At 42.8% G+C, this 144,179-nt stretch overlaps 2 protein-coding genes across 6 annotated transcripts; both read right to left on the reverse strand.

The window, feature by feature from the left end:
* Window positions 1-37,314: 37,314 nt before the first annotated feature.
* TMEM201 (transmembrane protein 201) lies at window positions 37,315-75,077 on the reverse strand. Of its 5 annotated transcripts, none has more exons than XM_074306341.1 (11): window positions 74,735-75,077; window positions 67,687-67,807; window positions 66,826-67,020; window positions 63,322-63,498; window positions 61,555-61,919; window positions 59,314-59,517; window positions 50,865-51,094; window positions 47,729-47,800; window positions 44,535-44,834; window positions 43,369-43,506; window positions 37,315-37,662 (listed from the first exon to the last, which is right to left on the reverse strand). In XM_074306341.1, the coding sequence occupies exons 1-11, from the start codon at window positions 74,845-74,847 to the stop codon at window positions 37,628-37,630; spliced, it is 1,950 nt and encodes a 649-aa protein (XP_074162442.1). In that variant the 5' UTR covers window positions 74,848-75,077; the 3' UTR covers window positions 37,315-37,627. The 5 variants fall into 5 exon arrangements, 4 of the variants coding, with proteins under 4 accessions (XP_074162442.1, XP_074162441.1, XP_074162444.1 ...); XM_074306340.1 differs by having other exon boundaries at window positions 37,315-41,290; XM_074306343.1 differs by lacking the exon at window positions 74,735-75,077 and adding an exon at window positions 72,356-72,725 and having other exon boundaries at window positions 37,315-41,290.
* Window positions 75,078-76,594: 1,517 nt separating this feature from the next.
* SLC25A33 (solute carrier family 25 member 33) lies at window positions 76,595-104,018 on the reverse strand. The gene is made up of 7 exons (XM_074306345.1): window positions 103,568-104,018; window positions 88,047-88,226; window positions 83,243-83,320; window positions 81,572-81,672; window positions 80,033-80,099; window positions 78,168-78,451; window positions 76,595-77,064 (listed from the first exon to the last, which is right to left on the reverse strand). Exons 1-7 carry the CDS (start codon window positions 103,624-103,626, stop codon window positions 76,862-76,864), a joined length of 972 nt encoding a protein of 323 aa, XP_074162446.1. The 5' UTR covers window positions 103,627-104,018; the 3' UTR covers window positions 76,595-76,861.
* Between the last annotated feature and the right edge of the window lie 40,161 nt (window positions 104,019-144,179).

A 144,179-nucleotide genomic window follows, 5' to 3' on the forward strand; every position in this document is an offset into this window, starting at 1 on the left:
AACCTGGACACAACTTATGCTCTTTCAACAGGCTTCCTCTCATCTTAACCTGCTCACAGCCAATTGATGCAGTGCTCAGAAAGGTGTGAGTTCGTATCCTGCCTCAGACACTTTCTAGTTCTGTGCCTCTGGGCAAGTCATTTTAGTTCTGCTTGCCTCAGTTTCCTCATTTGTAAAGTAGGGATAATAATAATATCTACCTCATAGAGCTGTTTTGAGAATCAAGTAATAAAAGTTAGCACAGTTACAGATATGTAAATGCTAGCTATGATGATGGTAGAGCTCCATGGAACATCCTTCCCATTTTACAGATAAGGAAAAGGAGACATGTTTCATCAAGTAAGAGGCTTTCTGAGACTGAGGGAAGATGTGGGTCATGGGGAGTTTCTTAGTTCAAAAATACGGGAACATCAAGGGAAAAAAATATGGGAACATCAAGGGTTTGACCAGCCCTGTGACTTGCTGAAGGAGGATGAAGCTGTGGATCATGGGAAGTGATGAGGTGGATTAGTGGTTATAATGCACCAGTAGGTATAGAGAATAAAGAAAAATTGAGCCCCAATGCTGATGTTCTTGGGAAAGGAAGGAGAGTAAACTGGGGTCCACAGACCATAGTAATAAAGACCAAGGGGACAGGCAGCTAGAGCAAACTTTGGAAAGAGGAGAAGTTGCTGGGTGATGGAAGCATCTGGATGGTATCTTCTTCCCTGCCCCTCCCTTTTATATTTTGTCTTAGCCCAATATAACATAAACTCCCTGAGGGCAGGAATCATCTTTCCTTCTGCTAATATTTATATTCCCAGAGTTTGGCACACTGTAGGGCTTAATAAATGTGATTGCCTGACTGAGTGAATAGAGAGACATGTAGGCAGTGTAACAATAAAGTAGGTCACTGTATTAACCAACCATGATTCCAGAGTCTCCGTGCTGAAGCCTGATGCCCGCCTCGTGACAGACTCATGATGCAGGATGAGACATTTAGTTTTTGGATGTGGCCAGAGTAGGAATTTGTGCTGTTTGATTATGCGTGTTACAAGAGTTTTGCTTTTCTCTCTCATTTTCAAATCTTTTTTTTGTTACTCAAAACAATTATTAGTTTAAAAATTAAAGATAAAGAGATATTAAAATCTATCTAAAAATGAAACTCAAGAGCATTTGTTAAGTTCTTATGATGTTCTGGGCACTGTGCTAAGTGCTGGGGATAGAAATATTAAACAGGATCTTAGATTCTGAGGAGGGAAGATGGAGCAGGGAAAGGGAATAGAGAAGAATCAGCACATTTTGGAAATGGCTGAGAGGTAGGAGGAGAGCCATGGTCCCTGAGTTCAAGAAAATAGAAGAGAAGATCCTGGATGAAAGGGAGTTTAGGGAGTGGTTCCAAGTGGAAGGGGATTTTACTTCTTTTAGAAGCTCTGAGTAACAAGATAATAACAAGACTAGGAGGTGGGGAGGGGAGGGCTTGTGTTTCAGGAGCTGGGAGCCTTTTAGTCATTAACCAGGGGAAATCCCAGTTGAGCCCTCACCCCCTCCAGAGTGATGACTCAGGTGGAGTAGAGAGGGGGAAACATATTTTCTCTCCAAGCACAGGAAAAACAAAACCTGAAGTGAAGACAATGGGAAATGTAGACAGTTCTTCTGACCAGACAAGGACCTGTCTCCAGGAACAGAACCAAGTCACGTTACCATGGCATGATCCTATGGGGATGGAGGGAGAGATATTGAGGCAGTGGAGAATTATCCACAAGTGTGGTTTTCTTTTAAATACATTGTATTGTGTATTGGTCAACCTGCCATCTGGAGGAGGGGGTAGAGGGAAGGAAGGGAAAAATTGGAACAAAAGGTTTTGCAATTGTCAATGCTGAAAAATTACCCATGCATATGTCTTGTAAATAAAAAAGCTATAATAAAATAATAAATAAATACATTGTATTGGTCATCAATTATTTTTATAATGAATTATTTATTGAAATCGATAAGCATCGAAGTAATTAAGAGTGTTGGGCTATACGAATTCAAATCTAGCCTCAGACAATTCCTAGTTGCATGATCCCGACAAGTCACTTAAGCTCTGCCTCAGTTTACCATTTGTAAAATGGGGATAATAATAGTTCAGGGTTGTTATGATGATCAAATGACATATATATATATGTGTGTGTGTGTGTGTGTGTGTGTGTGTGTACATACATATTATATACACACACACACACTACACACTTCTTAAAGTACTATATAAAGGAGCAGCCAGGTGGTACAGTGGAGAGAGCAGCCAGACCTGGAGTCAAGAGGACCAAGCTTAAACATGTATAGTCTGTGTGACCTTAGGTAAGTCACTTAACTTTGCCTAAAAAAAAAACTAAATAAAAGATAGCTATTGTTATTAAGAATAATAATAGCATTATTTTGAGGATCAAATGAGGCAATATATGTACAGTCAATCAATCTGCAAAGATTTATCAAGTACCTTTTATGTGCCAGACCCTGTGCTGGGGTATTAAACAGAGGCAAAATACAGTCCCTGCCCTAAAGGAGAGACAGGATCCAATCAAATATTTACAAAGCAAGCTACATAAAGGATAAATAGGGAATAATTAACAGAGGAAAGGTCCTAGAATTAATAGGCATCGGGGAAGGCCTCCAGGAAAACAAGGAATTTTAGCTGGACTTAAAGGAGGTAGAATGAAGGGAAAAGAGTGTTCTCGGCTTAGGGGAAAACCAGAGAAAATGCTGAGAGAGGGAACGTCTTGTTCGTAGAATAGCCTAGAAGTCCGTGTCCCTGGACTGAAGAGCAATGGCCAGGAATAAGAGATAAGAAGACTGGAACTGCAGAGAGCACTGGGTTATGGAGGGTTTAGAACACCAGATAGAATGGTTTTTGTATTTGATCCTGAAGGTGATAGGGAACCAATAGAGTTTACTGAGTGGGGGGTTGATACCATCAAATCTGCTCTTTGGGAAAATCACTTTGGTGGCTGAATGGAGGAAGGATGGGAGTGGGGAGAGGCTTTGAGGTAGGCAGAACTACCAGCAGCCACTGCAGTAATCTAAACATGAGGAGATGAGGGCCAGTCTCAGGCTGGTGACAGTGTCAGAGGTGACAAAGGGGCATATACATATACAAGAGATGTCATTAAAAGTAAAAATGACAGACACTGGCAACAGATTAAATATGGGGGAAGGGAGTCCAGGAGACCTCCTGTGTGGTAAGTCACTGGGAGGATGGGGTTGCCCATGTAAAGTCTTTGAGGACAGGAGCTGTCTTTTTGCCTTTTTTTTTTTTTTTTTTTTCATTTCTGGTCCTTAATACATCTTTACTGATTGATTGAAGGTAGAAAGGGGAGAGTTAGGGGGAAGGATAAGTTCAGTTTTGGACATATTTCCTTTAAAACATACAACTTTAGGGGCAATGGAAAGAAAAATGAAACAAAACAAAACAAACAAAAAACCCACCCTTTCATGCTTGAACTTTCCCTTTTCACAAAGAAAAACAATTAAGTGAAAAGAGGAATAGAATCTGACCGATATGTACAACATTGCAGCCAAGAATTTCCCTTCTCTGTTTCAATTGCGAGGAACTGTCATTTTCTTTTTCTTGGAACCATTTTTGCACACTTTCCAGTTCCTTGGAGTCCATCTTCCTTTGAGTAATTTTTTTATGTCAACTTGTAAATCATTCATGCTCTCTCTGTCTCTGTCTCTATCTTTCTATATTTCTCTGTCTCTCTGTGTCTCTGTTTCTGTCTCTCTGTCTCAGTTTCTGTTTCTTGGAACCATTTTTTAAACACTTTTCAGTTCCTTGGAGTCCAACTTCCTTTTAGTAATCTTTTGATGTCAACATGTAAATCATTCATTCTTTCTCTGTCTCTGTCTACTAAGTGCTAATGAGATAATGAGATATTAGGCCCCCACGTTGGGCGCCAATATGTAAAATTCTGTTGTCTCCAGAGACTGCCGATTGCTCTCTAGGAGGAGATCTGCTGTCTCAACTCAATCTCTCAGCCACCAACTCTGACATAGAGCAGAGACTCTTCTCAATCTCTCGTGTGCCGCCCTCTTTTATCCTCCCAGAGAATGGGAGTGGGATAGCGCAAGGGCTTCTGGGAAAAATACTTCACCAATGAACTTGCTCCTCCTAAGCATGCAAGCTCCTCCCCAGAAGTTCGAAAGGGTAAAACTCCCAGTAAAGGCCAGAACTAGAGAATTGTTAAGTATCAACTTAGCACTTAGTAAGAATCTAATGTCTCATTATCTCATTAGCACTTAGTAAGAACCTAACATCTGTCTATCTCTGTCTTTCTGTCTATCTTTGTCTCTGTCTCTCTGTCTCTGTTTCTTTTTCTTGGAACCATTTTTGAAAATTTTTTGGTTCCTTGGAGTCCAGCTTCCTTTTAGTAATCTTTTGATGATAATTTATAAATCATTCACTCTGTCACTGTCTCTGTCTCTGTCTCTTTTTGTCTCTCTTTGTATCTTCTTTAAAAACCGGTTTCCCTCTGCTTTGGTTTTTATAAGCCCTCCACCATTCCTCAGAATTTCTCATTTCTTTTTTGCTCAATGATATTTCATTATGTTCATATACCAGAGATTTTTTAAATTAATTTTTACATATGTCCCGATGGATGCACACTTTCTTTGTTTTCAGTCTTTGCTACCACAATGGTCCTCAGATGTTAATGATGGTCCAGAAGGGCGTTAATCCTAGGCAATGCACTTAGGGGTTTTCCCTTGACTCCAAAAGATGACCTTTTCCCTTTTCCAGCCAACTCTTCATTTCTCACCAGCTGCTCTGCTCAGTTTTGACTACATGAATATCATGTCCCTGCTTGGGGTACTTCTTTTTTTTTTTAATTTTATTTTGTTTTTTATTGATTTTTATAATTATAACATTTTCTTTGACAGTACATATGCATAGGTAATTTTTTTTTACAACATTATCCCTTGCACGCCCTTCTGTTCCAAGTTTTTCCCCTCCTTCCCTCCACCCCCTCCCCTAGATGGCAGGCATTCCCATACATATTAAATATCTTATAGTATATCCTAGGTACAATATATATGTGCAGAACCAAATTTTGTTGTTGTTGTTGTTGCAAAGGAAGGATCGTATTCGAAAGGTAAAAATAATCTGGGAAGAGAAACAAAACAAAGCCAAAAAAAACAAAAAAATGCTCACAGTTTACACTCATTTCCCAGTGTTCCTTTTCTGGATGTAGCTGGTTCTGTCCATCATTGATCAATTGGAATTGGATTAGCTCTTCTCTATGCTGAAGATATCCACTTCCATCAGAATACATCCTCATACACTATTATTGTTGAAGTGTATAATGATCCCCTAGTTCTGCTCCTTTCAGCTTGGGGTACTTCTGACAACTCCCACCATGACCTTTCTCACCTTCTCTCATTAGATTGTAATCATAGCATAGACGGTCTTTCCTCTTCTAATCTGTATCCCCAGCATTTAACACAGTGGGTACTTATGTAGTGCTGGTTGTTCAATCTTGGCCATGTCTGACTCTGTGGTTCTATTTAGGGTTTTCTTGACAAAGATACTGGAGTAGTTGGCCATTTCCTTCTTCAACTCATTTTACAGATGAGGAGACTGAGGCAAATTCTGCAAAGCGACTTGCCCAGAGTCACACAGCTAACACATGTTTGAGGCTGAATTTGAACTCAAGAAGATGTGTCTTCCTAATTCCAAGCCTAGAACTCCACTCTCTGTGTCCCCTAGCAGCCCTAAATAGGTACTTAGTAAATGTTTGTTGACTGTTGACCTTAGTGGGAGAGAAGACAGAGCCAAGCAGAACATCAAAAGCTGTTAATAAGGGTCAAGAATACTCATGTTGTCGTGAGTATTTTTTTTTCTCAGCAGGATCCTTAGACTGATAGACGAGAGAAATGCTTTTGATTTAATATAGCTGGAGTTTTGACAAAGTCTCTCATGATAGCTCTGTAGACAAGACAGAGAGATGTGGGCTATGTGATAGTACAGTTAGGTGCAGTCAGAACTGACTAAAAGAACATTCGCAAAGAATAGTGAATAATAGAGATATTCCCACCCTGAAGGGGAATCTCTTCTGGAGATCTATTCTTGGTCCCAGGTCGTTCAACATTTTGATCAATGACTTGAAAGAAGGTAGAGATGGCACACTTATCAAACTGGCAGATGACCCAACACTGGGAGGGTTGCCCGATCCATTATATCAGTCAGACTTCAGAAAGAGATTTTCAAGCTAGAACATGACGTTCACGAATCAATCCGTAAATCAACTAATCTATCAATAAGCATTTGTGAAGCTAATAACCAGGCATTGTGCCAGGTCATGTGGGTATAAAGATACAAATTAAACAGTCTCTGCCATCAAGGAGCATTATATATTCTATCAGGGGATATGTGTGCATAAGGAGATATGAAATATATAAAATATGCAAATATATGAATATAAAATATATAAAGAAACTTCAAGGTAATTTGGAGGTGGCGCTGGCTACTAGAATTGGAAAAGGAGAGGATTTTACTTGAGCTGAGCTTCAAAGGAAGGTAGGAATTTAAGAACTGGAAGTAAGGAGGGTGGCCAAATCAGGAATGAGGGAAAGCCTGTGCAAAATCATAGAGATAGGGACAGCTAAATGGTGCAATGGATAGGGTATCAGCTCTTAAGTCAAGAGGACCTGAGTTCAAATCTGGCCTCAGACATGTACTGCTTCCTAGCTGTGTGACCCTGGGCAAGTCACTTAACCCTGATTGCCTCAGGGGAAAAAGCATGGAGATAAGAGATGGAATATGATAGTTGAAAAATCAATCAATCAACGATCATTTATTTGTTGTTGTTCTTTTGGGGCCATTTCAGTCACGTTCAACTCTTCATGACCCTGTTTGGATTTTCTTGGCAAAGATCCTGAAGTGGTTTGCCATTTCCCTCTCTAGCTTATTTTACAGATGAGGAACTTGAGGCAAATAAAAGTTAAGTGACTGCAGGCTAAAGGCAGGTTATGAAAGGTATTAAATGACAAACAGGAACTTGAATTGGATCCTAGAAACAAAAGGAAGTTATTGGAGCTTGTTGGGCAAGAGACTGTCACGATCAGATTCACGCTTTAGAAAATTCATTTTAGTCTCTTTTGTGAATGTTGGATTAGAGGGGAAAGTAAATTCTAAGAGGGTTCATCAGAAATGAATGCGAAAATTTAATAGGAGTAAACAGAAAATGTTATATTTGGGTTCAAAAAAAAATCACCTTTGCAAATGCAGGATAGTGAAGATGTGCTTGAACAACAGTTCATGTGAAGAAAAAGTGGGCAATCTATTGAATGGTAAACTTAATAGAGACTAATGGTGTGATAAAGTAGCTAAAATTAGTCATTGCCAGTGTAGGGAAGAATGGAAGAGAAGGGGAAGGAAGAGAGGGAGGGAGTGGGAAAGGGAAAGGAAAAGGAAAGGGAAGGAGGAAGGAAGGAAGATGAAAGAGAGGAGGGAAGGAAGGAAAGAAAAAAGGGAAAAAGAAAGGAAGGGAGGGAGGGAGGGAAAAAGGAAGGAAGGAGAGAAGGAAGAAGGAAGGAAGGATGAAAGGAAGGGACAAGGGAAGAGAGGGAAGGAAGGAGAAAAAGAGAGAGGGAGAAAGAGGAGAAAATGGAAGGAAGGAAAAATTCAAGAAAACTATTAAGCAAAGTCAACTGCCAGTCATTTTATCTGATGGTGTATTAAACCAGATGTCTTCCTTTTTTCTGAGAAAACGTTAGTCTGTGAGTTTCACCACATATTGTCCAAGACCTCCTCAAATGACCGTTACAGTTACTGAGAATTCTGCTTTGTTTTATTGCTGTTTTCCTTTATAGTATTGTGGTTATTATGGATATATTGTTCTCCTGGTTCTTACCACTTTTTTTTTTTTTTTTTTTTTTTTAATTGCATCAGTTCATACAAATATCCCCATTCTTCTCTGAAGCTCTGGGTTGTTTTTTTTTGTTTATTTGTCTGTTTGTTTTGTTTGTTTGTTTCATTTTGTTTCATTTCATTTTTTTTCTTTTTTACAAATGCAATATAGATTCATTTACATTCATATACCACAATCTGCCTTGCTGCTCCCTAATCATGGTCACTTGCTCTGTTAAAGCTTGGTGCAAGGAAACTTGAATGGCATAGGGACAATTCATCTTGCTGAGTTCAAATCTGGCTTCAGACACTTACTTGCCTTGTGACCCTGGGCAAGCCACTTCACCCTGTCTGCCTCAGTTTCCTTGTCTGTAAAATGAACTGGAGAAGGAAGCAGCAAATCACTCTAATAGCTTTGTCAAGAAACCCCCAAAGAGTCAGACGTGACTCTGAAACGACTGAATAGCAACGACAAAGAAAAGTATCCGAAGTGTCAGGGGCTGCACTGGGAGGTGGTGGGTTCCCCCTTATTGCAAGTCTCTAAGCAGAAGTTGGAGAGGCGCTGTCCAGTATTCTAGTTCACACGTGGGTTACATGAGCTCGCCAAACTGGGATTCTGTGAGGTGAGGAGGCGCCACCCAGTGGCAATGCTAGCTACATGCAATCAAGGGCTAGAAAATGGTACCCAAAAATAACCCTCTCATTCCTCTTCCCTCTGTAGCCATTGGTGCCCTCTGCCCGAGACAAATCATGATTCCACCAAAGGACGGGGATCTAAGTGTATAGAATTAAGTCACCTTACCAGTCAATCAACAACAAAGATTTGAACAAGTATAAAATGCCTTCTATTGGGCCGGGCCCAGTGCTAGGCCCTAAGGGTACAAACAAAAAAGAAAGAAAGCATTTCTACTTATTATAAGCTTATATTCTAATAGGGGAGGAAATGAATACACATTTAAGCTTGGGCAGCCCAAATTCAAACTTTTTATTACAAGTTAGTCTGGTAGGATGGATGCCGGCAGTTGGGAGGATGAGGAAGGATGCAGAAGATGGGGCTCGGGTTGCCCCTTAAAATGAAAGAGGCCTTTTGAGAGGCAGAGAAAAGGAGCAAGTGCCTTCCAGGCACGGAGACAACCTGTACAAAGGCACAGAGATGCCTTTGATGTCATATTAGTGGTGTGAGACAGAATGGTCTCGTTGGATTACAGAACACAAGAGGGTGATGAGGTCAGAAACAGAGGTTGGGGACAGGGTGTGAAGGGCTTCAGAAGCTAAACAAAAGAGTTTGGATTTTATATTGTATTTAATTTATACTTTGACATATTTAACATGTATTGATCAACCTGCCATCTTGGGGGGGAAGGAGGGGAAAAATTGGAACAAAAGGTTTGGCAATTGTCAATGCTGTAAAATTACCCATGTATATATCTGGTAAATAAAAACTATAATTAAAAAAAAAGAATTTATATTTGATCCTCAAGGTAAATAGAAAGACGCTGCTGTTGGATGAATTTGTTCCATGGTCAGATCAACGCTTAAGGAAAATTACTTAGACAACTGTGATGGATTGGGCGTGGGGGAAGAGACTTGGGACAGGTAGACCAATTAGGAGGCTATCGCAATAATCTAGACGAGAGACGATAATGAGATCCTGAACTAAGTTGGGAGCTGTGTGAGTGGAGAAAAGCTGGAGAAATTATGAAGGTAGAAATGAGAGGATTTGGTAAATGTTTGGAAAGAAGGAAAGAGAGGTGTTCTCTGGAAGGAGACACTGGAAGGATGATGGTGTCTTTAACTACCTAGGGAAATTAGGAAGAAAGGTTTAGAGAGAGAAGGGTAAATTCAATGTTAGACCATTTGTATTAGGGGAGAGGATGGCTGGAACGAGAGCCAGAAAGATCTAGATTCAAATCTACACCCAGCATTTACTCACTGTGAGACTGCCGGTAAGTCATTCATCCTTTCTCAACCTCAAGAAACTCCCGAAGTCGAAATTGGAGTTCTCAAAAAATATTTAAGGCAATCGACTACTTTAGAGACTGAGAAACTGAGGTCCAGTGAGTTAATTGTCCAGAGTCACCTTGGTAGTATCAGAGATAGATTTGGATCCTGCCCCATCTCTACATCTGCCAAATCCCAATTCCTCAGAGTATCAACTACTAAACATCTCACGTGATCAGAGGAAACATTTTTTCATACATTGGTCATCCTTTGAGTGCTGCAGCCTCTCATTCTCTTGCTCTTGAAATTAAATTTGGGAATCGGAGATTTGAAGCTGAAAGGGATTTTAGAGATCGTTCAATCTAATTCACCCATTTTACAGAGAGGGAAACTGGGGCCCTGTAGCGAGCTGTTGTCTCTAGAAGCTGCCGGATCGCTCTCTAGGAAGAGATCTGCTGTGTCTACTCAAATCTCTCCGATTCTTCTTCCTGTAGTGAACCGTTGTCTCCAGGCAGTTGCTGTTAACTCTTGTCCTTAGAAGTGACTTCCCTTCCTGCAGAGAGCCCCGTCAAGCCTGATGCAATGCAGAGTCTTTCTTCTTGAATCCTGGCTCTGAATCTCCTCCAGCTCTTATCCTTCTCCAGGCCGATCTGCTCTCTGCGCCCAGTGCTGTCTCTTTTATCCTCCCAGAGAATGGGCGTGGGATAATGCAAGGGCTTCTGGGAAGAACCACCCCAGCCAATGAGCTTGCCCCCTCTATCAAGTCAACCTGAGTTCTCACCTTGTAATTGTCCAGAAAACCTGAATTCTCACCTTGTCACTATCCAGACAACCTCAGTTCTCACTTAGTAATCCTAACAGGGCCCCTAGGATTTAACTTGTCCAAATGTACACAGAGGTGAGGCAAAGTCAAAATGCTCCTGACTCTAGAACGAGCAACATTTCCACTGCCCCCATTCAGCATCTCTACTTCCAATCTTATCTTACTTCTCCCATGGCCTCTGCATCATAGCAAGAAATTGGGGTAGAGGGATGCCTGTTAAGGGATAGAGGGGGACTTCCCCGATTTTTCTGTCCACAGTTTAGCAACACACAGTGCTTTGTGTTCTAGAGCATCTGTCAGGCTAGATTGGACCAGTAGAGGGCAGTGGGGATATCGGGAGGATTATTTGTCCTTCATTCTCCAAAAGGACCAAGGCATCAAGGAGTGAGTGATGTGACATGGGAGGGCTGAGCAAGGTCACCAGCCTCACTTTCTCCTCCAAGTCCAGTGGCCGGATAGAGAGCAGGATGACTGAGTGCAATGGGAGCCCTTGGTCTTCTTAGGCTAAGGTCTTTAAGAGAGCTCAGTTTGATTGAAGCAACACCCATTCAGTGATTAAGCTAGATAGGAAATGAAGCAAAAAGAAGAGCCTTTTTTACCTAGTCAAAAAACAAAACCAAAACCAAAGAATCAATCAGCAGGATAGGTGGGGAATCCAATGGGAAATGGCTTCCCTTCTCCAGAAACTAATGAAGTGCCTAGCATTTAACAAACGTGTGTTAATTAGCTGATTGAATAATCTTCATCCGGGGCTCTTAACCTAGCTAGCTGTCAGATCATAGATTAAGAAATGGCTCTGGAATTAGAGGACGTGGGTTCAAATTCTGCCCATGACACTTAATATGTTGGAGAACTATTTAACTTCCCTTGGTCTCAGTTTTCACATGTGGGAGGACAAGATGTCTTCTGGGATCCATCTCTAATAAGTCTCTGATCCTGCAGAGCCTTCTATTTTATTTTAATTAATTAATTTTTTTTTGGTCTAATTGTTCTGGAATTTATTCTTTTTCTCCCCCAATAGTACATATAAAGATAATTTTCAGTATTCATTTTTGTAAGACTTTATGTTCTAAAGTATTCTCCCTTTTCTCTTCCCAACAGAGTAAGCAGTCTGATAGAGGAAGCCCTCCGTTTTATAGATGAGAAAACCCAAGTCTTAAGAGTCAGGGTTTGGGAAAGCTGGATATGGAGCCAGAAGATGCACTCAGATCCCGACTGCTTGTTACTTGCTAGTTGTGTGACCTTGTGTGTCACTTCACCCTTGTAAAATGAGAAAGGTTGAAAGGATGGTTTCTTAGGGCCTTTCAAGCTCAAGGATTTGGACCCAGCATCCTTCATGCTTCACACTCCCCCTTCTGTGACAGAGTTGAGCCTGGAAGAAAGACAATCTTTGCAAGGGACCCTCAAAGGAACTTTTCCCAATCTTTATTCCAACACTGCCTCTCTACAAGGCAGAGACAGTTTAGCAGAGTAAAAAAAGAACAGAGTCTGGGATCAGAGGAGGTGGCCCTGGACTTTGTTTTGAGTATATTTTTAAAATGTTTTATGGAATCAACAAACACTAAATAAAAAGAGCATATGCATGTTAATAACTCTTGCTTTTCATTATAATAAATTCAATATATAATTTTAAAAGCTGTTTTACTTTTCTGTACTTCTTATATTCTTTCTATTTTGTCCATTAAAAAAAAGCTTCATTAATTCCCTTTATTACTTTCTTTTTTCCTCCCTACTCTCTCCTTTTTCCTCTTCCCACAAATCTGGCCTTACATGATCCAGTTTCCTCCACTGTCACATGGAAATCTTAATAGTACCTATCTCAAAAGGTTGTGTTGTGATATCAATTGAGATAATATTTGTAAAGTGCTTAGCACAATGCCTAGTATGTAGCAGTCGATTAATAAAGCCTACCCCACCTACATCTAAAAAGAAAAATCCTTGTATAGTCAAGCAAAATAAATTTCCACATTGACCACATCCAATCAATGTATTTTTCATTCTGTATCTTGAATCCATTACTTCTCAGTCAAGAAGTGGATAGCATCTTTTTTTAATTAAAAATCTCTTTTCAAATAAACATCTACTTTCTCTTCTCCTCTCCTCTCTGATGAGAATTTTTTTTAAAAAAAGAAAAAGCCTGTTACAAGCATATAGAGTCAAGGAAAGCAAATTCCTGAATTAGTGATGTCAAAAAAAAAAAGTGTCATCTGTACTCTGTGTCCATGCCTTTGGGTCCCAAGTTAAGTACCAGCTTCATCATAAGCTCTCTAGAATTGTGATTTCTTTTTCTGAGATTAAGTTATTTAAATAATGCAATTCTTGTCCTGTTAATCTAGGTATTTTATGTTTTGTAAATATTCACCTATTTCATTTAGCTTGACAGTTTTATTGGTATATAATTGGGCAAATAGTTCCTAATCATGTCTTTTATTTCATCTTCATTGACTATGAATTTACTTTTGTTTGGGGTCTGGTAATTTGGTTTTCTTTCTCTACTCCCATATCGATTTGTTGTTTTTCATTTTTGAATATTTGTTTCTTCTGATTACATGTAAAAATAGTTATTAATATTTTTTAAAATTCTGAGTTCTAAATTTTCTCATTTCCTTTCATTCTTCCCGCCTTGAGATGGCAAGCAATTTGATGTAGGTAATACTTGAGCAGTAAAGCAAAGCATATTTTCATATTGTTGTTCATTCTTTGAAGTCCAGTAGCAAGACAATAGTCAGGATGACTGGTGATGTCCCAGGATGCAGTGGATGGCCAAACTCTAAGTGCTCCACGACACCTGCTTCATTCATTTTATCCGATCTTTACATCAGGGGAAGTCTTCAGATGCTTGGAGTAGACATCGCCCTATCTCACCAAAAGGATAGTTTTAGCCCATCTGCTGAGACGTTCCCATTGGGATGTGGCTTTTGTGCATGCTACAGCTTTTTGGAGCCACAGGTAGGAGCTGAATGCCAGGGGGACACCAAAGGTGGATGAGCAGCCCTGAAAAAGTCTCAGCAAAGCCCTCACAACAGAGGTGCTGGTCCTCCCTGAACATTCCATATCAATCCCATTGTCAAGGAAACAGATCAATAAGAAATGACCAGCAGGGTGAATACAGAGAGGCCTGGAGAGAGTTACATGAACTGATGCTGAGTGAAATGAGCAGGACAGGAGATCATTATATACTTCAACAACGATACTGTATGAGGATGTATTCTGATGGAAGTGGATATCTTCAACATAGAGAAGAGCTAATCCGATTCCAACTGATCAATGATGGACAGAATCAGCTACACCCAGAGAAGGAACACTGGGAAATGAGTGTAAACTGTTTGCATTTTTGTTTTTCTTCCCAGGTTATTTTTACCTTCTGAATCCAATTCTTCCGGTGCAACAAGAAATTCGGTTCTGCACACATATATTGTATCCAGGATATACTATAACATATTTAATATGTATGGGAATGCCTGTCATCTAGGGGAGGGGGTGGAGGGAAGGAGGGGAAAATTCGGAACAGAAGGGAGTACGAGGGATAATGTTGTAAAAAATTACCCATGCATATGTACTGTCAAAAAAGTTATAATTATGAAATTAATTTTTAAAAAAGGAGGTGATCAGTGGATTTTTTCTCTTTTCACTTTGCCTTCTGGTTCTAAAAGCACTGGGCAGTTTATTATTATTTTGCAAGGTAATTAGGGGTTGAGTGACTTGCCCAGGCTAGGAAGTATTAATGTCTGAGGAGAGATTTGAACTCAGGTCCTCCTGAACAAGGCTGATGCTCTATCACTAAGCCATCTAGCTTTCCTGTTTTTTTTTTTTTGTTTGTTTTGTTTTGTTTTGTTTTTTGCTTGAGGCAATTGGGTTTAATTGACTTATCTAGGGTCACACAGCTAGGAAATATTGAGTTTTTGAGGCTAGATTTGAACTCAGGTCCTCCTGACTTCAGGGCTGGTACTCTATCCACTGTACCATCCAGCTGCAACCCTCTCCCTTCCAGCAATTTTTTCTTTTCTTTTCTTTTTTTTTCCCTGAGGCTGGGGTTAAATGACTTGCCCAGGGTCACACAGCTAGGAAGTGTTAAGTGTCTGAGGCCAGATTTGAACTCAGGTCCTCCTGAATTCAGGGCTGGTGCTCTATCCATTGTGTCACCTAGCTGCCCCCTTGGCAATTTTTTAGAAAGATTTTTTGAGGCTTTTTGTGGCACCTTTTGCAGGGAAGGAGAGAGCAGGTTTACTGGCTCAGAGTCACAACTATAGGTTTCCTTTTGGTCTGGGATTCCTGACCTGCTCATTCCCTTGCATTATATTTATATACATAGATCCTTTTCCTCTTTATTTAGTCTCTTTCGGGGCATAGATGTACTACTAGTATCACTGGGTAAGTACATGAGGATGAGGGAAGGGAAGAGGGAAGGGAAGAGGGAGGGAATGGAAGGAAACAGAAGAAAAGGAAAGGGAAAGGAGAGGAAGAGGGAGAGAGAGGGAAAGGTAGAAGACAAAGGTAGGAGAAATGACTCTGACGTCTAGTGCTCTTCAGAGGTGGGGAGGGCATTTCCACTCATGCAGAAGTCCCTGTGCGGGTTTTGTTGGGTTTGTTAATATACTGCTTCCTCGTGGTCTCCTGAGCCAGATCATAGGGGTTTTTATGGTATAAACAACCTGAGAAAATTTGGAAGAGCTCTGTGGATTCCAATACAGTTGTCATGAATGGATAGCATAACTTCCCAAAGACTAATGGCCTGGGTCCGATTTTGGAAGATGGATAGTGGAGGTCACTTCCCAGAATTCTCAGCCTGTGATTAGACCTGTCATTAGAAAAGTAACCTGGCTGCCTGGTCTAGTAGTCACAAGTCACCACAAGCAAAACACTGAATAGAACTGCAACTTGTTCTTGCTTCCTGTGGTGATGTAACCCTCAGTGATGGGTTCTGAGTAGCTCCTGTCAGACAGTGAGTTTCGGTGGATGATCACTGGTGGCTTGGCTTGGGGAAAAGGGTTCCAGAGCCCATTTACCTGGGAGATCACAGGAGAGTGCTCCACAACAACAGAAAATGAGACGTCTTGGAGTTTCTCCTTTGCCTGTTTTCCCACAGTCCCTCCAACAATTGTCATTTTCCTTTTTTGTCATGTTTACCAATCTGATGGGTGCAAACTAGCGCCTCAAAAATCAAACCTGCTTTGATTTATATCTCTTTCTATTTCTTATTTATAAGTAGATTTTAATATTATGTATAAATAATAAAATAGATTTAATAAATATGTTTATTAATAGAATACTATTCTATTTATATTTCTTACTATTAGTAACTTGGAGTATGATTTTCATTTGACTATTGAAAGCTTAGATTTCTTTCTTTGAGAACTGCCTGTTCATATCTTTTGACCAAAAATATATTGGGGAATGACTCTTTGGGATTCCTATTACTTCTTACCTGTACAGTCTTAGACAAGTCCCTTAGCTTTTAGTGTCTGTTTCATCATCTGTAAAATGAGAGTCAGAAATTACTTCTGAGGTCCCTTCCCCTTCTCAATCAATGATCTCAGGCAAATTGCCTCAAATCTGAAGATCCCCCTTCCCATTCTAATATTCTAATAACTTGAGTGTTAATTCCAAAAGATCTGGGCATTTGAAGCTGCATTTAAGTGATTCAACATCTGGTGGCCAATTGGAGACCAAGTCTCCACTCCTCATTTGTTGGATTGCTCTGTCATTCTATTTTCTAGACCCCTGAACTGAATGGGCCTCAGCATTATTATTCTGATAATGGCCCCCAAAGATCTCTCCACATGTCCCTAGAGATAAAATATAGATTGTACTCTGACCAACCAGTGAGCCTACCAATGCCAGAAATGAGAAGATGAAAGAATTGGGTTCAAATCCCACCTCTAAGACTTAGGAATTGTATGTAATTAATCTCACTGATCAGCTTCCTCATTTATAAGATAGAGACAATTCCTGTAGTGTTTATTTTACAGCATTGTTAAAGGGCCTAAATGAGGCAATATACTATGTGTGTGTGTGTGTATGTATGTGTGTGTGTGTATATATATATATATATATTTGAATACCTTAAAACACTATGTAAGTGTCATTTTTATTATTTCTGTTATTACCCTCCCTATTCACTTTCTGAAGGGAGGAATTGCATTTGTCACTTTTTTTTTCCAGTAACACCTTTTAAAAAATCTATAAAAGTGAAGGACAAGGGTTATAATGATGTGCCCAAGGTCATACATTGGCCAGAGGAATTCAAACCAACATTTTAATCTGTATCACATAGGGAAGGGAGAAGGAGAACAAATAAAACATTTTTATATAGCATCTCTATATATTTATTATATATCTGTATATAATAACTTACATATTATTATATGCAATATATATAATATACATACAATTATATATTATATAGTTACTTATGTAGCATCTACATAATATATTGATTATTAGATAATATTATAGCTAACATATATCTAAGCATTTTACAAATTAATTAATATTAATTTGATCCTCACACAACTCTGGGAAGATGGTGCTATTATTATCTCCTTTTTACATTTGAGGAACCTGAGAAGGCCAGAAGCTTGCCCAGGGTCACACAGCTAATAAATGTGCGGGACAAAATTTAAACTGAAATCTTCCTGCCTGCAGACCGGGTGCTCTATACACTGTGCCATCTGGCTGCCTTTGGGCCCAGCTCTCCTTTGGCATTTTGAGGCAACAGAAATGGTCTATAAGACGTGCTGAGGAGGTTGGGTTTTTCCCATTCATTTTCTGCTCCATTCCATCCTAATCATTAAGTATCTAAGTATAAGTAGTGGCAAGAGGGACGGGCGTTCATGACCTCTACATGAAGGAAGCTGCCAAGTAAGAAAGTTGCTCTGATGATGGCACAAATGGGAGACAGGATGGGACAGATGGACAGACAGACATATACATAGACAGGATGGGACAGATGGACAGATATAATATACATAGACAGGATGGGACAGATGGACAGATATAATATACATAGACAGGATGGGACAGGTGGACAGACATATATATACAAAGACAGGATGGGACAGATGGACAGACAGACACACAGAGACAGGATGGGACAGATGGACAGACAGACACACAGAGACAGGATGGGACAGATGGACAGATATAATATACATAGACAGGATGGGACAGGTGGACAGACATATATATACAAAGACAGGATGGGACAGATGGACAGACAGACACACAGAGACAGGATGGGACAGATGGACAGACAGACACACAGAGACAGGATGGGACAGATGGACAGATATAATATACATAGACAGGATGGGACAGGTGGACAGACATATATATACAAAGACAGGATGGGACAGATGGACAGACAGACACACAGAGACAGGATGGGACAGATGGACAGACAGACACACAGAGACAGGATGGGACAGATGGACAGACAGACACACAGAGACAGGATGGGACAGATGGACAGATATAATATACATAGGCAGGATGGGACAGATGGACAGATATAATATACATAGACAGGATGGGACAGATGGACAGACAGACACACAGAGACAGGATGGGACAGATGGACAGACAGACACAAAGAGAAGCAGGATGGGACAGATAGACATACACACAGAGACTGGATGGGACAGATGAACAGACAGATGTACACACAGGATGGGACAGATGAACAGACTTACAAACACAGCTTAAGACAGATAGATAGACAGATATACACATAGACAGGATGGGATAGATGGACAGACAGACACACACACACGCACAGAAGAATGAAAATGTTTCAATCAAAACAAGTGTAGTAAAGAGGCTGAATTAGATGATCCCTCAGATCCCTCCCAGCTCTGGCACTCTCTGTTCTAAGCCCCTCTCAGCTCTGACAACTTGTGTCCCAAGATCCTCCGGAATCCTCTAGGATTTGCCCTTGGGGACTCTCAGAGCCCTTCCTGGCTGCGGGACACACTGGAGGTTGGATAGTGGTAGTATTTAATGTAATCAGCCCTGGGATCTGGAGTGTGAGGCCCTGGGTTGGAATCCTCTCTCTGCTCCTTAATAGCTGTGGGCCATGGGAGCAGTCACTGTCCCTCTGTGGGGCTGGGGGTTCCTCCTCTGTGATGTAGGAACATTAGATTCCCCACTACACATCCTTAGAGTCTCTCATAAGTTCTGAGTCCCTTGCTCTTTATTGGAGAAGCCGCTATTAGAATGAAGGAAGGCTTGAGAAGAGCAATGAATCCACCTGAAATTCTAAAGAAAATCCAGACCAAAGCTGCCCCCAGGCACTATCCAACCAATTTCTTTTCTTCAAGTAAGCTCATCTTATTGATTCCCTCAAAAAAAAAAAGAGAGAAAAATCAAAAATAACAGGGTGATGTGTGGACTGTTATTGCACACACAACAGATATTGTCTCCCTACAATTAAACACACCTAAATTAAAAGTTAGAGGAATTCACCTGAGATCATGAAAGTCTTTTTTTATTCCCTGATTTTCTTTAATTAGAAGCCAAAAACGGAAGGAGAGTCAAATAGCAAAGGCGTCATTCAAGTGAGGTGGGGGAGCCGCCAGGATTTTAAAATTCTCTGAAGTAGAATTCATTCATCCATCTCTCCATTCATTCAGCCATTCAAAAAACCATCATTTTAGAGTGGGAAGATGCCTTAGAAGTTTTGGCTTAGGAGGTACCACCTCACACCTATCAGATTGGCTCATAGGGCAGAGAAGGAGAATGATAGATGTTGGCGGGGGTGTGGGAAAAAAATGGGACAGTGATGCACTGGGTTGGTGGAGTTGTGAACTGATCCAACCATTCTGGAGAGCAATATGGAACTATAGCCAAAGGGCCACCAAACCCTTTGACCCAGCAATACCACTACTAGATCTATCCTCCAAAGACATCAAAAAAAAGGAAAAAGAACCTCTGTGGACAAAAATGTGGATAGCAGCTGTTTTTGGGGTGTCAAAGATTTGCAAACTGAGAGGATGCTCGTTGATTAGTGAATGGCTGAACAAGTTATGGGATTATAATGGAATATTATTGGGCTGTAAGGAATGATGAGCGGGATGCTCCCAGAACAACCTCAAAAGACTTACAAGAACTGCTGCAAAGTGACACGAATAGAACCAGAACGTTGTACACAGTAAGCACAATGACATATGATGATCTGTGGTTAGTAATTTGGCTGCATTGCGCTGTGTTGTACGCCTGTGAAACCTGGACTGTGTACCAGCACCGTGGTGGGAAACTGAACCGCTTCCATCTGAATTGTCTTAGGAAGATTCTGAAGGTCACCTGGCAGGAGAAGGTCCCAGACACCGAGGTCTTTTCTCAAACCAAATTATTGAGCACTCAAGCTCTACCACAGTGTGACTCTATTGGGCTGGCCACATTGTTTGAGTTCCAAATGTATGCTGGCCAAAAAGACCATTTTATGGAGAACTCACACAGGGCAAGTGTACCTGTGCTGGTTAGAAAAAGCAATACAAAAACACTTTTAAGAACTTCAGAATTGATTGTATGACGTGGGAGACACTGGCACAGGACCGCCCTCATCAGAGAAGGGGCTGGGCTCTATGAGCAAAGCAGAACTGAATTGGCTCAGAAGAAACGTGAAAAGCCCCCCAATGTTCCCAGAGACTATTTGTGTCCGACCTGTGACAGATCGCTCCAAGCTCTTATTGGTCTGATCGGCCACGGTTGGACACACTGGGAGACACTGGCACAGGACTGCCCTCATCAGAGAAGGGGCTGGGCTCTATGAGCAAAGCAGAACTGAATTGGCTCAGAAGAAACGTGAAAAGCCCCCCAATGTTCCCAGAGACTATTTGTGTCCGACCTGTGATAGATCGCTCCAAGCTCACATTGGTCTGATCAGCCACGGTTGGACACACTAACTTGGCTCTAACACAGTGATGCCATTTTGTTCCTCTTCAAGAACGAAGGACAACAACCAACTACTCTCTGTAATACTCCAAGAAAATTCCGAAGAAATTTTGATGAAAAATGCTACTCACTTCCAGAGAAAGAACTGGTGGAACTGAATGCAGATCAAAGCATACTTTTATTCTTTCTTTTTCTTCTTTTTGTCTTTTCTTTCACAACATGACTAATAGGGAAATATATTTTGCATGACCTATTTAACCCATATAAAATCGCTTGCCATCTTAACAAACGGGTAGAGGAAAGGGGAAGGGAATTTGGAACTCAGAAATTTTGAAATGAATGTTCAAAGTAGTTTTCACATGTAAATGGGAGAAAATAAAATAATAAAAAATCAGCGTAGACTCCTAGATAGAGAACTCATAGGGACTTCAGAAGCTAGTTTGACTCTTTTTTAATAAAAAAAAAAAATGAGGAAACTGAAACTTAACAGAGGGTAAGTGTTTTGACCAAGATGATTTAGGTAGGAACTGGAAGAGCTGAGATTTGAACCCAGATCCACTCACACCAATTCATTTTTCCCTTCCACTATATTATGCTATCTTTATTTAAATATTCTGAACAACTACTGAACAGATAAGAGATGTGAACATGTGGGGAGGGACAGGGACATGAAGAATTCAGAGAAATTTGAGAAAACATATGAATGCATGCAAAATGGAATAAGAAGAACCAGAAATACAATGTAAGCAGTGACTATGACCATGTAAACAGAAAGGAGAATTGGGGAGGAAAACAAACTGAATGCTGCAGGATTAGAATGAGCAAGCCTGGAACCCAGAAAGGTTGAAAAAAATATACTTCCCTCTCTTTTTGGCAAAAGCAGTGGACTATATTCTAAGCTTCTCTAAGGGACCTCCCAATTCTGACATTCTGGGTTCTGAGGCCTTCCAACCTTCTAGATTCTATTAGTTCTGCCACTTATTGGTGGTGTGATCTCGAACAAGTTATTTCTTCTCTCTGGGGGAACAGGTTTCCTTTTCTGTAAGATAAAGAGAAAAACCCAGGGAAAGGTAGGAGCTCGCGGAGCACCAGTCCTGCTGCTAACCCATCTCTCACAACCATCAGGGGAGGTGATTCCTGTAGAAGAGGAGGGTCTGCCATCTCCCACCGCCCTGCCACTTGAAGGGCAGGCAAGTCAACCTACCTGAATCAGCTATGGGTCTTGGGGAAGAGGAAGAGGAAGCATATGTCAGGCGGTTCAGGCCACCTTCATCCATCAGCCCTCCATGGAGACAGCCTGTCTTGGGACCTTGGAAACACCAATCATCATCCTGGGAAGCCATCCCTGTGGAGATGCAGCCAGGCAAGTGTCCCAGCCCCATCTATTGAAGCCTTTGGTGTTGTCAGATACCTAAACACCAGAAACTGATATGATTTTGTCAGGGGCAATGACGTTTAAGAAGAGACATGGACACCATCTGCTTTGTCACCGTACCCTGAGAACCAGGAAATCTTTCTGTCACTTGCAGCCAAAACCTTTTGTATGGGGCGTCTCCCCCATTGGCACGTGTCTTTGCTTCCATTTCTATCTCCAGAATTTTGCACATAATAAATACTTAGTTTTCATTTTTATCCATTTGGTTCCCCACCCTCCCCAATTTTTTTTTTTTTTTTTTTATCCAAATGAGGAAGTCAGACTAGGTGACCTTTGAAATCTGTTCCAGCTTTTCACCTAGAGGGCTGATCCCATGATTGAAAGAAAGTAGAATGACTTTCTGTAGTTAGCACAAAGCACATTCATCCATTGGTGACTATCTGGTAGAAGCTGGATAATTGACCTTTAGGGTCCCTTCTTAGAACCAGATCTGTGAATACTTGTGAATTCTAGCTGGATCGACCACATTGCATCCCTTTAGATGTTAAGGTATGATAGACAGCAAGCTAGACTGACACTCAGTTTCTTGAGTTTAAATCCAAATTCTGCTATTTACAATGTCTGAGACCTGAGCAAGTCAGTTCCCTTCTCTGGGTCTCAGCTTCCTATTCTGTAAAATGGACTCGATGATCTAGAAAATTTCTTCCAACTCTTTAAATATATGATATAGTCCTAGTTGTATGAGCATGAGCAAGTCATTTCCAACTCTGACATTCTAGGTTCTAGCTGTATGAGTGCGAACAAGTCACTTCCAATTCTGACATTCTAGGTTCTAGCTGTATGAGTGTGAACAAGTCACTTCCAATTCTGACATTCTAGGTTCTAGCTGTATGTGTGAGCAAGTCACTTCCAATTCTGACATTCTAGGTTCTAGCTGCATGAGTGTGTACAAGTCACTTACAATTCTGACATTCTAGGTTCTAGCTGCATGAGTGTGAACAAGTCACTTCCAATTCTGACATTCTAGGTTCTAGCTGTATGAGTGTGAACAAGTCACTTCCAATTCTGACATTCTAGGTTCTAGCTGTATGAGTGTGAGCAAGTCACTTCCAATTCTGACATTCTAGGTTCTAGCTGTATGAGTGTGAGCAAGTCACTTCCAATTCTGACATCCTAGGTTCTAGCTGTATGTGTGTGAACAAGTCACTTCCAATTCTGACATTCTAGGTTCTAGCTGTATGAGTGTGAGCAAGTCACTTCTTTGCTCCAGAACTCCATTTCCTTATCTGTAAAATGAGAGGGCCTCTAAGATTTCTCCCAGCCCTCAATGTTCCTAGGATCTCTGAGTTCTTCCTAAGTATCACTAGCTCCTATTCAATCTAAAGTGTTCAATCATAGGAGAGAGCTTCTAGGTCTATGGAGTTATGTGATTTGTATTTATTTTGCTGCTCTGTCAATACAGAACACCCCACTCCACCTAACCAACATAAGGAAATTATCTGCAGAGACAGGAGGAACTCAGACTAGAGAGAGGAACTGTGATTCCTGTGGTACAGAGGGCTTCCAGGTGAGGAAAAGCTCTCCACCGATGCATTTTGGCACCTTTCCTGACATTTATAGTCTGAAAGGGTCAGGGTGATGAGAGATAGGAAAGGGGGAACCCCGTTTTGTCGGCGCAAAGATAGTCCCATTATGGCGTAGTGTCCCTTGTAAATGAATTTACAGGCCCGAAAACCTAGATTGATTAAAAAAAAAAAAAAAAAAAAAAAGGTTTATTGTAGAAATTTGGAAGTAAAGTTTAAGGTAGATAAACGCCAGGGCCAGAGGTGGTCGCTGGGTGGGCAGGAACCCTTACATGGCTGGAAGGATACCATGTTTGGGGGGAAGGGCTCCTGTAAAGAGAGAGCTCCAGCTTGACTCTTTTATACCTTAAGGAGCTTCTGGGCAGTGCCAAGTTCTTGGTGGGCTTTTCAGATAAGGAAGAAACTGTTTGTGGGGGGGTTGGGGAAACCTGAGCAGATAGTGGAGGCTGAAAAACCCAAGCCAGCTCAGATCCAGTGGGGGCTGGGCCCAGATATTCCAAAGAGTGCTTTTTGAGCAGGATTTGTGAACCAAAGGTCAGCCATGGGGGTTGAGAAATCAGAAAGGAAATCTTAAAGAGACCTCAACCCCCATCAAGGGTATCAGAAGTCTCCCTAACTTCCAGAGCAATTATCTATCTACTATCTCCTGCTGCCTTAGCTCAGGGTAAATATCTATTCTCATGCCTCTGGGTCTCATTGTTATTAGGGAAAATGGCGGCTAACACCTATTCTCCCCAAGCCAAAGGAGAATCTATATTCATCCAAGTTGGAAGGACGCATGAAGCTTCTCTTTGGCTTGATCCACATGGGAACAAGAATCCTTTCTAAAATATCTTTGATTGATTGACCAGTCATTCCCCCACCAGGCTTGAACTGAATAATATTTATTGACATACTTAAAAAAAAAAAAAAAAAAAAAAAAAAAGTGGACTCTTTTACACAATAGAACCGGGACTTCATTTTCTCAATGAAACTTATGGAAAAATCCAAGGAAACTTAGAATGTGAATGAAAATCTTCAGTTCTGCTGAAAGGAACCTTTTTCTGCCCCTCCCTGCCCCCACACTCTCCCATGACCAGAAGGAGTCTGCAGGAGAGAACAATAACAAGGAGAGTCTAAACAAGTGTGTCCAAAGAGTGGCTGTTTTTCCCTAAGGAGGATGGGGGGTTAAAAAGAGACAACCCCAACCAGCAGGCACAGAAACATCTCTTCTGGCTCTGCCAAGACCCCCGTCCCTCGGGGCTGAGTCAGCTGGCTGGGGGCTGCTTCCAAACAGCAGAGGGGCGGGAAGCTGGCCAGCTTGGGCTCCCGGTCCGGGCAGAGCAGCAATCTCCCGATTTCTAGGCTTCCCAAACAGGTCCTCATCTTGCTTCAAAGGGAAGGGAAGCAACTCCAAATCCCAAACAGCTGCCACGTGGGCTCCGGGGATCTTAAAAAAGGTAATTATCCTTGTTGAACGCAAACTTCCATCCAGGTTCTCCCAAATCCACCCAAGTCACAAACCACTGCGTGGACCGCCGGTGGCGGCTCCCCTGGGCCAGCTTCTCCCCCCCCCCCCCCCTTCATTATTCTCACCCACCACCGCCTCGGACCAGTCCCACCCAAGAGGAATCCCCGCTTCCCGGGCAAAGTCCCCTCCCCTCAACTCATCCACTACAGACTCAAACCGGAAATCCTAGTCGGTGCTCCTACGGTTTTTGTTTGGTTTTAAACAGGAAAAAAAAATAAACAAAAATAAACAAACAAAACAAACAAACAAACAAACAAACAAAAAAACTCGATTGAAGGTCTGAGTTAGAATTTGTTTCCAGAAAAAAAAAGGGAGGGGGGGAGTAAACCTCCGTAAGAAGCCTCCGGTCGGGTCCCAGCTCCGCCCCTGGGAGCCTCGGGGAACCTCCTAGAAATCCTGCTCCTGGGGCTGGGTGGGGGTGGGGAAATTCCAGTCTGCGGTCGGAGATCCGGCTTAGGGAAGGAGGGGGCCTGGGGAGGGAATTCCTGGGGAGTCTGACGTCAGAAATCCAGTGGGACTGGGGGTGGGGAGGAGAGCTGGGGAGGGAATTCCTGGGGAGCCCCGGCCGTCAGAAGTCCCGCGGGCGGAAAGCCGCCGACGCTCCACGGGTGCTGGACAGCTCCCGCTCCCCCCCAGTGGATGGACAGCGGGGCGGCGGCCGCAGGGGCCGGGGCTCTGGAGCCGCCCGCAGACTCCCCAGGATTCCGGGGCTGGCGGGGCTCGGGGCTCTGCGAGAAGGCGCTGTAGCTCCCGGCGGACCCCCCGACGGCGGGGGCGCAGCCCGGCTGCAAGTAGGGGGGCTGCGGCTGGCCCAGAGCCCAGGGGTCGCGCAGCAGGTAGAGCGGGCGCTGGGGCACGCAGCAGTGCAGCTCGGGGAAGGAGAGGGGCGAGGGCGCAGCGGAGCGCCCCGTCGGGGGCCCGGGGGGCTGCGGGACGCGAGGGCGCGGACGGCGGCGCCGGCGCCGGCGATAATCGCCCTGGTCGAACATGTCCTGGAAGGCCGGGTCCAGCGCCCACAGGTTGCCTTTGCGCTCCCCGGGGGCGCCGGGGCCGCCGTCCCGGGGCACCTTCACGAAGCACTCGTTGAGGCTGAGGTTGTGGCGGACGCTGTTCTGCCAGCCCTTCTGGTTGCGCTCGTAGTAGGGAAAGCGGCCCACGATGTACCGGTAAATCCCACTCAGGGGCAGCCGCTGCTCCGGGCTCTCCTTGATGGCCATGGCGATCAGCGCCACGTACGAGTAGGGGGGCTTCTGCAGGGCGTCTGGCCCTGCTCTCCCGGCCGCAGAGGAAGCTCCCGGGGGCACCGGCGGGGCGGCCAAGTCCTGAGTAGCCATCGCTTTCCTTCCACGCTCTCGGGGCGCTGGGGAGCGCGCGCTCTCCGCTGCGCCCCTGGACGGCCCCGAGGCCCAAGGATCCGCTCGCCTGCCTTCCCCTGGCCTGACCGCGGGCACTCTGCGCTCTCTTCCGGGCCGCCCCCTCCCCTAGACTGGGGCAGACCCAGGGTGCTGTCTCGGGAGGCTCAGAGGGTCCAAGAGCGAGGACCCACGCTGTGGATGCCTTCCCTCCCCCGAGGTCGCGTGGAGGGCAGGCTGCATCCCTGGGCTGAGTTAAATTCGTCGGAGCTCGCTCACCGGAGGGAATGGATCCTCTCCCGTTAAAAGGAAATTCTGAGAATCGAGCTCAATTCTACCCCTGGAGTCCATAATGGAGGCGTCCCTGCCCCTGGACCCTTGACTTGTAGCCCACGGCGCCCACTAGAACAGATTCAGGAAAACGGAGCGAAGGAGGCTCACTCCCATGCCCGCCTCTGCCCTTTACTCCTTAGCTTTCTCCTTTCCTCGGTACCTTTCCCCTCTGGCTCCCCATCCCTCGCTCCCGAGCCGGAGGACTCCCCACCCGCAGAGGGTCTGCCCCCAGACTCTCCTCCACTCTGCTTGTAGGCTGGGAGCTGGAGGGAGGAGTTCCTGGCAGCTGGGAGGGAGATCAGGGCTTAGAATTCTGCCTACGAGGAGCAGCCCTCCCCTCTGTGCTCCTCGCACTGCTTTTATTTTTAACTCTTAAGCCCTACATACACGTGTGTGTGTTTTCCCCACCTAACACTTGTGTCTGGCAGCAGCAAAATTTAGACAAAGTGGGGGGGGGCCCTTTGGCATGGAGGGTAGAACGATGTGGGGGTGGGGGTGGCAATGAGTGTTCTCTGGTAAAAAAGCGGGACTGACCTCCGCTAGGCCAAGAGGCATCTAGCCAGTGGGCAGTTGTGCCCAGGGTCACTGGAGGGCTGAGGTTATCAAGCGGGAAACACAGCCTAGCTGCTCCAGCCCTGATCTACTCTTCTTAGTGGCTTAGAAAAATGATAGTAACGGATATGTATATACCAAGGAAATGACAAAATGCTTATTGTACGGGATCTCATTAAAGTTTACATGCGTGATCTCATCTGAACCTTGTGAGATGGGTGCTGGGAGTTTTATTCTATGTATGAAAGAGGAAATGAGGCACCAAGTCAGTATATTGGGATGATCCCGGACACTCAGCGCTTCGGGTAGCCCACCGAGCCTAGAAAGTTACAGCGAGGCTGGGTCTGTTTGCCAGAGATTATAAAAGAGGGGAAAAGGAAGCAGTGTGAAAACTGTTTGTAGCAGTTCCCTTTGTAGTGGCAAGGAACTAGAAATCGAGCGGATGCCCATCAGGTGAATTCATTGTTATATGAATTAATGGAATATTATTGTTCTATAAGAAATAATGAGCAGGCTGATTTCAGAAGAGCCTGGAGAGAAGTGAGCAGAACTGTACATAGTGGGGGCAGCTAGGTGACGCAGTGGATAGAGCACCAGCCTTGAATTCAGGAGGACCGGAGTTCAAATCTGGTCTCAAACACTTAACACTTCCTAGCTGTGTGACCCTGGGCGAGTCACTTAACCCCAGCCTCAGGGGGGAAAAAAAAAAAAAGAACTGTACATAGTAATAAGATTGTGTGATGATCAGCTGCGATGAACTTGGCTCTTTTCAATAATGCAGTGATTCATGGCAATTCCAATAGATTTGGGATGGAAAATGCCATTTAAATCCAGGTAGAGAACTACAGAGATGGAATATGGATCAAAGTACAGTGTTTTCACTTTTGTTTGTCTTCTTTCTCGTAATTTTTCTCCCTTTTGATCTGATTTTTCTTGCACTACAAGTATGGAAATATGTTTTTAAAATTGCACATATGGTGCAGCTAGGTGGCACAGTGGATAGAGCACCAGCCCTGAATTCAGGAGGACCGGAGTTCAAATCTGGTCTCAGACACTTAACACTTCCTAGTTGTGTGACCCTGGGCAAGTCACTTAACCCCAGCCTCAAAAAAAAAAAAAAAATCCATATATTTTACCCTTTGATCCAGCAGTGTCTCCCCTGGGTTTGTATCCCGAAGAGATTATAAAAGAAAGGAAAGGATTGACATGTGCAAAAATGTTTATAGCAGCCCTTTTTGAAGTAGCAAAGGAAGTTGAGTAAAAAAAAGTCCATCTGTTGGGAAATGGCTGAATGATGCTAAATGAAGTACTGGAATATTGTTCTATAAGAAGTGACAAACAGGCTGATTTCAGAAGAACCTGGAAAAACTTACATGAACTGATGCTGAGTGAAGTGAGCAGAACCAGGAGAATATTGTACACAGCAAAAAGATTACGTGATGATCAACTGTGATGGGCTTTATGAGATGCTTTAAAGCAATTCCAATAGACTTGTGATGGGAAGAACTATCCACATCCAGAGAGGGAACTACAGAGACTGAACCTGGAGCAAAACAGTGTTTTCACCTTTCTTTGTTGTTTGTTTGTGTACTTTTTTTTTTTCTTTCTTGTATCTTTTCCCCTTCTGGTCTAATTTTTCTTGCGCAGCATGACTAATGAGGAAACATTTAGAAGAATTGCACATGCTTAACATATCAGATTGCTTGCTGTCTAGGGGAGAGAGAGAGGGAGAAAAATTTGGAACAACAAGTCTCATAAGATGAAATGTTGAAAACTTTCTTTTACACGTATTTGGGAAAATAAAATACTATTGAAAATTTCAAACAAAAAGTTACAGTGAGGGCTGGCCTGAGATGGTAGAATTTCTGCATCCAAAAATTACTTAAGTCAATATAATCCAAGTCTTATCCCTTCAGAGATTCTTAGAAAGGGGTGATGGCTTGTCTCTTCTCATACAGTATCTGAGGTGAGATTTCCAATGTCTCCTAATTCCAAGTCTACATCAATAGGAAAATGTTTCTTCATCTTGCAAGCTGTCTAGACCTATGGAAAGCCAGATTTCCCCCTTCCTCCTTCCTTCTCTCCAAGCATGCTTTTCTAGGAAATATTTTTCAGCTTCTAAAAGTTTGAAGTCTCAGAGATAGCATGGAAGTTCCGATCTAACCTCTGCCAGTGGTTGTGTGAATGTGAACCCTTTTTTGGCAGTTTTCTTCAGCACTATTCCCCTTTGCCCATTGCCACTTTCTTCTCCCCACACAGGGGTCATCCTCCGTCTCTGCCTTGGATGCTCACTCTCTCCATCACTGCCTCTTAGTGTCTCTGGTTTCTTTCCAGACTCAGCTTCAATGTGTGGGAGGCATTTAAGGTCCCCTGGCATTTAGTACTTTCTTCCTTGAGGTTACCTTTTGTAGACTCTGTCAGCATCTTCTATGTATCCATCAATGTCTCTCTCCCAGGAGAATGGAAGCTGTTTGAGGACAGTCACAGATTTTGTTTCTAATTTGTGTCCCCACTTACTTCTAGATAGAAAGTATTTAATACATTTTTTGTCGAATAACCTCTCATTTACTTATCTGTAATAATTATATTATAAATTTTTGTCATGTATTTGTTAGATATTATATAAATGGGATATCTAGGTAGCACAGGGTGCTGGGGCTAAAATCAGGAAGACTCCTATTCCTGAATTCAAATCTGGTGCCAGACACTTACTAGCTATGTTATCCTGAGCAAGTCACTTCACCCTGTTTGACTCAGTTTCCTCATCTGTAAAATGAAGAAGGAAATGGCAAATCACTCCAGAATTTCTGCCAAGAAAACCCCAAATGGGTTCATGGGGACATGATTGAAGCAACTGAACAAAAAAATATATATATAAATATATTTTATATTTACAATGTATAATATATTGTATCTTCATATATATGATGTGATTATATTGTGAAATATATATTTAAGATTATAAACAATTTAATAATAAGCACGATACTTTAAGGTTGGCAAATCATTTACAAATTTTATTTGATCCTCACAACAGCTCTGGGAGGGAAAGGTGCTATAATTATCCCATTTTACAGATAAGGAAACTGAGGTTGGAAGTTCAATGACTTGCTCAGCTATTGTGTCTAAGCTGCATTTGAACTTAGATCTTCCAGGCTTCAGCCACAGCACCCCCAAGTGGCCCAAAATGGGAGTGATAATCACGGTAGTTTTGGAGGCTTAAAATGGACTGGAAATAGACATTGCAGCAAAGGATGGGCAAGCTCCAGTTACCCAGAGAAGGCCTGGGGCTAAGAGATGTTAATGGAGATGTCCCAACTCACAAGCAGGTTTCAGGTCTGTGCCTCAATTCCCTCCCCCCCATTATTCCTCCTACCCTTTTCTTTCAGAATACTCCTTTCTCCCCCAGTCCCCTCCTACTTTTTCTAAGCCTTCCTCACTTTCCAGGATAAGAGTATCCATCCCTCCCTCCTAATTTCTCTTCTTCAGAGCTCCATTATTCACTTCGAGAATGGATGGACTCAGAAAACATCTGGTTCACGCTACTCCTGTTACTGATGAAGTTGAGGACCAAAGTCACACAGGGAAGGCCTCCCTGTCGGTCTGGGCTGAGATTTGGACCCAGGGAGCCTGGCTCCAAATTCCACCATCTTTCCATATTCTTCTCAAACAGCCTTTTGTTCACCTCTCCCTTATCCCCATAAAAGGAAGGATTCTACATTGTCTGGGGCCAATGGGATGTAAAACTTGGACTTAAGAGTTTCAGAGTCTGGGTTGCAATTCCACCTTTGCCATTTACTACTTGGGAAATGCATTTAACCCCAAAGGGCCTGTTTCCCTCTCTGTAAAATGGGCACTAAAAATGTCCCACTACTTCTCCCTAGCTGACAGGAATGTGATGAGGCAATTCTTGTATAAACCTTAAAAGTATGATACAAATGTGAGTTGTGATTACAATTATTATCTCTAACTTGAAGAAACTGGAGTCCCTACCTAATCCTGGACTAGAAATCATATTAGTGAGGATCTACAGTGAATAGATTGCTGGGTCTAGAATCAGAACTTGCATTCAAATCTGGCCTTAGACACTTCCTCGATTAGCGATCTTGTTCAAGTCATTTAACTTATATCTGCCTCAGTTTCCTCAGCTTTAAGATGAAGATCATAATTGCATTTGCTTTGCAAGGTTGTTGTTAAAGTCAACTGAAATAATATTGTTTTAAAAAATGCTCAGCACAGCACCTGGCACATAGTAGGTGCTGTGTCAATTCTAAGCTTCCTCGAATCTGCAAAATGAGGTAGGCTGGCCCTAACTGATCTCTGATCACTTCCCATTTTGTTGTCCAAGATAAATCCTATGATTAGTCCCTTCACCTCCATAAGCCTCAGTTTACTTATCCATAAAATGGGGACAATAATTCTCAGTACCACCTACTACCTTACAGGGCTGTCAGTAAGTATGTAGTAGGTATCAGGCCCAGTGCTCGGTATTGTTCTGAGGCAAGGGTTTCAAATACTATAGAAATGTGTTTTCTTATTCATTTTCATTCATTAAGTTCACATTTAGGTCTGGGATCAAAAGTCTAGAAATAACCTGGTATCACACACCCCTTCCTCCATTTTATAGATTAAGAAACTGAGGCACCAGATCAGGGAATTGACTTGCTCACAAGTAACCAGGTAGTCAGACACTGAGTAATTGTCAGAGGCCAAACTCAAAGGATGAGAGGAGAGGAAGGTATTCTAGACATAATGAGGCAGGGGACAAAGGCAGAAATGTGGCAGGGAGGAAGTTTCGCCTGGAAAGCCTCAGGTGCTCCCCTGAATACCTCTCTCTCTGGTGTGCCCCCCTCCCCACTAATCCCCCCCTCCCGGGTGGCTGAGCTAAATCCCACACTTAAGAGTAGGCCTTCTGAAGTACTAGCCCCCTCCGGGAACAAGGGGGCCTCATTAAGTCTCCAGCCTTGTAATTTGGGCTACAGCTTGGCACCAACACCTGCTGTTTTGTTCTACAAAGTGTGTGCTGGGGGGTGGAGGGGGGCACAGGACTGCCAGACCTGTGCCGATACTTGCCAGGAGAGCTGTCTGCAGTACACTGGAACCTAACGTGTATGTTCCTTCCATAGTCAATAAAATCTGACCTATTCCTACCAACCTGGGGCTGGGTATCTGAAAAGTAAACCCCCAAAGGCTTCTTCCCCAATTCCAATTCCATCAGGCCCATAATTCCCCTATTGACTTCTCCATCTCTGCCTCATCTTCATACAGGCAAGGCTTTCACCCAAGATTGTGTTGGTGTTTAACAAGTGGCTCTCTAGTAAATACACCTTCCCCCCCCCCCAAAGATGCTTTTACATTTAAAATCTGCATCAACATTTTCTCCATCACATTCTAAGTCTAAACTACCAACAAAACAATAAATCAAGCCCTGATTTGTGGTACTTGACGATTTCCAAAATGCCTCAACCACTAGCTCTTTAAGCCCATGGGAGCTGGTGCCAGCACGCAGGTCTTCACCTCGCGAAGCTCTTCCTCATTTTATCCTATCATTGAACATAGTATTTTAACTTACCTGTCATTTTAAGCCCGTAATTCTCCGGACTCCTTTTCCATTTTGTCCCCAGCAGGCACTTATTATCCCATCTCACCAGTTTTAATGACTGCTGTCTCCTCCCGCTAGAATGAAAGCTCCATGAAGGCAGGGGCTGCCTTTCCGCTCAGCCTAGCACCTGGCATGCACTGGGCACCTAACACATTTTCCTTTATCGGCCAACTGCGCCCGAGTCTTAGGAACGCTTTTCTTCCTTTATAGGGAGTGTTAAACCATTGCTTCTAAAGATAAGGTCATGGACTCATAACCTTAGAGTTGGGAGGGATTTTAGAAGCCATCTATTCTAAATCAACCTTTTCACTTTATAGATGAGGAAATAGAAGCCTAGAGAAGTGAAGCCCCAAGAAAGGGAAGGGAGTAACAGTCAGAACTTGAGCCCACATCATTCAACTCCAACAGTGCACGAGCAGCAGTCCCGGTGTTGGAGTCAAAACACACGGATTCAAATCTAGTCTTGGACACAAGGTGGAACTGGGGGTAATGAAGTCAATCTGGGTTTCAAAGTCAGGCCTGATGAGTGGCGTCCAACTCTACCGTGATGACTTGGGAGGCACGGGATGTGGACTGGTTGGTTTCTCTGACTTCTGTGACTGATTCCTTCCTTCATGCATCAACTAAGTGCTATCTGTACATGGGGAACATACAAAATTTAGACAGGACAGTCTCTGTCCTCATGGAGATTTCAGTCTAGTAGCATTTCCTGTTCTATAAAATATTGTATGAGTCTGGACCATTGTTCCTGAGAGTTTACTCTGCATGAATTTACAAGCTAGTCTTGGTCACATAGAGTAGTCACTTCTAGGCACTTCCTCCTTAATTACCTTGCTTCTAGGTGATATTCAGTTAGGGTTTGTGTGTGTGTGTGTATACATACACATATATGTGCATACACAAACATATAAAACATACATAAATATATAACATAACAATGTTGTTGCTCAGTTGTGTCTCCATTTTGGGATTATCTCTTCAAAGATACTGGAGTGTTTTTTTACCAATCTTCTCCAGTTGACTTTACAGATAAGGACAAACAAGGTTAAGTGATTTGCTGAGGATCACCAAAGCTACTAAATTGTCTAATTTGAACTCATGAAAATAAATCTTAGCGGCAGCTAGGTGGTGCAGTGGATAGAGCACCAGCTCTGAAATTAGGAGGACCTGCGTTCAAATTTGGTCTCAGACATTTAATACTTCTTAGCTGTGTGACCCCAATTGTCTCAGGGGAAATAAATAAAAAAGAAAGAAAATAAATCTTGATTCCAGGCCCAGGGAGATATCCATCTACTTTGTTACCTAGTTGCATCTAATGTAGCTAACAACAAATAGAATATATTATCTTTAATATGTAATAAATATAACATATATTCAATATATCAGAAATATATTTGTACCAAGCAATAAATATATTAAACAGTGTAACAATATGATGTAAATATAATTATATAAAATAAAATCTGTGGGTGGGAAGAACTCAGAAAGACTGGCACATTTGCAAGCTCAGGGACCTTATTCACTCACTCTCTGAGCCTTGGTTTGCTCATTGGTAAAATGGGAATACCCACTCCACATTACCTACACATGGAAAAAAATGTGTCAAGCATTTTGTAAATGTTTAAGGACCTCATGGATAGTAATTATCATTGAAACAACCTCGGTGTTGTACAAAAGAACTTCCTTGTCCAGGCCCAGACAGCTAACTCTTGGTTTAATATGACAGACTAGAACAAGGGTTCTCAAACTATGGCCCATGGGCCGGATGCGGCCCACCTGGTTATGGCAAATGGGCGGAGACAGAGTGTGAGTTTTTGTTTTTACTAAAGTCCAGCCCTCCCACAGTCTGAGGGACAGTGAACTGGCCCCTATTTAAAAAGTCTGAGGACCACTGGACTAGAAGATATGAAGAGCAGGGAAGGGTTGACATGAAGCATATGGACCCTTTTCCCAAATATTTTTATATGTATAAACTACCTACTATAAAGGAAACCAATTATATTGAAACAGTTGTGTGTGTATATTTACATACACACATAAGCCTATATTTTTTAGACTCCAGATCAAGAATCTCTGCTATAGAGGAACCAAGTGACATGACTTGGGAAGGAAGAGGACCACCGTGATAGTGGGAAAGTTATAGGTAAGCCAGTCCTAATCAGATGTAGATAAATGGCCTTCCTGGCCACTTCTCTGAGCAGCCACATCCCTCCTTGCTTTCCCATGCTTTCCAGAACTCCTTTTCCATAACTAATTACCTGCTCTTCATCCAAAACCTGCCTTCTCCACACTCCAGTTCTTTTGTGTAACTTACCCATTTACGTGTAGTTCCTATCCCTTGACTGTAAGCTCCCCGAGGGCAGGGAATGCCTTTTTTCTCTTTATATCCCCAGCATTTGGCACAGGGCCTGGCCCATAGTGGATGTTTAATAAAAGATTACTGGATGAATGGTAGATACTTAACAAATTATTCCTTGACACATATGTATCGGTAAGTGCAATTTGGGGAGGGGAGGGCCAGTAATGAGGCTGGAGCCTTCGCTTCTGAGGGCTCTGTGAGGAAGCTAGGAGTTCTTAGGGTCGAGAACAGGCGGCACAAGAAGCAGCCTGAACAAAATCACTGAGAATGGACACGAAGCACCAAGTTCAGGGAGGCTTGGAAGCTGTTTGACTGGGACGTGAAGAGCCAAAGGTCTTGGATGAAATAAGGTGAGAAGGGTGGTAGGCAGCCAGATTGTGGGGGGTGCTTTAATGTCAGGATTTTTGAGCATGGGACTAACATGAGCAGGTCTGTGTCTTAGGAAAATTGGCAGCTCTGCTGGAAGATGAATTGGGACAGTGAGAGCTGAGGAGGAGGAAGATGCTGGGGCTCTTATGGGCCTGATGCTTGGCAGGGTAATACAGGAGGGACCATTGGAAAGAGAGGAAATCATTTCCTTGTCTATAAAATGAGCTGGAGACAGAAATGGCAAATGGCAAATCAAAATCTTTGCCAAGAAAACCCCAAGTGGAATCCTGAAGAGTCAGACATGACAAACCACAAAATTACCCCACCCAGTAGGCCCTCTGGCCCCTAGTGGAGCAAAGCAAAACCCTTTTCCACTGGACAGTCCTTCAAATATTTAAGGGCAGGGAGACTTTGGCTACCCCCTCTCACTCAAGTCTTCTCTTATCCAGGATACAATTCCTCCCTCATGAGGCACTCTGGACTAGTCGCCATTGTGTCTGATCAATGTCCTTCCCTTTAAAACATAGCACCTAGACTTGAATGAGCAGAGCTAGGAAGACCCACGCAGTGACTAGTCATGTATAGGAAAACAAATGAGAGGTGGCGGGACTTGGATTTTATCTGTAATGGTCATTCATCTCTGTTCTAGCCCAGCGCTTCTTGAAACATTTTCCACTCCGGACCCTTTCTTACTCTGTAAAGTTTAGTGACCGAGTATATAATCATAAAATAGCTAAGCAAGTAAAATATTTACTAATAATAAGTCATAATTTTATGACCGAAGCCCACATTCAGTTATGAAATGTTTGAATCAGTTTAGGAAGCTGGATTCTAGAGAATTAAAAAACACTTTTCTCCTAGACTGGTCTACAAGTATGGAATGTCACATATACTGTTGTATATGTTCTGTTTAATCGGGGGTGTTTTAACTATTAAATGCTTAAGTGCATGAATGAAAGGGTTCAAGTTAAATGGTGTAATACTTGGAATCAAGCAAATAACAAACACCACGTTAGCTTCTGGGCCAGAGACACAAACATGAAATAACTGTCTTCAAGGAGTTTATCTTCTATTGGGAAAATGAACTTAAGAAAATTAGGCATTTTTTGCTTACTATGTGCCAGGTACTGTATTAAGTGAGGATTCTAGTTCTTATCAACCTGGGGCTGGCTATCTGAAAAGTAATACAAATAAAAGCAAAGAGAAAGAAGTCCCTGCCCTCATGGAACTTACATTCTAATGGGGAAACAGACACCCAGAAGGGAGCTGAAAAGCAGAGGGGCCATGGTGTTGAACCCTGGAGAGTTGGGGACAGATCCTGTAAGAAAAGGTCCAGCCTTGGCCCCTCCACAAAATGAAGGCCTGTGCAGAGCTCACCAAGATGGTGACTTGTAGGGGACTTCCCAAGGTGAGGAGGCCTAGGAGTTGTGGAAAGTTCTGGCTGTTTTTTGGAGTTCTACCAGCAGGGGAAGAGCTCTGGGCCTGCAGTCAGCCCTTCGACACTTAACAGCTATGTGATCCTGTCAGTCAAACCTCAGTTTCCTAAAATATAAAGTGGGGATAACAGCACTTGCCCCCTAAGATTGTCTGAGTACTTAATTTGCGCTTTTAAAGCACTTAGTTCAGTCTAGTGCATGTTAGGTGCTTAATAAACACTTGTTTCCACCTTTCTGGAAATTCAGGAACAAGGCTGGAAGGGAATGAAGACTGGCCCCCTGAGCCCTTCCAGGGACACATTTACGTGAACAAAAAAAAAAATATTTACAGGATGATTTTATTCCAATAGAAATAGGAAAGGGAGGGAGACTGAGTCAAGTTGATAAATATGTATCAAATAATGTGCAAAGCTAAGGGAGAATAAAAAGGTCTTGGAGGCTCTTTCAAAGCCAAGGATTGCACCAGGTGTGACGGAATCGTATTCCAGGTCCGAGGACAGGAGAGGGGCCCTTGTGGGTGGAGGACAGGAGAATCAGGTGGACTAGACAGTGTCCTCCGAGAGTGTGCCTGGGAGCACCCAGATTTTGAATGTCTGGTTACTGAAGATAAAATCGATTGTTTTGTTGAGTGCAGACTTTATGTAGACAGCGCATCAGTGTAGTTAAGTGTACCTTTTGAAAAAAAAAAATGAATACAACTTATTTAGGACATGTACACACTTCTCTACAAAGGATTCACCAAAAATTCTTCTCTTATTGAAGGGAAATTGCACCGCCTCTCTTACACTGCTGCCAAATCCCAAGGTTGTGGTTCCTCATGGCAAAGAACACCGAATCCTGGGCTGAAAAAAAAAAGATGAGAACCACCACAGAAAGCATGAAAGGGGAGCAATCTGTAGTTTAGAAAGGTAGACTAGAGCCACTGGAGGAAAGGCTTCGAGGCAGTTTGCATCCCATCCTAGAGGCAGTGGGGAGCCAATGAAGATTCTTCAGCACAGATCTAACAGCCAGATCCCCATGCTCTAGGAATGGAGTGGCAACCACAATGCAGACAGATCAGAGCAAGAAGATGCAGGAAGCAAGGAGACCAGGATGGTGCTGATAAAGTAAAACAAAAAGAACTGCAAGAACCCAAAACAAATAGAAGAAAACTATTTTTCTTCTTATTTTTCTTCGGTACCTAGCAGAGAACTTGGCGCCCTCCCTGTGAGCCCTGACCACATCCAGCATCTCTATTGCTCTGGTAGGTTGAACTGTTAACACTCATGAAAATCTGAGCTAACTAAGCTAATACTGCTGCAGCTTCAGGAAGCATTGGTCAGCTCCCTCACCTTCGCTTTCCTGGGGATCCCAAAATATCCCCAGATCAGGAAAAATCTCCTTCTCTCAAGGCAGGAAGCTTCTCTTCCTAATTCCAAGCCCAGATCCTCAGCCCCAGCCCACCACGTAGCCAGGCAATGGCAATACTGACCAGAAGCATAAATAAATGCGAACACACCACTGAGATTTATATTTCAACATTTAAAAAAATCAAAATTCAAAAAATATCAGACATCTTTTTTTAATTTCCTTTTATAAAGAAAAATAAGGTTTGTCTCTTGCTCTTCTTCTTTTTTTTTTTTTTGCTTGAAACAGAACAAAACTCTAAACCAACTGGGAGATCCCCATCCCATCCCCCATGTCCCACCCCCCTTCCCCACACAGTTTGATACCCCTCTACAGCACATGGCCCACTAATAACGGTGAGTGAAGAAAGCTTGGGAGAGGGGGCTGGGGGATTTTGCTGCCTGGCTTCCCTCATAAGGAGTCTCCTATAGAGGTTAGATGAGCTGGGGTGAGGAGGAAGGGGAGGCTCTTCCCTCAAGGCAGCACCTGAGCCCTGAGGGGTTGCTCTGGCCCAGCTGGGAGACTTCAGCACTATCTGAAGGGTCCCCATTCACTATTTCTTTGGGAAGGGAGTCATGGGGAAAACAGAGGTGGTGTTTGTGTTTAAAACAAACAAAAACCTCACTGTTTGGACTAATTTATTAAAATTGGAAAAAACAAACAAAAAACAAACCACTCAACCTAGTTTTTTAAGTTCTAACTAGTTAGGACTGAGTGGTATCAATCTCCCAGATCTGTGACTAAATCAATTCCTCTGTAAATTAAGTCTTAAGAGAGTTGGGGGTCCAATGACTTGCCCAGGGTCACGCTGCCTGCCTGTCAGGAATAGGACTTCCTGAATCAGAACTGCCTCTCAGCCCTCAAGGAAAGTTCCCAGAAAAGCAGATCCATCCCCTTGGGAGGGTGAGAAGAAGGGACTGGGATGGGAGGAAGGCAAATTCACTGAGGTCTCAGTGGCCTCCCAGTCACTGTCCCTTCTCCAAACATTTGGTAAGAAATAGTAAGAAAAAACATTTCCAAGAGTAAGAACCCTGAAGTCTTAGTTCAAAAGATTCTAAGACAGTTTATTCTCCAAACACCTGACTGGGTTAAAAAAACCCAAAACCTTTTTTAGAACAATAAAATGCCCTCCTCTGACACCACCGTGTGTAAGAACCAATAACCTTCTGAATGTTCTCTCAGCCCTGCCAAGAACTCCCTCACAGGCAGGGGCCTGATTCCACGAGACAGACGCCCACCCTACGAGCATCCATACCGTAGCTGTGTGACGCAGACACACACAATACAGCACAAGCTCAGGGCCATCGATGTGCCCAGTTTGGCTCCGATCACAAGCGCCACACAGACGTGGACACGAGTCTCGTCGGCCATCAGGCCTCCCAGAGAGTTCAAGCACCAGACAGCAAAAGCCCGTTTTCCCCCTCTCAAGCTCACTGGGGACACAGCATGAGAGAGTCAGGAAGGAAAAAAGAAGCACAGCCGGATAAAATCACCGTACTAGCAGTCACCAGAAGAAAAGAGGAAATGGGGGTGAAAGCAGAGGCGGGTGCAGCAGGGGGCTGGCAGGGGGGCCAGCCGAACCCAGATGGTGGGGTCTCCAAGAAAAGCACAGAAGCTGGAGGTAGCACCATCTGTCCCCTCTGACCGGGCAGATCGTTTGGGGGAGAGGTTTCACAGTGAAGCCCCCCACTGGCAGTGGGTGGGAAGAAAGAGAGGAGCTGTCCTAGAAAAAACATTAGGGCACAAGGGCGGCTCTAGGCCACAAGAAGAGAGCTGGGCAAGGGCAGGAGGAGAGGGGGAGGGAGGCAGGCTGACACTCAGCCCTAGGGCACCTTGGGGTAGGGGAGCTGGGACAAAATGCGGTAATTGGGGCGGGGGGGGGGGGGCAATCTGGCTGCTCAGGTCCAAAACGTGTGAAGGGATGAGGAAGGAGTGGGGGCAGAAGGCCTAAGTGGTGGCCACAGAGGAAGGTGCTTCCTCGGCACAGATTTCATGCCCCAGCAGGAGACAGACAGAGGGACCAAAGCCCAAGAGGGCAAGGCAGAGGATGCTCGTCCTTCAGATGCTAGGCTTCCCGGTCCAGGGCCCTCAAATTCACTACCTTTTCTTGCTCCAGAATGAAACGCACCCCCTCCCGCCCCCATGAGTGTTTCTGAGCCCCAAGGAACACAGCACCCAGCTAAGCCCTCGGGAGGGCTCCTCCCAAACCATGCCCCACAGACAAGATGGGATGGGACAGGACGGGAAAACAGTCTGGCTTGTGGTGACCCAAGTGCCCAGCAGGGCAGTGGTAGTGGTCCCTCTGGCCAGAGGAACATTCTGGGGAAGCCTGGACTCCAGACACCCCCATAGGACTGAGCAACCAGAGAGAGCCCTCATGCTGGACCCAGAAGACCACCGAGGGCCTAAGCCCGAGCCCTGGGCAGAGCAGCTGTCTTGTTTAGAAAATAGGCAAAAAGGGAAGATGGGACCAGCTACTGTGGCTCATGCCAAACCCTGGACGGGTCTCTCCTTTGAGGCAGGCCGGCCTCTTTCCCCAGCAGCAGCTGCTTCCATTCCTGAATACACAATACCGAAGTCACCGGGCTCGGAAGGACGATAGCCGGAGATGTCGGCAGGGTGGGGAGCGGACCCCAGGTGGTTTCCCGGGGTGGGATTCTCGCCCTGCAGTCTTTGGTGGTGGCGGAAGGAATGAGCCAGGCCCGTGGGGGAGGGCAGAGGTGGGGGCGGTGTGACCCGCAGCGGCATGCGTTACGGGAGCCCCTCCTGCGGGGCGGTCCGAGGGCGTGGGAGGCCCGGCGCCCCTGCGGCAGGGCTCAGCGCAGGCTCTGGTACAGGTAGGCAGACGTGAAGAGAGCGTTGGCCGCCAGGCTCACGGCCAGGAGGCCACGTACCACCGAGCTGCCGAAGCGAGCTGAAAGGAGAGAGAGGATTGTGGTGGGGGTCCGGGCTGGAGGAGCCCACGGCCCTCCCGCAGCAGAATCCTCCGGCCTGACCTGATCCAGCCCGGCCTGTTTCTCCAGACCTTGTGCCTATCGGGGCCTCTTTCCACCTTGTGCCACGCAGCTCCTACTTCTGCCCTCTGGCGCCAAGCCCAAGCCCCCAGGCCAACAAGTGCCAATCCCTTTCTATGGCTGGGCTTGAAGCCCCCGACGGTCCTGGCAGCACTCCATGCCCCCTCCCTAGAATGGAGTGCACCCAACCAAGAGAATTTTCCAGGAGGCAGGGCCCGAGGCAGGCCAGGCTCCCAGCAGGTGCCCCACAGGTGCTTGGGGGGCTGCTGCTGGAGCTTCTCCCATTCTCTGTGACGCTCACTTTGGGAACCAGAAGGCAAGGCTGCTAAAAACCCTCTCGAAGTGCATTCTGGGTAAATTTCACTGTTATCGGATTCAGTGCAATGTTCTGGTCTGTCCCATCTCTTTGCACTGTCCCGGCCCTCCCTGTGCGCTGTTACCCTTCCCTGGCTTTAAGTCCTCTGCCAGTTCCATAAGCGCGCGCCACCTTTATCTTCAATCTAGACCCAAGCCCAGAACCCCTGAGAGATCCCCTGGAGACCTCCTGCCAAGAGGCCACTGAACGGCCAACCAGCATTTACGCCCAGGCCCAAGGGTCACCATCTTGCCCAGTGAGTGGCCTGTGAGTTTCCCAAAGTTTAGGGGAGTGATCTCATCAGCGCCCGCCAGTGCTGAGAGGTGACTAACCCTCATTCACAAGGAAAAGGCGTCCCACCGCCCTCTCTCTGGGCTCTTACTCCCTCTGTGGGAAACCCCCGCTACGCTCCCCAAGCTATGGCCGGCAGGCATCAATCTCTTCCCTTTTTTGAAGATAGGTGCTGTGGGCCCCCCTGTTCTCTTTCAGATTCCCACAAATCAACTGCAGTGGCCCGGCCGGTTCTGAGACTGAGGCGCCATGAGAAGTGGACTGGAGGAGGGGTGCCGAGAGGGACCTCAGAACTCAGCCAGTCCAGCTCCCCGTCATTCACCAGGAGCCAAGTGAAGGTCCAGAGGGTCTGAATAAGGGCCAGGACAGGAGGCTACGAGCTCTTGTCTGCAGGACCCCTCCCCCCACTCCCCTTTCCCTCACTGCCTCTGATGGACAGTAGGTTGATAGGTGAATGTGCTAGTCAGGAAAAAGGTGTCTCTGAACCCCCTAATCCTAATCTCACCTAATCCTGGTGAGAGGCAGGCTGTCCTGCAAGGAGCCCTCAGTCAAAGTTCAGAGGAATATAATTCCTGCCCTTCTCCCTTGTCTCGAGTACTTTTTGGGGGATAGAGCCCCTGAACCTTGCTGAGAGCACCCATATCTGCGCCCACCCTTCTCAGATCTATGACCTTCTCATAGGTCTCAGGATCCCCTGACCATTCATTCAGTCTGTGGGTTATTTTCTTTCAACCAATCACCTCAGGCTCCTGGGCATTTCTCTGAACGCCCAGTAAGTTTACTCAAAGCTTCTGGCCTTGAACTCTCCCAAGGATTAGTGTACCCGGCCAGAGGTCCTGTATTCCCTCCGGGAAGGCCATGACCCAGGCACACGCAAACCCTCTGCCCATTAAGTAGCACGTGGAAAAAGCCCACCCCCCCAACCCAGAGCAATGTCCTGGACCCTGAAACGGGCCAAGCACACAACTTCTACAAGAATTTTGACAAAGGTCATGGGTCATATGTTTAGAAAGTACCTTATTAAATTATTCAGTCAAAAGGTACTGAAGCCTCAGGACACAAACACATAAGGGAGGAGAAAGTCCTTGCAGGAGCTAATGTTCTACGCAGGGAAGTGGCACGTAAGCCTGGGAATGAATCCCAGCAGCACCAGCCCTGAGGCCTTAGACGGCAAATCTTCCTGGAGCAGACGGCCGGAAGGGAGCTCTGAAGGAACGGAACCCCCGGACAGCGTATAAGCCAAACAGAAGCGTCCACTAGAGTGTAAACTCCTCGAGGCCAAGGCTGCTCGGCTTCTGTCTCAGAGCCCGAGGCCAGGCCCAGGACACATACCTCTCCAGCTCGCAGCCTCCTCCAGGCACCCTTTGGTCGTGGTGTCCACCACGCAGGCCGACGAGTGGGACGAGCTGTCCTCTTTTCTGATGGAAAAGTCGCTGTAGAGGCTGCCGCTTTCCACCTGGGACCGCAGGTCTGGGGACAGAGAGACGCCTGATGGAGGGGCATGGCTCCGTGTGCAGGCTGGACACGGGGGGGCCAAGGGAGGTCTGACCTGCTCTGCTTTGCCACTTCCCATTGCTCTAGGTCAAGGTTGAGGAAGGGGGGCCCCAGCAACCTAAGGAAAGGGCTACACCTGACACCTCTCACCCCCGCAGGAAAGCAAAAGCTGTTTGCTCACTCAAGGATCACTGCAAGGCAGCTGCATCTGGGGTGGTGAGCAACAGCTTTAGAGTGCCCACACAGCCACCACAGGGAGCGGAGGAGGGAGGACCTTGCAGGCCACTGAAAAATCACAGAAGGAAAAGAAAACGCAATCAGACTGGGGAGGGCAGGAAACAACAGCCTCACAAGATAACCTAGCCACGACAGTGACTGAACGGGGCCGGACTCCGGAAGGTGGCCCAGGCCACGGCACTCACGCACATTTGGAACTGGAAGGACAGCCGGACGTTTGTGGAGTGGGCACCATTACAAAAGCACGCGGGAGAACGTAAGCTCCTTGAGGGCGGCCGTTTCCCTTTTGGCTTTATTTACCACAGATGTCAGCGACCGACAGGTTTTTGTGAAAGGGTTGATGAATTAAATGGCACGGACTTGATGTCTTGTTTTCACCAGTAAATTTATGGAATCAATCTAAGCGTGAAAAGGATCCCCTGCAGGAGTCTGGTTTAACCCATAGAGCAACAGGCATCTCCTCTCCTCCATGTGTTCGGTTCTTTGAGGCGTGGCTTGAACCCCTCCAGTGGCAGGGAGCTCATTACTCCCTGAGCCAGCTGCCCTTTCACTTCTGGACAGCTCTCCTGGTCAGTTCCTCCAAAGCAGGCCCCCACCTGCCCCCCCAGCTCAAGGTTCCCCCCCCCCAAGCTTTGTGCACTTCCCCACGGGTCTCTTACCCAAGGATGGGCCAGACCTGACGTTCCACACGTAGCTTGTCAAACCTTAAAGGGGCCCAGGCCCAAGGCCTCTCTCGCCTCTTCCAGTCTGATGGAGAAAGGACTTACCACGCATGCGCTGCAGGCCCTGGACAGGGCGCCTCTTGCTAGGAAACCGAGGGAACTCTGGACTGAGCAGACTGCCGTCAGCAGGACCGGGCTCGTCGGAGCTGCTGGGACTGTGGGGGATCTCTCCAGGGGATGGGAAAAGCAGAAGCTTCTGCCCCTTCAAGTTGAGGCGGGCTGGGCTAATGAGTGGCCGGCGGAGGCGAAGGGAGCCAGAGCTGGAGGCCACAGATCCTGCCACGGAGGGAGCTGGGGAAGGAATAGGGGACGAGGCACAGCTCCCAGACAGCAGAGTGAAGTAATCTGGAGGAGACACAATAAAGGGCAGGTTGTGAGAGGAAAAATGTACTCCTAGCAGGTGGGACAAATAAAGGTGGAGATGGAAATAGGTACCAAAGAGAGAAAAGGGATTCTCTGTAAGCAGGGAATCTTAACCATCTAGTCACAGAATATCAGGATTGGGAAGGACCTCTGAGGACATTTCAACCAGTATCACCCAATATACTTGGCTACTACCAAAAGATAACTCCCCCCTCCCCCCAAACAGGGCCCATTTCCCTTGGGATAATTTGTTCTGATTCAAACATGTGAACGGACCCTCCATCTCATAGATTTAGGCGTCCAACCCAATGACAGGATTGCAGTCTACTCAACTTCAGTCTCACCTGCCCCCTCCCTCCCATGAACCCCTTACCCTGCCCAGCATATCTGGAGCACTGACTGATGGAAAGTCGGTCATGCTCACTCCCCCTCCTCAAAGTCCAGCATCGAGCTGTCCTCCCATCTCCTCCCTACAGTTCCCTGAAGACGTGCTTTTTTTCTGTTCTTGTCTGAGATTTCTCCCCCGCACTAGGTTACAGCCCACCCATACCCACAGCTGTGACTTCATGGCCCTCTTTTTGTGATTTTCCATTCTTTGGAGAATTACACCTTTTGACAGAGAGCAGATGGACTCCAGGGGTAAAACATAGTTTCAGACACAGCTAATGTATTTTGGTTATAAAGAAATATTTTTGTTATAAATACTGTTCCTCCTCCCCCCCAACCCCATTTTCTAATTGGGATGGGTTGGGAGGGAGAAAAGGAGTAGATACAAGAGAAAGAGAAGAGAGGGGGAATATTAATAAGCATTTGGTTTAAGAAAAATGCAGAGAAAAACAGAAGGATGGCCCGAAAAAATCAAACAGAGGAGCTTGGTGGTACTACAGTATAACACACATTAAACATAGTCATGAAGACTCAAGTTCAGATTCAGCCCTAGACACTAGCTGTGTGTGACCTTGGCAAGTCATTTAACTTCTGCTTAACTTAATTTCTTCATAAAGTTTCTGTAAAATGGGGATAGTAACAGCACTCACCTCCTAAGATTATTCAGAAGATAAAATAAAACAATATTTGTAGAATACTTTGCAAACCTTAAATGCTATGAAAATGCTAGCTGTTATGTTGAACTTATTACACGTTTTAAAAGATGTAAGAGATTCACAAAATCACATATAATCCTATGTTCTACTATGTATATGGAAATGCCCATTTTGTTCAGTATGTTAAGTTCAAGATAGCTCTCTCTCTCCATCACAGAGGCAAACAAGTTGAGTACATATGTCTCTATCTTATGCCTTGCTTGATGATCTTGAATAATCCTGACAGATGGAGACATCCTGATGAAAGAACTTTTAAAAAATTTTTCTTTAATGTTTTATTTTTTTCCCCAATTATGTGCAAAAACAATTTTACCATTTCCCCCCAGATTTTGAGTTTGGAATTCTCTCCTCTTCCCTCCCCCTTCCCCTCATTGAGAAGGTAGGCAATTTGAGATAGTATAGTCATGCAAAACATATTTCTATGTAAGTGGTTCAAAAAACACAGAAAAAAAAAAAAAAAAAAACCAAGAAAATTAAAATTATCTTTGATCTGAATTCAGGCTCTACCAATTCAGAATTGTCTCGGACCATTTTATTGCTGTGAATAGCTAATTTACTCATGGTAGATCATCATACAATGTTCCTGTCACTATGTAACAATGTTCTCCTGGTTTTGCTCATTTCATTTCTAATAGGATGTTTTGTTCCGCTAAGTCAAATACATTTTCAAATGGTCACAAACAACAGGCACAAATCTAATCTCCCAATCCTGTTCTAGCCCTAAGCCCCACTGTATACGCTTGGTCCAATTCAGTGGCTTTCCCTGTGTTCACTCCTGTTACTCTCACTTTTAGCTCACAAGCCGGCAAGAATCCAAGTGTGGCCTCTACTGTCCTAAACGTAAAAAGTTGGCAACTTAAAAAAAAAAATAAAAAAAAAAAATCTGCAGATGTTTCCCATTCTTCTCCTGTTTCTTGTTTCTTCATTTTTATCTTTAAAACAGCCCTGAGATTTAGTTCAGTCTCTGGTAGTTTTCCTTAAGTTGGTTTTTACCTTTCACTGCTTCTCTCTGCTATCCGAAACAATGCCATCCAGAAATTTCATAGTAAGTGCTTAATAACTCATTCATTCCTTGTTTCATTGTCCTAGGTGCTGAGCTTGGGAACCTCTTCTACTTCCAACATTCTTCCTTTGACCTGGGTCTTTCTGTTCCCTCTAGTCTCAAGCCCAACTAACTGTAGGAAACAAGATAGGAAATGTTCCTCTCTCTTCATTCTTCTCCTAACCTGGGCATCTTCTGTAGCATTGGGGCTATAGGAAAAGAAGGGACAGGGAATATGCTTGTTGGGATTTCTGCCCAGCAGGGCCTTCAGCAGATTCCTAGCTCAGAAGGACCAAGACAGTATTTCTGGGTACACAGCTGTGAGGTTGAAAGCTTTCACAATTTAATAAATTTTAGGATCTGATATTCTAGATCTAGTCCTGCTGCTTGCTGTTTCATAAATGACTCTCTCTGACTTCAAGTTTTCCCAACTGTGAATTAGTAAAGATCATTCCCCAAAGTCTGAGAAGGCAAAGTGATAGAATAAAAATGCGATCTGTTATTGATACTCTCTCCTTTTCCCCAATTCTCTCCCCATCTCTCTAGAGAGTGCAAGTGAGAGGAGGGCTGGCTATAAAGTTAAAGGCTCCCGGTTCCAGTCCAGATCTAATCCCTTAATTTCTCTCATGTGTAAAGCAGAGGCTGGGCTAGATGGCCCAAGAAGTTTCTTCTGGTTAGGCCTGTGATTCCCTGATCCCACTCTAATTCCCAAATCCGGCAGTTCTCCTTGCCTGATACAGGTGACTCCTTGGATTGAGATCCCTGAGATGGGGGGCGGCTCCCACTGAAGAGATATCCTGAATCTGGAAAGAAAAACAAAGACAGACATGAGGACGGCCATCGGCAGCAGGTTCCCCCCCTCCAGCTTTTCATCTCACTCTAGAACATCTGACATATCCCTCCTCCCTTACTCTAGAGCTCCCCTGTCTTTCAAAGCACAGTCTAAGACCTGTCCCTGGGACCTTCTCTGCTCCCCCTCTCCCCTAGTCTCCTCCTTTTCTAGCTCCTTCACAAGAGCTGTCCACACATCTCGGAGCAACATTTAGGCCTTGTTTGGTTCATGCTCACAGCTCACCATGGTACCAGTCAAACTTTCCATTACTCTCTCATGTACTCAAACCCCACAATAATCAAAAGAATTAGAAATTGAGGAGATGCCCACCAATTAGGGAATGGCTAAACAAGTTATGGTGTATGATTGTGATGGGATACTACTGTGTTACAAAAAATCATGAGCAGGACACTTTTGGAAAAACCTGGGAAGAGCTTATATGAACTGATTCAAAAAGAAGTGAGTAGAACCAAGAGAAAACTATACCCTAATGACAGCAACATTGTAAAGGGAATGAACCTAAATACTATGGTCGATATGATAATCCAAGACAATTCAAAGGATCAATGGTGAAAAATGCAGACTGAAGCAAACTTTTTTCTACTTTATTTTTCTTGCTTTTTTGGGTAACATGCTGAGATAAAAATATCTTGCATAATTTCACATGTACATTAATATATCATTTGTCTTCTGGATTCATGACCTAGGCATAAAGAATGAGATTATAAATAAATTAGAAGAGCATAGACTTGTGGAAAAGGAAGGAATTTATGACCAAAGACAAACTAGAGGTCATTATTGATCACAAAATAGAAAAATTTGATTATATCAAATTAAAAAGTTTTTGTACAAACAAAACTAATGCAGACAAGATTAGAAGGGAAGTAATAAACTGGGAAAACATTTTTGTAGTCAAAGGTTCTGATAAAGGCCTCATTTCCAAAGTATATAGAGAATTGACTCTAATTTATAAGAACCAAGCCATTCAATATATCATGTCTTCAATGGGAGATAAAAGACTTTTAGAAGATCTTAGGATATAAATTTTTAAATATTAAAAAAAAAAAAGAATGTCAAAAACAAATTAGCAATAAAATTTTAAGAAGAGTTTTCATGTAAATCAGCCTATTATGCTCAAGATGAAATTCCAACTCTTGCCTCTGTGTCTTTGCACAGGTTCTCTTTCCTCACTTTTCTCTTAGAAATCCTAGCTCGCTTTTCTGATTCTTCCTAGTTATTACCACTATCTCCTAATTACTTTGTGTATATGTGTACTTTATGTATATATTTTTCTCCCAATAGAATGTAAATTCTTTAGGGATATGACCTATTTTGATTTTGTGTGGCCCCTCATCAGATCATCTTCTTCCTCTTCTGACCTCCAATCCTGCCTACACTCAAACTTCCTTCCAGCACCATGGACAGACACCTGAGCACTGTCCCTCCAGCACCATGGCCAGGAGTCCTTTTAAAACTAAAGGGACCCACCCCCTGAAATAGAGATTCCTAACCAGGGGTCCATGATGTTCTTTTTAAACAGTCTGACAGCTGCATTTCAGGACAGGTGGTAATCCAATATATTTTATGCATTTAAAAACACATTTTTGAGAAGGGGTCCTCAGGCACAAAGTGAAGGAGCTCAACAGCTACAGCTAAATTCAACCTGCACTTATTAAGTATCTACAGTGCACTGGGTTCAGTAATTAGGATACAAAACCAAAATGAAATCATTAGTACCTTCAAGGAACTTACATTTTATTTTGACAGCTAAATTTTTTTTTTTTTTGGTCTTTGCATCCCAATGTAAGGCTTGAGCAAAATGCTTTCTATCCCTCCATTATCTCCTTACTAGTATACTGGGAGCTACTACGATGCACATTCTTACAGCTGAAGAAAGTGAGACAGAAGTAGTTACTGGTGTAGGACACCTCCATTCCCTACATCCCTAGCTTGATGTCAGAAAAGAAAAAGAGAATGAAGTGCTCCCCCTGTGCAGATCTCTGCAGAGATCTCAAGGTCAGCCAATGGCTCAGAGCAGGACCGGCTGAATGGATCCCTTAGCAGGGAGCAGGACAAGGGAGCTCTTGTGCAGACCCACATACGCCAGCTACGGGCTGACTGAGGCCCTGGGAAAGCCAGAAAGGGGATTTTGGAGTTATCTCTTCAAAGGGAAGAAAAGCAGGGGGTGCGGCTATGAAGGAGACACCCAAACCCGCCGCAGGGGAGGGGTTGGTCCAACTCCCTCTTCATCCTTACAGACAAAGGCCTGTTCCTCAAGCCTGTCATTTAGCTTCTAAAGAAAGATTAGGGGCAGGAATCACTCCCCTTCTGAAGTTAAGACCCTGTCTTTTATCTGGGAAAGGATAATTAACAATACTTTATTTAAAGGGAAAAAAGCAAGCCCATCACTGTGCCCTCAGATCCCTGTTCTTTCCTTAGAGTGCCATCCAAAAAATCCCAGCAGTCATTCTACTGCAATCTTGTTTCCTAGTCTTTAAATCAATAGAGCGGTGGAGGAAGATGGATAACACCAAGAGATTAGATGTAAAAGAGAGGATCAATGATGGCAGGGAAAGGTAGGGAAGGAGGAAGTCTTAGAACCCAGAATGTAGAGTCTGGAGGACCTTAGACTCCAGAAGGCCCAAGTTGGAAGGAGGATTAGACTCTAGAATGCCAGAGCCCAACACAGCGTCCGAGCACAGAACGCCTAGAATCAGTTTTGGTCTTGGCTGTCGGGTCCACAAGCCAGGCTGAAGCCTTCATGGGATCCTTACACAGCCTGACCAGGGAAGGTCACAGGAGCAGCACGGACAGTGCAAAGAACTCTGGGTTTGAAGTTGGAGGACCTGCTTTAATGCTTATATCTATGACCCAGGACAAACCACACTTTATAAAATGCAAGGGCCTCTCCTCATATTCTTAAATCCATGATTCCAGGTCATCACCAACAAGATGGAGAAACAATCAGAGTCTGCTTAAGAAAGGCTCCCGAGAGCCCCCTGCCCGCCCCACACAGATGTTGTGCTGTTCCTCACCTGCTCGGGTCAGGGAGGGGATGGTCCCCAGGGAGAGGGCCCTGTTGAGTCGTCCTGGCAGGGAAGAAGAGGATGTGCGTCGTGGAGACCTGAACAGCTGCCGGTTGGTCAACTGGAAGAAGGCAGGCGGGACTGGGGCTGGGATGAGCACGGTGGGCGACACTGGAGGGTATGGGAAGGCCAGTCCACTGCTGCTGGGGAAGAAGGGACTGGAGTCTCCTGAGAGATACCTGTGAACAACACAGATGACATGGCGGGAAAGGGAGAGACAGCGGGCCCAGGAGGCCAAGAGGCTGAGGTCGACCATCCCTCCCAGGGGGAGCAAGACCCCAGGCCAGGAGCTCGGAGCAGGGGTAGGCGTGAGGTTAGTGAAAGCAAGAAAACAATCTGACCACATTCACATCATTAGGAGCGGGCGTCTGGGAGGTACCAGCGTGACCCACCCCTCACTCCCCAAACTTATCTCTACCATTTTGGGGGGATGGGAGGAACAATCCTCCAATCCCTTAGAAATCCCACAAGCACTCAGGAAGACTAATTTCACTACAGGTGCAAGGGTCTTGACTTTAAAGGGACACTGTCACCCCTGCTGACCCCACGCTGCCCACTCACCTGTCCTCTTCCCCTGAGAGACTCCTAGGACTTGGGAAATCCCCCAAACCTAGGATCATTCCCAGCTCCTCCCTTGGTGGTCCAGCAGTTTTCAAACTGGGCCTGCTGGGACCAGAGTTTGCAGGCAGGCAATGGGAAAAGAGTTAGGATGAAGCTTTGGGGTTCAAGACCAACATGATACTTTGTTGGGCAATGCTAGTTAGAGGATTGGAAAAAGAAAAAAAAAAAAAAAACAACTTGTACATTTTTGCCGCCTCATCAAGGGGGAAGGAATCAGGAAGATGGGGAGAAAATCTTCTGCTCTGGGCCCCAGGTCAGGGCCCCTGCATAAGCACAGTGGTAGGGAAAGGGCAGGGAGAGGGATGCAAAGCTTTGAATATACACAACACAACGTTGACATTGTAAAGCAAACTTCAGGCCCGGGGCAATGGCTTTAAAATGATTATTAAAAAAACAAAACCGAACACACACAGATATAAATATATGGAAACGAGCCAACCACTGGACAAAAGGTGACAGTGTCTCTTTAACTCAAGAAAAGACAAATGAAAACCAGACTGGAAAGATCCACAAGCCAGAATTTTAATCATGCTTCTGATTAAAGCAATCGATTACGAGGGAGCAAAAGAGAGTGTGACCAGAGGGAATTAATAGATTAGTCTGCCAACTTGAAGTGGGTGAGGGAGAGAGCAGGGGAGATCTAGGGAAGGTCAAACCTTACCTCTGGTCCCAGGGGACAATTGAGGCTGGCGGACTAATTCTTAGCATGGACGTTTGTTTGGCTGTCCAGGCTGCTGAATGGGGCGCAGCTGGAAGGCTGTGGCAGGCCTTGGCAATGGGGTTGGCAGATCAGACAATGCTAGGTTTCCATTCGCACCAAATTAAGTGTTTAAAAGTAGAACGTTTACTACTGCAGGCTAAGAGGAATGCCTGCTGTTTTTCTAGACCTGGAGCAGTAGATTAACAGACTTCCCGTGTTCCTGTTAAGAGGCATGGTCCATTTTGGGGAAAATTCAGAGATGGGGGGGGGAGGCAAGGACTCAAACAACCAGTGAAGAGCAGTCCCCACATGTGAGCTTCATTGAACTAACTCCTTGTCCCTGCTCTTCTATGGGAAGAGCAAATAGAGGCCTTTGTACACAACCTATAGCCTAGCAGTATGGCTTCAGCACCTGGGACAATCCCTGGCCCCTGGATTTGCAGAACCTTATCTTCCATAAGCAAGAAGACTTTAGAAGAACCTTAGATAAACTGGGTGGGTATGATCAGTATGGAAGGTAGCAGCTTTTCCAGAAAAACCTATCCCAAGGTAGATACATACAGGATGCCCAGTGGTACTGGGCTTGGCAGGTAGGTTTGGACCTAGGGCTATGACCTAGGGGACCAGGCCCACTAGCATGTCTCCATGCTAGCCGAAGTTTAGCCTCCTTGAGCTTCATGGGGAGGCTTTCCCAGGTTAATTACGCAGAGAGCCAGACACATACGTGTGTGTGTGTGTGTGTGTGTGTGTGTGTGTGTGTGTGTGTGTGTGTTTTTTCAAATTACGAATGAGAAAGTACCTTCTTCTACCTGGGTCTGATAGGAATATAAGGTTTTTCACCTTCCTCCATTATGCATAGGGACGTGGTCATTGTTATCAAGAACTCCTAGGTGTGGAAACTCCCTCTACCGAGGCAGGCCTCCCTTCCTTTGTAACTTGCCCTCCCACTGGGGAGGGCTCAGGGCCTGTCCCTAAGACATGGGTTCCTCCTGGCTCAGAGGCCTGCTCTCCTCCAGCACCATGCTGCAGTGTCCCTGCAGTATATTACTCCAGGCCTGGAGAGAGATGAATTAACATGCCCAGGGCTGGAGGTTCCAACCCTCCAGCAGGCTCCCTGCGCATCAAGTCCGGTGTCTGACTACTCCGCGGCCATCTCTCCGTTGTGCCAGGTTTGTTCCTGGCTGTCTGTGAGCCCCTCTTCTGCCCCCCGATGTCCAGGGCCCGGAGGGGCAGAGCCTGTTCCTGGACACACTGTGGCTCAGCCCTAGGGCCATTCCTGTCTTCAGCTGGACCAGAGAGCCTCCTGTCTCTAGCAGCACAGACAGTCCAACCAAGGCATCTTTGCTTTAGGGCATTTCTGAAGACATCAACCAACAGAAGAATCTTCCTTTAGCCAAGAAATTCAAGTTCCACTTCTGGCAACAGAATTCTTCCAAAGGGACCAGATTGTTTTAATTTTCCTTTTAATCTTAAGTCCAAGGGGCAGCTAGGGGGCGCAGTGGATAGAGCACCAGCCTTGAATTCAGGAGGATCCGAGTTCAAGTCTGGTCTCAGACACTTAACACTTCCTAGCTGTGTGACTCTGGGCAAGTCACTTACCCCCAGCCTCAGAAAAAAAAAAAATCTTAAGCCCCCCCCCCCTAAAATACCAAAAAGACTGCAGGGCAGCTGCCCCTATAAGGTCTAGATAACTCTCAAAAACTATTGAAGTTGAAGAGAAGGGGCTGACCTGTATGGTGGAGGGAGTTTTCTCATCTGGGAGATCCCCGTGCCAATGAAATGTCAAGTCTAGCACATCTCTCTATTTTAAATCCAATTCATTCTAAGCTGAGACTCTTCCTGGCCTCTCAGCCAAAATAAGGACACTCAGATCTCAGCCCAAAGGATTTGAATTAAAATCTTCACCTGTCAAATGGGAATCATGTTAATTTAACTCTGGAGAGGAAATGAAAGGCAAGAAGACAGGACCAATGGAGAAGTCAGACACATGAGAGATTGAGGGGAAAGTTTATTGAAAATGAGGGAAGAAAAAGGCACAGTGACAGGTAAGGCAGGAAGGAGATTAGCCCACCTAAAGCTGTTCGACACCCCCCCCAGCAGGAGTGATCCTTGTGGGCCACTGTACATATACCCCCCAAACCCCAAAGGAAGCTTCTCTCCACGTGGAAATGCTTTAAAATTTTGAAAGGATAAAACGAGATGTCACCCACAATCAAAACTGCTGGACAACCAAGAGCCAGGAGGCTTTTATTTAAAAGCTAAGAACATGAAAACTGGCACCAGAGGTGAGGTTTACAGCAATTGGGGTCATCAGGCAAACAACCAAAATGCTACTGCTACAACGACAACCACTACCACTACTATGACAATGACGACCACTACTGCTACTACTGCTACTGCTACTACTACTACTACTACTACAACAACTACAACAACACACTTTGAGGTTTAGAGAAAGTCACAGAGATAGATGTTACAGGACAAGGACGTGGAGAAAAACATGGTTCTTAGCGTCCTGGCATCCTGGGACCACCTGGGGAGAAGCCCACCCCTGAATGGGGAATGAGTGAAGCAAACTAGGATTCACAGAGGGTGACCTGGGGATGGGAGGAAATTCTGGGACAAAGTTCCTGGGTGAGGGGTCTTACTGGGCACGGTTATCATGTCCAAAATAAAGTCCACCCAGCTGAGAGCACTTTTAACCCCAGAGACAGCATTACCCTCAGTCTGTTCTCAGGATCTTGTCAATCACGCTGCACTCTGGGTGCAAATCCTTGGCCCTTGGGGGAAGTCTCAGACTATCCAGGACTGAAACTCAATACTTCCCAGAAGGAGTAATTTTCCTCTATCCTTGGAGTTCCCCAACACCCACTGGACACATCTCCCCAGTGACATTCCCTTTACATCACAGAAGTAAATGTGACGTAGAATTCAGAAGCAAAAGCGAAGAAATTACCAAAATGAGCCCCAACACATACACACACAATATTACACACTGGTTAAATAATACCAATTCCCCCCAAAACAAGAATCACTGTTTTAAGTAAATCCACCTTATCCCTGACTGCTTTTCCAAGCCCCACCCCAAGCAGAAAGGAAAACTTCTTGTTAGAATTAAAGAGATAGGGGCAGCTAGGTGATGCAGTGGATAGAGCACCAGCCCTGAATTCAGGAGGACCCGACTTCAAATCTAATCTCAGACACTTAACACTTCCTAGCTGTGTGACCCTGGGCAAGGCACTTAACCCCAGCCTCAGGGGAAAAAAAAAAAAATTAAAGAGATATAGATATGTATCTGTTTGCTTATTATAAATAATCTTCACATACACACACACACATTTACCACTATCAGAGAAGGCTTATTAGTATCACACTGTCAGGATACACAAAAATGAAAAGTTTAGGAGAGAAACATCAAAAAAAATTAAATCACTAAAAATCAATAAAATGATGAGTATCTCAAACTCGACTATCACCTCTCTAAGTCTCTGGAAGAAGGATATATCCAGATTCTGAGCCACAGAAGAATAGGGCTCAGAGTAGAAAACCTAAATCCTCATTAAAGGGAGAGGACCTTCTTTTATGCAGCTAATAAATGGAGGGTCCCCCTTACCCATCCCTGGCACTAATTCTGGCAGCCTGACTGTGGCAGCCAGTTACTGGTCCCTGCTCTGCTCTCATCCCCATGAGACAGGCAGGATTCAGCTCCCCATTTTACAGAAGAGACTGAAATCAGGACCCGTCCATAGTTATAAGGGCCACTTATCAAGCGGAGCTAGGATAACAACCCAGGCCTCCTTTCTCTGAAGTGAGAAGGGAGAGGTCCCAGCTGGAGCCCCCAGAAGAGATTTGAGAAGAGCCCTCCTGTTACTTCTTTGAGGTGATGAGGTCTACAGATGGGTAATACTGCATATACAATTAGACTTGGGAAAGTCAGTTGCTCAAGCCTGTTAGTGAGCTGCTTTTGTTTCTTACTGGCACCCAGAACAGGTCTCTGGGGAAAGAGATACGTTAGGAAATCCAGGTGATAGAAAATAAGAGAGACAAAAAATTAAGGAAATAAAAGAGAGGGAGTTCAGGGTTGGCTACCACGTCCATTGATGGGAAGGAAGAAGACCCTGTTTGTCCCCTGAATTTCTGCCATTGTTTCTGCACTTTGGCACCATGGGACCAGACCTCACCGAGACCAGTTTTAGTTTTTGGAGGGAGTTAGCAATTAAAAAACAAAATGGTGGAAGTTAGAGCAGGGAGGGTTAAAAGAGTCTAACCTCATTTTATTAAGGAAACCAAGATTTAGAGGAGGGTCCCAGGATCAGAATTCAGGGCTCTTCAACTAAATCTGCTCTTCTTTCTCCAAGGTCACCCCTCTCAGCCATTCCTGTTGGGACCCAGCTGGATAAGAGCCCAGAGAGCCCCAGGATACTGAAGACAATGGATGGAGGTAATACCAAGAGAACAGCCAAAGGCCCAGAATAATTTCCAAGCTTGCTTGTCTCTGGGCAAGATCTGGAGAACTGCAGACAAGCAGAGGCTGAGCTTTGGTGATGGTGCCCAGGGATGCGTTACCTTTGGCCAACAGGCATTGATGGGGGTCCAAGGGAAGGAAGGACCATGAGGGGAGACCCTGACAAGGCAAAGTGGCAGAGCCTCTGCCAACTACAACCACCCACTGGGTTGCGTCTAATCTAATGATAGAAGACCACTGTCTAGGTGGAAAATGCCAAATGGGAAGGATGCAGCAGAGCCGAGGGTGCACCTGTCCCACCCTGCCACACCGAAGAGGCCATCGGCTCGGTTCTTCATCTTACAGACAAGGAGATAAGCTGAGCTAAGGCAGAAAGACAAGGTCTTGCTGATGATCCTCCTGGCTTCTCATAAGCTAAGCTATAGGGCCAGCGGATGGGAGGCTGTTAGAAGTCACTCCCAAATTAAGGTCTCCAAATGAATCCTCGGCAAATTTGTGGAATGGGAGCTAAAGCACCAGGGCAATAATTCCGTCCTCAAATATGCCGGGTTAAGGAGGTGCTACGCTGGGGACATCCCAGAGAAAAGGAGAGAAGTTTGAGAAAAAAAGCCAATGCCAAGTTTTAAAGAATGGTTTCTCCAGTCTGATAAATCAGGAGACATAGAATCATAATGGGAACAAATGGTTCAAAATGAGGCCTTTGGTGCACAATCTGCAGAATTCCCTAGGACAAAGGCCTAGAGGAGGCAAGGCTGGCAGGCTGGAGAAGGGAATGACCACTGAGAAAGGCAGAACAAGGATAAAAAATCCTTTTGGAAGATGGTGGGAGAATGGTAAGGGGGTTGGTCCCTTCCCATTCACCCAATCAACAAACAAATATCTATTTAGCACTAGCTATGTGCCAGGAACTGTGTGAGGCCTTGGGATTAAAGGAATCAATCCCTGAGAGATCTCCCAGGCCCAGCCAGCCGCGCCATAGCGGCAGCACTGTCACCTCGGAGGGCAGCGTGTGCTCGGGGGAGAGAAGGGTTCTCTCCCTTCTTCAGTCCTTCATAAAAGCAGTTTCAATTGTGCCTTTACTCAGCCACTCAGGCCACCGGCCAGCTGGGAATCTGGGGGCCCCTCGGGTGCATCCTCAGGTCCCGGGCCTGACTGGGCCTGCCCGCTAGAAGGAACACTTTGGCCAGTGATCAGAGATGACCATCTCTCAAGAACAAAGAGAGACCTTCCACAGAAGGAAGGTGGCAAATCAAGATGCACTCCACGGGCTGAGGGGTCTCCTAGAGCTGGCTTAGGAATGCTGGGGGCCGACAAACCCAGGGAGAGAGCGCCATTCTTCCTAGGGAGGGGGCAGACTGTCTCCCCACGCTGTGACTTTCTGACCTACCCTCTACCCCCATCAGGCTTTCACTCTCGGACCTAAGACAGACGCCACAGCTGGCTTCCCTGCTGCTTTTCCTGGGAGGCTGGGGAAGGATGCAGCAGAGCTGAGGGTGCACCTGTCCTACCCTGCCACACTGAAGAGGCCATCGGCTCTGTCCTTCATCGAACAGACAAGGAAACTGGGCCCAGGAAGGCCAAGGTGTACGCTCAGCGGCAATGCTGCGGGGGCTGTAGGGAGGGGCCCATCCCACAGCCACCCTGGGCTCCTCACTCAGAGGTGTTCCCTGCCCCCCAGGTCAAGTCCCCCAGTTAGCTTATGAGCTTAAGGGGAGAGGCTGTCTCTGTCCCTCCAGCACTAGCACGGTGCCTGGCACACAGCAGATGTTTCCTATGTGTTTCCTGACTAACTGAGCCCGACAGTCACACCACGCCACAGCACATTAGAATGGGAAGGGGCTATACAACCAGGTTAGACACAGGACTTTAAAAGCCAGAGACGCCGTCAGAAATCCCCGTCTTCCTGAGCAAGGAAAGGAAAACCGGGAAGGGGAGAAGTGACTCTGGCCTGACTAACTGAGCCCGACAGTCACACCACGCCACAGCACATTAGAATGGGAAGGGGCTATACAACCAGGTTAGACACAGGACTTTAAAAGCCAGAGACGCCGTCAGAAATCCCCGTCTTCCTGAGCAAGGAAAGGAAAACCGGGAAGGGGAGAAGTGACTCTGGCAGGATCATACGGCCGAGCCGGCCCAGCCTAAGGACCTCTCCACACTGCTGGAAGAGGTAGAGGCAGCAAGGATGTCTTTGACCCCTCCCCCCCAACTCCCCACCCCCTGGGAAGCCTGAGAAACAACAGAAGAGGGGTGAGGAGCCCCCAACTCCCCACCTCTATCAAGGGAGAGGGAAGAAACAAGAGAAAGGCCTTCCTTTCTCTCTCCCCAGCTCCTGAGCCGAGGGCGGAGGAACCCTGGGGAGAACAAGGGCAGCCACCCCTGGAGCCTTGGCGGGTTCCAGGAACAGGGGGCGAGGCTCAGAGGGTGAGCCCCATGGCAGGGTGGGGGACTGCAGGGAAGGGTCTCTACTCCAGGGAGGTGGGTGAGTGCGGAGGGAAGGGGGAGGAAACAAAAGCACCGGTCGGGTGGATGCCAAGCTGCAAGGCTTCTGGTTTAAAAAACAACCACAGAAACAACCCCCCGCCCCAGTCCGTCACTGCTGGAGCTCTGACCTTCGGGGCCGGTATCTCCGCTGGCCCGTTGCTTTGCGGGTAGCCACAGCTGCAGTCAGGCCCACCAGGCAGCACAGCGAGGTCGCGCTGAATTTGAGCGTGTCGAGCCAGCGGGGAGGGTCCACCTCTACGTAGCACTCCACCAGGTGCAGCACCAAGAGCAGAAACCACAGGAAGGAGGAGAAGGCATCGATCCTCCGGAGCCTGCGGGGACCAGAAGGGCCAGTGTCAGTCACCTATCTCCCACCCCTTCTCTGTGCTGCAGAGGCTCCTCTTGGTCATGGAAGCTTTGATGGAGCAGCCTGGATGTGCCAAAGCCTGTTGTCACTGGTGCCTCTTCGTCCAGGGCAGATGGGGCCAAAGGCGGGGCCTGTGCCTCCTGCTATGGGATGAGGCCCCAAAACTCTCCAGACCCCCCCTGGCCTCAATCAAAGGAGGCCCCATGACCCCTCTAGAGAGGTCTGAGTCCGGGCTGCTGAGAGCAAAGCCCCTGGAGGGCAGAGACCCCGGGGCCGGCACTCTGTCCACTGACCCTTGGCTCCTCTGGCAAACTACAGGTGCTTCACAAATGATTGCTGACTCGAGACAGAGATGGAATTGAGGTAATAATGGCTGCAGGGCACAGAAAGCCATGGGTTCACTAACATGGTTCTGCAGCTAGAGCTTTCAAGGTGATTCAGAAGAAATGCTAAACTGAGTCCCTATTTGGGGGCTGTCAGAAGACAGCACAGGGAGACTTCTTCAGCTTAGAGTGTACCTAAGCCTTTGGGGACACCCTCCTTAGGGGCTGCTGGGACAAGAGCAGCTACCTTTCTATTCTCCATTACTCTTCCTCCTCCTCCTCCATCCCTCTATGATCCAGCCAGGCTGATGCTGGCTCTTTTTACACAAACATGGCATCTCCCATCTCCATGTTGCTGTACCGGCCATTCCACGTGCCTGGGTGCACTTCTACTTCGCTTGTGTCTCAGGGAGTCCCTCCTCCTTTTAAGACATGACTCTTGCTAGTGTCCTCCCTCCTAAACTATCTTGTATTTAATTTGCTGTATATGTATTGCTCTCAATTTCCCTTCTTGCTTGAGAGGGAGAGACGCAGAGTCTTTGCTGGACTGACCAATGAGAAGTTGCTTCTAAATGGACAAAGTAGAATACCCTGCTATTTGAAGAGCTGACCAGAAAAGGCTACATGACTCTATTTTCCTCTCCAGCCTAAGAAAGAGGAACTCCTCAGAGGCCTCCCAGAGAGCCGAGGTCCTTGTCAGTTCTCTGGTTTGAGGGGAGGGGGAAGGAGTGCTTGCCAGTGAAAGAGAATATTATTTCAACATCCTGCCACAGTGCTAGAATTTGCCATTTTTTAGTGGTCTGGAAATAACACTGAAGATGATGAATCCTGGATATTCAAACCTACATTCCAGTGTGCTTTAGGCACATGAATTTCCTAATCACTTCTTCCTTTGTTAGGTTTGTGTGTGTCTACTATCCCCATGGATACTTGTGAACCTTAATAGAAGGCTGCAATCCAGGTCTATGAGTAATTTTTATTTTAATTATTCCTCAAGTATATGTTGTGATTATCATTGCTTTTGCTTTTTCATCAAGTAAATGTTTTATGTTTAAGAATGAGTGGTATTGGGGCAGCTAGGTGGAGCAGTGGACAGAGCACCAGCCTTGAATTCAGGAGGACCCGAGTTCAAATCTGGTCTCAGACACTTAACACTTCCCAGCTGTGTGACCCTGGGCAAGTCACTTAACCCCAGTCTCAGAAAAAGGGGGGAAAAAAAAGAATAAGTGGTATTAAGAATATCCAAAAAATAGAGCCAGTGGTGTCATGGTGACAGATTTCCTGTAAATGGAAGTACACCAGTGGGGGCTCAAAAGCTACACTCTCAGTTGGCAAGAGGATAATGCTTCCCACACACCTCAGATTCTGAAAGTGAAGTATTAATTTTGGGGTCACTGTAGGTACCCTGGGGGGGGGGGGGGGGAGAGAGAACTCCAGGCCTTACAGTGTGAGGGCTGATTTAGCTAAGTGAGCCAGCCAAAGAAGAGAAAGGAGATACAGGTGATTAGCTATCATGTCCATGGGCTACCCTGTGTGAAACTCTACCACACTGAGTGTCAGAAGCAGGCTATGAACCCAAGTTTTCCTGAGGCAAGCCCTGGAAGTGGACAAGGCAACCTCCAAGGTCTCTGAGCTCTTAATTCTATGTTCCCCTCTGCTTCCCAAGCCCAAGCACTCACCTGATGCGGCCAGCCAGCAGCATGGCCAGAAGGCAGGTGAGCAGGCCCAATGCCGCCACCACCATCTGGTGGCTCTGGCCAAAGTCCCAAGCCTCACAGAGCTTCTTGAGCACATGCTCAGGAAGCAGGTGGAGCAGCTGCCGCCAGTCCAGGGTCCCTGGATCAGCAGTGGTGTTGGAAGAGGCCGAGGTCCCAGGGGAAGAGACGTTTCCCCCTGCCAATAGAGCAGGGGTCCAGGAGGCAGCTGAGAAGGGATGGCCAGAGCCATACAGGGCAGTGAAGAGCAGGAAACTGCAGATCAGGAAGGCGAGGAAGCGGAGGAGGATGACCTGGGCTGGAGCAGTCAATGGTGAAGAACAGAAGCTCTGAGGGGGAGAAAAGGAAAAGAAATGAGGACTAACGTACTGCATCTAGGAACAACGTCCAAAGAGCTCGCTGGCAGAGGTCCAGGCCAGAAGATGAGGGCATTGGGAGGCCCAAGGAGGACCAAGCAGCAGCTAGGACTCCCCCCACGTCTCTTTCTATAGCTTGATTCACATGGAGAACTCCCTCTCTGTCTGAGGTGAGACTCCTTGGCCGGGAAAGGGGAGAGAGGTAAGACCTACTGGGTGAGGTTCTGTAGTTCTAGCTTATCACTGTACCAGCAAATGGGGGAAAAGGAGAGGGAGAGAAGAAGGGTTTGGAAAGAAGAGACTTGGCTCCTACTCACAAAATCTGAACTAGAAGAGATTTTACAGGCAACCTAGTTCCACCTCCTCATTTTGCAGATGAGGAAACAAGTCCAGAGAAGGAAAGGCGCTTGCTGACCAGCATCCGAGGGCTGGGCCAGCTCCAGAAGCGGTCCTGTCTCTGTGCCTTCCTCCTCAGAAATCTTTTATGCTTTTCCCCAGCTCATCCCAGACAGCTTTCCCACCCCCACACCAGCCCTCCGGGATCTCCCTCATCGTTCATGCCCAACTTCTGAAATCTGTGGTCCGTGCCAGTGTAATGGCCATTCCCTCCCCTGCCAGGTCTTTGGAGGAGGTTGACCTCCTCACACCTTAGTTTCTCTAAATGGGAATGTGCTGGGTACACTACTACAGCAGCGGGCTCAAACACTAGGCCAACACTCAACAAGATTAAAATATACTTGGGAAACATTTAATAAAACAAAGACAATGACAGCAGAACACATTATGTTAATGTGGTTTCTGTACACAGTAAGCAGCGTTGTCGAGCGCTCACCTCAGATAACTCCCTAGGTATGGGACCCTGGGGTAGTCTCATCACCTGGTGCCTCAGTTTTCCCACTGTAAAATGGGGACCACCATAACCAGTCCCTCTCCCCCCAACCTATAAGGAAGCTCCAATGAGACATGTGTCTCCTGTCGTGCCAGGCCCACAGCTTAGTCACCATCTAAGCCTGGTTCCCTTCCCTTCTCCCCATTTTCTCAGGTCATCCCCACACAGACCCTTCTGTTGGCTATTTATATTGGCGTTTGAAGCTGCTGCCTTCCAAGATGGGGCAGCTAAGGAGCACCAGAGTGCACAGAGTGCTGGGCTCTGCTTTCTGGATTCAACTCCTGCCTCAGACCCTTCCTAGCTATGACTGGTGATGTCACCCTGTGTGTCTCAGTTTCCTCCTCTGTCAAATGTGCCGGAGGACATGGCAGACTCCTCCAGAGACACCCTGAATGGCGTCAGACAGGACTGAGAACCTTCCGAGTTACCACCTCCTGAGGAAAGCCCTGGACCCGCTGCCAAGCGCCGGGGGAGCTTCTTCTCTACCTGCATGTAGGTCTTGTCGGTCTCCCGCCGCTTGAACTGATGGCTGAGCAGCACAGCGCGCAGCTGCCGGTTCTGGTGTTTGAGGTAATATTCCACAGCCGCCTGGCAGGGCCGGCACAGCTTGTACATCTGCTCCAGGTGGTGTCTGTAGACTTCAATTTCCTCATCATATTTACCCTGTGGAGAAAAGAGACTTTGACTCGAGAAGGGGAATCCTGAGATGGCGCTCCAGTGGAGGGAGAAGAGGAGGAAGATGGAGGAAGGCTTATGGAAGTAGAGAGGAAGACGGGGAAGGGCTCAGGTGTGCTCAGGATTTCGTTTTTCATCCTAGACGTTGTCTTGGAGGGTTAAACTGCAAAATCCCAGACCTGGTAAGCGGAAAGAGCCCTGACTCTGAAATCAAAAGACCTGAATTCAAATTCTACTTCTGATGTTGACACCTTATGACTTTGGTCAATCCACCTGACTTCCCTGGGCCTTGGTTTTTTCAATCTGTAAAATGAATGGGATTAGATGGACGTGACGGCCTTTGATGATCATTCCAAGTCAAAATCAATGTATTTCAACCAACATGCATCTTTTTTTTTTATGATGTCCTTGCAAAACTGAAAGCAAAAAGCCATTAACTGGGAACTGATTTTTTTTTTTTTTTAAAGAACATCAAATGGGTAAGCCATTAACTAAATTGATTTTGGGAAAAAATAAACAAAACAAAACACAAATGACCAGTAACAGAAATGAAAATGGTGAATTCACAACCAATAAAGAGGAAATGAAAAACATCATTAGAAGCTACTTTGTCCTAACTCTATGCCAATAAAACTGACTATCTAAATGAAGTAGGTGAAAATTTACAAAAACATAAATTGCCCATATTAACAGAATAGGAAATAGAACAGATGGAATCACAAATGAATTTTACTATATATTTAGGGAGCAACTAATTCCAGTACTACATATACTGTTTAAGAAAATTAGGAGCCCTATCAAATTCCTTTTTTTGTCCTAAATATAGTCTTAATACCTAATGCGAATAGAATCAGAATGGGAAAAAAATTACAAATCAACTTCCTTAATGAGTATTGGTGCAAAAATGTTGGATGAAATATCAGTGACATATCCCAAAGATAACAAGAATGATATAATTGGTTCAATGTTAAGAAATAAGCTTAACAATAAAATAATAAGGGCCAGTTAGGTGATGCAGTGGATAAAGCACCAGCCCTGAAGTCAGGAGGACCCGAGTTCAAATCTGGTCTCAGACACTTAACACTTCCTAACTGTGTGACCCTGGGCAAGTCACTTAACCCCTGCCTCAGGGGGGAAAAAAAATTAAAATCCTATGATTCTCTCAATAAATACAAAAAAGTCTTTGATAAAACATGACACCCATTCCTGTTAAAAATAGGGAACTGAGTGGTACAATAGAGAACCAGTCCTGGAATCAAGAGGACCTGAATTCAGATCTAGAATTTGTCAAATCTAGACATGTGACACTTAACCTCACTGCCTTGCAAAACAAGGCACCCGCCACCACCACCCTTTAGGAAGCATCAGAATAAATGCTGTTCCTTGAAATGATCCAATGCCATGGGGACACGTGGCCATCCCAGGAGGCAAAGGCCAGCCCTTTTGGGGCAGCCCAGCACATATAGGAGTTATTCCTGACTCCACTGTTTCTGACGAGGGTGGGCCTTCCACAAGCTGAGCCGGCCCTTCACATGCCTAAAGACAGCTGGCATGTTCTTCCAAGATTCCAAGCGACCCTTGCTCGACACGGTCTTGAGATCCCTCTAATGAAGACGAGGTTAGCCCAGAACTTTACCAATGGTATCTCTCTGGATCGCTCACCAGTGCATGGGGAGGTAGGTGCTAAGGGAGGGAAGTTAGAGAAGCTGCCCAGGGTGACACAGCTCTGCAGCCGCACGCCCGGGCTAACCTGTCTCAGGACAAAGCCCTATGGACCTGCAGCTCCTCCAGAGGCTCCTGCTCTCCCTGACCTACAGGTCCCCAGGGGGCTGACAGCATGGGCCTCACACTTGGGAGACCTGTCCCGTCCGAGACCTGGAGCTGCTGGGGGCCATTTCTGCCCATTCTCCCCTGTGCTCAGGGAAGGCCCTGAAAATACCATGCAATAGCCTTCCCTGCCTGGCTAGCCTTCATCCTCTCAGGGGCCTCTCCTACGCTCTCCAGAGGAGCCCCCCTCCCCGTGTCCATGGAAACAAGAAGCTCCTCAGCCTTGACGGTGCAAGAGCTAGTCCTCCCCAGGCTGGCAGGGGTGGCTGCTCTTCCCTTCCTCTGTGTTTCTCTCTTTCCCTTTGGCTCCAATGCTCTGGCTCATCAGGACCGCCTCTCTGAGGTCCCGCTGGGACCCCCACTCTACCATCCATCACTGAGACAGGACCTCTGTCCATTCTTCCGCCCGCCCTGGGCTTGTGGACCCCTATTAACTGAGTGAGCGAGAACAAGTGACTTCACCTCTGAAGGTGAATTTCCCAGTCTGTAAGATCCCCAGTGTAAGAGCACTGGGGTCTGCTTCCCAGGGAAAAGGGGGAGGGGGGGAATCCAGCAGGACTTTTGCAAGCTTGTAAAGGCCAGTCACCATGGCCGCTGCCCTCCTGACTAGAACACCTTCTGCTCACACTTGGGGCTCCCTCTCCTGGCCATAGAGGGGAGGGGAGGAGTGGGCTAGGGCTCCTCCCAGAATCCCCTCCCCAATCTCCAGGGGAGGGGTTAGGCTGGGGACATAAAGCTGGAATGGAGACAGCCCCTCCCCCAGCTTTCCCTGCTGCAGCCCAAGTCTGGGAGGCCAAACTGGTCTATCCTTCCTAGGAAACAAAGGCTGTGTTCCCCCTTGGGCTGGGCAGGAGCCGTGACAATGACCCTGGCCCTGGCCCGGCTTGCACCTTTTCCCAGGCTCTGATGGGGAGGGGAGAGTAGAAGAGAGGATGGAGGGGGCACAGAGCCCTCTCTCACCTTTCCCCAGCCCCAGGGGCTCACTGGCCTTGGCGCCTTAAGCGCCATCTTCCCCCACCCCCTGAACAAAAGACATTTTGTGTCTGGGAGGAAAGAGGCCCTGGGGAGCCTCATCTGGTTTCCATGGCAGCCATGCTCCTCACAGCAGCTGGGACAAGCCAGTTACCTGTGGGATGGGGGCTGGGAGGACCAGCAGTTGAAGAAAGAGCCCACCCAGGAGAGCAGCAGGCACAGCAGGAGGCACCCAGTGCCGGGCCCAGGAGGGCCCCCTCTTACCAAGCCAGAATCTGCACACTTCAAAGCCAGCCCATTGTCAGAGACAAGAGAAGGGGAAGCAAAGGAAATATCCAAGGCTGGATCTGAATGTGAGCCCTCCTGCTGGCAGCCTCTCATGGGCCCCCTCAGCCTAGCACAGGCACTCGGAGAGGCTGCCAAGGTGCCCACTGCAAGCAACCACACGAACCCCCTTTTCCCGATGGCTAGGGTCAGGGGCTAGAGAAAGATGCCTCCCAAAGGCCCCCATCTCACCTCCTCCCTGGGGGCGAAGGAGGCCAGCTGCTTGATCTTGGTGGTCTGGTGGTTATTGCACTTCTTGCACAGCAGGACTTGGCTGTTCACCCACTGCTGGGGCTGGGGGCTGTCACATAAGGGGGCAGCGTTGGTCACCACGTGGTTCAGGTGCTCCAGGTACTGAGCAGGGATGGGCTTGTTGTAGTCACCATTCTGTAGGGGGAAGGGAGATATGAGGAGAGGGGGGCACAAAGGGCTCAGCTCCTCCTAGAGGGGCTGTGCAGGCAAAGAGGGAAGGGCAGGAGGGGCCTCGGACAGGCTCCCTCGTTACAGGGGGACAGAGGTAGCACTGGCCTGTGTCCAGCCTCCCCTTCTGAGGAGAAATGGAGGCCTCCTAGGTGAGGTGGCACCAGAAATAAGAAATGAAAGGAGGACTTCGATGGATGTGGGGATGAAGGGCTTTAGGAGCCTTCCTGAGGAAGGGTCCAGGCCCAGGCCATGGCAGAGAGAGGGGGCCCGAGACCAGAAAACAGCAGGAAATGTGGTTCTGAAGCCAGGTGGTGAGTCTGTGTCTTTTTTCTGAAAGGTAATAGGGAGCCACTGAGGATCTCTGAACACAGGAGTGACCCAGTCAGAGCTGACATCTCTGTGATGGATGGATAGATGCTGAAGGGAGCCTGGCCAGGTGAGAGGTGATGGAGGCCTGCATTCAAATGGAGGCAAAGAGGAGGGAGGTGGGAGACACTGCAGAGGCAGCTGACCAAGGAGGAGAGAACAGAAAGCAGAGAGCAGCCCTTAGATGGGGCAAGGTGGGCAATCAGGCAGGGAAGGGAGGTCTGGGGTCCCTGGAGTCCTCAGGGGCCTCTCCCTGGGCCTTACCTCCTGGAAGCCATTGTACTGTTCACAGTTGGGGCAGTCCCAGCAGTTGCGGTTCCCGTAGGGCACCACGGTGTCCTGATTACAGAACCAGCAGTTGACAGTCGTGTGGGTCGGCTTTTTCCTAAACATAAAAAAGAATGGGATCAATGAGGTTAAGCCATAACCAGGGAGCAGCGGCTGTCAGCCTCAGCATTACTCCCTACAGAATGGGTCCACTTCACCCAAGGGCTGGAGACAGAAGGCCTAGATACTTTCCACGGCTGGGTGTCAGACTGCATCAAGGAGGAAGCCCGAGGGCCAGGAATGAAGGAAGAGCCTTCCCTGGTGGAAGAGAGCTGCCTGGCCACAGATCGCTCCCAGCAAGCAGCTCAACCACTGCTCACCCAAGGGAGCTCCAGGCACAGGAAAGCACCAAGGGAAGTGGGGCAAACAGCGCAAACAAAGCAGGACTCACCCTCTCTCGATTCCTAAACTCTGCCAGAACCTCATCAAGCCTTGGAGCCTCAGGCATTCAGACATAGTCACTGAGTCCTAGAGCCCAGCTCTGGCCACCTCCTCCCTCGGTCCCAAGCCCTGCGAGCACAGCTCAGGAATGAAGGCAATCTTGTGCATGATGCAAAACCAAGTGAAATAAATACAAGAGCCCAGCCCGAGGCAGCCGGACAGCTGTCCTGACCTCCGGGCAAGGGCTCTCCCCGCCCACTGGCCCTTCTCTTCCCCATGCACACATATGTGACAGGTGGGTGACCACCAGATAATCCTAAATCCAGACGCTGGGGAATCTATATTGGGGGACACCAACTGCTCCGCCTCAGAGAGTGTTTGTGTAAGGGGCAGAGGAGCTCAGCTGGTGAACTGGATGAGGGACAACTGGACAGACACATTCTCTGCTCTGAGTACCTAAAAAAAATAGGATCACTTTTTACATCAATTTTGCATGAGGAATTCTGGGACCTCCAAAGCAGCCAGCCCTCAGCTGTGAGGGGAGTTCTTGTCCCAGGGTCAGGTCTGATTCCTTGCCCCTAGGTGGGAAGACAAATCCAAGGCGCCTGGCACACAGCAGCCATCCTAGTCTCCAAGCTGGAGCCAAAGCCTGGAGGAAAAAAGGCAGCTGGGCAGCACCACCTTGGGAAGGAACAAGCATGTAGGGAGGGCCCTCCTCTGTGCCAGTGCTTTAATACTCTCTCATTTGATCTTCAGAACAACTCTGGAAGCTAGGTACTATTACTGTTTTATCCCTATTTTCAAATGAAGAAACTGAGGCAGGTGGAGGTGAGGTGAAGAGGAGGGTCACAAGGCCAGTCTGAGACCAAAATTGACCTTGGATCTTCTTGACTCCAAGTCCAGAACTCTACCCATTGCTCCACTTAGCCCCTTATTGGGGAAAGAGGGCAGCTCTCTGAGGATGAGATTTAGAGAAAGAAGGCATGACCTTTGAGGCTATTTTGCAGACGAGAAACTGAGGCCCAGAGACATGAAATAACTTGGTCACACATCTACATAGCAGATATACTTAAGGTAAGATCTGAAGTCAGGAAGACCGAACTCCGAGTCCAGTGCTCTACCCAACATGCAATGTAATAGAATATTGGGTCAGGAATCAGGAAGATGCATGCTCAAGTTTAAATCTGGCCATCTGACCCTGAGTAAGCCACTTCACCCTGCTTGCCTCAGTCTCCTGACCGATAAAATGAGCCAGAGAAGGAAATGGCCAGCCACTCCAGTATCTCTAGCAAGAAAACCCCAAATGGGGTCACAGAGAGTTGGACATAATGGAAAATGAATTCTGAGACCCTTGTGAGTCAGGTGGTAATACTAGGCAGCGACAGGGTGGTGGCTGGATTCTGCCAAAGACAATCAGTATCCTTTCCTACCAATTCCTCTTTTGACTTTTTTTTTTTTTTTTGAGGGGAGGTAGGGGAAGAGGGAAGAGGAGGAGCATAACCCTGTGTTTTCACTGGGGTAAGAAAGTTCCAGGAAGGAAACTCCCCCCAGCCCCTGCCCTGAGCTTCCAGGGGTCTGAACGCTGTGAGTCTGAGAGAGAACTTGAAGCAAGGCCTTTTTGCCTCTAATTCACTTCAGCCCATCATCCAATTCCATTCACTGAGCATTTAGGAAGACAAAACCTACATGACAGTCTCTACTTCCTGGGAGCTCCCCATCTACTGGGGAGAAACAACCAATATGTTGGTAAGAAAATAACAAATGCCAACAAAGAACAAAAGGAATTGCAGCCAACCAGGTCAGCTTTGAAAGTTACAGCCTGCATTTATGACAGACTTCTGCAAAAAAGCAAGCTGAACCCAAGAGAATCATCATTTCATGTTCCATCTTTTTGGTCTTGTCCCACTACGTGGATGGAAATGCTCGTTTTATTGGCTGTTTGAGGACAATACCTTTCAAATATGGAAAAAATAAATACAAAATAATTTGGGGAGGGGAGATCACTCAGCATCTGGGGAGAGAGATTTGGGCTGTGCCTCAGATAGAAAACAGTGCCACGACTGGGCCTTGAGGAAAGTGGGGTATACAGACAGAGCTACCCTGAGAGAAACTCCTTGAGGGGCAGGGACTTCACTTTGTATTAGTGGCACCCATCACTGGGCCTCGCAGGTAAAGCCAGGCAGGAGTGGTTATTCCCATTCTATAGATGAAGAAACTGAGGCAGAGGTGAAGTGTGCCCAGGATTACACAGCCAATGTGAACTTGGATTTTCCCAGCTCTGTGCTCCCTTAGGGGGTGGAGAGGATCCAAAGAGCTGCTATTTGTAAAGCACTCAGCAGAGGCTCTATAAAGGCTCTTGCCCTGCTTTCCCTCTGGCTGATCACTGGGCAGTGTGGACACGCTTCGGGTCATGGTCTTTTGTAGGTGTGAGGCCTGAACCTCTAGATTATAAACTCCCTGAAGATAGATGCAGAACGTAGTTCTCCCAAAGCTCCAGGGGGGTGCTCTCCCGCGGGACCTTCGTCCAGCCCACCCCAAGAACAGCTCTTGGAAATTCCTGCACCAACAGCATGGCCCACGCCATCTGGCCCCCTACCCTCTGTAAGAGTGGGTTCAACTCTGGTCACCACCACTTAGGAAGGATGATGAAAACTGGGAGCAGACCAAGAGTGAGAAGCAAGCCTGGGGCCCTGTGAAGACCAATTGGTGAGGCAGGGTAATTAGCCTGGGGAAGACAGGGCGCAGGGCAGCCAGCTTTCTCCTGGCTCCACTTGGCCTCAGAGGTCAGAGGCAGATTGAAGTTTCCTAGTATGGAAAATCTTCCCAGCAATGAGTCCCAAAGTTGAGAGGACCGCCTGGGGAAGGGGGGGTGGGCTCCCCTCCCTTTGAGCATAGGCTGGGTGACCTCTTATTGGGTAGGTCTGGGTTGGACACCAAGATTCCCCCCAACTCTGAGTCTGGGAACTCTGAATAGCTGGCCCCATGACACCCAAACCCTAAGAAGCAACGTTTTAGCCAGACAAGCTTGGAACCTCCACTCCCTGAAAGAACTGGGAGTAACCTGCAGGGACTATAGCCCCGGCCTTCATTTTCACAAGCTGGAGCTTCCGGGAGTCCTGGGCTGGGAGCTCCTCTTTTGTAGTTCCCAACTATCTCCCAAGGAAAGTCCAGACTCTTCTTGGCATTCAAGGTCCTCTACCACTTGGCATTTTTTCACTTTTCCAACCATGTTTCATCTTATAGTCACCATCCAGATGCTTCAGACAAAACCAACCCTCAGACCCCAACCTCTTCCAGAACAAAACACCACCGCCTTGCAATCTCACAGCTCCGTGCTTTTCCTATGCCCTCATTCCTTATTTCTAGTGTCAATAAATCAAACCAATAGTAAGGGCCTGGGGTACAAAATAAAAACAGTAATGAAAAGGAGTTCCTGTTCTCCTCTCATCCCCCACCTACCTCCTGGGAATTCTTAGAGCAGTTTAAACCCCTCTTCCCCTTGCATCTATTCTGGGTTCATCATTTTGTGAAATTTAGAACCATTTTTTTAGCAATCACTCAGAGAAGAGGAGCAGAAGCTCAGAACCTGGGGAGCCCACAGGGTGAAGTGAGTGGTCAACTCCAGTCCCAGCACTCTGCCCACTTAAAACCTGCCAAATAGAGACAAGGGAGTTACGAGTAGGAAAGCATTAATGTAGGCCAGTGGTCCTCACACTTTTTAAATAGGGGCCAGTTCCCTGTCCCTCAGACCGTGGGAGGCCGGACTTTAGTAAAAACAAGAGCTCCCACTGTCTCCGCCCCTCAGCCCATTTGCCAGAACCCCGGTGGGCGCATAAGCATCCTCAGCGGAGGCATCTGGCCCACAGGCTGTAGTTTGAGAACCCCTGGTGTAGAAGGTAGGAGGAATCAAAGAAGACTTTAAGTAGGAGCTAACACTTGAGCTTAAAGGAGAACTAAGGGTTCTAAGAGGCACCTGAGGGAGGGCATTCCCTGCATGAGCCCAGCCAGGCAAGGGCACGCCATTCTTACTAATGCTTTAAAGCCCAACTCCAGAACCATCTCCCCCAGGAGCCCTTCCCTGCTCTCTCAGAGTTCAGCGAAGAGCCCAGAAGCTGGTGCTTTTCCCCCACCTGGACGGGCCAATTCCTGGAGTTATGTGTCGGTTTCATCAATTCCCAGAGGTGAAGGCCTTTATACGGGGGGTGGGGGGGGGGGGGGAACTCACCTGCGATTATTAAGGGGAAAGGGGGGAGGCCAGGAAGCACAAAACATTCACTCCCTTTCCTCTTTAGCTCAAATAATAAGTGTCCTTAAACACTTCCGGTGTGCCGGGGGTGTGGGGCAGGGCCAGCAGGGGGTAACGTCCAATCCAGACCCTGGAGAAGCCTCATTCTACTGGGCCAAAGGCTCACTGCCTAGCTACCTGAGTGGCTCCACTCCCTCTCTCTGGGAGGGGAGGGGGGAGCACTCGAGCATCCACAATGGACATGAAAACCCAGAGCACAACCTATAAAGCGGGAGGGGAAGCTGAGGCCAGCAGGAGGGCAGCCTGGGCCCCTCGGACTTCTGTGCCCAGCCCCTGAAGCTGCCGTCTGGACCAAGTCCACCCTTTTCAGGTGAAGCTGCTGAGGCCGAGAGGATCCAAGGCCTCCTAGGCCAGACTGCAACATTCGTTCTGGGGGGGGAGGGGGAGATGCGTGCAGGAACATCAGGTGGTGGGGCCCGGTGGAGACACAGACAAGCCTGCCCAGGAAGCCAGGAGGGAGCCGCCTCTGGGCCCATGCCGACACCGCAGGGAGCCCCGAGTTTCCAGTCTTTGGACACCTCGCTCCAGCTGCACCTGGGGGTACAGGGGCAGCGCCCAGCAGGTGTCGGGCCTCGGATGGAGCACTCGGTCACTACCATTCACCCTGGCACCCACCCCGGAGCAGGGAGGCCCGGGCCGTTCAGCTTCTACCTGGGCCTTTTGGACTGGAGCCCCGGGCCTGTGCCCTGGAGGAGGACCAGGTGAGATCACAGTTGTGAGGGGCCCAGCATACAGGAGGCGCCAACTGCATGCTGTTTGTCCTTATCTTTGTTCCCCCCAGTTCCCTTCCAGGGGCAGCGCGGGCCGCCCCAAGGCTAGCAAGGAGCCAATTCCACTTAAAAACCAAGGGGAGGGGCCCCTCTCACTGCTGTTTCTAAACTGAGTTCCCCAAACTGGCTAAAGAATTCCCAGACATCCCCTGCAGGATTCCAAGCCCTTCGGGGGCCAGAACCAGTGGAGCTTTGTGGCTTTCTGAGGCATCCCAGCTCCAGCCCCGAGGCGTGGCAGGAGGCAGCCGCCCCCTGCCCTGGGCCCGGGGGCAGGAGGTTGTGGGTTTTCACCTGGGGGCCTCAACCTCTTCTCTATAAAATGGGAAGGGCGGCCCCTCCCGCAGGGCTGGGCAGAGGACCACTTTCCCACCGCACCCTCCAGCCTCTCCTCGAACTCAGGCCTCAGGCGGCGCTGTCGGGTTTCTACAGATGTTACACCACAAGCTGCCTTCTAGAATGACAGCCCCCCTTCACAGGAAGGAGTTTGGGGGCCTTTGCAGAGGCCTGGCCACCCTGAGCCGCGCCTCCGGAGCCGATAAACGGTGGCTGGGCCACGCCAGGGGGCTCAGGCCCTGGAGGACAGCGGGGAGGACCAGACCGGCATTCTCCAAGGCGCCAGAAGCCAAACGCTGGCCGTGATCGGGAGAGGAGCCGGTCCGTAATCCAGGCGCAGCAGACTCCCGCAGCCCTCGGCCCTCCGTGCGCGTCCCTCCGCGCCCCCCCCTTCTCCCTCGGTTGGGTGCCCGGCCGCTCGCACTTGCCCTCGGATTGGGAGCCGGCCTCTGTGTTCCAGCAGAGGGACCCCAAGGAGGCGGAAGGCCCCCGAGATAACCAAGACCAAACGGGCCGGCGGGCCTCAGCGTGCGGCTGGAGGAGTCCTTGGGGAGTCCGGGCCCTGGGGGAGCGGGTCACAGTGCCCCGGCTGGGGATCACTGTCGCTGCCAGGCTCCGGGGGTCCCGAAGAGCTTCCCGCAGGGAAGCGGGGGACGGACACCGCAGGCGCTTGGGCCTGGCGGAAGGCAGCCCGGAGGGCGGACGAGAAGGCTCCCACCTGGGACCCCTCTGGCTGACTGACACCGGCCCGAGGCTGGGCAGGAGTCCGTCCCCCTCCTTCCTCCAGTCTCGGGGCCGGGGCAGGCCTGAGTCGGGAGGACCCGGCGCAGCCTGGGGGCCCTGCACCAGTCACCCCGCCCTGACTGACTCGGTTTCTCAACTGGAAACTGGGCTGGAAAAGGGAGAACAGCGCGCGCTCCAGGACTGCCTAGAAGCCCTCGGAAGGGGCCACAGCGCCTGCGCGACTGAACACGCCCCCTCGCCCCTCTCCCCACAGGACCGGAGAAGTAAGAAAAGGCGCTTTCGTCAACTTAGAAATTGACGAGAAGGGAAGACTTCCCAGGCGCGGGGGGAGGGGGGAGGCCCGAAGGGCCCCGGTTCGGGGGCCGGGTGTGCTCCCCGGGACCCGCGCGGAGCTGGCGGGGGAAAGAAGGCTGTGCGGGCGGGGAGGGGCGCGGACACGCGGGAGACTCACCTGCGCGCGATCCTGTAGAGCAGAACGCCGGCGGCGGCACACACGGTGACTCCGAGGCCGCCGGCCAGGCCGCTCGTGGGGCAGCCGGCCAGCAGCGCGCTCACGGCCTCCATGGCGGCTCCTCCCGCCGCAGCCCGCGGCCTGGCAGGCTCGAACCACGCAGCACTGCAGACCGCTTCGGGCCGGGCAGGGCAGACAAAGCGGCGTGGCCCGGCGAGGAGGGGCGGCGGTGCGACGCCAAGAGCCGCTTGCTCTCCCGCTCGCTCGCTCCACGAACGTGCCGGCGCCGCGCGCGCCTCCCGCCGTGACCTTCTCCGCCTCGTTTTAGAAGCAGCGCCCGGCCGCCCCGAGACGCACGCGCGCGCGCGCTCTCGCCGCGCAGCCAATCAAGGCGCTGGGAGGGCCTAGAGGGGCGGGGCCGGGCCTCCAATAGCCTCGCAGGACCTTCCCTCTGCTCCTCCCGACATCCGAGCAGGGTGGTTCGAGACCCTGGACGCCTAGATTCCGCACGCGCGCCGTTTCTCCCCCTCCCTTCTCCCCCCTTCGCCCCTCGCCCCTCCGCTCTCCCCGCCCTCAGACCTCCGGGCAGGGGTCACTCGGATTGCCGGGAGTAGCCGGCCCGGAAAAGCCCCAGGGGACGTGGGCTCCGCGCATAAAACCCCTTTCCCTGTAGCCCCCGGTGGCAGAGAGCGGGGCCGGCTCCCGGGCACAGCCCCTTAGCCGCACGGTCCTCCTCTGCCCCATCGTGCCGCTCAGTCAGTAAAGGTTCTTCGGGTTCCAGTCCTGGCGCCTCTGCAGTCCCAGCGGACAGATGGCAAGGGCTGCCCGGGGAAATGCCCCCCACTCGCAGCCCTTTGGCGTGGGTAAGGAAGCCAGACTGTCTGTGCGTGCTTGGGAAAATAGCTGCCTGGTCCGGTTCAGGACCCAGCTACCCCCGGCAGAGGGAGGAGGCGCAGCCCGAGGCGAGCCCCGGAGTAAGGGGGTTGGGGATGACTATTGGGCGGGCATTCCAGCCTCCTAGGCGCGCTCAGCCGCGGCCCGGAGCTAGTGACAGCACTTTTTGAGCCGATCCCAACGCGATCCTAACCCTCTGCGGAGCGTCAATGGCTCAAGCAAGGCCTCGCTCCCATCCACAATGCTAATGGTTAAGGCTGAAAATTTCACCGATACAAAAGTGAAAATCCTAGTGACAGGCATTAAGAATCCACTTAATTTGGCCACCCTGTCCTGATTCGAAGGACTTTTTATTGTATTGAAACGGCACACATCTGAGGTGGTCCAACTAGGGCCCTTTTCTGAAGCTCTCAAAAAAGGCTCCTATTTTTCACCCATTTTCCAAGATCTCCTAACTAATAGGACTCGATAGAATTAACTCAGTGGAAGGACTTGAGTTTCCACTGCCTATGAAACATACATTCAAGGCCAAGTTCAAGAGGCTGTCCACATGTGGTCTTAGTCCAAACTCACTCATACACTAGGTTTTTGACAGGTCCTTCGGGATTAGTTGTGCCCAGGGACTTTTGGAGGCCGATTCATACTTTTGACAAAATGAGGCTGAGATGTGCTACAAGGACATAAAAAGAATTTCACCATCTAAACTGTTTCTTTTTAGATAGCTGAACTTTTTTGCTCATCTCCGCAGTCAAAAAGCCTGGATTATAAACAGCATGAAAAAATTAAAAGGAAAAAACAAGACTCCCATCTGTTCTGGACCACATGCTCCTCAACACTGATGTTTGACTGACACCAGCAGGATGAAATCTGGGCAGATTATAGATCAGCTCTCTTTATGGAGCACATTTTATTAAAATAAATGACAGACAAGACAACACAATGAACATAAATAAAAAGGACACAGAATTTATACTTAAATTAAATAGCATGATTTAATTTAGTAGTTGCTTAATTCTGAATTCTTAAGTTAAAAAAAATTGTAATTAACTATTAACGTTAATGAATTAAAACCTTCCAGAAAGCATGAATCCAAAAGGAAAAGTCCAGCAGGTGATAAAGCCAGAGATGTTTCAGCCATTCCTGCATGAGTCTCTTAAATACTCTAAACTTCAGTGGAGAAACTGCCCGGCAGTTTTTCCATTTTATTCTATTAAAAGTCCATTTCCTGGCCTGTCATTTCGTATGGTCTTCCAGTAAGTACACAATTAACTCATAGGTGGACAACACAATAGCAGTATTTGGGATCTGCCGGATGAGCTGGGCAAAGAGTCCTCTGTAGAAAGCCAGATAACCTTCTTCTCGTGCTATCAGGCGGGCTGTCTGAATGAAAGCCTTATACTTGGTGCCCTCTTCTCGAAGCCGTGTTCTTATCACTTCTGCAAAGAGTGAAATACATAGTAAGTGATATAGATGAAAGCTATGTCCGAATAGAGGTTACCGCTAGGAAAAGGAAGTCTATCTTTCTCCCTTCTGTGGAGTGTGTACCTGCTTCTTTATTTCCATATCATTCCTCTCCAACAGTATACACAAGCTCCTTGAGGGAAACCACTCCTTTTGGGTTGTTGCCTTACTCTGATCCCTCCCCAATGTTGATCACAATACATGGCACATCATAATCACTTAATAACTGCTTAGTTCTATAAGGCCCAGAAGCCAAGATTCTTACTCTTAAGATTCTCCCCTCTACTTCATAGGTTCATTTCTTGTGATATTTCACTCCATTCTGCATCTGCTGCCCAGAAAAATGCCCTTCCCAGAATAAGCTCAATACTTCTAATTATCAAGCAATTAAACTCAAGCCTGGATACTTCTCTCCTCTTTGGAGGCAAATTCTTCCCAATGCTTTTCTTTAGAAAGGGCAAAAACTGGACTCTTGATTATTAAACCACTTTGCATCTGCTAAAGCCAAGAAAAGCTCCCTTCCTCCCCTCATGGTGTCCTCTACACTGGCTGTGGCTTTGCCCCCTCACCACCACTTTCTTGTCTCCTGTATGTTGTATCCCTCTTTAAATAATAAGCAGCTCATTGAGGATAGGGATTGTCTTTTTATTAGTGTAGTGTTTCAGTACATACTAGGCATTTAATACATATTCAGTAGATTAAATAGTGACCTGTTAATAAGTACAGGATTCCTGTTTTCTTGGCAGAAATAGAACAATGTATATTAAAAATATAGAATATCATCTATACCTAGAAAGGACTTAGGGTTTCATAGATGTTATTTTTGTGAATGCTCCTTAGTGTGAATAGATATATGTATATCTTTTGAAATAGAAAGCTGAGGACATATTTAAGAAATTAAAAAAAAAAAAAAATTCTGAAGATTGGATCTTAATTATTGCCTCTGCTTTGCAAACTCCAAATAACTAATTCCCCCAAAGAATGTTTCCAACATAGGCCAAGATAATGGGGATGGATAATACAGACCTAGAACTGTTATTAGTTTACTATTCTTGTCAAATGAAGGATAACAACATACCATGTGGATAAGCAATACAGGAGGCACACCCCTTGGAAATAGCAGCAGCAGCCATAAGTCCAAAAAAGTTGGTATTTCTGCTTCTCTCAGTTCCATTTGCAGAAGGGGTTAATGGGACCTCTTTTAGCCATTTCTTTAAGCTTTCATAAATAGCAAAACAGATTATGGTCTCAGAAATGCCTGCATATGATGCTGTTAATCCTCTATAGAATCCACGAATGCCTTCTGTCTGGTACACGTAACGAGCACATTGGACAGTGTTCATTTGTTTGGAACCCCTGACTCTTAAAAAAAAAAAAAAAAAAAAAAAAGACATTAGAAATATATTAGTTTTAACTCTTACCATTACATCAAACCACCAATTTGGATTTAGCACCTACTCAAGAAAACAATTATGCCAAGACTACATCTTCCCATATTATATAGACACTAAATGTATGAAACAAAATAAAAAGATAAGAGAAATTAACAAATTCAGAGTGGGGAATGCCATAATACAAATTTCAAAATATCACTTTATGGTATAAAACTAGTCATAAAACAAAGTTTTGAGGAATATAATTTTAATGAATTATTGTGTAATTACACTTGGGAGGTTTATCCTGGATGTATGAATTTCACTGATACTGGTATTTATTTTCAACTTCATTCAATCAATCAAAAGCCTTCATTAAATCACTGTTGAGGCAGGAATACAGAAACAAAAAACAAACAATCAGCTTGTAGAGGGCTGGAACTCTGAAAAAGTATACTTGAAACAATGACTCTTAGAACAAGGTGTTAACTCAGTGGAACTGATGAGATAATGGTACTCTATTTCACGTATATCTAGTATAATATAGTGATGTAATCACTCTAGTTGGCACAGTTTACTATTATTGCTCAGTATGCTGTAGTAATGTAATTGTAATAGGGTATTTAAGGGCTGAGAGAACTGGGGACAGTCAGATTATGAAGGAGACAATAAAGACCTTAGATTCTATTCCTCACCATCCTAGTGGTGACTATCCTGCTGAGATCAAGGCTTGTCTGGAGGACCTTCAGAAAGCTAGACATTACAATAGCCTAGGAGAGGGTGCTGACTAGGCAAAAATTCATTCAGAGCAAGAAAGCAGATGCTGCTTTAGATAGCCATGGCACTGAGTACTGCAATGCTGCTTCTTTCCTCCTCTATATGGCAAACATCAACATAGGAAAAAACACCTTTAGGACTCACAAGAAGATTGGTCCTAACCAATTAAGGATAACATTTCCAATGGAATAATCAAGATTTCATGCATACAGTTCTCAAAACTTTAATTATTTGTAAATTTCCTCGAAGTACTGTGTGGGACATAGAGTATATAGATGCAAGTGAAAGAAAAATGGTTTTTATTTATAAGACTTCCTTTGAATCATCATTAAACAAGCCTGCAATTAGCTACCACTAGTAAGCACAGGTAAAAAAAAATCTTTTCTCAATATCAGTAGGCCACATATGCAGAACAAATATAAATTGATGATTTTAAAAGACTTTCAAATTTATGTATATATGTGTATTTTATATACATATGGATGTGTGTATCTATAAGTGCATATAGACACACATAAAAATATATCTTCTTAGAGTGGAGGAAAGGAAGGGAAAAGGGGAAAAAAATGCAGTAACAAGTATGCAGCAGAGGAAAAAAAAGAAAACTTACAAGGAAGCAAAGATAAATACTGCTAAACACAATGTGTAGTATTTATTCCATAGGCTTTCTTGAAATGGTAATTTATTGCTTTTTATCTCGAATCCTACACATGGTAATGTTTTTTCTTTTATTTTGCATTTAAGTTTTGAATAAATAAAACATTTATAATCAAGAATTCAATTAATTACTTACTTCCGTTCTAACTGCATCCGGGTTTTAACCATCCATATAGGATTCATTAAGGTATTTGTGATAAAAGCTAAAAAGAGAAAAATAGTAAAACTGTAAAGGAAAGGAATAAACACATATGCAGCACCTACTGTGTGTCAGGGACCATGCTAAGTACTTTATAACTATGATCCCTTGATCCTTGTAACAAGCCTGGGAGGTAGCTGCTATGATAATCCTTACTTTACAGTTGAAGAAACTGAAGCAAACAGAGGTTAATTAGGTGACTTGCCCAGGATTATACAGCTCAGTAAGTTTCTGCGATTGGATTTGAATTCAGGTCTTTCTGACTCCAGGCCTAGTGTTCTCTGCTCTCTATCCCTTGTGCTAAGCACAATGAACACAATGAAGAGCATAAAAGCAGATGCTTGTCCAAGCTACTTAATTGTATAGATACAAACTGACAACTAGAAGCAGTTTTGACCTACCCACAGTTAACATCATCAACTCAATGACAGAGAGACTGAAGCTCTATTTTCTATGATTTAAAATGGCTGACAGAATCTCAGAACTGGGAGGTATTTTTTTTTTTTTTTTAGAAGAGATAACTGAAGTTAAGAGGGGAATGGCTGTAGGTTAACTAGTTCTGATGCTATGACCCAATGGTGCTAAAAACCTGTCCCCAGGCTATCCCAGCTCTATCCAAGGCTCCAGGTAGAGCTGCTACAACTTCTCATTCTGGCTCCAGATGATCTGTGCCTGTCCTGGGGCTGGGATCAAAAAGCATTGACTTGGGGAAATGTAATGAACCAAGTGCCAGCTCTCCCACACTGCCTCCTGGAGCCTTCCCAAACTATTTCTCACAGGCAACATTTCCCAAGCATCCTCACAAGAATTTTGTAAAGCAGACAGGGCTGTTGTCCCCATTTTATAAGAGAGTCCTAGGCCTGGAGACATCAGGTGACTTGTCCAGAGTCACACAGCTTTGTGCTCTAGGCAGGATCTGAATTTAGGTCTCCCTTATAGACTTAAGTGGTGGACCACCTCTTCCCCATATTAAAATGCACCTGGGTTGTGTATATAGATTTTTCCAAAGAATTTTCGGAGGACATTTCTCTTAAAAGAGGTACAATCTTCCCATTTTTTCTTTCCTCAGCAATCAGAACTCCAGAAAAAGGAGAATAAAAACAAATAGCTAAATACTTTACTGGAAGAACTCCACAACATTTTTTAAAAGTTAACATAAAACTTGGGTTAATAAAGGCTTATCAATGGAATACTGAAGTATCGAAGCCTAGAGAGAAATTACACCTAATCAGGGAAATCAAACCACCCCCAAAAAATTACACTCCCTGAAACAAAAACAAAAAAAGGCGGGGAAGTCAGTAACATGCAAGGAAGAGTGTGCTTTAGAGAACAAGAGGTCTAGTCTGCAAAAAATCAGGGAAAGTCATACCACGAAGTTAAGGGCCTGATTGCCAGAATAAGAAATACACAAGATGACCAGCCAACCCAGACAAATCTAATACTTTAGCAGATTCAGCTTCCACCAAAATAACTCACCTGCAGACCCGGAGGAAAAAACATGGACAATATTGCTGTTGGGCACAAAAATGCCATTAAACTGCTCCTTGGCCTTGGAGTAACATGCAAAGTACACAGCCCTATTAGAAGAGAGAAGGAAAGTGAGAAATAGCTCGACTGGATAGTCACTGTACAGCATCTGAAAAATTAAGACAACATCAATCTGCAACAAAGCTATAAACTTTCCCATGTCAAGGCCAACTACATAAATTCAAGCACAGTAAAAAATGTCCCTCTGGGAATTAGTATACAATAGTGAGTTTTAAAGCCAGATAAATGAAGATTACCTGTCCAAGTTTCCAGAAAGCTTTTTATGGAAACTTGCTACATATACCCATACCACAGACTTCCAACACCTTAGTAATCAGAATACCTGAATTTGTCTAAGGAATTGTGACAAGCTTTCCGTGATACAGATGGTAAATAACCCTAAGGGCACTGCTTGAAGGATGGAGGCAGGGAAACTTGAAGCTCAAATCTGTGACTCTGAGTAAGTCACATGGCCTCAGGCTCCCCTGTAAAGCCTTGACCACCTACAGTGCTATCTAAATATCTACTAGCTCAGGAAAACCTGGGGTAAGCAGGGGAGGCAGGAGCCCTGCACACAGCACTCTAGCTGGGGTGTAACAATCACAATTAACTTGAAGGCTTCAATCCACCCACCAACCTTCTGTGCTGTCCTAGGGATCATTTCAGAGGGGGAACTTGGCTTTCCAGGGCTAACATTCTGCTTTCCAGGGGCTTGTCTCTCCTCTCCCCACATCTCTACTCATCATCACATATTTACTCCCACCATGTCTTATTGACCAATCCTTTTTATCTTTTTTCCTTTCATCACTTCTTTTTCTGTCACTTCTGACTTTCATCACTAGAGTGCTCTGTTCTTCTGTTATTGTGTTATTATTCTCTATAGAATTGTCAAATATGCAACTCCCTGAATTATTCTCATCATTGCTTAGCTTACTAAGAGGTTTTCATTTATTCAAAAAGTCAACATTACCAGGCATTTGATGTGCTACTGATTATGAATTTCAACTATAGTGACTCATGAAATTTGAAAAAGATTACTCCCAGATTCGGGAACAATACAGATTTAATTTCCTCCATGTATATGTAATATTATAAAATATTACAAAAATCTTAATATACTCTTGATTTATAACTTTTTACTATCTTATACTATATAAAAGACTAACCCATACAATAAAAGGAAATATTAAATTTTATAAAAAGATCAATTATGGTAGTCCTGTAATAAAATAGAGCAGAGCATACTAATTTTTAACCAAAAGATAACAATCTGTAACCATATCCTTAGACTACAATATGCTCCTGACAAATATGAAAATATATTAAGAGTAACTGTACAGATTTAACCTGTATCATATTGCTTGCTTATCTTGGGGAGGAAGGAGGGAGGATGAGGAGAAAAATTTCGAACACAAGGTTTTGCAAAGGTGAATGCTGAAAACTGTCTTTGCTTGTATTTGGAAAAATAAAATACCATTAAAAAAGGGGAGGGGGGAAATCTATAACTTTGTATAAATTAAATATTATGTTCCCAACACATGGATAAAGAAATTTAGCAACATTGCCTTTAAAAAAGATCATTTTAAAGAATATAGTTCATGAATATTTCCTCATTCTTACCTTGATGGTGCAACTCCAACTAAGTTTGGACCCAAGCCTCTAAAAAGTGACCTTGGTCCCTCTTTCTCCAAAATTGACCTGGACAAAAAAAACACAAATCAAAAATCTTTATGCATGACCTTATGGAAAATAATGAAATCTGATCAGTCAACCATCATTCACTGGAGGAGGCAGGACCAGCCACTGGAGATACTTCAGTCCATTAGCAAGATTATGGAATGTAGTAATTGAGATAATTTTTTGCTACAAGTGTAAAAATATGCTTAAAGGACATTAGCATAATTGAAATGCAAATTAAGACAACTCTGAGATACCACTGCACACCTTCAGATTGGCTAAGATGACAAGAAAAGATGATGATAAATGTTGGAGGGATGTAGGAAAAAGTGGGATACTAGTGACTTGTTGGTGGAATTGTGAACAGATCCAACCATTTTGAAGAACAATTTAGAACTATACCTGAAAAGTTATCAAACTGCGTATATTCTTTGATCCAGCAGTGCTTCTACTGGGCTTGTATCCTAAAAAGATCATAAAGGAGGGAAAGGGACCCACATGTGCAAAAATGTTTGTGGTAGCCCTTTTTGTAGTAGCAAGAAACTAGAAAACAAGTGGATGCCCATCTGTTTGAAAATGGCTGAATAATTATGCTATATTAATGTTATGGAATATTATTTTAATAATATTTATCATAATATTATTATCATTATATTATTTAATATTTATTAATAATTTTTATAAGAAATGATCACTTGGAGGCACTGACATTAACTGATACTAAGTGAAACGAGCAGAACCAGGAGATCATTGTACATGGCAACAAGATTATATGGTAATCAATTCTGACAAGCCAGTTCCAATGATCTTGTGAAGACAGCCTTCTACACCTAGAGAGAAGACTGTGAGAACTGAGTGTGGATCACAACATAGCATTTTTACTCGTCGTTTGCTTGCATTTTATTTTTTCCTCATTTTTTTTTTAAGTTTGATTTTTCTTGTGTTGCAAGATAATTGTATAAATATGTATACATATATTGGATTTAGCATATATTTCTACCATGTTTAACATATGTTGGATTACCTGCCATCTAAGGGAGGGGATGAGGGAAGGGAGGGAATTGGAATACAATGTTTTGCAAGGATTAATGTTGAAAAATTACCCTTGCATATGTTCTGAAAATAAAAAGTCTTTTAAAAAAAATTAGTATAGTACAAATAAATTGTGCTACAAGTTTTCTGAAATAATTATTTCTGAAATAATCTGGAAGAATCAATTCCTCAAGCCTCTTCTCCATTCGTATAGGAATTATTTTCCAGTGTCCCTAACATTAGCTAAAATCATAACATGAGGTGAAAGAATTTAATTAAAATCATCCATTTAAACATAAGGCTCACCCTGCAAAGAACACAAAGTTCAAGGAGTATCCTTTATTTGCATTTGTTAGTTTATGGTTCTATCTTCTAACTTTTGAAGCAGTAGGCATCTCTAAAATCAGATTCATCCAAGTCCATACTAAGGTCATATTTGTGCATGAGTTTTAAACATTCATTTCATAGTATAACTGCTGCAAATTATGTACAAGTTCAAATTTGGACTAATTTGGACATATGCCTTAGATATTTTCCCATGAACAAGGTTTACCTTAAAAGTTTTGGTCCGATGTAAGTCAGTGTTAATAATGTCTAGGGAATTGCAATTAACCAAAGAGGAAAGAATACATAGTTAGAAAGCTCTGGTCTGGAAGCCCTGTCTCTGACTCATACAGGCTAAAAGACATTTGTTTAACCCCTTTAGGTCTCCATGCCCCAAGAGATACGAGTTACAGAATGAATGTTAATAATCTTTCAGACTGTGGTGTTGGTACCAGTTTTATTTTCTTGCAAGTATAAACCCAAGCACTTTTATATCTTTACTATCTTGACTCCTGGTCTTGGGATTTGTGAACCAATTTAGTTAGTATATGTACAATGCACATATACATCAATTATGCTTCTCTTGCACCAAATGTAAAGCCTCAAAAGAAAAAATGTCTTGTATTCAGCCTAATCCTCTATTGTTACTGTCCTAGTGTAGTATAATGTGAAGATACCACTTGGCATAAAATCTACCTTTGGCCACTGCCATTTTCTTGAACAATGAAATTCATGATAAAGAATTTTGAAATTAATCACAAAACTTAAAAAGCATCTTGTTTGTGGCTATCAGCGAAGTACATTGTGCAGCCTTATGATCCTTTTAAAGCACAATTAAAAGCAGCCTGGGCTCCAGGAAGCTCAAGCCCTCTAATCTATAATGCAGCAAAGCTGAAGTCCTCAAGGGCCTCTCTTTGTTCAGCATTGCAGTTATGCAGATGATCACTACAAAGCCAACTTCATATTACATAATCCAATACTGTAATCTATTAGCATCTTCACTCAATTTTTTTCTACAGCAACAAAATTTATTATATGGTACATCAGAGCATCAAAATAGCCTAGTGCCTGACACAAAGTAAGTGCTTACACTGAATAGAAATAAAGCACTGAGAGATGAAAACAGTACTTTCCTGCTAGTCTCTGGATGCAGTCTTCTAGGTCAGAAAAAAGAAATTACAACTAATGACCTAAGGTCTGGGTTATGGTTTAGTGTTTAGGTCTCAGTTTTAGTCACTGCTTTCATACCATTCCCTATTTCTTGTTTAGTAATAAATTCTTCCCCTCTCCAGAGATCTGACAAGTAAACTATCCCTTGCTCTCCTAATTTGCTTATAGCATCACCCTTTATATCTAAATCACATACCCATTTTGACCTTATCTTGGTATAGGGTATGAGATGTTGGTCTATGCCTAGTTTCCTTGCAGAATACTTTCAAACATAGAACTATCAAAAATCATTAATAGGTAAATTATCAGGTTGTTTTCCTCTTTTCAAAAAGTCCTATCTTACCACAAAATTCAAAATTTAAGGCTATTACTGATGAAGAAAAATTTCATATCTACTCTAATATAGTTAACACAGAACTGAGACAGCCCTTTGCAGTACTGATTAATTAACTCTTTTAATTAACTCTTACTTGTTTTGAAAATGTTAATAAGCTGACAGACTACCTGGTTCAGTTTCACATTTCAAAAAACATCTTCTAAAGTAGGATATTATTGCTTAAACTTGTGAACAGGCAACAACCAAGATGGTGAGTCTTAGATTTTTGTATAATCTACTACCATTTGAATTTAAAATGTCTAGTTTTTCCAATGTTAAAGGTCTCAAAAAACAAAGAAGGTAAGAACTCACAAATGGATGGATTTCACTGTTATGGGCTAGAACTCTGAACTTGAAACAAAGGATTCTTACAAGGTATTAAGTCAGTGGAATTGATAGAGACAATAGTTATCTAATTTAGCATGGTTCAGTATGACTGATTTAATCCTACAAGGAGATGTTATGGACTTGAAACAAGTGGAATTGAGGAGATAATGGTTAAATCTGGTTTAGCATTGATTTAATCCTACAACAAATAATGGTTTCCTTAGTGATATAATGATTGGTTTGTACTCAGTGTACTAGCATATATAAGCTAGAAGCTCTCAGGGCCAGAGTAAGCAAGCACACTAGAAGCTCTCAGAGGCAGAGACAGATTCATTCCATCGTCTACCTTTGTGGTAGCTGGAGGCTGAAGCACAAACCTTTGGATTCAGAGATTCAGAGGGCAGAGAAGGAGGCAGGAGCTCAAGCTCTTGGAACCAAGTTGAGAGATAGGCCTTTGAGAAAACTAGCCGAGCCCCCAAGTGAAGGAGACAATAAAGGATCTGGACTTTAACACCTGGCTGCACTTATGGTGATTACCAAACTGAAACAAAGGCTGCCCCCAGAGACCCCAAGAAAACCTCAATAGAGAAAATATTTCACTACAGATTGAAACTCTGCCCCTTTTTCAGTGCGTTATAATGAGCATGAGATATAGGTCAGCACATAAGTTAGCTTCCTCTAATCCCCTATTCCATTTCTTTTTCCTGCTCTCCCCTGTCCTGTGCTTCATATAGCCACCCACTTATTCATCTGTTAAAACTCTTTTAGTAGCTTAATTCCTTTTTCTATGGAGCCTACTTACCTGCCAACTGCTAGTGTTGGACTCTGCTGATGTCCAACAAGCGCCTCAAGCAAAATGCAATGTACCTTTAAAAAAGTAAAATCTAAGAATTTCCCTATGTATTCCCTTGTGTAAAAAAGTGTGAAGGAACTCAAAATATTATTAAATGTTATGGATATTAAAGAAAAAGAAAAAAAGGATTCTTTTAATTTTACATCATTATCTACCTTTGCCAACTGAAATGAACTAAATGAAAAAAATGTTCCAACTAAATGGCTACAATGACAATCACCAAGTGCTGGCTTTTCAAGTACATGCTTTAGATGTCTTCTGAATTTTCTAAAGAACAAGAATATATACCAATTTTCCTTAAGTGGCTCAGGCATTAAGATAAACTTCAAAACAGGCAGCCTCCTTCCTATAATTTGTACCTCCCATGCACTCCTCTTTTCCATCTTCCACACTTAATCCAGTAACTTCCTACTATGTCACCAAAAGGATTTGGCCAACTCCTTTCAGTCTAGTTTTAGCTCCTTTTTATAAGCTGTTGACCTTGAGTGAAACCTGATCCCTAGTCTTCCAGACTTCCGGGGGAAGGAGGGAAGGAAAGAAGGGAGGAAGAGAAGATTTCATGTTTAAGCTGGATTAACAGCATTGAAATAGCAAATTTCTATATTCCACGCATATTAAAAGCATAATAAAGTCAAGCATTTAAAAACAAAAACAAAACCACTCACTTGAGAACTTGTAAGAGTCCAGGTGATACTGATGTTGGTCTGACCACTCCTGCTCCACTAATGGTCCCCAGCTGAACTTGAGGATAATAGACAGTTCGTAAAGCCAATCTTGAAGACTGAAGTCTGGTCTTAATTACCTCTAAAGGACAAGTAAAAATAGCACCAACTGTGCCCCCACACCTGTAAGGCAATTTAGAACATCAGGTAAATGGCTATTTTGTACACAACCACAAAATTTAAGCAAAATCCTTATTTTATTAAACTTCCAACAATGTTTGAATCTCATTTATTTTGGTAATTCAGAATTAATTCTGGCTTAAAGAATTAATCTTTAAAATACACAAAGAAAAGATTTGCTAAGTCAATTATTAGCCAAGATCATCTCAGGAATTTTTAAAATTATTAGCATTTCAGTCTTTAAATAAAGTCAGAGTCATTTTCTTTATTTTTTACAATTAATTGGGCATCTACCTATCTCTCTTACCTAACTCTCCCCTCTCCCCAACCCCTTTTCAGTAGGCCAGATCTAACAGTCAGAAAAATGGCAGAGTTTTAAATATTGTGCCTGACACATTCCACCATTTAGTACCCCAAGTAGCTGTAAGACACGTTTCTTATCTATCACCAGAAAACACTATACAAAGAAGAAAAAAAATCTATGTATTTCATAGGATCATAAATTTAAGAATCCAATCTCTATTTTATACAAGAGGACACTGAAGCACAGGGAGATTGTTATTTTATTAGGTCATATAATTAATAAATGTCTGAGGCAGAATTCAAATTCTGGACTTTCTGACTCCCATGATTGGATGACTGTCCACCATGCCATTCAGTTGACTGAATACCTATCATCCACATGTCATCCTGTGTCAACTAGAGACTATATTTTTCTCTGCTAAAAAGTCTGCCTCATATAAAAGTTGAAAGCAGTTTAGAGTCTCTATTAACTTCTGTTATAGGGTTGTTTTTTTACTTGAAAGTAAACTAGATTTCTGGCCAACAACGGTTATCTGAATAAAAGCAGATAGCTGATCTCTTACACTCTTAGTCTGGTAAAAATTTAAATATAACAATAAATGAAATAATGACCATGGAATCAAATAACAAATTTTAATAACTTATTCCATCCTAAAATTGCACAAGCTCAGAGTCAACAGGAAAAGTCAATTGCTCAGCTTGAGATACCAAGGACAGATCAGAAACAAGTGTCCAAAGACAGGTGTAGCCTACAAGGTTCTGTATCTGGAAGCAAAGCAAGGGTAGAAGACTCCACAGAAGGTTGTCAGAAACCCATAGCATCAACTTTGGAAACAACCAGGAATTCAGAGACCAGTGTGGTAAAAAAAACTTAGGCCTGGTACAGCCAAAATACTAAAGTAGAAGGAATATACAAATCGAACTCTTCCAACATTCCTTCCAAAGCAACTTTAAAATCATGTGTTGCATTCAATTCTGGAGCAACAAAGTCACCAAAAGATATGGGTGAGACATTTTTCCAGTCCAAGACAACTCAGGAAGTCTCAGGAGGAGAGGTCTGTGGTACTGGGGCAGAAGCTGGTCAGGACTACAGTGTGGCCCAGAGATAGTAAGGGAATGAACGACTAATCAGAAAGAGATTACAGGGAAGCCTTGTGCAGGCACTAGGCACAAGACTAGGTGCAATCAAGCTTCAGTTTCCATTACCTATCTTTAAGGCAGAGAGGAGTGTTCAAAGTTGCAAGGGACCAGGGCTCCTACCTGATTAAAAGCTAGAGTACAACATCACAACTCTTCCCAGATCACACTACTTTGGAAAACTTACAGAATCCCAGAATTAGCTCTGTGAACATAACACAGTGAAAAAGTCTAAAACTTGGGACAGTTACCCCCAGGTAACAAAGCCCAATTCGAATATAAAATTTTTTAAATTTGCCTATTAAAAACTATTATGGGGACAAAGAAGGTCAAGACACAAACTCAGAAAACAAAAACTGAAAACATCTTCAAGTGAAGCCTCTTAAGAAAATTACAGATTAGATACAAGGCCAACAAGAACTCCTAAAAAATTTAAAGAAAAAAGTTTAAAAAAAGAGTGGAAATTAAAAACAAAACAAAACAAAAAACCCAAAACCTAAAAAAGAACTCTTTAAAAAATAGAATTAGCCAAATGGTAATCATATTAAAAAAAAAAAAGTACAAAATGTCACTGAAGATTTCCTTTAAAAGCAGAACTGGCCAAGTGAAAATTAATGAAACATAAAGAAACAATAAAACAAAGTCAAAAGAATGAAAATGAAGGTCTTTAGTCTGAGGTCTTTAGCACTCTTGTGTTGAGAAACCATATAGAGCCTAAAAGATTCAGCACTCTAAATTCAAAAATCTTGCTAAGAATGTGATGCAGGGGTTGGAGGTTAGCATAAAAACCCAAAAGTACAGACAGAAATAAAGAAGGGTTGACCACTCCACTGCAAAAACAGCAAGTCTGGTCCTGGCACAAAGTCCCATTTTGGAACTAAGCTTGGAGAAATGACTAAACCAAAGATACCTGCCACTATAATGAATACAAGTAGATCCAAAAATAGCCCAAAATATAACCTAGAGTAACTCCTTACCAACTATGAGCACAAACTCAAAAGAAGAAAACAGATTTTTTACTATGTGAGTAACTAAAAGAAATGAAGCAAAAGATTTTAAAAAATGATTCTTTGGAACAAAGATTGGGAATGAGTAGTTCAGAAAAGAAAATGGCAAACCTCACTCACTGAATGAACTTCTTGAAAACTGGAATAAATCAAACAGAAATTAACAATTTCATAAGGCAAGAAATATGAAAATAAAATTAAAAGGTTTTCGGAAAACAGGTCAAGATTTAAGAATCAGAAGTCCTAAGTTATAGTTACCCAGATCTATTAGAACAATGTGAAAAATCCACTGATCAGCTTTGAAAGAAATGCCAAAAAGGAAAATTCCTCTATCCAAAGGGATAGGGAAAAAGATATCAAACTAAGAATATATTGCAAGTACCCAGAAATAAAGAATTCAGGCACCAAGGAATTATACATTGAATTTATGAGACCCAATAGCTTCTACAAAAACCAAGATCTTGGAAAAGGTGAAAGATAGAGGTTTATTCCCAATATAACCTGAAAAACTGAATATAACTTTATAGGGATTTTAAAAGGGGTCTTTAATGGATTTTCAAACATTACTGAAGACAGTACCAGAGCCAAATAGGAACTTTGAAATGCAAACATAACAGTCCACAAAAACTCAATGATATATTTAATTAAGCAGCAACTGGATAGGGCTGGATGATGATAAAAGGCTAAGATTCTAATAGGAGAAACAATTGTCCCTCTAGAATTCTAATGTTTTCAAAGGACATTGAAGGAATTAAGGAAAAAAAAAAAAGTGGACCAAGGGATGAGTTGGTTTTATTGCAAATTTAAGAGGAAAAAGAGAAAGGCGGGCAAAAGAAATACAACAAATATAGAAAAGAGTGGAACACCTAATTAGTGTGGGAGAAGAAAGGCATATAAACATAAAGGAATGGCATCAAGTGAAAGCTTTATCTGAAATCACAAGATTAAACACATACACACCCCTTTTAAGTGTAGAATTTGAACCAACAGAATAGAGAAACAGTGGGGGTTGTGGGAGGGGGTTAGGTTAAATATAGACAATATACCTGGAAGGGGAAATTAGAAGGGGGGAAAAAACTTCCTGATCTTGAAGCTTGGATTAAGAGAAAAGATCCAAAAATTAAAGAAGTCATTGGGAGGGGGCAGCTAGGTGTCGCAGTGGATAGAGCACCAGCCCTGAATTCAGGAGGACCGGAGTTCAAATCTGATCTCAGACACTTAACACTTCCTATCTGTGTGACCCTGGGCTAGTCACTTAACCCCAGCCTCAGAAAAGAAAAAAAAAAAAAGAAGTCATTGGGAAATGATTGAACAAATTATAGCAAATGAATATAATGGAATACTACTGTCTTAAGAAATTAAATGGTTTCGGAGAAGCCTGGGAAGGTTCATATGAAATGATATTGAGTGAAGATGACAAAGCCAGGAGAAAAAAAATATAGATCAATGCTTTAAAAATAAAACTTTGAAAGATTTAATTACTTTGATCAAAATAATGACCAACTATGTCTCCCAAGGCTCTATGATATATAGATATAATCACCTTCTGTCTGAGAGCTAATACATAGCCAGTGTGGATTCATTCCCCTAGATTATGCTTATTTCTTTAACCTTTTTTGGTTAAACCTTCTATTTTCAGTTAGGTATAAATTAGATTGATTCTTATTTTAACTGCATGTTCATTACTAGAACCTGGCTTAAAATCCATCTTTGGATGCTAGAATTCTGCCTAATAATTATCATAAAACAAAGAGACTATACTATACTACATCGTTAACATACCCCACCTCAAAAAAATGCATCTTATATTAAATTCTGTTCTGTAGTGAACAGTGGCACAGTAAAACTTCAGTGTTTTAAAAGAATACATCCTTATAGTAGAGTCAAAAGAACTACCACTTCCACCCCCATTGCACTTGAAAGAGTATTTTAACCACCAGATTAGAGAGAGGACAAACAATACCATTAACCAACACCCTGATAATACTGGGTCAGAGGTAGAAAAAAGCAGTCAAAAAAGGTTAAGATTTACAGCAACTACGTTTTCCAGACAATTTAGGAAACCAAAATTAAACATTTTCTAGTAGCACTATACCTAAAAATCACAAATTTAGAACTGAAAAGGCCTTTAAGAAATTCTAATCTCTTCCTATGAAAAAGGAAAACACTGAAAAAAAGTCACAAAAAAACCCCCAAACAAAAAACCAAAACAAAAAAAAAAACCCTGAACTTCTGACCCCCAAATCCAGGTGCTCTATTACACCACAAATCTTTTCAACTCTATTACTTCGTCCAATATAAAAAAGGAGAATTTTAGATACCTGGTGGTCTCCCAGTCAAGCTCTGCCTCTCTCTCCAGCACATAATACAACGTTATTTTATGTTACTATTCAAGTAAATAGCTGCTCTAGACAGAACATATCTAAAGAAAACAAGTGTAGAAATTCTATGAAGATCCAAACCTCATTATTCCAAATATCTGAAGAAAAAAAAACAAAAACAAAAAACCCCACCTATTTGAACTTCTTGCTAATAATCCTATCATATGCAATTAGCCTCAGGGCCTGGCAGGCAGGTTAGATTAATGCAATGTTTGAAGTGTGCTTGTGTTTAATAAAATGACACTCAATGGAAAAAAAAATGTGGGTTCTGAGTAGGCCCTTTCATCAATTCATACTGTTTCACAGTCAGCTGCACTCATAACCCTGACCAACTGTCTTCCTAATCTATGCCAGTAGTCAGTGATGATCAGGGAAAAGTGTGGATAAATCAACCACACCTAACAGACAATGAGTCAGTACTATTCATAAGGCTAGCACAATTATAAGCCATGGTTACTATATTTAAATACTATTTATAATTTTTAATACACTTCTAATACATTTTTTGAACCTTGCTAGCCCTCTATATTCAAAAGACCATTGAGAAATATAATTTAAGATTTCACATCCAGAGAAATGAAGTATAAATTTTATACTCCAATAGAATTCCAATTTCAAGGCACATTCCTTCTTGAACTGGCCATTTTTCACTTTTATACAAAAATATTGTCCATTATTGCTAATCGATATGTATGGTACGGAAATGGTGAGGGGTCACCATTTAATAAAAAAGCTGGAGCGAGCTCTAGAGAAAAGCAAAGTTTATTGTACATTCTCTGGAGAAGGGCATCCCACCCTTCGAGCAGACAATCGAAGAGAGGAATCGCCTCCTGTGGGCAGGACACCCCCTCCCACCACTGACCCTCATCATCCTCATTGGCTGAGAGTCTTACATTCTAAACGAGATCTGCCCATGAAATTGAACTTGACCAATAAGTACATAGTTGCCCATTTTTGGCTGAAATAGGGAGATGATATCATGGGAGGGGAACGCAATTATGCCCTTGACTCGATGTTTAGAGTTCTTCAGGCCTACTCAAACTCTGAAGTAGATGAAGCCTTACTCGATTTTCACAACTGTCTTTGAAAGATCTCACCTCATCTCATTCAGATATTTTTCTAAGTTTAGATAATTGACAGGATTCTGGAAAAAGCATAACCATAATAATTTTCAGACCAATTTGAACCCTTTTATCCCTAAAGAATCGATAAATAAAACATGAGTTGATTGGAGTCTGGAGGAAAAAAATTAAGTTGTCATCAAAACTTCCAATCTTTAAAAAATAAAAAAAAATTCTACGTTTTCAATACTTTAAAGTTATCCATATGGCATTGTGGCTTGAAAGCTGGTCTCAGTGAAGAGGGGAAAGCAGACAGCCTAGTATGCAAATGACCAACAAAATCTTACATTCTCTAGAGAAAGATTCCTTTCTTATACAAACTTCAGAGGACTTACAGTTCTGTAGAAACTCCTTTGTTATACAAATTTCTCCATATCCAATGGAAGCAGAAAAGTCTTATCAGATACAAATCCTGTTCTATTATCCTCAATAAAACCTTTCTAGACACAGATTTGAGTTGGTGAATTCTTTCACCACCGACTGGGCCTTAGCAATTGAGGGAGAAAGAGAATCACAGACCCATCCTTGCCCAATATAACACCCTCTTCAATTTTCTCTCTCTCTTCCTACCACACCTTCCCTAGATAGCAAGTAATTTCATATATGTTAAAAACTATACAATTCTTCTATACATATTTCAACATTTATCATGGCACCCAAGAAAATTCAGATCAAAATGAAAAAAAAAAAAAAGAAAAGAAAGCAAAAGCAAGCAAACAACAACAAAAAAGGTGAAAATACTATATTGTGATCAATTTTCACTCCTCACAGTCCTATCTCTGGATGCATATGGATCTCTTCATCACAAGTATTTTGGAAGTAGTCTGAATCATCTCATTGTTGAAAAGAAACACATCCATCAGAATTCATCATCACCAATTTTTGTTGTTTGGTGTATTCCATGTTCTCCTGGTTCTACTCATTTCACTTGCATCAGTTCATGTAAGTCTCTCCAGGACTCTCAAATAATCCTGCCATTTGTTTCTTATAGAACAATAATATTCCATAACATTAATATACCTTACCTTATTCAACCATTCTCTAGTTTCCATGAACTCAATTTCTAGTTTCTTGACACTGCAAAAAGGGCTACTACAAACATTTTTGCACATGTGGTTCCTTTTTATGACCTCTTTGGGATACAGGCCCAGTTGAGACCCTGTTGGATCAAAGGTTATTGCACAGTTTGATAGCTCTTTGGGCAGAGTTCCAAATTTCTCTCCAAAATGTTTGGATCTGTTCACAACTCCAACAACAGTATATTAATGTCCCAGTTTTCCCACCAGATCTGAGAGGAATACTATACTTTTTTCTTCTCCTTTATCTAGAGTATCACTCTATTGTGTCTTGTGAACTTAACCTATTCCACTGATCAACTTCTCTATTTCTTAGCCAGTACTAAATGGTGACTGTTGCTGTATAATAAATAGAGTTTTTAGTCTGGGAAAATTAGGTCACTTTCATTGGCATTTTTTTCATTAATCCCCTTGAAATTCTTGATCTTTTGTTCTTCCATATGAACTTTGTTATTTTTTGCAGCTCTGTAGTTTCTTTACATTGAATGGTGCTGAATAAGTACATTAATTTAGGTAGAAGTTTCATTTTTATATTATCTTGGTCTACCCATGTTCACTTGATATTGTAATAATTGTTTAGATTAGACTTTATATAGAAATTGTTTTGTAATTGTATTTATATAGTTTCTGACTTTGATTTATACTAGTTTAGTGTCCCCTTGATGAGTAATTTAAATCCTCAATGCCTCCAGCAACTCTACCTCTCTTAAAACAATAATATGCAGAGGTGGTTTTGTAGAAGTTCATCCAGGAAAACCCTATGCCAATTAAATCATTCCCATCCCTGTCCTATCAAATGCAGAAGACATTTAATGTGAGTGCAGACTGAAAGATTCAGAGCTTCTCATCTTGTCCCTGATTTTTGGGAAATGTTCCTATAGAGAAAAATCACCTAATACACTGGAGCCTTCTAATTTGCTCTTTTTTAACCAGGAAGGGGGAGGAGGAAAGAAGGGAATCAGTAGCATACTCACTTTCCTATCTGTTATTCACTCTTGCTATGTAACACCAAAAGTTACATCTATATATTCTTGGTTTCTAATTATTTCTTATGCATGTCATTTTAAAAAATCATGTTGTATCCTTACCATCATGTACTTTCAACATGTAATCTCAATGGTCTCAAAGTGGGGCCATGACACTAGACCAACTGTGAAATCACTTAAACTGTTGGTACTTTCTGTTCGAAAAAGACTCCTACTCACATCTGCTGAAAAAAGTGATGTGAATTGAGGGGATACATTTAGGAAAAAGTTGGCCAATTGCTTAATTAAAAGGATACCACTATTTGAAATAAGAAACATTAGAAGCTAGTAATAAAATTTAAAAAAAAATACTTTGTATCAATAAGAACTTTTCAAATATCATTCAGTCTCAGAGTTGGGAAGGAACTGTCTAATTCACATACATGAAAAACATTTCCAGTCACACAATCAACAGAGGATCTCCTCACCCACCCTTTTTCTTAAACGAGGGAACGCGCTTCCTCCGGAAATCTCATTCTACTTTAGGATAGCTCATCATTCTCTTTGAGGCACTGAGGCTAAGGAACTTCCGGGATCTAACTTTTGTTTTATTTTTACTTTGGTCCCAGAATCTTTAAAAATGTTCTGACATTGTCACTGTTTCCCAGATAATAATTTATTTCATGATGGTCCTGAATTTATTCATCTGTAAAACAAATGGAATGGACTAAATGATCAACAGTCCCCATAATTCCATATGAACTAAAGGTGTAAAATACTGTCAGTGCTAAAAACGAATGCTCTCTATTTAATATTAAATTAGGCAAATTTAACCCCTTATATCAGCTTTTAAAATAAAACAAATTAACTTCCATACCACTACCCCTACCCCCACTTTACATAGCATGACTATTTTTGATACAATTTGTCCAAAATAAAGATGGTTAATACTATATTCTGGGCATACATTAAAAAAAAAAAAAAAAAAAAAAAAAGTATTCTTTTAAAATTATGAGTTCCAAATTGTCTCCCTCCCTACTGAGAAGACAAGCAATAAGATATTAATTATATATGTGAAAAGGATACATATGTATATACTTAATGTACTTCATACTTCAAAAATCCATTATTTCAATGATGCATTGATGGACATCTTCCATCAATGCAAAACACCTCTACAACTTTACTGGCATGCTTCCTTTTGCAAATTTAATTAAAAAACAAAACAAAACACTAAACACAAAACCAATCAAAGGTATACTTTTAATGAACTTTTCTAAATATGGATTCTAGGACAAAAAAAGTCTGCCCAACAGATATTATCCTTTACACAATACTATATATATATATATATATATATATATTGCATCAAGTAAATAGAGAAAGTTTATTATATTTTAATATAACAACTTTTTAAAAATAGATATGCTTGTTAAAGATGCACAATGCTACAATCTGCTTAAACTTTTAAGGTAGCTAAATGTCATTGAAATTCTGGGATTTAAAGCTAAACTTCCAATAATGAGTCAGAAAACCTGTCAATATAAGTCTGTACACAACAAAATAAATACAAATGACACTTCCTGTCTCCTGTCTCCATTGGGAATAAGGCTAAAAATAATACTAATTAAAGAAATACTTTGTAGAAAGTGTTCAGACCCTTTAAATAAATCAGCCAACTGGAAGAAAGTAGTAAATAAGGACAATCATGCACAAATGATTGATCATTTCTTTATGCAAAATTTGAGAATGTTAACTATAAAACCCAATTTACAACACACATAGAATGTTTCTCTTATTTAAATGAAGTTTCTAAGTTACCACAACCAACAAATGCAGATAAAAAATGTAGCATCTCCCTTCCAAATAATTCATCTCAAAATTGTTTAAGGATACACAACAATTATCTGAGACAGTAAAGGGAACTCGATTTGCCTTATTAATGGAACTATATACACACTCAAAAATTATATTTTTAAATGGATTGAAATCATATATATTTAACTCGCTGAAATGTCTAAAAGTTTCAAAGAAATTCATATACCTTGAGCCCTAAATAAAATACACATTGACTTACAAATGTCTTTTTTTTTATTCTGGTCCATTTCTACTTCTGCACTCTATGTTAAGTAAAAAGAAAACTATATTTACAAACTTTGTTTAAAAGAGATGTAAAAGTATCCCATCAACTAACTTGATTAAAAGGTCCATAATAACATCAGAAAATAAGAAATTTCCCACAGGTTATATTTAAAAATCATAGCAGTCAAACCTTTTTTAAAGTGCCACGTAAGAGATCTGAGGTTCTAGGTTCTATTTTAAGACTTAAGATTTATCCTTTTAATAATGGCTAGAAACTGGAAACTGAATGGATGGCCATCAATTGGAGAATGGTTGAATTATGGTATTTGAATGTTATGAAATATTATTCTGTAAGAAATGATTTCAGGATGATTCCAGAAAGGCCTGGAGAGACTTACATGAACTAATGCTAAGTGAAATGAGCAGAACCAGGAGGTCATTACACTCAGCAACAAGACTATATGATGATCAATTCCGATGGATGTGGCTCTCTTCAACAATAAATTGATTCAAATCAGTTCCAATTGTTCAGTGACGAAGAGAGCCATCTACAACCAAAGAGAGAACTGTGGGAACTGAATATGGAACACAACATAGGATTTTCACTCTTTCTGTTATTGTTTGCTTGTATTTTTTTCTCTTAGGTTTTTTCTTTCTTTTGAGATCCAATTTTTCTTGTGCAGCAAGATAACTGAAAAAACATATATACATATATTGGATTAACATATTTTAACATATTTAACAATATTGGACTACCTGCCCTCTAGGGGAGGGAATGGAGGGAAGGAGGGGAAAATTTGGAACAGAAGGTTTTGCAAGGGTCAATGTTGAAAAAATTACCCATGCATAGTTTTTAATTTAATTATATTTTTTTTTGACAGTACATATGCATGAGTAATTTTTTAAAATAACATTATCCCTTGTATTCATTTTTCCAAATTATCCCCTCCCTCCCTCTACTCCCTCCCCTAGATGACAGGCAATCCCATACATTTTACATGTGGTACACTATAACCTAGATACAATATATGTGTGTAAATCCCATTTTCTTGTTGCACATTAAGTATTAGATTCCGAAGGTATAAGTAACCTGGGTAGATAAGACAGTAGTGCTAACAATTTACATTCACTTCCCAGTGTTCCTTCTCTGGATGTAGTTGTTTCTGTCCATCATTGATCAATTGGGAGTGAGCTGGATCTTCTTTACCATGAATAGGTTTTGTAAATAAAAAGCTATTTTAAAAAAAAGACTAGATTTAAAACATGATAGTTCAGTACCATAGTGCATAAACCTAATTATAGTTTAAATGACAATACATAAACTTCAGAAGATTATTGAGTCTCAGCTTGTGCAGATGAGAGACATTGTATCAAATTCTAGTTAGACAGTTACAATAATGATAATAGCTAACATTTATATTGGGCCTACTATATACCAAGCACTGTGCTAAAAGGCTTTACAAATATTACTTCAGCTGAAGTAATTACTTCATGTTTTTCAAACCTTAATTTAAAAACACATGAAATCAAGACCATAATTGTAACTATCACCAAAAGTTGAAACAGAAGGTGGAATCCAGAAAAAGAGCAGAAATGAAAACTTTGGTCTCCAGTACTATCAAGTAGTAAATGCTGGTCATTCATTTAACTAGGAAAATACCCTAAATGAAAGGCAATTTACTCTACAATACCTGGATGGAAATATTCCTGAAGGATATCCAACCCTTTTTCAATATTATTAGCACTAGACAACCTTTTGATTTATAATTTTATTTCTCTGCCCACTAGGGGCAAGTGTCTTCTTCAAATGATTAGTCTTTTTTTTTCTTTTGGAGGCAATTTGGGTCAAGTGACTTGCCCAGGGTCACACAGCTAGGAAGTGTTAAGTGTCTTGAGGGGAGATTTGAACTCTGATCCTCCTGACTTCAGGGCTGGCACTCTACCCACTGTGCCACCTAGCTGTCCCCAAATGATTAGTCTTACTGCCAAAGAGATTTCTAGTTATTACAAACAAATATGTTGGTATTCTCATTTAAGAATAAATCTGCAAATCTGGTCAGCATGTATCAGAGATGACTCGTACTTTGGTAGACTAATAAAATGAGTCTCTAAATCTTCAAAGTTTCGCACCATACGCTCCACACCCAAATCACTAAAGTATGACATTTTACTTCTCTCTAGGTCTGTTTCAGAAACTGAACGGGATAACCTTTCACATTCCTTCCAGCTCTAAATCTATGGTCCTAATCTACATATACCTTTTATAAATTACATTTGAATACTCAAGTTAACTTAAAAAAAAATCTTTCGCTAAAGTCAAAGGTTAATAGAAAAAAATTGAGTCTTTCTTTTGTTTATGGGGCTCAAATAATCAGAAGTACAAACTGTTGTAATATTTCCAAGGATATGCGATTCCTTTAAAGTCTTGCCAATTACTTATAAACCATCCCCTAGTAGCTACACTGACAGTACTAAAATACAAAGTATTTAATGGCATAATTTCTACCGGCTTTTAAAAAAAATGGTGCAGTTATAAGGCTTGGAGGAGAGGGAATGGATGGGTTTAAAAAATTTTTTTTAAAAGGAAATTAACTTAATTCTGTGTAAAGTTGCCAGATTGACAACAAAAACAAACTATTTAGCAATATAACTGAGCAGCATGTCATATGGTCTTAATTTTCATTCTAAGGGATTAAACTGATTAGTTTAGTGCATAACATATAATCATAATAGTATTTTATAGAGCTTTTCAACTTTACATCTATTGTCTCAAGGTAGACAGTACCTCCCCCATCTGACAAGATGAGCAAATTGACCCATTTTATAGTTGTCCTATTACCCTAAAGTAGAACAGGCTAGTGGTAACAGAGCAAGATCACTGACTTATTATACAGAAATCTTTTTTTGCAAAAAGGCATTTTCAGTACCTATCTGCTTCATAATAATTCTTTAAATTCCAATTTATGAACTGCAAAATAAATCCAGTTAATGAATCCAAAAGCTTCAAAGTGTTGACTTAATTCATTTAAAGTTTAAATATATGCTAAAACAAAAAAACCTAAACAACTCTGCCAAACAGCTCAAACAAAAATATACATATATACAAGGGCACAGATTAGGGATGAACTAGGAATTCACAGGCCCCTAAGGAGTAGGAGATTCATTAAAATGAGAAAAAAACGTAATCTTTATATAAGCAGAATTGGTTTCCTTGAATCCTATGTTTTGTTAAAAACAGGGCTACATGATACCCCTGCCTCCCCCAAGAAAAGGTTTAAAAACCCCTGCCAAGCTGAGGGTACAGAAGGACACTAGAAAACTCACGAGGATTATTGCAAAGTAATCCCCACAGGATCATAGGTTTAAGGGCTAGAAGAGGCCCTGATGGTCACAGTACAAATTCTCATTTCAGAGAGAAAGAGACTCTACCTTAAGTCATAGAGATTGGAACCTATCCAAGAACACTATTTATTGCACTCTGAATTCCCAGCTATAAGCATTTAATTTTCCAAAGAGAATTTCATTTAGGATAAAAAATATATTATTCAACTCTACAACAAATTTTTCGAAATTCTACTTGAGCTTGTTCCTATGGGTTCAATACAATTCCTTCAAATGTTTGCTGAAATGATGAGTTCGGAAACATTAATTATCCCCCAGTTCCCAGATATCGCCTGCCCTCATTGGCCATCAGGGGAACAAATTCAGTTTTATATGGGGAACTTCAAACATCTAGAAACCAAGGTTTGGGGCATTGCATCACCGACATGCCTTCATGTAGAGTCTAAGACTTGTGAGACATTCTGTAGGATCACAAAACAAACGAGCAGATTAGAGCGTTATCCTTCCTCTATGAAATGTTCTAGATTACGCTATGTCTGGCCTAATCTAAGTGTCCCCAAATTAACAATAATCTTTTACCCAAAATCTATCACCCTCCTTCAATATCGGGCAGGAGACAAGCGGCCTCCACACAGCTACCAATGAAGCTCAAGCATCGAGACTCAAACTATCCAAGACACTTTTCCAGTCAACGCCACGGTCTCGCTTCCGATCTTCTTTATTTGACAATAAAACAAAAAGCTTGGAACCCCTAGCACTTACTAGGAGTACTCGGGTTTATAGGCTGGGCGTCGTAGGAAACGTGCTACTTTGATTTAAAAACCCAACCGCCCGGACCTGCAACGAACCACTTAACCGGCCCTTCCTGTACCTGGAATGCTTTGATGCATCACAATAAAGTATCCCAAAAGTACGCTGTGATTAAGTTCATAAAGAAAAGTCACAGTCATAGTCAAGACAACATTTATTAAGCACCTACAAGTGCCGGACACCGAGCTAATGACCGGGGACACACACTGCCCCGTCCCTCCCAGAGCTGGCCACCGGAGCGTCTACAGGTCTCGGGATCACCGGGAAGCCCTCGGGTCGGGGGCCCCGCGCCCGGGTGACCTTGGCCAAGTCATTCGACCTTTGTTTTGAAGATCAAAGAGAAGCAAAGTTTAAATTCCAGAAAAAACCGTACGGCGCCATGAAGCGTTGGAGGTGCAGTTATCAAGCTGCTCCGAGCAGAGGGGGCGTTCGGGGAGCTGGGGCGGTGGTAGCAGCGGCCCCGACACGCAGCCCCAGCCGGAGCCCCCTGAGCTCTGAGGTCTCCTGGGGGGCTGGGCCTGGGCTCGGAAAGGCTCTCCCCCTCCCCCCGCCGCGAACCTGCTTCTCCCGAACCCTCCGAGATTCAATAGACAAAGGGCCCCCGACCCCCCTCTTTCCCAACTCCTAAATTACGATACCTGCAAAGTGGGGGCGGGGGAAACGAGAACGAAAGCGGGGTTCGGCATCCAGACAGGCTGAAATCGGGAGACAGAGTGGGGGGCGGGGAAGAGGCTGGGAGACCGTGCAGGTGTGCAAAGATCCAGCGAAGCCGGACCAAGGAGGGGACAGGGGGGCCAGTTAAGGCAAGATAGCAGGAGGGATGCAGGAGAGGTGGGGGCCAGGGAGGCAGAGAGAGGGGGAGATGAGGTGACGGAACTGGGGGGAGCCAGAAAGCCGGGGAAACCCTGGGAAGCAGAGATGGAGGGAAGGTCCAGTGGGGCAGAGCGGGGGTGGGCTCCCGGGCCCTCTAGAAGACACCCGTCACAGCGGGGGAACTCGGGGGCGACTAGGGGCCCGGAAGAAGGCCGGGGCGAAGATGGGGGAGGGGCGGCCTTGAGGCCGGTGGGGAGGGCGGGGGCGGCAGGCTGAAGAGGTAGGGGGGGCACGCCGCTCCGCTCACCCTCCGGCGAAGAGGTGCAGCAGCGTGTTCTCTTTCTGCTGCGAAGGGGCCGTCGCCATGGCCGGGCCGGACCAGGGGAGCGGCAAGGCTCGGGGCTCCGCCGCCGCCGGCTGTCGGTCAGTCCCAGTCAGTCGGTCGGTCGGACCGTGGGTCGGTCGGTCGGCGGGTCCCCGGCCTGCCTCCTCTTCCCCGCCTCAGGCCTCCTCGGCCGCAGCCGCCGTCGCCGCCTCCATCCAGGAGCCTCTTCTATCGCCGCCGCCGCCTCCGCCTCACCGCCGCCTCCGTCAGTTCCACCGGCCTCTGCGGCGCGAGCCGGCTAGCGAGCGAGTGAGGTCGTCACGTGGCGCCGGGGGCCGGGCTGGTGACGTCACGCCGGGGCTGGCCGCGCGCCCGGGGGCTGCGGGTGGGGCGAGGTGGAGAGCCCGAAGGCGTGGGGTAGCCGCGTGCTCGTGGGCGTGCGCATGCGTGGGGACGCGCGCTTCGAGAGGGGTCAGAAGAGAAGCCCGTGGAAAGAAAGGAGGGAGGGCGGGGGCGGGGTGCGCCGCGCTCCTCCACGCCGATTGGCCAGCTCGCCGGTTGCCGCGGTCCGGGGGTTCTGAGGTTGCCAAAGCTAAAGCTTGGGGCTGGGAAGTCTGGCGCGGAGCCCGAAGGATGTGCGGAGAGTGCTAGCGGCACGGGAGTCCCGGGGCTGGCGCGGCAGTCTCCCGGCGCCCAGAGGCAGGGGCGGGGCCGGGGGCGGGGCCCGGAGCTGCTCCTCTTTCGGTACGGATGCCCCGGCGTCTCCGCGAGCCTTCCTGGGATTGAAGGCAGAAAATGAGCGCCGGCCTCTGCGTGCCCCTGACAGTGAACTCTGTCTCTGGGGGTCTCTCCTTTCGTCTCTGCCTCTGTCTCGTTGTGTCTCTGTCTCATTCTGTGTGTCTCCGCTTCTGTCGGTCTGTCTCTCTTTGTGTGTGTGTGTCTGTCCGTCGGTCTGGCTCTGTCTTCCACTCTGTCGCTGTCTTTCACTCTCTGTTCTCCCTGCCTCTGTCCGTCTCTCGTTTTCTGTGTGTGTCTGCGTCTCTCTCATGTCTAGGAAGGAAGGGAGAGAGGATATAGTTGGACCAAAGTTTTATTGAAAAAACGAAAAATTTGAATTAAAAAACTCTCGTGAAACCAAGCTCTGGTCCTACGTATACAACATTACGCACACATAGCCCTCCACTCGTGCAGTGAGGCTCATCTTCTCTAGTGACAGGATTGGTCACTGGAACAACACAGGTTTCCATTTCATTTTATTTTACTCTTCATTATTGTAGGTTTCTATGTGTGTGGGACGTGTTTGGGCTTATTCTCTGAGTCAGTTCAAACAAAGATGCGGATTAGTTTCCATCCCGGGCTCCTCGCTCCCCGGGAGACTGTCCTGGGACTCCAGGGCCGTGGAGCTCATCCCGTGGTGCACTTCAAGAATCACAGACTTCCTAGCTGTTTCCAACTTCGGTTTGAACAACCTGGAAGGTCCAGTCACCTTAACAGAAAACCAAAAGCTTTTCCTCAGTTCTTCCCCAGTCTTCCCATTCTGTCTCTGTGGGGCCCCACTACGTCCTGCAACTCAGAATCCTAATTTGGGATAAGAAAGGGCAGGCCCCGCCCACTCAGCGCTTGCCCACCCCATCTCCGGCTAGGGAGGGATTCCACCGGGCCAGATTGCTCTAGGATCCCGTTTGCCTTTTCTTCTACATTTACATTTCCTAGTAAGGGGCAGGCACTTTTTCCAGGTGTATGTGTCAAGCCATGAAGGTGACCTTGTGAGCTGGAGAAGTCTGGAGCAGCCAGCATCTACACAGGGGTCTCAAACTACGGCCGCTGAGGACGTTTATGCCCCCCCCCCCCCTTATGGCAAATGGGCAGAGGGGCGGAGACAGAGTGAGCTTTGTTTTTACTATAGTCCGGCCCTCCCGCAGTCTGAGGGATTTAAAAACCACTGATACACGGTGCAGTCTGGGCCATTTGTTCATCCAAGAAAATGACCATTGACAGGAGCATTTGGGGGAGTTGTTTCAAAAGTTCAGAAACAAGTTAAAATATGGCCACGTTATTCTATAGACTAATTGTTTATGCCTGAGAGATCCTGGATTAATGTAATTACATCAACGCAAACTGCAGTTTGCGACTCTTCTGTGTAAGAAAGAATTTGTGGGTGGGAAATACCTGTTCTGTGCTTTATTTACATTGTAGATTGAGAAGATTTTTACTTCCTGATTTACTTCCGGGATGTGTAGCCATGAACCCCAAGCCTTAAGTAGCCCTCTTCCCCACAGAGTGGATCACAGAACTGAAGAGCATGAAAACTGGAATCTCATCCTCTCACTAGAAGCCAGGTCACCTCTTTATTGATGGACTTATAGGTTCCCAAAGTTTGAACCCTTTGGGATCCTAATAACTAGATCCAGAGGGTAAGGAGAAGGCGTGAGACCACATGGTCTCTTGGACCAGCAGTGATTTTGAATGGTATAAAAGTCTTCCCATACTTTTCAGAATTTTTATTTCTCATTTCTTCCAGTACAGGCATAATTCCATTCCATACATGCTTCATTACTTTCTTAGCTACTCCATCAGTTGGCATCTACTTTGTTCACAATTGTTGGCTACTATGAATGTTTTGTCTATACAGGACCTTCCTGTGTCCTTGGAGTTCATGCCTAGCAGTGGTATCTCTGGGTCAAAGGGTTTGGAAATTTTAGATGCTGTTTGGCAGTCACATTTACTGACTTTAAACTTGTCCCCAATCTCCAAGGTGTCCCCTATAGCACAGGAAATCTCTCGGAGCAGGGAAAATTTGCACATGTGCCATGTTTTTGTGCTCCTGTTACATAAAATGTGTATGGGTATCTATCCAGATATAAGTCTAAAAAATACCAAGACATCCTTTCACGGTCCACAGTTTCTGTATTATATTAGACACAATGGGACTTTGCAGAGCAGAAAGCAGAAATCCCTCTCTATGACCTATATTCAGGGAAGATGATTGTTTCAGACACAGATTAAGCAATTAGGGTGAGCAGAGGGCTGACCTTTACTTTGGAAACTTCTCTAAATAGTTATTTGGCCAGATCAAGAAGATAGTAGTCAGTGCAAACAAAGTCTGGCCTGAATAAAGAGGAATTTTGTGTAAGCACGAGGTCATCAGCCCAATTCAAATATGCCAGGCATGATTTACTAACAACCTCAGGAGCTTTGATCCCAAAAGCAAATGGGATGATTTGGTGATATCTCCTTGTGGGTACTTCTTCCCACAATGCCCATCACAACTAACCCATATCAAGGGACTGTGCTCCTGCTCTTCCTATACCTCTTCCACAGGGTATTCACCTGGGGTATTCTGGCAAACGTTTAACAACCAAAAGTTCTCACTGAACCCAAGTTTAATTTGCATTAACATTTTTTCTATCATTTTAAGTCTATGCAACGAACAAAACAAATCAAATTCTGGTTTGTAGTATTTTATGATTTCTAGGAATTAATGTTCACCTTAAAAACAATTGGCTGAACAATCTGAGCAGATTAGAGCTGACTCCACCACACCTTGATTTTATCCCAGATTGCTGGAGGCTGTCCTTGATATCTCTATCCAATAGACTGATTCATTTTTTTCTTCCGGATCACACATTTCTCTGGTGAAATCCTTTATATCACTTCTCTTTCTTAATTCCTTGTTTATATATGTGTGTGTGTGTGTGTGTGTGTGTGTGTGTGTGTGATATTGCTTCTTGCATCTTCTTGCCTTTTCCTTTTTTGATGTGATCATCTTCACATGTTCTATGATTCAAAGGTGTGAAACCTCCCAGAGATTTTGTCAGCCCATGAAAAAAATCAGAAGTTTATAGTCAATTGCTATAATTCTTGTTTTTTGTTCAGTCATGTCCAATTTTTTGTGACTCCATTTGGAGTACTGGAGTGGTTTGCCATTTCCTTCTCCAACTCATTTGACAGATGAAGAAACTGAGGCACATAAGGCTAAATGGCTTGCCTGAGTTCACACAGTAAGAGTCTAAGGCCAGACTTAAACTCAGGAAGATGAATCTTCTTGACTCCAGACCTAGCAGTCTATCTACCACAACCCCCAGCTGCCCTGTAATTTCAATATTTGGACTAAAAGATTCATGCCTGACTAGAAAAAAGAAATTCATATAAATGTCCTTAATCTGAAAGTATATTAATATCGATCAAATTTAACCTGAAAGAAAAAAGAGAGGTGTATGTTTTTCTCTTAGCTTCTCTTCTCTATCAGGCTAATTTTGTTGAATTATCCCCCCCCCCTTTTTTATTGCTTCTTACAATATGAGCCTTATGGTGCAGTAGAAAATTACAGTCTAGATTTGGTGGACCTGGATTCAAATCCTGCCACTGGCATTTTTTACTTGTGTAGCTTCAGTTTCCTTATCTGTCAATCAAGTGGGAAGTTGGTTTATACTGCCTCAAGATTCCTTCTAGCTCATAATCCTGGGATGCTTCTCAGAGAAGGGAAGAGAGATATATTTAGAAATTAAGGTGATATAAAAATATCAATTAAAATATAAAAAGAAAGTATATTAAATCAGCACATTTGGGGAGATTCTGACTCAGAAGCTTCAGTCATATTCACACAGATGGTATCTTCACCCCATAGGCTTTTTAGCCAAGCACATATACCAAGTGCCTAAACCTGGTGTTCCTCCACCAAGATTACTATGACAACAATCGGTCATGAGTTGGGTGGAATTTATCAAAGCCAACCACTTTCTTTATAAAGAAGAGAAAACTGAGACCAAGAGAGATAAAGCAGACTGCTTGCCAGAGCTTAGTTTATGACCATATTGTGTATATCTTTCTACAAATGATGTGTCTACAAATGTCTCCCCCTGTCTCTCTATTTCTTTCTGTGTCTGTCTATCTTTCTCTTTCTGTATTCTCTGAGTGACTATCTTGGAACCACTTTGTTCCAGGATGCAGTAGAGGGTTCAGGACAAGAGATGACATGTATTTTCCCCTCCATCCTGCCTCCCAATTCCAAATCAGACACTTTCCTGGAGGCAAAACTGAAAGACTGGGCCCAATGAATATCATGGAAACAATATGGCATCAGAGATAACTTGGTAGTCTTACATCCATCATGGAAAGTATATAAGATGAAACCATCAATAACAGAATTCCTTGTTAGACTCAACATTCTGTTCTCTATGGAAGTTATGTAATATGCCCCATTCCAAAAACCTGAGTTGAAACTTAGAAATTCAGAAGCCTTGATTAATTTCTGGATACATTTGCAAATCTAAATGAAGATGTTATCATTTAAAGTATAAAGAATGGACTATTTTCCCCCTTCTATCTTTGGCTTTCTTTCTCAAACAGAAAGACTGATTGTCTAGAATGAAGCTTCTTAAACAGTGGGTTGTAATTCCAAATGGGGTCATATAACTGAATGTGGGAGGGGGTTGCTAAAAATTTGGGAGCCAAGAAAGATATAAAATATTCTGCCAAGATTTAATTCATATGTAAAAATAAGCACATCCATCTCATTAGAATACAAATCTGTATTTGTCTTTAATAAATGGTAACATGTATATTGATTTGAAATAAATTTATTTATGATTTATTATCAGCAGATGTTTGATTTTTATACCTATTTTTGTCTATATAACTAAAGTCACATAATTTCTCAGATGAAAAGAATGGAAAAAGTTTAAGAAGCCCTAGTCTAGAATGGACCTATAACAAATACAACAGATATTATTAAGCACCCACTGGGAAACTGATGTCACACTGAGATGAAGTATCAGGGCTTCCAAGATTCTAAAATGAGAAGTACTGTGGTATAGTGGTTAGAGACAAAGTCATGATTTTGAGCTCTGCCTCTGACACATACTGATTATATGATCTTGGACTTGTCCTTCAATCTTTCACTATCACATGATACCTCTCTAAGGCTTAAAATTGCATAGCAGTTGTTGATATGCCTTGGTAGAAATCCAGAAAGACCTTGGAAGGTTCAAACATTGGATTGAATCTAGTTAAAATTAAGTTCAATAAGGATAAATATAAAATCTTGTACTAAAGCACTTAAAATCAATGTCACGAGTGTAAGATGAGAAGGCACGGTTAGATATTTGCTATGTTTGAAAAATATAATAGACCAGAAACTGTTATTCTGCTGTGTGATATAGCCCCACTCCTCCCAAAAGATCATTTGACCCTGGGTTACATGAAGAGGGTCACAGCTTCCAAAAATGGGGAGATCATGATTCCAGTGTAATGGGATAGAATTCCTTCATCCATCCTCATCCAAATGACTGGAGCTCTGGGCTCAGTTCTGCGTTTTGTAGCTTAAGTTCATTGATAAATATGTCCTCATTCCTGACCAGACTTGGAAAGGTTTCTCTGGACTTTATCAAGCTTTCAGAAAGGGTACTTTTTCTTTGTGTGAGTCTGTCTCTGTCTCTCTCTGTGTATCTTTGTTTCTCTCTGTCTTTCTGCTCTCTGTTTCTCTCTTTCTCTTTTTTCTCTTTCTCTGTCTCTCTCCCTCCTTGTCTCTGTTTCCTTCCTTCCCTCCCTCTCTTTCTCTCTATCTCTTTTCCTCCCTTCCTCCTTTCTCCCTCCCTCCTCCATCTCTAACTCTGTCTATTTCTCTCTCTCTCTCTTTTTCACACACACACACACACACACACACACACACACACACACACACACACACACATACACACACTGTCTTCCCTCATTAGAAAGTAAGCTCCTTGAGAATAGAGACTTTCCTTTTTTTGCTAAACACTTAGTATCAGTGTTTAATAACTGCTTGTTATTAAGCTCCGAGGAGAATTACTTGGATCTGGAAAAAGGTCAAAGCCATAAAATACAAGAACCAGTGTATGTTTAGCATGGAGAAGAGTTAACAGGATGGGAAGGGGGTTGGAGGCCCAAGGATAGTTTGTCTTCCTGTATTTGAAGGGGTTAGATCCGTTCTGTTTGTTCCCAGAGGGCTGAACCAGAATCTGTGAGTAGAAGTTTCAAAGAATTTCATTTAGGCTAGATGTCAAGAGTAATTGCCTAACAACCAGAGCTGTCCAAGAGTCAAATGGGCTGCCTCAGGAGAGGAAGGAAATCCTCCTACTCAGGAGTCTTCAAGGAGAATCTGGATGACTACTTATCAGGAATGTTATAATGGTATACACTTTTGGGTATGGAAGGTAGCCAGATGACACAGGCCTGTGGTCAGGAGGAACTGACTTCAAATTCATCCTCAGACACTTCCTACCAAATGTCCCTGTCAAGTTTGCCTCAGTTTCCTCATCTGTTTAAAAACAAAACAAAACAAAGAAACAAACAAAAAAACAAGGCTGGAGAAGAAAATAATAAATCACTCCAGTATCTTTGCCAAGAAAACTCAAATGGGGTCATGAAGAGTTGGGCATGACTGAAATGACTCAAAAACAACTTTTGTGTGTAAAAGAAAGCAATTTCTCTGGCTCTCCTCTTTTCAAACTTCTGACCTCCTTGACTTTCTCTAAGTCCTAATTAAAATTCCACCTTCTATAGAAAGCCTTCCTAAATTCAGTTTTATTCCAGTCTTCCATCTTTTAACTAGTTCCTGTTTATCCTGCATATAACTCACTTTTTATATATTTCATTGCATGTTTTCTCCCCCCTTAGATTGTAAACTCTTTGAGGGCAGGGATTTTACCTCTTTTTGTCTCTCCAGCACTTAGCACAACGTCTGGCACACAGAGCATGTTTCAGAAATTTTTGTTTATTGATTGATTGTGGGGCTCCCTTTACTTTCCATTGTTACATATAGACAGGATGTTACTTTGTTTTATTTAGAGAATAATATCAGATTTAGTGCTAAAGAGAATCTTCCAGATAGCAACCACCAAGTGCTTTTATACAAGAGGAAATTGAGACACAGAGATTAAATAATTTGTCCAGGTTCACTTGCTCCAGATAGTATTAGTAGTTTCTGGTTATTTGGATACAAATAAGTATCTGAAATGGAATTTGAATCCAGCGCCTTCCTGCCTTGTAGTGCAGTGCTTCATCCACCATATCAGAGCTTCTTAAACTGAATGTCAGGGCCCCATTTGGGGTTAAGTAACTGAATGTGAGAATCACAAAATTATGATTTCTTCTCAGTGAATGTTTGAATTATATATGTATTTTATTTGCCTATATATCTGGGATTATGTAAAAATTTCTCAGGCAAAAAGGGATAACGAGTGGAAAAAGTTTAAGATGCTTTGCACTACATTATGCTGTCCTGGTTGCAAAAATTGTTATGTTGTTATGCCCAGGGTCACACAGCTAATAAGTGTCTGAGGTCAGATTTGATTCCAGGTTCAGCATCTGTCTATTGATAAATCTAGGTAGTCTGTGACTGAAAAATTAGTCATCCCCAATTTTTGAAATGATTTTATTCAATTAAGTATATACTTATTAAGTGTCTACTATGTGCCACAATTATGCTAGGGACTAGGGTCTTTTTTTATTATTAATTTTATTATACATTTTTTGACAGTATATATGCATGAGTAATTTTTTAAAATAACATTATCCCTTTTATTCATTTTTCCAAATTATCCCCTCCCTCCCTCCACTCCCTCCCCCCGATGACAGGCAATCCCATACATTTTACATGTGTTACAGTATAACCTAGATACAATAGATGTGTGTAAATCCAATTTTCTTGTTGCACATTAAGTATTGGATTCCCAAGGTATAAGTAACCTGGGTAGATAGACAGTAGTGCTAACAATTTACATTCGCTTCCCAGTGTTCCTTCTCTGGGTGTAGTTGTTTCTGTCCATCATTGATCAACTGGAAGTGAGTTGGATCTTCTTTATGTTGAAGATATCCACTTCCATCAGAATACATCCTCATACAGTATCATTGTTGAAGTGTATAATGATCTTCTGGTTCTGCTCATTTCACTCAGCATCAGTTGATGTAAGTCTCTCCAAGCCTCTCTGTGTTCCTCCTGCTGGTCATTTCTTACAGAGCAATAATATTCCATAGCCTTCATATACCATAATTTACCCAACCATTCTCCAATTGATGGGCATCCATTCAGTTTCCAGTTTCTAGCCACTACAAAAAGAGCTGCCACAAACATTCTGGCACATACAGGTCTCTTTCCCCTCTTTAGTATTTCTTTGGGATATAAGCCCAGTAGTAGCACTGCTGGATCAAAGGGTATGCACAGTTTGATAACTTTTTGGGCATAGTTCCAAATTGTTCTCCAGAATGGCCGGATTCTTTCACAACTCCACCAACAATGTATCAGTGTCCTAGTTTTCCCACATCCCCTCCAACATTCATCATTATTTGTTCCTGTCATCTTAGCCAATCTGACAGGTGTGTAGTGGTATCTCAGAGTTGTCTTAATTTGCATTTCTCTGATCAGTAGTGATTTGGAACACTCTTTCATATGAGTGGATATAGTTTCAATTTCATTATCTGAGAATTCTGTTCATATCCTTTGACCATTTATCAATTGGAAAATGGTTTATTTCTTATAAATTAGGATCACTTCTCTATATACTTTGGAAATGGGACTAGGGTCTTAAAGGCAAAAATTAAATAGTTCCTTCGCTCAGACAACTTACATTCTACCAAAGAGAAGCATATTGGTATACAAGTTAAGTAAACAAAACTTTTGTGTATGGGCTGGGAGGGTGGGAAGAAAAGTTGATTTCCTGATTCCTCACCTCCCAGCCCAGCTCAGGACTGTGGAAATATATTAAAAATTGCTTTCTTAGTAAAAAAAAAAAAAAAAAAAATTAATAATATTTTTATATAATGTTCCTCTTGAAGGAATGGAAGAGTGGCTTGATTGCTCACTTCCAGGATATTACTCCAGGCCATCTTTTAACATGTTTTACTTTATTGAATAAGAAAACAATTTTAAGACTTCATTAATACCTTAAGCTTTCTTGACTGGAACTTGGAGCTCCTCCCAAAATCTCCATTTAAGAAAGATGGCCCTAGAACTTGAGCCAGATATACTTCCCCTCCCTTCCCTCCCCTTAAAGAAGATTCAGGTCTCTGCTGTCCCACCTATACTAACCAATTTTTTTTTAAAGGATTTTTATCCCTTTAGCATAGTGCCTAACATAATAAATGTTTATTGACTGACTGAATTTAAAAGTTACTTGAAATTATCTTGGTGCAGAATTATATTAGAAAGAATGGGGTACTATGCCAGTTTAGAAATTGCTCTCTCCAAGTTAGGACTGGTTTAAATATAGATTAATTTAAATTAAATAAAATTATTTCTGGCAGACGAGCAGAGTACAGTAATAGTATTAATATGTTTTTTCTTTGACAGGATGTTCTAACATTAAGAATTGCTGCTGGCTCCAGTGGCTTCTTCACCAAGGGGCCTCTCTGTTCCAGACTTATACATGTGGTCCAGGCTACATTCAATCCTGGAGGAAGGCTGGCATCTATTTTTTAAAATAATATTTAATTTTCCCAATTACATGTTGAAGACAATTTTTAACATTCATTTTTTAAAAATTTGAGTTCAAAATTTTCTTCCCCCATCTCCCCATTACCAGATGGTAAGCAATTATATATATATATATGTAATAGTACAAAACATAATTACCCATATCTATTTTAAATCGATTTTAAGACACACAAAAAAATAAAATTAATAAAAAATAGTACGCTTTGATCTGCATTCAGAGTCTATCAGTTCTTTCTCTGAATGTGGTTCTTTTTCATCATGAGTCCTTTGGAATTGTCTTGGATCACTGTATTGCTGAGAATAGCTAAGTCATTCACAGCTGATCATCTTACAATGTTGCTGTAACTGTTTACAATGTTCTTTTGGTTCTACTTTAATTTGCATCAGTTCTTGTAAGTTTTTCCAGGTTTTTCTGAATCAGCTTGCTCATTATTTCCTAAAACACAGTATCATTCCACCATAATCACATAATACAATACAGCTTGTTCAACCATTTCCCAGTGGATGGGCATTCCTTCAATTTCCAACTCTTTGCCACCAGAAAAGAGTTGCTATAAATAGTTTTATAAAATAGATTCTTTCCTTTAAAAAAAATTAGGTTTTTATTTTTCAAAATTCATGCAAAGATAATTTTCAGCATTCACCCTTGCAAAACCTTGTGTTCCAATTTTTTTTCTTCCTTCCCCATCTCCTCCCTTCCCTAGACAGCAAGTAATCCAATAGAAGTTAAACATGTGCAATTAATCTAAACATATTTCCACATTTATCATGCTGCAGAAAAAAATCAGATCAAAAGGGAAAAAATGAGAAAAAAACACAAGCAAATAAACAACAAAAGTGAAAATACTATGTTGTGAATCACACTCAATTCCCACAATACTTTCTCTGGGTGCAGATGGCTCTCTTCATCACAAGTCTATTGGAATTGGCCTGAATCATCTCATTGTTGAAAAGAGTGAGATCCAGTCACACAATCTTATTGTTTCCGTGTATAATGCTCTCTTGATTCTGCTCACTTCAGTTAATATTAGTTCATGTAAGTCTCTCCAGGACTTTCTGAATTTATCCTGCTGATTATTATATTATCTTTTTTCTTTTAAAATATTTATTTAATATTTTCCCTCAGTTTTTACATTTGTTTTTAAAATTGTTGTGTTCTAAGTTCTTTCCCTTATTCCTACCCACAATTAAAAAAACACTAATGAACTTATGCAAAACATTTTCATAAAAGTCAAGTTGTAAAAGAAAATAGATCTCCCACCCTAATGAAAATAAAACCCCTCAAGAAAGATTAAGTTTTTAAAAAGAGAGAGAGAAAGAAAGAGAGAATGCTTTAATCTGTATTCAGACATAATCAGTTCCTTTTCTGGGTATGGACAGAATTTTTCATCATAAATCTTTCAAAGTAATTCTGGATTATGGTACTACTGAGAATGACAAAGTCATTTACAGTTGGTTGTCCCTAAACATTGCTATTACTTTGTATATAGTATATTTCATTTTGCTTGAGTTCATAGAGGACTTTCCAGATCTTTTTTTTTTTCTGAGAGCATCTTGCTCAGCTGATCATTTCTTATAAAACAGTAATATTCCATAACTTTCATATCCTATAACTTATTCAGCCATTCTCCAACTGATGGGCATCCATCCACTCACTTTCCAGTTCCTTGCCACTACAAAAGGAGCTGATATAAACATTTTTGCAAATGTGGGTCTTTTTCCCTTTTTAATGATCTCCTTGATACCTACTCCTGGTATTGCTGCCTGGTATCTACTGATAGGAGTATAACTTCCATTTCTCATATTCTTTCACTTTTTATTATCCCCTCCACCCCATTTTGGTTCCCTGGGATTAGGTTTTGTCTCAGTTCTTCCAAAGGAGAAAACAGAAGATGCTTTAGATGCTTCATAATGTTTTTTGATTGATTTGACTAACATTTATTTGATCTTTTGATCAGCTGGGTAAGGTAATGGATTCATCCTCCTGCCAGTGGTCATTTTCTCCAAAAAACCCTTGAGCAGTTTCAGGAGTCTCTTCCTCTGGTTGTCTGTTAGCCCACCCAGAACTTGAACTCGATACTGTAGCCTTTGAACATCATTAGCACAGGTTCAGGAATTAGTCCTCGTATATTGGGGGATGGGGAGGAGGGGATTTCAATTCATCCAGCAGAGAAGAAAGATAGATTAGGACTCCCATGAAGAGAGAAAGAATTCCTTCAGTATCAGAGATTTGAGATGGCTTCTTTATTCAAGTACCCACTCTCCCCTTTGTAGGACAGCATGCCTCAGAGTGTGGGAAAGCTCCCCTTCTTCCTACCAGTGAGAAGGAAAGTCTCCAACACTTGGCTTTGAGCTAAGTGTTATCTATTTACTTATTATTAAAGACAAGTTCACCAGTAGTGGATTTATTAGCAGTAATTTTAGAATTAAAAATCCCTAAGGTTTCCCTTTGAACCTTACAGTAGTAACTGGGGAAGAGTCCAGAGATAATACATTTCCAACACAGAACAGTATGTCCCAGACTCTGGGCTCACATTTATTGGGTCTGATCTCAAGGATTGATCACAAAAGCTTATATTGTTTTTGGCTCATTTGTATCTACCCACAGTTTACTCTGGCTAAATCTTAAAACATAGCTCATGTCTTGGTTCCTTAAAGTGTGGGTAACAGGGTACCCAGGAGCTCCAGGTAACAAGCCCTCAGGGTAACAAGTATATATTGGGTAAAGGATAGTCATTATTTGATTCCGCACACATAAATGCTCAACATATAAATGACTCATAAGTATCCAAAAATAGATATTAAAAAATGACCCCAATAACTCATAAGTTTCTCTAGAAGGGAACTGAACTTGAAATTGTTAATGGGGCAACTTTGATATTTTGAGTAAATCCTTCTATTCCACAGAAATGTCCCATTAGAATTATTGAAGGAAATGGTACATTTTACTTAAAAGTTAGTGAAAATAAGATCCAAGTTCATAGAGTAAGACCCTGTTTCAGAGAGAACTCCTTGGAACATTTACTTCCAGATCACAGAGATAGAGATGGAGAGATAAAAATTGAACAGCCCCTGCCCTTTAAGGGATTAAAGGGTGGTAGTGCTTCTTAAACTGTGAATCTTGAACCCATGTGAGGTTGTGTAACTGACTGTGAGGATCACTAAATTATGATTTATTATCGGGAAATGTTTGATTTATATACCTATTTTATAAACCTATATACCTAAAGTCATGTAAAAATTTCTCAAGCAAAAAGGGGTTGTGAGTGAAAAAGCTTAAGAAATCCTGTATAGATCATCATTTCAAAAAATACATTGATTTTTCTTGTGAAAAATCCAACATGATAAATGTGGAACTATGTGTAGAAGAATTGCACATGTTTAACAATAATAATATATTGGATTACCTGCTATTTAGGGGATGGTGGGATGGGGGTGGGAAAAATTTGGAACACAAGATTTTACAAGGGTGAATGTTGAAAACTATCTTTATACGTAATTTTAAAATAAAAGGCTATTGTTAAAAAAAGAAAAACAGATACAAACAAAGCAATATAAAGTAATTTAAAAAAGGAGAGAATGCTGGCAACTCGGGGAAAGGGGGCAGGGAAAGAGAGCAGAAAGACCTTGTGTAAGAGTCAGCCCTTGAATCATTTGAAGCTTCCCAAAGTGAAAAGGGCCATGGGTTTTCAGTGAGAGAACTGCTCCCTACCTATGTGACCCTTATTGAAGGAAGTGATCAAATCTCTAAATCTCTTTAGGCTTAATTTTCCAGGTCTATAAATGAGGTAACTTAATTAGCTATCAGATCAGGTCTAAATCCTTGGGCAAATACCTGTGTGCTTTTATCCAAATATGGAACAAGGTTGGAGGAAGGCCACACTGGTATTTGCAGTACAGTTGGCCCATTTAGAATGTTCCAAATAAAGAAGGTTACAAAAAACTCCCAGGACTCCCCTGTCTTTCCTTTCTTCTGCCTCTCCAAAGACCAGTTACAAGCTGGCAAGTCTTTATAAAGCTTCTTCCAGCCTTTCTTTTCATTCCTTTTTTTTTTTTTTTTTTTTTTTTTTTTTTTTTTTTGTATCTTGCCATCAAGAACTGCCTGCAAGGCAGGAACAGAGTTGCTGATGCTACATGATCCCCCTGGGACTCTGGCTTGAATTGAATTGACTTGTACCAAAAGCCCAAAGAGCATCAAAGCTTTGCCAAAAATAAAAAGACCATTCCTCTGGCAGGAGGAATTATCTTGAATGCTATTCAAGGGTCCTTTCTGTTCAGAGCAGCAGTCTTGCCTGTTTTAAGCTGAGCTGTTAAAGGAAGGTAGCACAGGTCTTGGCTAAAGGACAGATTGTCAAGGCTTTCTCCCCCTCTGCTATTCTCTAGCAAATGGAGCCATTAGTTGTCTTCTAATAAGGATATGGCATCCAAGTTTCACCCTGCCTTTTAATAAAGAGCCATGTTGTTCTCTGGACACCATCAAGGGCATTCATTCATTAGCAGGGAGTGTCGGTGACCCCTCCACAAGGAGGAAACCGGCTTTTCCAAAACAGTTGGTTTGTCCTGTACATAAAGCCTTGGTAATTTCTAAGAACAAAGGTACTTTCCATAGAATTTCTGAGTGCCGAGAGTACTTTGGATTTTGATTTTGACCAGTGTTCCATTTCAAGTTGATGGTGTCGATAATAAGTGTTTTTCCCTTCCTTCATTAAGGGTCTCACAGTAATTGGAGGATTCTTATTGTCCAATGGCCATCTTTCTGAAAATGTACCTTATCAACAAAAAGATGGAAAGACCTGGATTAACCTGACATAACTCCACTGTTCACCTGGAATGTTTCTGGCTATGAACTGTGGAATGCTGAAATCAGTCAGTCAGTAAATCAACATGGTTTGAATGCCAACTATATGCAAGGCACTATGCTAAGCTCTTGGTTAGTTGTAAGGGACCCAAAGGAAAATGGGCAGGTGCATGGTAGGAAGCAGGAAATAAGGGATTGTGTATGTCAGGGGTGTTATTAGAGACCTGTACGATGATCTCTTCAATATGGGGAGCCCATCTAGTGATGAAAATCATAGGCCATTCATACCCGTCCATCCTGCGTGTGCATCGATATCAACCAACAAGCTCTTCCTGAGCTTGTACTAGGTACTCTGTTGGGTGCTAAGAAGATAAAGATAAAAACATAATAATTTCTGCCCTCAAGAGGGTTACATTCTATAGGAGACACATTCTGTTCTTATATGCTTAACTTTACCTGGGAACCACTCAATGTGTTGGAAGTCCCTTGTGATCTTGTTATTCTTTTTGGTACTACTTTGAAGCCTGTTCAGTCCCATCATTTGCCTTCTTAGAAAAATGCCCTAATAAAAAGATGAACTAGTGGGGAAGGGAACCATCATTTATTATGTGCCTACTATGGCGAGACACTATGGTGGGCACTTTACAAATATTATCTCATTTGGGAGATAGGAAATAGGAAGAAGGAAGGATAAGCAAAGGGCATCCCAATTTCAAGAGGTTTATAGGAAGGCACCCAGTATTCTGGGAATACCAGATGTATGGGAGGTATAAACAAGAGTTCTAGCAGCATGGAAAAGCATCGATGGTTTTCACTTGTATTCCCAGAGGTCATAGAGCACACAGATTCATCCATCAAAATCTCATAAAAGTCTGGTTTTAAAGCAAGTTTGCTTGTTTGGGGAATCTGAGAGAAATTCGTTTTGGCCCCAGTGACAGAATTCCTGGTGAGTGGCTTTGAATGAGATTTGAAAGTCTACCTGTGTCATTTGAGGCTTTCTATTGTGTAGCCAAGAAAAGTTTAAAGGGAAAAAAAAAATTAAAAAGCAAACCAAGAAATTCAGTGGTTGATTTTTCTAGGTAATATAATTTTTGTGCCTGATGGAATTTTAAAAATGGAAATCCTGAAGATAACCCTGTTGGACAAATAGATTCTTGTTTAGCAGCAAAGCTCTGGGAGAGCAAACCAGCTTCTTCTAGCATAAGCAAGACAGGAATAAAATTCCTGAAGCCAGCCAGGATCTCTGATGAGATCAATAGTCCTCAGCTTGGTGTGCCTGCCAGCATTATCAGGTTAAACAGAAACTCAACTGTGGTGTTTCATGTTTTAAAATGTAGAAACTTGGAATCTGAAAGCCCAAGAACAGTTTGTCTTCCTCTTCACTGATTTTGCAGCTGGGGAAACCGAGACCTGGGAAAGCAGTGTCAGGTCTCTCAGTGAGTTGGTGGCAGAAGTAGAATAAGAAACCAGGTGATGAAATCACAAAAGACATCAATAAAACTTTAAATTTAAAGTGTAAAATCTACTAAATTCTATATGGATAACAACTACTTTGGGTGAGGAACAATGTGGGAGGTGGGAAGCCTGGGATGAGTCACACCTAGTATGGTACTTTTTCATTTTTCCAAAATTCTTTTATGTAAACTTTCTGAGAAGGCAACATGATACAATGACAAGAACATTGAAGTTGGAATTATCTAGACCGGGACTTATTCCTGACCTTGCCACTACCTACCTGTGTGATCTTGGAAAAATCACTTCGAGTAAAACGAAGGGGTTAGACAAGATGGTCCTGTCAGGCCTCTTTCCAGCTCTAAACATAGGAATCTCTCTCATTTCATCTTTCAGCCAGGACATACAATCATATTTCCAATTTTATAGATGGGAAAATTAAGGCAAAGGCATTTAAATGGTTTACCTGAGAAACTGGATCAAGTTATAGGTCCAGGACTTGAATCTATGGCTACTAATTCCCAACTTTTCAAGCCAGGGCCCGAGAAGCAAAGTAGTAAAGAAATGTTTGAGCTTGTAGTCAAGTAAAATACTACCACAGACACTTCCTAGGTATGTGACTTGGGCAAGTCTCTTAAAACTCTGTAAGTTCAGTTTCTCCACCTGCAAAATGGGCCTAATGAAAGCCCCTATCTTTTGGTGATGTCTGAGACTGAACCGAGTTATTGCTCCCTCAATGATATCATTTCTATCTGTGATCACCCTTCTCCTAATTCTCAGGCTCACAACAGGAGCCATCTTTGAATCTTCTCTCTCTTTCCATTTTCATCTGGTTACTTATCTTTCTCATCTATCCCTTCTGCCCCTTCCTTTTTGCTCCCATGCCCTCAGTCCCAGCTAGAATTCTTTATCTTAGAATCATGGCGAATAGAGGCGGGAAATATGTAGCATAGTGCCTGGCACATAGTAGGTAGGGGCTTAATAAATGCTGGTTGATTGATGAAAGGGATTTTTGATGCCATCTAATAAGTTCAGTCTCCTTTTTTTGACAGATGAAGGAACTGAGATCTAGAAAGTGAAATGCCTTGCCCAAGCCAAAACATTAATATAGTCCATAAAGCTCTAAATCCATTTCTCTGCACTATTCTTTTTTGCCTGGAATTGACATTAGTGATTAATTTAACAATGTTATCTTCCTTCAATAAACTCTCTAGTTGTCTCTAGGATAAAATAAACAAGCTCTTCTGTTTTGCTCTTAAAACCCAGGGCAAAGCTCAGTTTTTATTCAACTACCCTCAGCTCCAACTTGATGCTACGTTGCATCTCGGGCCCTGGCTTGAAAGTTGGAGTTAGGAGCCATAGATTCAAATCCTGGACTTATAACTTGATCCATTTTCTCAGGCCAATCACTTAAATGCCTTGCACCTTAATTTCCCCATCTGTAAATTGGGAATATAGACCCTATGAGCTTCACAGATCTGAGGGTGGCTGAGAGATGAAACTCCTTCTGGGGGTCCATATTCCTGAACTTCTTCCCCCTACTTTCCTCCACAGAGTACAATCGCTATGGTTGGACCCTTTAAAATCCCACTTTTGGAACTATAGCCCTGAGAAAAAATCATTTAGCCATGTTATTGTGTTGCTCACTTCTTACATTTCTATGTTTCTGAACTTTTAGGTCTAGGTCAACCATCCTTCTGACTCTTCTTCAAATAGGACACTCCCATCTTTCCAATCAAAAGTAGCTAGGTGGGTAAAGCACCAAGCCTGGAGCCAGGAACACTTGAATTAAAATCTGGCTTCAGATTTACTAGTTATGCGATCCTGGGCAAGCCACTTCATCCTGTTTGCCTCAGTTTCCTCACTTGTAAAATGGACTGGAGAAGGAAATGCCAAACTATTCCAGTATCTCTGCCAAGAAAACCTCCAATGAGGTTGGTTTCAACTGAAAAATAGTGGAACAACAGTCTTCCCTCTTTGGACTTTAGCATGAACTAGCTATTTGCCATGCCTGGAATATATTCCCAAACAATGCTTTGTTTCCTTTAGAACATTGCTTGAGAGTAAAGCCCAAGAGAGGCTTTGGAAGATCCTGGGAAGTCTTTCCAAGATAGAAGTGAATTTTTTTGTTTGCTTGCTTTTTTAGCTAAATAAGATAATACTTGGAAACATTTAATGCAGTTTTTGGCACACAGTAGGCACTTAATAAAGGTTTATTTCTTTCTGTCCTTCCACAAGGCAAAGGACAAGAAAGTATATTAATGTAGATTGTTGTTTTTGTCTTTTTTTTTTCAGTCATATCTGATCTTTTGGGGCGTTATTTGGAGTATGAAATGGCAAATCACTCCAGTATTTCTGCTAAGAAAACTCTAAAATGGCAGCACAGAGGGCTAGGTACTGGGCTAAGCACTTTACATATATCATCTCACTTATCAAAAATGCCCTGAAAAAACAAAACAAAACAACAACAACAACAACATGCCCTGGGAGGTAAGTATTATCCCCATTTTACAGTTGAGGAAATTTAGGCAAACTGAGGATAAGTGATTACACAGCTAGAAAATGAAGCAGCTTAGATCTTGACTCAAGGCTCAGTGTTCTATCTACTACTGCTTTGATTGATTGATGATTGATTGCAGTTCTCTATTCATTGGACCCCTGGCCTGGAGACTCCTTTTCCCTCCAAACAAGGGTACTTTGCACTCCAGAACCTATCAGGGTTTCCCATAACCTACAGAATAAAGTCCAAACCCTTTAAGCTGAACAGCAATTTAGCCCTTATTTACATGTCTTACCTCCTACCTTCCCATTGTCTCCTTTATATTCCAACTGATTTACCTGCCTTTTAAACAAGATATTCAGGTATCTGTCTGCACCTTTACTTGCAAAACTTCTGATGATACAGAGATTACAGTTTATGCTACTGATTAACAGAGCTGTAACTAGGGCAAGGTGATCAGGGCTTTGCCCCTTAGGCAGTGAAATTTGTTTCACAGTAGGACATTTAAAGGGCCCAAAGCAGGAATTGTACTTTGAGGAAGAACGGTGCTTGGGGAAAGGGGAGCCCTGGCCTCCTGAGACAAGGAGAAGGGACACAGAAAAAGGCTCCTGAGGGAGCAGCAAGGCCAGGGAGTATCTCTAGAACAAATTGAGACTATTGGGACCCAAGTTCTGGGCCCACTAGAGTGGAGAGGGATACCTTAACTGAAGGTGTTGATCTCCTTGCTCAGCAAGCCTGCCTGTTCTGGGACTGCCCCTTAGGAGGCATCTCAAGGACAGGCTAAAAAAGGCACACCCTCTCTTGTCTAAGATCAGCCTTTCAAGGAGTCCCTCAGAATGGGGACAGGAAGGGGAAAAGGAAAGGGGAAGGAGAAGGAAAAGAACATTTTGTCTCATGAGGAAGGGTCTAGACAAAATCCTGTCTCCTTCTTAATGCAGGAGGACCTGCTGTTTTAGAAATATTGTACTCAGGATAAAATGGACCCTTGAATACCTAAAATTTAAAAGCTTTTTCAAAATAAAACCAATGGAAACTAAAATTAGAAGAGAAACAGTTATCTTAGCAGGGGTAAATGAATTTGCAGCAAGTTTCCCTGACAATGGTCTCATTTCCAAGATATATAAAGGACTGATTTAATTCTACAAGAATGAGTCATTCTCCATATCACAAATGTTCAAAGGATATAAGCAGGCACTTCTCAAGGGAAGAAATTACAAGTTATTAACAACTATATGAAAAAGACTCCAAATTACTAATAATTAGAGAAATGCAAATTAAAGCAACTGAGGTTCCATCTCACATCCATGTGGTTGGCAAAGATGACAAAGAAGGAAAATGACAAATGTTGGAGGGGCTGTGGGAAATAATCCCATGAGTCCGTGTTTGTGCAGCTGTGAGTTGGTTTAGCTGTTCTGGAAAGCAATTTGGAACTATGCTCCCAAAGGTGCTAAACTGTGTATACTCTTTGAGCCAGTGATGTCTCTACTAGGTATAAACTCCAAAAAGAGGAGGTATTTGGGATGTTCTGGGGGGGCTTGCCATGCCTTTTTCAGGGATGCTCATCTCTTTTTGGTGTCACCTGTGGCTCCAAGAAACTGTAGCAGGAACAGTGGTCCCCTGGTAAAAGTCTTGGTAGATGGGCCAAAACAGGTTATAGGTAACTGCAGACCTCAAAGCTGTGGGTGGAATGGAGGGTGTCGATATATCTATATAAAGACTTCTCCTGGCAGAATGAATCGACTGGAACTTTTTTTTTTTTTTTTTTTTTTTTTTTAGTGAGCAATTGTGACTTATCTAGGATCACAGATGAGGCTGAATTTGAACTCCGTTCCTCCTGATTTCAGGGCCAGTGTTCTATCCATCTAGTTGCCCTAAACAATTTATTCCAATGGCCATGAAGGTCCTGAAGCAGGTGCTGTGGATCACTTAACGTTTGGTCAGACATCAAAGATGCCAGGGTCATCCACTACATCTTGGGACACAGTCAGTCAGACTACCTTTTGTCCTAACACTAGACTTTAATGACTCTGGAAGAGAGAGAGACTGACAACTTTATGCAACTCTACAACACTTAAATCCAATTTATTTACAAGTCAAGACATCATCCCTTCATTATACACAGTAACACAAGATTATGTGATGATCATTTGATAGATTTAGTTCTTCTCAGCGATTCCAAGAGACTTGGGACAGAAGATGCCATCCACATCCAGAGAGAATTATGGAGACTGAATGGGGATCGAAGCATACTATTTTCACCTTTTTTTTGTTTATTTGTTTGCTTTTTTTTTTGTAGTTTTCCCCTTTTGTTTTGATTTTTCTCTCATAGCAAAATAAATGTAGAAATATGTTTAAAAGGATTGTATGTGTGTAATCTATATCACATTGCTCGCTGTCTTGGGAAGGAAAGGCAGAGAGGGAAAAAGAATTTGCAACTCAAAATCTTACAGAAATGAATATTGAAAACTATCTTTGCATGTAATTGGAAAAATAAAATACAGTTGAGGAAAAAAAAAAAAAGACATTAACCTTGATGCCATTGATCCTCTTCTAAAACAAAGGAGAAACAAACTCAAAAAAAATCAAGAAAGGTGGGAAAAGGACCCATATTTTAAATATACCTATGTATGTATGTGTGATGCACACACATGTATACACATATACCCACACCCACACATATATATGTATGTATGGAGTTGCTATTTTTTTTTCCATGGTAATGAAGAACTTTAAACTGAGGGGATGTGCTCATTAATTAGGAAAGGCCTGAGCAGGTTATATGAATATGATGGAACACTATTATAAGAAATGATAATTGGGGTGGTACAGTGGATAAAACATTGGGCCTGGGTCTTCCTGAGTTCAAATATAGCCTCAGACACTGGCTGAGTGACCCTGGCAAGTTATTTCACCTTAATTGCCTCAATTTCCTTACCTGTCAAATGAACTGGAGAAGGAAACGGCAAACCACCTCAGTATCTTTGTCAAGAAAACCCCAAGTGGGATCATAAAGAATTAAATACAACTGAACAAAAACATCAAAAAATAATGAAGGGGATGGTTTCAGTGAACTTTGGGAAGACTGGTAAGAAAAGCAGAGAGGGGCAGCTAGATGGTGCAGTAGTTAGAGCACCTGCCCTGAAGTCAGGAGGTCTCAGACACTTAACACTTCCTAGCTTTGGGACTCTAGGCAAGTCACTTAATACCAATTGCCTCAGGGAAAAAAAAAAGCAGAGAGGAGAACAATTTCTGCAATGATGAAAACAACTTAGACAAACAATTTAGAAAATCTTAAAAATCTGAATCAGTGACTATCCCCGATTCCAGAGGACCAATGAGGAAAAATGTTTCCCATCTCTTAACTGAGAAATTAAGTCGCAGAAAGATGCTTATGTGGAAAAAAATGAGAATTTATTTTGTTTGTACATATTTTCCACAAGAAATTTTTTTCAATAGAGCATGGGAAGACAAAAATATCAATCCTTAAAAAATGGGAATCTATTTTGTTTGTGCATATTTTCCACAAGAAAATTTTTCAAGAGGGCATAGAAAGGCAAAATTATTAATAGTTAAAATTTATTGAAAAAAAGTAAAATAAAATAAAATTTATCATTTTTCTCCATCTCCAACTGAAGTCTGAGTCTGCAGTGAAGTGATGGTTTGAAAGTGTGGCCAGTGTATATACTACAGTCTCTTGGAGCCACAGATATGAGTTGGATTGTCATCCAGGTGGACACCAAAGGTAGAGGAGCAGCCCTGAAAAAGGCATGGCAAGCCCTCACTAAAAGTACTAGTGGTTCTCCTTGAGCATCCCATTACACTCCACTTTTTGAGTTACATAGGACTTCCCATGTGGGAAGAAAGAGGCATCTGAAAAGGAACAAGAAAAGGGATCTTGAGACAAGAGGTAGGCCTTCAGGTAAATGTCTCAGTTTCTTTACAATCCTGGGACTTTCCCTGAATAATTTACCCTCTCAAGTTGCTTAAGCTTTCCCTTGAAGTGTGTGTGAAAGAAACTTGGAAATCTTGGGGCACTTAGGACAGAAGGCCCATCCCTTCCATCCAAGCACATCCTCACACCTTTCACCTTCAATGTTTATACTCGTTTATGAGACCAAAAACCTGCAGCTCTTGTAAACCCTCTTCTCCTCCTGCCCCAAGGAAGGTCAAAATTAACAAACTGACTGAAAGAGTGATGTGCTGGGATTCAGGAAAATAGGGCTGGACTATTTCTGTTCCTCTGTTTCCAGCTGGATTTGGAATTAGGAAGAACTTGGTTCAGATCTTGCTTCAGATACTTGTACTAGCTGTGTGAGCCTGGACAACTTCATCTGTCTGCCTCAGTTTCCTCAACTATAAGATAGTCCCTACCTCTCATGGATCAAAATGAAATAATACAGGGAAAGGGTCTTATAGAATTTGTAATCCATATTGTATGATTATTCCATGTGCCAAAAATTAGACTCATGCTTCTCAATGAATGAAGCTGAAATTTATCAGTCGAGATATGGAAGCAAGTCAACATCAGCTCCAAGAACAAACTACTAACCTGAGTCTTAGATGATCCCATGAGTTTCTTTCATAGATCAGTCAGAACAAGTTTTTCTCTCTCAAAGTTCAAGGAAGTATTTCCCACCAATTTGGCCATCTGGAAACATTGTGGATCAGTTGATCAGCACTGGCCTTGAACTATTGGAGTGTGAAGTTGGGGGAACAAAAGAACTGCCCCATTTCCCACCCAGGATCTTTGACAGTTATAGTTCTAGCTACAGATAGTTTACAATATGAACTCTTTACTGATAAAGTTGTTTATATTTTTTCATTAATGGTCTGTCTTATCAGAGGGGCCACATATGTTTATCAGTTGTTTAAGAATATATTCATTGCTATCTACATCATACCACACCAGTTCTTGTCTTTTTTTGTGGGAGAACAACTTATAGAAAAATAATTTGTTCAAAATGATTCAATCATAAAATAAAAGTATAAAACAGATAGGGAACAATGAGATGCTAAAGTGGGTAGAGTTAGGATGACTCTTATTCTTAAATTCAAATCTGGCTTTAGACACTAGCTGTGTGACCCTGTACACATGTTTTTATCCCTTATGCCTCAGTTTCTTCTTCTGTAAAATAAGTTAGGCAAGGAAATAGCCAACCACTCCGGTATCTTGCCAAGAAGATCTCAAATGAGGTCACAAAGAGTCAAAAATGACGGAAAAAATTGAAATGAAAAAGCAAGATGGAGCTGATCATGGTAAGTTGACAAACCTTCCTACTGTCTTAATAGGGGGAAAAAACATTTCCACTACACTTTCAATGCACTTTAAAAATGCTGTTATTATCCTTATTACTTATTGTTCATTTCTCTTTAAAATAAGGGAGTAACATAAGATAAGATCTTCCAAGTTTAACAGACTGTAAGGCAATGAGTTTGAGTTTCCAATTAGTTCTATTTCAGGAAAGCCTTAATTTCAAGAAGAGTTAAATGAGGCTTCCCTACTGAGGCGTTTGATTTAGTCATTTCCCCTTTTCTCCATCTATGAACAATAAAAGAGTTAGATTAGATCAAAGCTTCTTAAATGTTTTATACTTAGAACCTCTTTATGCCTGAATTTTGTTTATTTTACCCTGGCTATATAGGTAAATAAAACAGGTATATAAACCAAATATTTACTGATATAAATCATAATTTTGTGATCTTCACATTGAATTATGAGATCCTACATGGGATTGCAAACCACAGTTTAATAAGCTTCAGATTTTGATAGACTTGGGATGGAAAATGCCATCTTCATCCAGAGAGAGAACTATGGAGACTGTGCATCAAAGCATAGTGTTTCCATCTTTTTTGTTTGTTTGTTTATTTGTTTGCTTTTTATTTGTCATGGTTTTTGCCCCTCTTGGTATGATTTTTCTTGTACAACATGACAAGTATGGAAATATATTTAAAAGATTTTTATTTTTAATTTATATCAGATTGCTTGCTGTCTTGGGGAAGGAGGAGATAAAAGAGGGAGAGAGAAAAATTTGGAACACAAAGTTCTACAAAAATGAATGTTGAAAATTATTTTTAGTGTATTTGGAAAAATAAAATACTATTGAGAAAAAAAGAAACTTTAGATCATTCCCCAAGAATTCTAGCTCCAACATCATATTTTGAAAGTTTTGAAGTAATTTCAAGTTTTTTTAATCCTTTTTTTCAAAACCATCTACATATTTACTGTAAGAGTTAATATTTTTTTCCCTTCCACCACCACCTTAATGTTGACTGTGAAAAAAGAAACAACGACTGATTTTTAGCACCTAGCTTTCAAGAATATTTAGTTAAAATAGAAACCTATCCAAGATGTCAGTTCCTTCTGGGTGTTGGGAATGGAGGAAAGGGAGGGCCATCTCCTATAGCAGAAGCCTCCCAACATCTTGGGGGCCACTGTCTCCTCCTTACTTCCAAATGAAGGTCATTTTAGGACAGCTGGCACACACCCCCTCAGTTTATAATACTTGCCCTGGTTGCAAAAGGCAAGACCCTGGCTAGAAAAAAATCATTTCTATTCTTTTGAGATAAAGGAAGCCTCTTGGAATGTTGGAGGGCAAGAGAGATTGGGTTATGGAACCCAATATTGGTTAAGAGTTAGAGCTTGGAAAAACTGAGCTTTCTTCCTTCTAATCTTATCTCTAAGTTCCTTAACTAATTCAACTAACTTCTTCATATATTTTATATTCCAGTTCAAATGGTCCACTTGCATAAACACATTTGCCCATAATTATGTCAATAATTGATAATATTAAATATTAATAAGGTATGAACAATTAGGGGGGGTCTTTCCTTTCTACCTTAAGATTTATGTAGTGAATATTCCATTTCCTACTATATGTTTATCTTTTTCTTTTTCTTTTTTTGAGGCAATCAAGGTTAAGTGACTTGCTCAGGATCACACAGGTAGTGTCTGAAACCAGTTGTGAACTCAGGAATTTTCCTGTCTCCAAGGCCAGCACTCTGTCTACTATATGACCTAACTGCCCCTTTCTCCCATGTTTGTACAACCTGTCCCCCATCTACCCCTGTTTTCATTCAAGGCTAGACTGATGTGCCCCCTCTCACAGAATGTCCTTACTTTTTAGCTCTCTCCCTCCTAAAAATAGTGTCCTCTTCTCTCTTGACAATCTTTCTTAGTGACTTCATCAGCTCCCTTGGGTTCAATTACCATCTCCATGCCAGTGGCTTTCTTTTCATAAACAGTCTGTCTCCTGAGCTCCAGTCCCATGTCACATGTCAACAGAATCGGTCCTTGCTGAGTACTGGACATTTCACAGAGCCGCAGAAACTTAGAATCACCAGTTTAAAGGTACCGTGGTGGTCCATCCACAAAAGGAATGCCGACGTGATGTGCCTGATCATTGGTCGGTCCTCCAGTCTCCCCTTGAGGAACCTCGGAGGAGGTAAAACTTTCCACCTCCTAAGGCAGCCTGTTCTGCTTCTTTATAGTATGTTGAAAAGTTTAAAAAGTTTTCCTGAATTAATCCTGATTGGATTTGTGTATAAGCTATTTTTGAAGATTTTTTTTTTAGTTATTTTCTTTTCCTGGCTTTGTATCTTGAGCTTCCCAGTCACCATAATATCTCTTCATGGTGGGATTTCCTTTTGTGGCTCATTTTCCATGGACTTCTTGATTTTAGAATCGATTGTATGCCATGGGAGGCACTTGGCACAGGACCACCCAGCATGGCAGAGAAGGTGCTGTGCTCTAGGAGCAAAGCAGAATTTAATCAGCCCGAAAGAAACAAAATCAGAGAAGGCATCCTAAATGTTCATATGGACTATTTGTGTCCGACCTGTGACAGAGCATTTCAAGCTTCTATTGGTCTGATCACCCACAATCATACATACTATAACTCAACTCTAACATAGTGATGCCGTCTTGGTCCTCTTCAAGGACAGCAACCAACTTTCCATCTATTCTCTTTTGCTTTATTTTTTCCAGGAATTGGATTTGTGTACAAGCTGCATTTTAAAATATTTTTTTTAAGCTTTGCATCTTGAGCTTCCCAGTCACCATAATACCACTTCAGGGTGGGATTTGTTTTGGTTGGCTCTTTTTCCCTTGGGGTTCTCGATTTTAGATAACTCTTAAGTTAAGGCTGGGTTGTACATAATTCTGGGGAGGAGAGAAGTTTGTGCTGAGTTTTTTCTTCTCAGATCTTGCCATTTCTGTAGGTTGGGTTGATGATATGCAAGCTTTCAGGGCTTCCAAAGAGAAGTGTGACATCTATTCTCCTACTCTGAGCTCTACAAACTCTAAGCCCAGGTTTGGATCTATTGGTTTGCCCCTAATAGGAAGTTCCTGCTCGACTCAGTTTAGCTCTCTGGGAGGTTCTGCAGATTCAGAGGGACTGAACTGCCAACTTCCCTGACCTATCCAGTTAGTACAGTATAGTCTTTAGCTGGGGCTGAATTCCAACTCTACTCCTGGGACCTGAGCCACACAACTATTGTTGACTTATGGATTTGTTCCTTGCTCAGTAACAGAGATTGCACTCAGTACACTGAAAGCATTTCTATCCTCCACCCCAGAGTACAGAATCTGTGACTGGGATCGAGGAATGGACAGTAAAGTTACTGAATGGCACTAGTTCTTGTACTAGACACTGTTAGGATTACTAAGTGAGAACTGAGGTTGTCTGGACAGTGACAAGGTGAGAACTCAGGTTGACTTGATAGAAGGAGCAAGCCCATTGGCTGAAGTGGTTCTTCCCAGAAGCCCTTGCATTATCCCACGCCCATTCTCTGGGAGAATAAAAGAGAGGACTCTCAGAGAAAGAAGAAGACTCTCTGCATTACATCAGGCCTGACGGGGCTCTCTGCAGGAAGGGAAGTCACTTCTAAGGACAAGAGTTAACAGCAACTGCCTGGAGACAACGGTTCACTACAGGAAGAAGAATCTGTCTTAAAGATTTGAGTAGACACAGCAGATCTCTTCCCAGAGAGCGATCCGGCAGCTTCTGGAGACGATAGCTCGCTACAAGACACAGTAACTCATGGATCTCCTGGGATCTGTTCCTGTCCTGGTGCTCAGTCTCAGTTTGCTTTTAGCTCCTTGGTGCTGGAATGCTCTGTGGGCATGGATTTCTGGTCAGATACCACCCCCTCCCTATATCCTTGAGTAGAAAAAATTTCTCACTGTGACTTTTTCTTGGGTTTTCCAATCATGATTTAGTCTGGTGAGTTTTCTAGCTCTTTGCAGAGGAAATGTGATAGGGAAGAAGGGGTAGGCAGTATTTTTTCCTGCTTAGTCCATCTTCTTGATTCCTTCCTCAGGAGCTTTGAAGCATGGCTGATCATTATAATCCAGATGATGACTGATGGGGCAAAATATAGTGATATTATCACCTCCCTCTTCCTAGAATCTGGGCCCCTTTCAATGAAACCAAAAGTACATTAGCTTTTTTGACCTCCACATCACACTGCTGACTTATATTAAGTTTGTGGTACACTAATACCCTTAGATAGTTTTCTGAACCAATACTATCCAATCCATTTTTATAGTTTACAAATATAAAGCAAATATAGGGACAGCTAGGTGGCTCAGTGGATAGGGCACCAGTCCTGAAGTCAGGAGGACCTGAATTCAAATCTGATCTCAGACACTTAATATTTCCTAGCTGTGTGACCCTGGGCAAGTCACTTAACCACAATTACCTCAGCAAAAAAAAAAAAAAAAAATGTAAAATATATATTTTTATGCATGATTTTTTATGCTGAATTTTAAAAATACTAAACTGGGTATCTGTTGTATGATCCATTTGAGTAAAGTTTCTCTATTTCATTTCATAGTATTTGGTTTTTGAGTAAAGTTTCTCTGTTTCATTTCATAATATTTGGTTTGTGGTTGCTATGATTTATCTTGGGATTTGTATAAAAATATGTTTGTTTCTTGAGATGATTATAATGGCAAATTACATCCTTCCTCTGGGAATGCAAATAATTTGACATGTCTTGCTGGAGAATGAGCACACGAATTGGTAAAAAGAGATCTTAGTGAGGGAACTCTCCCATCTAAGTAGGTAACCAATAAATTTAAAGTTGCTAGATCCACTGAGATGGATATAAAGGACATAGGGGTTAGATTGGACATAGAAATTAATTGACTTCCCAGGGGTCATACAGTCACTATGTGTCAGAGGAAGCATGCACCCATTTACATATAACTATATTAATAATTGAAACTTTCCTCCACACTCTTACATTGGGATCTTTATATTCAAAACTGATTCCCCATCTTGGTATTCATATGTAGAATTCCCAGGAAAAATCAGTAAATACCTCCAAACAAATGGTCTTTCTTTTCAGAGACCAATCTAAGTTCATCTATTGTGGGTTCATCTTGCTTCAGGCCAGTCTTCAGTAGCTTGTGAGGTTCATACTTAGGTCATTCAACAGTTGACAAAAAGAGATTTATTTAGCCATAATAAGAGAAAGGGGTATCTAGATGATACAGTAGATAGATGGGGCCTAGAGTCAGGAAAAACTGAATTCAAGTCTAACCTCAACCCCTTCCTAATTATGTGATCCTGGACAAGCTACTTAACATTGTATGCCTCCATTTCCTCATCTGTAAAATAAGCTGGAGAAAGAAGTGGCAAACCATTCCAGTATCTTTGCCAAGGAAAGCCCAAATGGGGTCAGGAAAAGTGGACACAACTGAACAACAATAAAATGTTCCAAAGAGATTTAGCAGTTCTTCAGCTGAGTCAATATTGTGGTTTACCTGGCAGTCATCAGAGAATGCACAGAACTTCTCATGTCTGTTTTGTACTTAGGCAAACCAGTAACAATAACAGTAGGCTGAGCCTTTACTCTCTTGAGACACTTCAGGTTTGAGAATGTTTCCATGCCATTTTAGGAAAAACTAGCCTAATTTCCATGAGGGCAGTGGTTAGTCTATATTTCCCATCACATTCCACCCCTTGGTGGTAAAGTCCTTTAGGTTTTTTAGGGGGCTTCTATCACTTAAATGGCTTTAAGGTTTAGGTTAACTTTCCCCCACCATCTTGACCCACCCTTCAAGAGCTATCAATGAGCTTCTTAAAGCATAGCTTTTAACCACTCTACTAGTATTTACAAAACCTAATATAGGCAGCACTAAATGAAGAAAAGCAAAAGGAAGCCAGAAACACAACTGTGAGAAATGAATGGACATTTATTTAGTTTCCACAGTTATGAAAATTAAATTTGAGAAATGAAACTTAAGTTAGAAAATTGAAACCCACAAGGATATCCAAGAATAATCAAGGGGGAAGATTAGTTATCTTCTAAGAGAAAGTAAGCTTCTTGGGAGCAGGGACTGGCTATGTAATGAGGAATGGAGATTCAAAGTCATGTAACTTCTGTAACATCTAATTAATGGGGAGACTAATTAATCAGAAGAGGGATTTGTGCTTCTGAACAGGAAAGAAAATGCTACCTTTGGAATTCAAAAGTGTATCTACTAACCTAAGCACCCATTCTTGCAAGAATATAAAATAAATATTTCCTGCATTCATCAGTGAGTCAGTGAAGTTCTTGATAAAATATTTTGTTTCTTACAACAACAACAAGAAATTAATAATGGAATGGATCCCTGAAGGAGTGATTGAATCTGGAAAAATAAAGCCCAGAAATCCCAGGCTTAAGTTGATCAGTGGTTACCTTTTCCAATATAGGAAATTGTGTGGTTAGCCCCATTGAGGAACACAGGAGCTCCAGGCACCTCATTCTCACAAAGTTGTCACAAAAATTGGGATTATCCAGTTTAGAAACACCTCTCTCTCTTCAGGAAAAAAGGCACAAAACAAAACAAAAATAGAGGAGAACTAGAAATTCCTTTGCTCTTTTTGCCTGTATAAGCACCTAGAATTGCTACCAATGTGGGGGAAAGTGCCTTCAACTTGAGCTCTGAAGAAAATTCTCACCAGAAGTACTAGTCATTGACAGTCAGCAGTTTGCTGGTTAATGTTTAACAATGGGTTCTTCAGGGGAAAAAAAAACAAAACTTACATATGACACATTTCAGATTTAATCTGAATTTTTAACATTTTCCCCATCATCTTCTAAAGTTTCTACAACCACCACCAACAAAATAAATCAAGCCCTTATTTGTATGATCTGCCAGTTCCAAGAGTGAAAATTCACACTGAAAATTTAACAATCAACTCAAAAGATACCATCTGCCTCCAGCAGACCTCTGGGTACAATTCACAGTTTAAGAGTGAGAATAGGAATTTTTTTTTTTTAAGTAATGCTAAAAAACAACAACAACAACAACAACAACAAAAAACCTGATTTTTGAAAGAAAAATCTCAAGCATTTTAATTTGAACAATTTGATATAATATAAAGATGTCAATTTCTGTTAAAAATAAATAAATAAATAAAATAAAGTGATGCAGCACCCCTCCTTGTCTTCAGCAAATTAAGTGGGGATGCAATTAGCATATTTGTCCATGTAGCCAAATCCAGAAATGGCTCTGAAATGAATCATTGTCCTTTTAAGTGCCTTCCATCATGGCTTGTACCAAAGCTTCCAAAAAACCCCTATGTGACACAATTTTGATTGACCTCACAATTCTAAATTAGAAAAAATCTCCTAAAAGCCCAAATAATTCCTTCAGTAATTGTTCAATGATTCCAAAATTCCAAAATGCCAATGGTTGACATTCTCACTGTTGGGAAGCCTCATGCCAGCCCTCAACTGTCTGACTATATCCATATACAGTCATAATATTAAAGATTGCTCCTGCACTTCAAAACTACTGTTCATTCTGCATTGACACACAAGGACAAATCCCTTAAAGCTGGGAGGAGACTTCTTTCTGTTGTCTTCCCCTGAGGCAAGTAGGTGATGTTGAACATTGAAAATAGGAGGACATCTAGTCCCAGCAAGGACAGAGGACATCTCATTCTTCTGAATTTGTCCTTTTCTACCCAGAAGAAAGTAGCGTTCAATTCTCCCTCTTTTCCTCCCCCAAAACAATTCCTCTTGGCTGCCAACAACAGCATTCTGAGCAAATCTCCTGGCAAAACTTAGAAGAGATTCTAAGCAACCACTATTTAATGCCTACTATGTACTAATCCCTGTGCTAATTGCCAGTGCTAAATTGCCAGGCTGAAAGGTTCAAGGACAACACAAAGTGGTTTGCAGTTATCTCAATGTATAATTCAATGGGTTCTCATAAGTAGTTTATTCTCTAATATCCTAGGGTTGGTGGATGCTTCCAAATAAGAAACCACGATCTTTTAAAGTGGGAATTAAAAGCACCATGGAAGCACAGTGTTCAATTCCAGCCCACTTTGTTCTGTACTAGACACCCCCATATCAACAAGATCATTCTTTCCCAATTCTTTGGAGCTCTGCCAATTGTTGTGAGCCAGATTTGCCTCAGGTAATTTAATTCAATATTGGAACAAAATGAATGTTGCAGATCATTCAACAGTTAGCAAAAAGAGATTTACTAATCCACTAGAGGAGAAGGATATTCGCCCTTTCAAAGATATGCATTAAGGATATTTTGATTTGATTCTGTTGATGGAAACTTACTTGCCTGATTTGCCCATTGTGGAGCACTCATCCAAGGTTTTGTTGTTCAATTTTTTTTCACTTGTATCCAACTCTGGGGGTTTCTTGGCCAAGATACTGAAGTGGTTGGCCATTTCTTTCTTTCTTTTTTTTTTTTAATTAAAGCTTTTGTTTTCAAAACATATGTATGAATAATTCTTCAACTTTGACTCCTACAAAACCTTGCATTCCAAATTTCCCCCTCCCCTAGATGGCGAGTAATCCAAAATATGTTAAACATGTTAAAATATTTGTTAAATCCAATCTATGTGTACATATTTATACAATTTTCTTGCTGCACGAGAAAAATCAGATCAGAAAAAAAAGAAAATAAAGTTCAAGCAAACAACAACAAAAAGAGTGAAAATGCTATGCTATGATCCCCACTCACATTGGATTCCCACAGTCCTTTCTCTGGGTGCAGATGGCTCTCTCCATCACAAGATCATTGGAGCTGGTCTTAATCATCTCATTGTTGGAAAGAGACACATCCATCAGAATTGATCTTCGAAACTATATTACTGAATATAACTTCACAGATAAGTGTCTACCTGTCCCAAAACACCTGGAATCATGGATAAGTTCTTCCCACATTCCCCTTAAATAATAGAGTCTGAATAGTTTCGAAAGGAGTGGGAGCCAGGAATCAGCCTTGATTTCCTTTGTCCTACTCTCTCCCAACCAATCGGTTGCTAATTCTTGTCTATTCTGTTTCCAAAATGTCTCTTATCTGTCTGTCCTCTTCCCTTCACTCATTCAGACACCTAGTTCAGATCCTCATCACTTCCACCTGGGACTATTCTGATAGCTTTGGTATCCCATCTCTCTTCTCTCGCCTTTCCAATCTACTCTTCACTCAAGAGCCAAAGTGATTTTCCTAAAGGGAACATCAAACCCTCTTATCCCCCTGCTCAATAAGCTTCCTTGGTTCTCCCTAGTCTCTCAGACCAAATATAACATAGCATTTGTTGACACAATGGCTAGAGCCCTAGGCCTGGAGTTAGGAAGGTCTAAGTTCAAAACTGGTCTCAGATACTAGCTATATGATCCAGGTAAACACTTACCCTCTATTTACCTTAGTTTCCTCAATTTTAAAATGGAGGAAATAGCAGCATCTGCCTCCAAGGTCGTTGTGACAATCAAATGAAATCATATTTGTAAAAAAAAAAAAAAAAAATTGTATTCCCTCACCTCTCCTCCTTTAAAGTCCTTCACAAACAGGATTCCACTGACTTCTCCGAGGGTATTATACATTACTTAGCTTCATGCGCTCCTTTGCTTTAGCCAGGCGGAACTTCACACATCCAGGAAGATTTGCCATCTTCCTGCATTTATAGAACCTGACCCCCCAGGTCTGAAATACATTCTTCTCTCCTTTATCTCTTACAGTTCCCTGCTTCCTTCTAGGCTCAGTTCTAGCACCAGATCTAATGAGAACATATCTGATTCCCCAAGTGCTAAAGCTTTCCTTAACCCAAATGCTCTCTTCCCTTCATTTTGCAGAGGCATAAGGTGATTCTAATTAAGAACATGTTAGGGCCTTGGAGATACTGAGTTGATATCCATTTATGAATGTGCATGATTTTTCTTCCTTTGGAACTATCCCTTGAGGGCAGGGTCCATTTTTTTTTTCTTTGTTTTTCCAGTAGCTAGCACAGTACTTGGCACAGAGCAAGTGCTTAACAATTGCCCATTGATACTACTAGGTCGACTGTCCCCAAAAAATGGAGGAAAAGAGAAAAGATTCTTTATGTACAAAAACTATAGGGAAGTGTTGATTAATGAGAATGTTGAATGAATCCCCTCTCCCCCTCAGGATCAAATGAGCAATGCACATTTCCATTGCACTAGAATGATTACCAATTTTTACCTAGTTTGAGTTGTGCAATTACATTATTTGTGCTAATGTGAATCTAGCTATATTTAGAGTAATCCTTTTTTTTTTTTTTTGTTAACAAAAAATTTAGAATCTGAGAGGATGATTCTCAGTTGGTGAATGACTGAATAAGTTATAATTTATGAATACAATGTAATTATTTTCTATTGTATTGTTATTATATAAAGTAATGGTGGAGATGGATAATTTCAGAGGAACTTGGGAAGATTTGTATGAACTGCTACAGAGAGAAAGGAGCAGAACCAGAACAATTTATACAGTAACTACAAATTCTTTTGGAAGACTTATCTCTGGTCAACAAAATAAGTAGTTGTGATTCCAGAAGACCAATGAGGAAGTTGCCTCCCCCTCCCCCCACTAAAGATGTAAAATGAGATACATACACATACAAACAGATATAAATATACACATGTAGATATACATATAGATATAAACATACATACACATCTATAGATGTAGATATAGATATACATACATATATCTTCAATATGACTAGTGCCATAATTTGGTTTGTCTAATTATATGTATTAATATTTTCCCTTTCTTTTTGTTTTCCTAATGGGGAGGATAGGGGAGTGGAATGGAGGTTGGTGAGTAAAAAGGTAAGAAAATAGATTCTTGTTAATTAAAAAATGCTTAGAATTCTTTCCCTTCTTAACTCTGGCTACTAAGTTCTCCTGGCTTTCTTTAAGTCCCAATTAAAATGCCATCTTTTTTTTTTTTTTAAATGATAGCTTTTTATTTTCAATATATATATAAAGATTGTTTTCAACATTCAAGCTTAAAAAAACTTGTGCTTCAAATTTTTCTTCCTTCCCTTACCCTCTTCCCCAGACAGCAAGCAATCCAATATAGGTTAAACGTACAATTCTTCTAAAAATATTTCCACATTTATCATGTTGCACAAGAAAAATCAAATCAAAAAGGGAAAAGATTGAAAAAGAAAAAAAAAGCAAGCAAACAGCAACAAAAAGATGAAAATATTATGTTGAGATTCACATTCAGTCCCCATTGTCCTCTCTCTGGATGCAGATAGCTTTCTTCATCTCAAGTCTGTTTGAACTGGGCTGAATCACCTCATTGTTGGAAAGAGCCACATCCATCAGAATTGATCATCGTATAATCTTGTTGCCATGTACAATGTTCTCTTGGTTCTGCTCATTTCACTCAGCATCAGTTCATGTAAGTCTCTCCAGGCCTTTCTGAAATCTTCCTACTGATTTTTTCTTACAGAACAACAATATTCCATAACATTCATATACCACAACTTATTCAGCCATTCTCCATCTGATGGGCATCCACTCAGTTTCTGGTTCCTTGCCATTACAAAGAGGGCTTCCACAAACATTTTTGCACATGTGGGTCCTTTTCCCTCCTTTAAGATCTCTTTGGGATATAAGCCCAGTAGAAACACTTCTGGACCAAAGGGGATGCACCGTTTTACAGATCTTTGGGCCTAGTTCCAAATTGCTCTCCAGAATAACTGATCCGTTCACAACTCCACCAACAATGTATTAGTATTCCAATTTTCCCATATTTCCTCCAACATTTATCATTATCTTTTCCTGTAGTTTTAGCCAATCTGGGAGGTATATAGTAGTACCTCATAGTTGTCTTAATTTGCATAAAATCTCATTTTATATAAGAAGTCTTGTTCAACCTCTCTTAATTCTAGTCCCTTCCCTCTGTTAATTATCTCCTATTTATCATGTGTATAGTTTGCTTAGTATATATTTGTTAGTATGTTATCCTCTCCTTTAGATGGGGAGCTTCTTAAAGGCAGGGACTTGTATTCCCAGTGCTTAGCATAGTTCCTGGTATATAATGGACACTTAATAAATTAATTTTTTTTTACAGATTAAAAATAAATTAAATTTAAAAGCAAAGCCAAAAATGCTTGCTGATCGATTAAAAAGTGTGAAACCTCTTTATTATTGTTATGTGGCTTCCTTAGATTCCAGGAACTGTGTGGGTCTATATTCAGCTCATGATCTATGTACTTTTTGCTAGTTAGAGTAAAGAATAAAGATTTTGCTGACTAAAATAGTCATTAATACTTTCAGGTTGTTTCTCTTATTAGATTTTAAGCTCTTCAAGGACAGAGACTACTACCTTATGCCTCTTTTTATATCCCCAGCTCTCAGCACAGTGCCTGACAAATTCTTTTAACCCATAGTTGTTGAGTTGTTTTGATGGTTGATTATTTAGCTAAATTGTAGGGCTGATCCTATCCCCTCTCTTTCCACCTTCCTCTCTGGCTCAGTGAACTTGGGTGGCTCCAGATTATCTCTAGGATTAAATAACAACTCCTCTGGCATTTAGAACTTGCCAAATCCTGACTCCTTTCTACCTATTCAGGCTTCTTACATTGAACTCCTTCCAGCCACTCTACGATCGATTCCATTGACCTCATATTTTGCTTTGAACATGATGTTCCATTTTTTTATTTTGTGCTCTGGGCTTGACACCCTCTGCCCTCTTAACTTCTGCTTTCTCCAGGACTCCAGTCCAAGGGATCTTCTCTCTCTAGCTGCTAGTGCCTCCCCCTCTCAGATTGCCTTTCATTTGTATATATCTTATATGTTCCTAATTATTTCCATGTGGTCTCCTTTATTTGAGGGGGACACCTTGAGGGTAGTGATATAGCTCTTAGCGAGGATGTAGTGATAACCTTAAAGCTACCTGGCCTTAACCCTATGGCCATCTGGCCCTGAGACTTCTGTAGATCCACAAATAATTCAGACGGTCAGATAACAATCTATTGGTCAGTAATAACAACGTTTCTGAGACAGTAATGAGGTGCATACCAGACCACTCCTGAGTTCTACCTCAAAGCCATAAAATGATGATATCAGAGTGACATGAAGCACCAGATCTCTATCTTTTTCCTAGAAATTTTTCTTCTTGCTCCTGGTTCTTTGAAAACATTTTTTGGAACTTCGTCTATTGCTAACAGCATAATAAATCTTTGCCCCTTAATTTGGAGATACTGAGTTTTTGAATTATTTTGCCATAACTGCAACACTGACCTGGGAACCCTCACATTTTGGGGGTGTCTTATGCCTCAACAGCAGGAATTGTTTTTACTGCTTTGGATTTTTTTTTTTTGGTAGCTGAGACTAATTTTTTTCCTTCTACACATATTTCTACATTTATCATGCTGCACAAGAGAAATCAGATTAACTGATTTTTCTTGGGCTGCAAGATAATTGTAGAAATATGTATACATATATTGGAGTTAACATATATACGCATTATTTTATTTTATTAATTTTTAAAGCTTTTTATTTTCAAAACATATGCAAGGATAATTTTTCAACAGTGACTCTTGCAAAACTTGTGTTCCAGATTTTCCCCTCTTTCACCACACATCCTTCCCTAGCTGGCAAATAATCCAATATATGTTAAACATGTTAAAATATTTTATACATCAACATCTTATATATCAATATATATTAAATCTGTATTTTAATATGTATAATATATATTATGATTGCCTGACATCTGGGGAGGGGGTGGGGGAAAGGAGGGGAAAATCTGGAACACAAGTCTATGAAAGGGTCATTGTTGAAAAATTATCCTTGCATATGTTTTGAAAATAAAAACCTTTGGGGCAGCTAGGTGGCGCAGTGGATAGAGCACCAGCCTTGAATTCAGGAGGACCTGAGTTCAAATGTGGTCTCAGACACTTAACACTTCCTAGCTGTGTGACCCTGGGCAAGTCACTTAACCCCAGCCTCAGGGGAGGAAAAAAAGAAAAGAAAAACCTTTACTTTAATAAAAAAAGAAAAATCAGATCAAAAAGGAAAAAAAAATGAGGAAAAAAACAAGTAAGCAAACAACAACAACAAAGATGAAAATACTATGTTGTGTTCTACATTCAGTTCCCATAGTCCTCTCTGAATCACAGTCTATTGGAATTGTCCTGAATCACCTCATTGATGAAAAGAGCCAAGTCCATCACTTACTTCTTCTTTGAAAGCACTTGGAACATAGTAAGTGCTTCATAAATTCTGATTAATTATTAGGCTGTTTTGAATTGAAATGAAATTCAATAAACCTGTGTTAAGAGTTGACTATAAATAAAGCATGGAGGGGCTCTAGCCTCCGAATGAGGAAGACCTGAATTCAATCTCTGACATACAGATACTGGACAATCCCTTAATTTCTCTGGGTCTCGAGAATTGCAGGACAAATTCCTGTCTGCCTTGAGAGAAACATTTTCTTTCAGAAGCGACTTACTCAGATAAAATTTTGTCCTATCCATTCTTCTCTCAAATTCAAGGCGCTGTGCTAGGAGATGGGTTAATAGGGACTCAGACTCTTGTGCTTCCTGAATTACCAGTGGGCATAATGTCAGCTGTCCTGTGACCAACCTCTCTGGAGACCAAATGGAATACCTTGGCATTTCAGGACTTGTGCTGGGAAGCTGGGACTGAAATGGAAAGATCCCCTTGTGAATGGAGTTGGTAGGAATCCAAGCATTACATAAGGACTTCAGGGTGACAGGGGGACTCTGGACTCTTTTCAGGGAAAGAATTGGAAAGGTTGAGACCAACCTTTGCATTAGTGAAGGCCTTGTAGAGTTTCCATGGAAGGTGGAGGAGGAGGATGAGGGGGTGGAGATAGGAAAAGTCTGTTGCTAAAGGCAACCCTGAGCGAGCTTAAATTTCTGAATGCAACCCCTCATCCAAAGGTATTAAGGATTCATGATGTTCTGCCAGCTTGAAAGGCTTGGAGTCATGGGAACTCAGAACTAGAAGAGACAGAAGAGACCATTTAATTGCAATTGCACCTGCCCATGAAATTACACCCTCAACAAGTGGCTGCAACAAGTAGGCAGTGTGGGTAGTATTCTGAGTGGTATAACCTGGAAAGGATCAGGGACCACTTTTGTTGGTGCTAAGTCCTCTGACTCTCTATGACCCCATTTGGAGTTTTCTTGGCAGAGATAATGGAGGGAGTTTGCTAATTTCTGTTCCAACTCATTTTACAGATGAGGAAACTGAGGCAAACAGGACAAAGTAGCTTGCCCAGAGTCACACAGCTAGTAAGTGTCTGAGTTTGGATTTGAACTCAGGAAGATGTGTCTTATAGGCTTCAGGGCTGGTGCTATATCCGTTGCACCATCTAGCTTTTGACCCTATAAATAGGAAAGCAATCCCCAAAAAATGTTTTAAAAAATTGTGATTTACTGTGTTCAATGTTAAGGTTAAAAAAAAAAAACCAAAAAACATTTAAATAAGTGGAAAAAGAAGAGAAAAATGTTTATTTAGCAATTGAAGTAGATATTAATTATAAAAGGCATTTATAGGTAACTTGAATCCTTGCAGAGTATTTCCTATGCATTACCTCATTTGAGGGCAGCTGCCAAGCCTGAAGTCAGAAAGGCTCATCTTCCTCAGTTCAAATCCAGCACTAGCTACTTGTTCCTGGGTAAGCCACTTCATTCTGTTTGCCTCAGTTTCCTCATCTGTAAAAAATGAGCTGGAGGAGGAAATGGTCAAATACTCACAAGTCTTTGCCAAGGAAGCCCCAAATAGGGTTACAAAGAGTCTTGGACAAACCTCATTTGAGCATCACAGCAACCCTATGAAGTAGGGATTAGGATCATTTTTTTTAATCTTCATTTTGCAGATGAAGAAACTGAGATTAAAAGAAGTTAAATGACTTGCCAGGGATCATTTTAATAAGTGTTTGAGATCTTCCTAACCTCTGATCCATCATTCCATCTGATTTTTTTTTTTCCTCACCATGAAGTCCTTTGATTCAAACAGCAATCACAAAAATTGGATAGGGAATGTTTATGGACTTAAGAATTTAAACTTTTTTAAAAAAGGACTTTAGCAGTATCCACTTCTGTGAGTGGAATTTATTTCCATACAAAGTAGTTTCTCT

This window comes from Sminthopsis crassicaudata, chromosome 3 (genome assembly GCF_048593235.1).
Source record: "Sminthopsis crassicaudata isolate SCR6 chromosome 3, ASM4859323v1, whole genome shotgun sequence".
NCBI lineage: Eukaryota > Metazoa > Chordata > Mammalia > Dasyuromorphia > Dasyuridae > Sminthopsis > Sminthopsis crassicaudata.

What these genes read in the sequence shown, in the direction of transcription:
- TMEM201 (XM_074306340.1), bottom strand. Translation starts at nt 74,847, where the DNA reads ATGGAGGCCGTGAGCGCGCTGCTGGCCGGCTGCCCCACGAGCGGCCTG. An exon ending in CTCTACAGGATCGCGCGCAG is followed by an intron (nt 67,808 to 74,734) that starts GTGAGTCTCCCG and finishes TTTTATGTTTAG; the next exon opens with GAAAAAGCCGACCCACACGA. An exon ending in GGAGGCTGCGAGCTGGAGAG is followed by an intron (nt 41,291 to 43,368) that starts GTATGTGTCCTG and finishes CTCTCCTTTCAG; the next exon opens with CTCGCTTCGGCAGCTCGGTG.
- SLC25A33 (XM_074306345.1), bottom strand. Translation starts at nt 103,626, where the DNA reads ATGGCGACGGCCCCTTCGCAGCAGAAAGAGAACACGCTGCTGCACCTC. An exon ending in GGACTCTTACAAGTTCTCAA is followed by an intron (nt 83,321 to 88,046) that starts GTGAGTGGTTTT and finishes TTTTTTGTCCAG; the next exon opens with GTCAATTTTGGAGAAAGAGG. An exon ending in TTTTTCCTCCGGGTCTGCAG is followed by an intron (nt 80,100 to 81,571) that starts GTGAGTTATTTT and finishes TTCTCTTTTTAG; the next exon opens with CTTTTATCACAAATACCTTA.